Raw genomic sequence first — 143,064 nt, 5'->3', positions numbered from 1 at the left:
GGAAAAGGAGAGAATATCATGAGAGAGTACATCGGACATCTTAACCAATCTTGGAGAGTAATGAAGACTTCCCTGAAGAAGGGATATTTGAGCTAGGAATCAACTAAGCAAAGACAGGTTGGGAACATCCAAAGCTGAAGGAACAGCATATCCAATATCTTGTTATAAAAAAGACCATGATGTATTTGAAGAACCAAAAGAAGGCTCAAGTGGCTGTGGTACAGAGCATGAATGCAGAGAGTCAGGAAATAAACTGATGAGGAAGACAGGAGCCTGATCATTTAATGCCCCATTGGCGGCCCAGAGATGTTTTACCTTTATCTTTTTTTTTTTTAATTTTTTTTTCAACGTTTATTTATTTTTGGGACAGAGAGAGACAGAGCATGAACGGGGGAGGGGCAGAGAGAGAGGGAGACACAGAATCGGAAACAGGCTCCAGGCTCCGAGCCATCAGCCCAGAGCCCGACGCGGGGCTTGAACTCACGGACCACGAGATCGTGACCTGGCTGAAGTCGGACACTTAACCGACTGAGCCACCCAGGCGCCCCTGTTTTACCTTTATCTTAAGAGCAGTGAGAAGCCACTTCAGGGGTTGTGGTGGGAACAAAAGAGTTTAAGTATGATCAGATTTACATTTGAAAAGATTCCTAGCAGCTGTGTTGAGAACCGGTTGAAGGAGAGCAGGGATGGATGGAAATCAGTAAAAAGGTTATTTTATCTGCCCATTTTCATGCCTTGCAGTATTAGTTTTATAATATCACAAGGAGGGGCGCCTGGGTGGCTCAGTCAGTTGAGCATCCGACTTCGGCTCAGGTCACGATCTCGCGGTCCGTGAGTTCAAGCCCCGCGTCGGGCTCTGGGCTGACGGCTCGGAGCGTGGAACCTGCTTCCGATTCTGTGTCTCCCTCTCTCTCTGCCCCTCCCCCGTTCATGCTCTGTCTCTCTCTGTCTCAAAAATAAGTAAATGTTAAAAAAAAATTTATAATATTACAAGGAATCTTTTACGTCCCGGCAAATTCTTTCATATCCCCACCTGCGGGTATTTCTTTGCTAATTCACCCTGTGAACGCTCAGTAATAGGTTTTGGGCTCTGTTTACTGGTGCCAGTAATTGTCTGACCCAGGAGCATGGCTGGACTAAAGTTGGGGATGGGAGTGAAAGGAAAGAAGGATACCATCTTCAAAATCTTCCAGAATTCTTTGCCTAAAGTTTTCAAGAGTTGTCTATATTTGCTGTCTTCTTTTACATGCTTCCTACCCACCAAGCACCAACCCACATCAGTCTGATTTCTGCCCCTCCCATTCCACTAAAACAGGTAAAGTCACCAATGATCTCCAAGCTATGGAGAGAAGTGGACTGATTTGAGAAAAGTTCAGAAGATAAAATGAACAAGGGCACCTGGCTGGTTCAGTAGGTAGAGCAGGAGACTCTTGATCTCAGGGTCCTGAGTTCAAGCCCCATATCAGGCACAGAGCCTACTTAAGAAAAATAAAATAGGGATGCCTCGCTGGCTAGGTCAGAAGAGTATGCAACTCTTGATCTTAGGGTCATGAGTTCAAGTCCTATGTTGGGTGCAGAGATCCCTAAGAAAAACAAATGAACTTTAAAAAAATATTAAAAATAAGGGTTTCTGGGTGGCTCAGTCAGTTAAGTGACCGACTCTTGATTTCAGCTCAGGTCAGGATCTCACAGTCTGGAATCTAGCCCTGCCTCAGGCTCTGTGCTGACAGAGTGGGGCATGCTTGGGATTCTCTCTCTCTCTCTCTCTCTCTCTCTCTCTCTCTCCCTCTCTCACTTCCTCCCCTGCTTGTGCTCTCTCCTTCAAAATAAATAAATAAACTTAGAAAAATAAAAATAATAAAAATAACAGTAAAATGAACAGATGTTGGTGAGGATTAGGCACGGAGGTGACCGAGATGAGGACTCAGGTATGACTCCTAAGCTTCTAGCTTTCCCAGTGCCATTTTCCGAGAAAGTTTTTATCAGGTAAGTATAGGGGAAGAAATGTGTAGTTTGGGATATGTTGAGTTAGAGTTTCCTTTAAAGCATCACGTGTGATTCTCAAGTGGAGAGTGTGTGTATAACTCTGTGGGTCTGGGATTCAGAAGTCTGGGCCAGAGAAAAATTAGAGTCATTAGTGTAGAAATGATAATTGAAGTTACAAGGGCAGCTGGGATTCTCTAGGGTAGGAATTCTTGGCCATTTTTTTTTCTTGGCCATTTTTTAAAAAGATTTTATTTTTAGGGGTGCCTGGATGTCTCGGTTGAGTGACTGGGTCTTGATTTTGGCTCAAGTCACGATCTCACAGTCATGATATCATGAGATCAGGCTCCATGCTCAACTTGGGATTCTCTCTCTCGCTTTCTCTCTCTGTCCCTCTCCCCACCTCATTGCACGTGTGCGCGCACACACACACACACACACTCTCTGTCTCTCAAAATAAATACATGTAAAAAATTTATTTACTTTTGGGGCGCCTGGGTGGTTCAGTCGGTTAAGCGGCCGACTTCGGCTCAGGTCATGATCTCACGGTCCATGAGTTCGAGCCCCGCGTCGGGCTCTGTGCTGACAGCTCAGAGTCTGGAGCCTGTTTCAGATTCTGTGTCTCCCTCTCTCTGACCCTCCCCTGTTCATGCTCTGTCTCTCCCTGTCTCAAAAATAAATAAAATGTTAAAAAAAAATTTAAAAAAAATTAAAAAAAATTTATTTACTTTTTAAAATAAAGTTTATTTATTTTGAGAGAGACAGAGAAGGGGAGGAGGAAAGAGAGAGAGGGAGAGAGAGAGAGAAAGAGAGAGAGAGAGAATTCCAAGTAGGCTCTGCATTGTAAGGGCAGAGCCTCATACAGGGCTTGAACCTACCAACCGTGAGATCATGACCTGGCTGAAATCAAGAGCCAGGCAGTCAACTGACTGAGCCACCCAGGCACCCTATTTATTTATTTTTTAATGTTTATTTATTTTTTGAGAGAGAGAGAGAGAGAGAGCGTGCGCGTGCGTGCGTGCACACACACACACACACACACACACATACATGAGTGAGGGGGAGGGGCAGAGAGAGGGAGACAGAGGATTGGAATCAGGCTCTGCAATGACAGCAGAGAACCTGACTCAGGGGCTCACACTCACCATGAGATCATGACCTGAGCCCAAGTCACATGCTTAACTGATTGAGCTACCCAGGCACCCCAAGATTTTATTTTTAAGTAATTTCTATGCCCATTGTGGGGCTCAAACTTACAACCCCTGTGATCAAGAGTCACATGCTTTGCTGACTGAGCTCCTCTTAGCCATGTTTTGTGTGCCATGAACTCCCTCGTCTAACAGTATCCATTGGTGATCCATTGGATACTAATAGACTACCTGGAAATATATATCCACTGGCTATTAATAAACTATCAGGAACTGTGTAATATAAAGGCTAAAAACATATTAAGATTGAAGAAACATACTGCAAAGTGAACTCTTTTTTTATTTATTTTTTATTATTTTTATTATTATTTAAAAAAATTTTTTTTTCAATGTTTATTTATTTTTGGGACAGAGAGAGACAGAGCATGAATGGGGGAGGGGCAGAGAGAGAGGGAGACACAGAATCGGAAGCAGGCTCCAGGCTCCAAGCCATCAGCCCAGAGCCTGACGCGGGGCTCAAACTCCCGGACCGCAAGATCGTGACCTGGCTGAAGTCGGACGCTTAACCGACTGCGCCACCCAGGCACCCTGAACTCTTTTTTTTATTAAAAAATTATAAAATAGGGGCGCCTGGGTGGCGCAGTCGGTTAAGCGTCCGACTTCGGCTCAGGTCATGATCTCGTGGTCTGTGAGTTCAAGCCCCGCGTCGGGCTCTGTGCTGATGGCTCAGAGCCTGGAGCCTGTTTCGGATTCTGTGTTTCCCTCTCTCTCTGACCCTCTCCCGTTCATGTTGTCTCTCCCTGTCTCAAAAATAAATAAACATTAAAAAAAATTATAAAATATAATTTATTGTTAAATTGGCAAACATACAGTGTGTTAAGTGTGCTCTTGGATTTTGGGGTAGATTCCTGTGGTTCATCGCTTACATACAACACCCAGTGCTCATCCCAACAAGTGCCCTCCTCAATGTCTATCACTGTATTTTTTTTTTAATTGTTAAGTAATCTCTACACCCACCATGAGACTCGAACTCACAACCCTGAGATTGAGTCACATGCTCTACCAACTGGGTCAGCCAGGCACCCCAGGAAATTCTAATAATAGCCTGAAAAAAAAATAGCCTGAAACAAATACCAAATTATCTGAGCAAGACCTAGGAATTGGAGTGGGAGTCAGGAAAGAAGTGGTAAAATCCATCTAAAGTTTTCATGTGAGTGGAGAATGGGGAAATAAAAGTGTTCTAAAAGATCTTATCTTTTGGGGAGAAGGGAAGGAAACGAAGGGGCGAGAAAGTATCTCTGTAAGGCAAATAGTTGGTATTTTTATATATTAGAAAAATATATGGGTAATATAAGCATAGGGAAAGAAAATCACAAATAAAATGGAAAATTATGGGAGAACTCAAAAATTAACAAAAAAGAAAAAGGGGGAACAAATGATAGTTTGATAAAACCAGAAGGATCAGCAAGGTAAAATAAATAATAAGCATAGTATTGACCAAGAACTGAGTGTTATCAATTGCCATTAAACGTAAACAAATAGAACTATCCCCTGAAAGACAGAGATCATCAGATTGAGTTAAAAATGAACCCAGGTAAGTACTGTATATAAGAAACATGTATTTTTTTTAATGTTTATTTATTTTTTGAAAGAGAGAGAGAAAGAGAGAGAGACTGTGAGCAGGGAAGTGGGAGAGAGAGAGGGAGACACAGAATCGGAAGCAGGCTCCAGGCTCCAAACTGTCAGCACAGAGCCATTGCAAAGCTCAAACTCATGAGCCATGAGATCATGGCCTGAGGCGAAGTTGAAGTCGGACACTCAACTGACTGAGCCACCCAGATGCCCTGTATTATAAGAAACATTTAAAATGCAGTAATAAAGAAAAGTTGAAAGTAAGGAGTGGGCAAGGCAAATCCAGCACATGCTAAATAAACAGAATGTAGAAGAAGCAATGTTAATATCAGGAGGAATCTAGAACAAAAACAAACAAACAAACAAACAAAAAAACCCCGCACTCAATGGTATGATATAATAGTAGAAAGCATAACTTAAGAAGTTTTAACACTTATAAATTAAATAACATGGCAGCTAACTATACAAAGCAAAAACTATTAGAGAGAACCTGGCTGGCTGGCTCAGTCAGTAGAGCATGTGACTCTTGATCTTGGGGTGTTCAAGGCCCACATTGGGCATAGAGAACATATTAAAAAAAAAAAAAACTATTAGAAAGGCAAAGAGAACTGATAGAAATACAATTGGGGGCCTGGATGGCTCAGCCGGTTAAGCATCCGACTTCAGCTCAGGTCATGGTCTCACAGCTTGTGAGTTCAAGCCCCATACTAGGCTCTGTGCTGACAGCTCAAAGTGGAGCCAGCTTCAGATTCTGTGTCTTCTTCTTTCTCTGCCCCTCCCCGTTCGTGCTCTGTCTATCAAAAATAAATGAAAAATTAAAAAAAAAAGAAATACAATCATGTTGTGATCATACTGAAAAAACAGGCAAGAACATAAAGGAACTGAATAATTGAATAAACAAATGTGATTTAATATTCATTTATGGAACCTACCATCCCCTGAATATCATTTTTTAAATATGCACATGAATCATTTACAAAATTAGACCATATACGTGGGTCAAAAGAAAATATTAAGACCTTTTTTTAAAAAGCAAGTTTATAGAGCACACTTTAATTATAACCCAATAAAATTAGAAATATGTAATAAAAAGGTAATGGCAGGCACCTGGCTGGCTTAGTCGGTAGAACATGCAACTCTTGATCTCGGGGTTAGGAGTTTGAACTCCACATTGGGTGTAGAGATTACTAAAAAACTAAAATAAAATAAACTTTTTAAAAAAGGTGATAGGAATACCTTTGGATGCCTGCATATTCCTAGATAACACTGAAATCAAATAGGAAGTAAAAATTGAAATTATAAACCAGAAAGCAATAAAAAAGAGCATATTTCAGATTAAAACCCATACACACATATATGGTCAAATGATTTTTGAAAAGGGTGCCAAGACCATTCAATAAAGAAAAAAAAATCTTTTCAACAAATGCTTATGGGAAAACTGGGTATCCACATGTAAAAGAGTGAAGTTGGACCTTTACCTAACACGGTATGTAAAAATTAACTCCAAATGGATCCATGGCCTAAATATAGGACATAAAATAATAAAATTCTTAGAAGAAAACTTTGGGGGGTGCCAGGGTGGCTTAGTTGGTTGAGGGTCCAACTTTGGCTCAGGTCATGGCCTCGTGGTTCACAGGTTTGAGCCCTGTGTCAGGCTCCCTGCTGTCAGCTCAGAGCCTGCTTCAGATCCTTGGCCCTCCTCTTTGCAGCCGTCTCTCACTCTCTCTCAAAATAAATGAATAAACTTAAAAAAAAAAAAAGATGAAAACATAGAACAAAAACTTCATGACCTTGGATTTGGCAATGTCTTCTTGGATATGACACCAAAGGCACTAATAACAAAAGAAAAAAATAGGACTTCATAAAAACTTCAAAGTTTGTGCATCAAAAAACACTATCCATAGAGTAAAAACGCAACTCACAACACAGGAGAAAATATTTGCAAACCATCTATCTTGTAAGGGATTAATATACAGAATACATAGAGAATTTCTAAAACTCTACAACAACAAAAAAAACATGATTCAAAAATAGACAAAGGATTGGAAAAGACATTTCTCCAAAGAAGATATATGAATGGCCAAGAATCATATGAAAAGAAGGTCAATATCACTAATGATTAAGGAAATGTGAATCAAAACTATAATACCAGGGGTGCCTGGGTGGCTCAGTTGGTTAAGCATCTGACTTCCGCTAAGGTCATGATCTCAAAGTTTGAGAGTCTGAGCCCGGCATCGGGCTCTCAGCACAGAGCCTGCTTCTGATCCTCTGTCTCTTTCGCTCTCAGCCCCTCCCCTGCTCCCATTCTTTCTCTGAAAAATAATCACCTGCATCTGGTGAGCCCCGTTTCTCTCTCTCTCTCTCACCCTCTCTCTGCCCCTTGCTCACTTGTGCCCTCTTTCTTTCAAAAAACAACAACTACAACTGTAATACCACCTCATACCCATTAGGACAGCTAATAGAAAAACAGAAAATATCAAATGTTGGTGAGGGTATAGAGAAATTGGAACCCTTGTGTACTGTTGATGGGAATGTAAAATAGCATAGTCACTGAAGAAAATAGTATGATGGTTGCTCACAAAATTAAAAATGGAATTACCACATGATCCAGCAATTCCACTTCTGGGTATATACCCAAATACTTGAAAGCAGAGTCTCGAAGAGATATTTATACACTCATGTTTGTAGCAGCGTTATTTCACCACAGCTAAAACACGGAAGCAATGAAAGTATCCATTGACCGATGAATGGATAAGCAAAATGTGGTATATACAAACAACACAAGGCTGAATATTTTCAGCCTTAAAAAGAAAAGAAATTCTAAAAAATAAAAAGAAATAAAAAAACAAGAAAAATTCTTTTAAAAAGGAAGGAAATTCTCCAATATGTTACAACATGGATGAAGTTTGAGGATATCAGGCTACATGAAATAAATCACAGAAAGATAACTACTGCATGATTCCATTTACAGCAGGTATTTAGAATAGTCAAAGTCGTAAAGACAGAAAGTGTAATGGTGGTTGCCAGAGGTGGAGGGGAGGAGAGATTGAGGAATTATTGTTTAATAGGCATGGAGTTTCAGTTTTATAAGATGAAAATAGTCCTGGAGATGGGTGGTAATGATGGTTGCACAGCCATGTGAATGTACTTAATGCCATTGAACTATGTACTTAAAAATGGTTAAGACGACAATTTTAGTTCTTCAATTTTTTATTTTTTAAATTCCAGTATAATTAACATACAGTGTAATATTAGTTGGTATTAGATGGTAACTTTTATGTGTATTTTGCCACAATAACAAACAAAAAAACACCTAAAATTAAGTTGAACAAAGTCAGGGGGCCTGGGTGGCTCAGTTGGTTGAGTGTCTGACTTTGGCCCAGGCTATGGTCTTGTGGTTCTTGAGTTTGAGCCCCACGACAGGCTCTGTGCTGACAGCTCAGAGCCTGGAGCCTGCTTCAGATTGTCCCTCTCTCTCTCTGCCCCTCCCCCACTCATGCTCTGTCTCTGGTTCTCTCTCTCTCTCTCAAAAATAAATAAACATTAAAAATAATAATAAAAAAATTAAAAATAGCTGAACAAAGTCACAGGTCATATATGAAGAACATGGTGAAATATTATTGAACAACACAAAATTGTAGCTAGACAAAAAAGAAAGTTTTTGTTCTTGGGTAACAATGTTATGAAAACAAAGAATATTTTTATTTTTTAAAGTTTATTTATTTATTTTTGAGAGAGAGAAAAAGAGAGAGAAAGAGAGCTGGGGAGGTGCAGAGAGAAAGGGAAAGAGAATGCTGTCAGCACAGAGCCCGATGCAGGGCTCAGACCCACAAACCACGAGATCATGATCTGAGCCGAAACCAAGAGTTGACGCCTAACTCACTGAGCCATCCAGGAGCTCCCATTTGGGAAATATATTGAATTGAATTGTTAAAATACTATTAAATCCATATGGAAGAATATAGGCCTTAGAATAACTGAAGAAAGTATGACAAAGTACAGTGAAGGGGGACTAGTTGCTTTACCAGATGTCAGAGTATTCATAAAACTGCTGTAATCAAATTAATATAATGTTGGTATAGGACTAGTTCGGTGGAAAATAATAGAAATCTAGAACTAGATCTTAGTGTATTAGACAGTTCAGCATGTGACAATGGTCTCATTTGTCATAGAGGGAAAAACATGGTTCCTTTAGTAAATGATGCTATTGAGCTGGCTCTGTATATGGAAGAAAATAATTTGACCCCTATCTTGTACAATTATGAAAGATGACTTAAATATTTACAATTAAATATAAATATAAAATAATAAAAGTCTTAGAAGAAAATGTAGGAAGGGATCTAATGTACAACATGGTGATTACAGTTAGTATTACTGTCATGTATACTTGAGGTTTGCTTAGAGTAGGTTTTAAAGCATTTAAAAACTTTTTTTCAACTATTGAATACTTTTTTAAATTTAAATTCAAGTTAGTTAACATACAGTGTAGTCTTGGCTTCAGGAGTAGAACCCAGTGTTTTTGTCTCTTACATATGACACCCAGTGCTCATCCCAAAAAGTCCCTCCTTAATGCCCATCACCCATTTAACGCATCCCTCCACCCGCCTCCGCTACAGCAACCTTCAGTTTGTTCTCTGTACTCAACAAGACTTTTTTAAACCTTATTTATTTATTTTTGAGAGAGAGAGAGTTGAGAGGAGCAGAGAGAGAGGGTGACAGAATCCCAAGCAGGCTCCACACTGTCAGCACAGAGCCTGATGTGGGGCTCGAACCCACGGAACTGTGAAATCATGACCTGAGCCGAAATCAAGAGTGGGGGGCGCCTGGGTGGCTTGGTCGGTTAAGTGTCCCACTTTGGCTCAGGTCATGATCTCACGGTCCGTGAGTTCGAGCCCCGCGTCGGGTTCTGTGCTGACAGCTCAGAGCCTGGAGCCTGTTTCAGATTCTGTGTCTCCCTCTCTCTCTGCCCCTCCCCTGTTCATGCTCTGTCTCTCTCTGTCTCAAAAATAAATAAACGTTAAAAAAAAAAAAATTAAAAAAAAAAAAGAGTGGGATGTTGAACTGACTGAAGTACCCAGGCACCCCTGTTCTCTGTATTTAAGAGTCTCTTATGATTTGCCTATTTAAAAAAATATATTTATTTATTTAAAATTATTATATATTTTTTACATTTACTTATTTAAAAAAATTTTTTTTACATTTATTTATTTTTGAGAGACAGAGAGAGACAGAGCACAAGTGGGGGAGGGGCAGAGAGAAAGGAGACACAGAATCTGAAGCAGGCTCCAGGCTTTGAGCTGACAGCATAGAGCCTGACGCAGGACTCAAACTCACAAACTGTGAGATCATGACCTGAGCCGAGGTCGGACACTTAACCAACTGAGCCACCCAGGCGCCCCTGTGTTTACTTATTTTTGAGAGGGAGAGAGAGACAGAGCATAATCAGAGGAGGGGCAGAGAGAGGACACAGAATCCGAAGCAAGCTCCAGGTTCTGAGCAAGCTGTCAGAACACAGTCCTACGCGGGGCTCGAACCCACTAAACATGAGGTCATGACCTGAGCCAAAGCTGGACACTCAACCGACTGAGCCACACAGTCTCATTTCTATTTATTTTTGAGAGAGAGAGAGCATGAGCAGGGGAGGGGCAGAGAGAGATGGGGACAGAGACTCTGAAGCAGGCTTCCCACTGTCAGCACAAAGCCCAGTGTAGGGCTTGAACTCACGAACTGTGTGTGAGATCATGACCTGAACCAAAGTGAGACACTCAACCAACTGAGCCCCCCGGGGTACCCTGCTTAGAGTAGACTTTAAAGCGTTCTCACCACACACCATGACTATGCGAAGTGATGGATGTATTAATTACCTCAGAGGTAATCATTTCAAAATGTATACGTATATTAAATCATCACGTTATACACTTTAAAAAATTGTATTGTACAACCTAAAGATACAAATGTGTATGTCAATCATACTTCAGTAAAGCTGAGGAAAAAAAAGTCACCTTCCCTGATAAAGTACCTGCATAAACTGCAGATGCTCAAAACATTTTGATAAAATTTGGATATGTTACATAATTTAAAGAGGAAAATATTTATTTATTTTATCTATTTTTTAAATGTTTATTTATTTGGGGGGGAGGGGACAAAGAGAGAGAGAGAGAGAGAGAGAGAGAGAGAGAAGCCTAAGCCTTGCTCTCAGCACAGAGTCCTATGTGGGATTCGAATCCAGGAACAGTGAGATCATGACATGAGCCAAAATCAAGAGTTGGATGCTTAACCAACTGAGTCACCCAGGTGCCCCAGAAAATATTTTTTAAAAAGCAACTATTTGGGGGTACCTGGGTGACTCAGTCGGTTGAGTGACTCACTCTTGATTTTAGCTAAGGTCAGGATCTCATGGTCATGAGATCGAGCCCCACGTAGGGCTATGTGCTGACAGTGCAGAGCCTGCTTGGGATTCTCTCCCTCTCTCTCTCTCTCTCTCTCTCTCTCTGCCCCTCCCCAAATCACATGCACGCATGCTCTCTCTCTCTCTCTCTCAAAAAATAAGTAAATAAATAAATAAACATTAAAAAAAGAAAAGGGGTGCCTGGGTAGCTCAGTTGGTTAAGCGTCCGACTTTGGCTCAGGTCATGATCTCATGGTTTGTGGGTTCAAGCTCTGCATCGGGCTCTGTGCTGACAGCTCAGAGTCTAGACCCTGCTTTGAATTCTGTCTCCCTCTCTCTCTGCCCCTCCACCACTTGCACTCTCTCTCTCAAAAATAAATAAACATTGGGGCGCCTGGGTGGCGCAGTCGGTTAAGCGTCCGACTTCAGCCAGGTCACGATCTCACGGTCCGTGAGTTCGAGCCCCGCGTCAGGCTCTGGGCTGATGGCTCAGAGCCTGGAGCCTGTTTCTGATTCTGTGTCTCCCTCTCTCTCTGCCCCTCCCCCGTTCATGCTCTGTCTCTCTCTGTCCCCAAAATAAATAAACGTTGAAAAAAAAAATTAAAAAATAAATAAATAAATAAATAAACATTAAAAAATTAAAAAAAAACAAGAAAAGAAAATGTAGGAGACCATATGTATAACCTAGGTATGAGGTAGACCAAGGCAGCAAACTCAGCTCTTAGAAAAGTAGGGGCGCCTAGCTGGCTCAGTCTGCAGAACATGCAACTCTTGATCTCTGGTTGTGAGTTCAAGCCCCATGGTTGGTGTAGAACCTACTTAAAAAGAAAAAAAAAAGTAGGAACTACTTGACTAAATGAAGCTTTTTGAATGAATTTATAAAACAGGCAACAAATTTGGGGGGGAAATGCAAACAGTGAACAGACAGTTAGTATTTACAACATAAGAGGAATTCTTGCAAATGGACAAGAAGGGGACTAAGAACTGAATAGAAAAATGGACAAAGGACATGGAGAAGTAATTCACAAATCTAAATACACAAGAAGCATAGAAGAGTGCTCAGACTCACAATCACCAGGGAAATGCAAATTAAAGTAACAGTAAGATTTCACTTTATACTTATCAGATTCCGAAAATTCAAAAATTCAGGTGATATTTATTGCTGATGGGATTACTAAAAAAGAGGCATTATTATATATCGCTGTAAAGTAGGATGGCCTTTTTAAAATTAGGTAATCTCTATGCCCAATGTGGGGCTCAAACTCATGACCCTGAGATCAAGAGTCACATGTTCTACCAACTGATCCAGCCAGGTGCTCCTGCTATAGCTTTTTTGGAAAGCATGCCAGCAACACATATTAAAAATAAAAAACAGGGGTGTGTGGGTGTCTCGGTTGGTTGAGTGGCCGACTCTTGATTTCAGCTCAGGTCATGACCCCAGGGTCATGTGATCCAGTCCACGCTGGGCTCCGTGCAGAGTGTGGAAACTGCTTAGGATTCTCTCTCTCTCCCCCTCCACCCTTCTCCCCCACTTGTGCACTCTTTCTCTACAAATAAAATAAAATAAAATAAAATAAAATAAAATAAAATAAAATCATACCCTTTCATCTACAAATCCCACTTCTGGGTAGAAAAGCACTGGCTATATCTATAAGGATGTTTATTGCAGCATTGTGTACAATGGCCAAACACTGAGATTAAAGAGAATGTTTATCATTCAAGCAGTGATTGGAGAAAGGATGCTACATCTAATGTAGCTATTAAAAAGAATGGATCGGAAGTATGCATATTTACACGGTAAGATTTTAAAAAGGCAACTAAGATATGGGGAGTGTATGTAATTTGTCCAAGATCGCACAGCTAGTAAGGAGTAGGGCCAGAACTCAAAAGGTCTGGGTCCAGAGTCCATGACCTTAGCCACTGTACTATGTTATTTCTGAGGGGAAGTAAACAGAAAGTTGGTGGAGGATGACAAATAAAAGGGAGAAAAAGAAAGATAAGCTAAATACCACAAACGTCAAAGGAGCATGGAACAAAAGGGGAATAATCATCTGGTGGCAAATGTTTGCTCCCCATCCCCCAAGACAGGATGGGACAGCAGAGGCCACCCTCCCTAACTTGCAATATGGTATGGGAATGGTGACTTTTCTTTCTTTTTTTTTTTTTAATTTTTTTTTCAACGTTTATTTATTTTTGGGACAGAGAGAGACAGAGCATGAACGGGGGAGGGGCAGAGAGAGAGGGAGACACAGAATCGGAAACAGGCTCCAGGCTCTGAGCCATCAGCCCAGAGCCCAACGCGGGGCTCGAACTCACGGACCGCAAGATCGTGACCTGGCTGAAGTCGGACGCTTAACCGACTGCGCCACCCAGGCACCCCTAGGAATGGTGACTTTTCTTAGGCCACCAGAAGACATTCCGGCTTCCTTTGCTGAGATGTAGAACCCGTATTAGCAGGTATTAGCAATTTTAGCAACAGGTATTAGCAACAGGTACTGCATAGCAATTTTAGCAACAGGTGTTATTAGCCACAGGTACCGCGATACTTTGTGTCTTCTTGCCATCCCTCCCTGAGCTGAGACTGAGTCTCCTCTCTGCTGGGGTGGCCCTAAATGCCATTGCTGCTGGCAGCTGTTCCTAGACGTGGGATGCAGCAGAGGCCTCTCTTCTCTCTGGCCAAGAGTGGCATGATGTGGTGAAAACACAGATCTGAGGATCCGGCAGATGTGGGTTCAAATCCCAGCTCTGGTGTTGACCATGTTGGGTAAGCCTAGGCCAGTTGCCGCCTCTCTGAACCCAGTTTGCTCACCCATCAAATGAACTTGTATCACTGGTGAATTACCAGAATTAACTGAGATAATGCGTCTCAAATGCCAAGCACAGCTCTTACTAATAAAGTCAGAAAGTATCTCTCGATGCAGCCACTTATATTCAGCTAGTTTTCCTTTACTTTTCAACCCAGCTCTCCTTTTCTTTCCATTATTTGCTGTGGGACCCCAACAAAGAGAGAAGCTGGGCATAGAACCACCTGTTTTGCTTATAACGTCTGAAACAGTCTTGAAAAATTGTGTACTCCTGTACATACGTTTTAATTGCCATTTAAATTTTTTCATTCTAAGATTGAATACTGCAAAGGAGAGGATTTCCAGCATTTTGCAAATAACAGCATTTGAAAATTAAAAACCATTATGTAGCTGTTTTTTGATATATTGAGTGCAATCTAAACGCTATAAAGTGGCCTAGAAAGAGAGCTCTAATCAATAAGAGTACCAGATCAGATAGTGCTTGACCAACCTCACCATATCCCTTTTGGGGGCATTTGACTATGCGTGAAACAGTAGTTGAGACACAGAAGGAAAAAGTTCTAAGGAGAAGCCATAAGATAGTAGCATCCATGAGAAAGAAGAAATCAAGCAGAAGATGGAAGAACAGGGTCAGAAGAGATCAGTAGAAGCAGCAGGAAGAAGCAGGGGCAAGGACAAAGATCAACTGTGTTCACAGAATGGAGGAGTGACTTGGGTAGGAAGCAATACATAGAGGACCTCCTGTGGATGGGGGAAGGGAGCGACCACTGGAGTCGTGTTTGTGCGCTAGAGCTGTTACTGTCTCTTAAATGGCAAAGAACCATGGTTCAGTTGCACAAAGCCTGAACGTACAGCCCAGGATGGTTTTTGTGCTTCTTATCTGTGAATCTTAACACCAATTTCCCATTTCCTGTGGTAAGCTAGGGATGCCTTTGTTTCCTGTAGCCTAGAAGAAGTTAATGCAGAAATCAGCACCCCCAGGAGGGTGCTGTGAAGAAGTGAATGTGGCAAGCACAGCACGTTGGTGAGCTGTGAGAATCTTCTTTCTGTTAACTATAGGACAGTGTAGCCATTAGGAGCATAGGCTCTGGAGCCGGGTAGCCTAAATGTGACTTTGTCCTTGTTGCAGGATTTGGGGACAGTTCTGGGCCTCAGTTGTATCTTTAAATGAGATATGTTGGTTTCCGATGGCTGCTATAGCAAATTGTTGCAAACTTGGTGGCTTGAGACAGCAGGAATTTATTCTCACATAATTCTAGAGGTCAGATGTCGGAAATAGGTTTCACTAGGTCAAAACCAAGAATCAAGGCCTTGGCCAGGATCTTCTCCATCTAAACACTCCAAGGGTAGAATCTGTTCATTGCCTCTCCCAGTTTCTGCTGGCTGCTAGCATTTCTCAGCTTGTGGCTACACTAACCTACTCTGCATCTGTGGTCACATTGCCTTTTCTTCTTCTGCCTGTGGCAAATCTCCCTCTGCCTCCCTCTGCCTCCCTCTTACAAGGATACATGTGATTGACTTTAAGGTCCACTTGGATGATCCAGGTGGATTATTCTTATCTCAAGATAGCTTTAATTTAATTACATCTTTTGCCATATAAGCTAATATTCTGACACCAATTCGTGCACTAAAATAAAATTCTGGCACTACCCCTCAAGAGTTAGCACAGAACCCATGATTAAAAAGCATGGTCCCCAACTGCTTTCACTTCAGATGCCACCCAAACTTCAGTCATCCCCAGGCCACCCCCAATTAGTATGAACTGGTTACAAATGTGAGGGTTCCCACTGCCCCCTCCAGTTTGAAAATTTGGTAGAATGACTCAAATAATTTAGGAAAGTTCTATACTTAAAATTAAATTTTTATTATAAACAATACAAGTCAGGACCAGCCAAAAGAAGAGATTCAGAAGTCAGGATGGCCTCAAATGGAGAACTTTCATGCCCTCTACCTGAGAAGTCAGGGCGTATCACTTCCTGACACATCAATGTTTGCCAGCCAGGGAGGTCTACCAAGCTTCAGAGTCCAGAGTTTTTACTGGAGCTTCATTATATAAGCAAATTGATTAAATCATGAACCACTGGTTGTCCATCAGCCATTGGTTGAACTCAATGTCCTTTCCTCTTTTGCTTCCCTAGAGGTCAGGCTGATGTCAGGTGGGTATCTCACTGGGGTTTTTATTTGCATTTCTCTGGTGACCAATGATGAATGATGTTGAACATATTTTCATGTGCTTATGTCATTTGTATATATTATTTGGAGAAGTATCTATTCTAATTCTTTGCTCAATTAAAAATTTTTTTATAATGTTTGTTTATTTTTGAGAGAGAAAGAGAGAGAGAGAGAGAGAGAGCACGCAGGAGAGGGGCAGAGAGAGAGGGAGAGACAGAACTCAAAGTGGGCCCCAGTCTCTGAACTATCAGCACAGAGCCTGACATAGGGCTCCAACTCATGAACTGTGAGATCATGGCCTGAGCCGATGTTGGAGGCTTAACTGTTCTTTGCTCGATTAAAAAAATTTTTTTTTAAACGTTTATTTTTGAGAGAGAGAGAGTGAGGATGAGAGGCGGAGGGGCAGAGTGAGAGAGGGAGACAAAGGATCTGAAGCAGGCTCCGTGCTGTGAGCACAAAACCCAGCGTGGGGCTCGAACCCATGAACTGTGAGATCATGACCAGAGTCAAAGTTGGACGCTTAACCGACTGAGCCATCCAGGTACCCCTCTTTGCTCAATTTTTGATTGAGCTTTCTGTCTTTTTAATTCTTGAGTTCTAAGAGTCCTTTATATATTCTGGACAAACCCCTTATCAGATATATGACTTTGGAAATATTTTCCTCCCATTTTGCGAGTATTTTCTCTCATTTTTCTTTTTTGGTGGTATTGTTTGCAGCACAAACATAAATTTTGAGGTAGCCCAACTTACCTATTTATCCTTTTGTCAATTGTGCTTTTGCTGTCACATCCAGGAAACTGTTGCTTAACCCCAGGTCACAAGGACTTTACTCCTATTTTTCTCCTAGGAGTTTTATAATTTTAATTCTTATACTTAAGTCTATGATCCATTTTGAGTTCATTTTGTGTATAGTGTGAGCTATGGGGCAAACTTTATTTTTTGCATGTGGATATCCAGTTGTCTTTGTACTACTTATTAAAAATTACTACGTTTTTGAGCCAGTTTTGAACAGTTCCAGAGTGCTGGATACAGGAAGAAAGGTTTCTTGCCACATTTCATGATGGTTCTGAATTTTATTTTAATTTTTTGATTTTTTTGATGGTTCTGAATTTTAAAATTTGCTCTGATCTGGGAAATTTAAACCAAAATTTTCCCTGTCTCGCTGTAGGTAACATAATCAATTATCTCTTTGTTACATTTTCCAACTTCCTGAAATTGTTCTAATCATGTCCTCAGTGCCTAACGTCAGGGGGCACATCGTCAGGAAGTCTAATAAGCACGGTTAATTAAGTGTCACAAACAGCAGACCAGTAGAATTCCAATAAATATTAATCAGGGTTGTCAGTTGCAACAATAGAAGCCAAAAGTGGCTAACTTAGGAAGAAATGAATTTATTAGAAGGATATTACATAGCTTATAGAAAAGAAGGGAAAATAAAAGAAGTAGGCTTGGAAAAGGAACAGCTAAAAAAAAAAAAAAGCTAGACAGCATTGATCATTTCTCTCTCTACAGTAGAGTCTGACTACAACACCACCACTGGACATTTGTTGCTTCCAGACTCTTGACATCATTGTTGCAGCCCTTAATGGTTTCAAATTGAGTCTTTACAAGACTCCAGTGTCACAGGTATGAGCATCTTATTGGCCAAACCCTGGTTATTGGCCCATGGCCTGGATGATAGGAGATAGGAAGGGCAAATATTTGTCTCCCTTCAAACTTTAAAAAAAATTTTTTTTAACGTTTATTTATTTATTTATTTATTTTTTAAAAATTTTTTTTTTAACGTTTATTTATTTTTGGGACAGAGAGAGACAGAGCATGAACGGGGGAGGGACAGAGAGAGAGGGAGACACAGAATCGGAAACAGGCTCCAGGCTCCAAGCCATCAGCCCAGAGCCCGACGCGGGGCTCGAACTCACGGACCGCGAGATCGTGACCTGGCTGAAGTCGGACGCTTAACCGACTGCGCCACCCAGGCGCCCCGACGTTTATTTATTTTTGAGAGACAGAGAGCAAGCAGGGGAGGGGCAGAGAGAGAGGGAGGCATACAATCAGAAGCAGGCTCCAGGCTCTGAGGTGTCAGGACAGAGCCTGACGTGGGGACTTGAACCAACGGACCACGAGATCATGACCTGAGCTGAAGTCAGACGCTTAACTGACTGAGCCACCCAGGTGCACCTCCCTTCAAACTTTTGTAACACAAGTTGGGCTTCTCCCTTCTACTGAGACCAATAAACGAAACCATTTCTCAAAATTAGAAGGGTGTTCAGACATGAGATGGCTAAAAAACCAATAAGGTACATTACCGAAATGAATAATAATAAATACAATAGCCAACATTCTTTGGGAGCTATGTATGTACCAACTCAGATATGGCTCAAAACAGCTGTATGAGGTATGCCCCATTATTAACCTGTGTGGGAGGCTAAATAATGCCCCCCAAAGATATCCACTTCCTAATCCCCAGAACCTTGTGCATGGCAAAAGGGTGAATATTACCTGTCATATAATGAAGAATTTTGGGGTGCCTGGCTGTCTCAGTCAGAGGAACATATTACTCAGGGGCATGAGTTCAAGCCCTACATTGGGCATAGAGCCTAGATTTAAACAAATGATACAAATTGATCGGCATTTGTCTCTGTTATGCCAATTGTGTCTCAACAAGCTGTTAGAAAAATTTATTAATGCACAGTAAAATTGCTATGGAAGATAAATCTGACTTCACCATGAAGGTAGATCTGTGGCTGCCAGCAGTTCCAGACTCCTGTAGCCACAATTTTTTTTTTTCTTCCAGAAAGGAAAAGAGCATATTCCTCCCAACTTTGCTTTGAAGAATCTCAGGGAAAATGCTGATTAACCTTGTCTTGGGTTATACTCCCATCCTGTTTCCCAGGGAGATCACAGGTCTGTGATCAGGAAAGAGGAGCCTAAGAGCAATCTGGGACAATGAAAACAAGATTCTGCTGCATTAGGGAATATATGCAGTGTGTATTTACAAAGATCGGTTCCCGGCCAAGCAGTGCTACAGGGGTAATGAACAGCCAGTATTCAATGCCAAGGGTACCACTGGCACAGCCGCGTGTCCAGAGCTCCGCAACCACAGCAGGTGGTGTCCTTACCACCAGTTCCATTCTGCAAGTTGACTTTGGTTGTTTCTCATTGTGTAGCCCAGAATGTGATTTTTCTCTTCAGTCCTCTCCTTACTTCTACTAGCTACTTAATGTTCTTTTAATAAATTGCTTTTCTGCTTAAAATACCCAGAGTTGGTTTGGGTTGCTTTCAATTTAGAATCCTGATGGATGCAGATAAAGAAGACAAATTCTCCCTCTTGCGTAGGGCTTTTGAGCAAGATTTTCAGTTTAAGGAACACCCTCTGCGCTGACAGACTATGGTGATAAGTGATAGAATGGATGCCTTGGTGCTATCAGATATCTTGTATTAGGGCATTCCAGATACAGACAAACACATATATGATATTTTTTAATGTTTATTTATTCTTGAGAGAGAGATAAAGAGAGAGAGAGTGTGTGAGCAGGGGAAGGGCAGAGAGAGAGAGGGAGACACAGAATCCGAAGCAGGCTCCAGGCTCCGAGCTGTCAGCACAAAGCCCACCCAACATGGGGCTTGAACTCAAGAACTGTGAGATCATGACCTGAGCCGAAGTTGGATGCTTAAGCGACCGAGCCACCCAGAGGCCCCTGTGATAATTTTTAAATTGAAGTATAGTTGACACACACAATGTTACATTAGTTATATAGTGATTGGATAAGTCTATTCTATGCTAGGTCTCTTCCTTATGTTAATGCTCATCACAAGTATAGTTACCTTCTGTTACTATACAACATTATTACTATACAATGTTATTATTACTATACAACATTGACTATATTCTTTATACTATACTAGGTTTTTCTTTTATAAGATCCTAATAACAAAGTTTTCCTATATATGTCTCTAGGTATCCATCTATCTATCAATCATACATTTGGAATTATAGTAGATTCTTGGTAAATCAAAACTCTTCAATTTATAGTAGCCCTCTTTATCTCTGATAATTTTGTTAACTTAAATTCTATTTTGTGTGACATTAACAGAACTATATGAACTTTCTTTTGATTAGTTTGACCATATGCTTTTAGATGCTTTAAAAAAATCTTTTGTATACTTAATTAAAAAAAAAGTTTTTTAATGTTTATTTACTTTTGAGACAGAGAGAGACAGATTATGAGTAGGGAAGGGACAGAGAGAGAGGGAGACACAGAATCTGAAGCAGGTTCCAGGCTCTGAGATGTCAGCACAGAGCCTGACGCGGGGCTCGAACTCATCAACTGTGAGATCGTGACCCGAGCCAAAGTCAGACACTCAACTGACTGAGCCACCCAGGCACCCCTCTTTTGTATACTTTAAACTTAGATAATGTTATGTGTCAATTATATTTCTTAAAATTTTTTTTAATGTTTATTTATTTCTGAGAGAGAGAGAGAAAGAGAGAGAGAGAGAGAGAGAGAGAGAGAGAGAGAGAGAGAGAGAGAGAATGAGCAGGGGAGGGGCAGAGAGAGAGAGGGAGACACAGAATCTGAAGCAGGCTCCAGGCTCTGAGCTGTCAGCACAGAGCCCAAGGTGGGGCTCGAACTCACGAACTGGGAGATCATGACCTGAGCCAAACCTAGACATCCAACCAACTGAGTCACCCAGGCACCTCTATATTTCAATAATAAAACCCCCCAATTTTTCCCAGTTTCTTAATTTGGGGGTGTGTCTTCTTTAAATAGATTAGTTCATTTAGCCTTGGTTTACTCCTGTTTTCTCCTAGGGATTCCTTAGATACCCGTCAAGGTCAGTTATGCACTAAATAAGATTTTCTTTACATTTTGTCTAGTGTTTTTAGTTCTGATGTACTGAGTTTTCTGCAACAAAAATTTTTGTTTTGAGAGAGAGAGAGAGCTAGTGGGGGAGAGGGGACAGAGGGAGAGAGAGAATTTTTTTTTTAATGTTTATTCATATTTGAGAGAGACAGACAGACAGATTGTGAGTAGGGGAGAAGCAGAGAGAGGGAGACACAGAATCTGAAGCAGGCTCCAGGCTCTGAGCTATCATCACAGAGCCCAACATGGGGTTTGAACTCACACACTGTGAGATCATGACCTAAGCTGAAGTTGGACGCTTAACCACCTGAGCCACCCAGGAGCCCTGAAAAAGAGAATCTTAAGTAGACTCCACACTCTGTGTGGAGCCCAATGTGAAGCCCGACACAGGGCTTGATTCCCTGACCCTGGGATCATGACCTTAGCTGAAATCAAAAGTAAGACTCTCAAGCGACTGAGCCACCCAGGTGTCCCTCTGTGAATGGCTTATAGGTCTTTGTTTCATAAACAGAATACCTTTTTAAAAATTTATATTTCCTTTAGACATATAATGCTAAAACCGAGAAGGAAAGCTAACTTAATGGGATATTCATATTTGTAGTTTATCTAACATATTTAGGAGAGAATTCAGCATTTGGGAAACATGCTCCAGGGAATCTGGAAGAACATAATGAGTAACTTTATGCAGCCTAGATGATATTGCTTCCTGTTGAGTGGCCTGATACTCTGGGGCCTTGAACTATCCCACAGACTCTGCACACCTCTAAGGGAACCACCTTCAGTTTTACCACCCACTATGGATCACAATTCAGATGAAGAGCTTAATGGCCAGAAGCTACAGAGATATGTCCTGACACCTGCTGGTGGCTGAGGGAGCCTTCACTTGCTGCAGGGGGGAACTGTTGCTCTTGAGTTCAAAAGTTAAACAAGCACTCACTGTTTCATACTTTGGTGTCATTGCATGGATACAAAGTGAAACAGAGTAGGTGACTGCTCTTGAAGAATTCATCATCTCAGGACATGCCCTTTAGCAGGGAAAGAGAAAGACATACACACAGAGAATTTTTTTTTTAATTTTTTTTTCAACGTTTATTTATTTTTGGGACAGAGAGAGACAGAGCATGAACGGGGGAGGGGCAGAGAGAGAGGGAGACACAGAATCGGAAACAGGCTCCAGGCTCTGAGCCATCAGCCCAGAGCCTGACGCGGGGCTCGAACTCACGGACCGCGAGATCGTGACCTGGCTGAAATCGGACGCTCAACCCGACTGCGCCACCCAGGCGCCCCATATACACAGATAATTTAAATACATTGTGGTAGGTGCTACAATGTGTGTAAGATAATAAAAAATATATACTGGTCTCTCCCAAGTTCCTGGCACAAAGCTCCTAAAACCCTTGTAAATTCCTAAGTGATAAGGACACTAGGAATATCTTTTGTTCTATTGAGGCGACTCTGGGTGGGCTCCTGGATGGCTCCTGGATGGGGCTGGCCACCAGAAAGAACAAGCCTTTTGAAGCTTGGAATTTTCAGCCTTGCCCCTCTCATTTCTGTAGAGAGGGGAGGGAGTTGGAGCTTCCAGGTCGGTGAACCAACCATGAATTTGGGAGGGTACACACCCCTTCTGTTTCCATGAGGACAGAGCTCCTGTGCTTAGGACTCTCTCAACTCTGGCTTGATGTATCTCTTCATCTGGTTATTCATCTGCATCCTTTATCATATCCTTTCATAAACTGGTAATGGTAAGTATTCCCAGGAGTGACCGACTCTAACAAAACTAATCAAACCAGAGGAGAGGAGTATGGGAACCTCTAATTTGCAGCCAAGTAGAACAGAAGTTGTGGGTGGGGCACCTGGATGGCTCAGTCGGTTGAGCACTCTTTTTTTTTTAAATTTTTTTTTTTACATTTATTTATTTTTGATAGAGAGAGACAGAGCACAAGTGGGGGAGGGGCAGAGAGAGAAGGAGACACAGAACCCAAAGCAGGCTCCAGGCTCCGAGCTGTCAGCACAGAGCCCAATGCGGGGCTTGAACTCACAAACTATGAGATCATGACCTGAGCCGAAGTCGGATGCTTAACCGACTGAGCCACCCAGGCGCCCCAGTTGAGCACTCTTGATTTCAGCTCAGGTCATGATCCTAGGGTCTTGGGATTGAGCCCCTCTTAGGGCTCCACACTGAGCATGGATCCTACTTAACATTCTCTCCTCCCCTACACCTTTTTCTCTCTCTCCCTCTGCCCTCTACCTCCCTCCTATAATTAAATTTAAACAAAAAGTTAAAAAAAGAAGTTGTGGGTAACGTGGGTACTGGTGATGGGCATCTGAAGTGGACAGTCTTGTGGGACTGAGCCCTTAACCTGTGGGATCTGATGCTATCTCCAGGTAGACAGTGTCAGGCACCCAGCTGGTGTCTCAGAGAATTGCTTGGTGGGGGAAGACCACATAGCTGGTGACCAGAAGTGTCAGAAGTGAAGCATCGTGTGTGAGTAGTAAAGGAGACACACAGGAAGGAAAGACTTTTCTCCCCAGATGATATGGTAAGCTCAGAGTGCACGGAGATTAGTTTACCGTGTATCTCCACATGAGGAACTCTCTATAGCTCCCAGATTTACTGCTTTTCATTTTAACTACAAGAGTAGAATCTTTCTGCCTCCAATGCAAATTTTTAGGAAAGGGAAATGAATTGGCCATCCCCTGATGGTCAAATGTGTTTCTCTGGTCCAATCACTATGACCAATGTTGGTCGCAAAATTCATATACGACAGCCAGTCCCAAGGGATGGTGTGGGTAAGAGCAGTTCTCAGAGATTTGGTGCTGGGACCCTGGTGGCAGGGTACTTGGCCCTTGTCTTTCTGTACCACTCAAACCTGAATCAATCCTACCACCTTCTTTGCATAAGCAGCTAAGAGCTGCTGGAGGAAAAAAAGCCACACAAACATTTGTAGAAACTTCAAACGGAACCTCCAACTAGGAAAAGGTCCATGATGGTGGTTGGGTGGGGAGTGATGGTGCTAGCTGGGGTAGCATTGAAAATACTGATTCGATGGCTCCAAAGGGACATGATCTTGGTGAATTCAACAAGTTCAGGGTCAGGCTCCGAATTTTGCAAGCTTAGAAACATGAGCATAACATCTCCGAATTGAGATTTATAGGTACTGATTCACATTAACGAGGGTCACAAGCAACTGATATACAAATCCTAAATGAGAATTTATTAATTTACAAAGAATATTTAAGGGCATATCCTTCCCCAGCGCCTAGTACAATTGTTGCAGGATTTTTCACCACAATACCTGAGATTCGTTGTCTCACCACTTGCAAGAATGAAGAGGTGGACTGAAATGAGCAGCAGGCGTTTGTTACAATATACAATTAGAAGGAAAGAACAGTAGGAAAGCTCTCTTTACAGAGAGGGGTCATTGGAAAGCGAATGCCTGCGGACTATAGGAAAGGTTCCTGGATTTATAAGGTTCTGGTGCTCCCCCCCCCATCCCCCCTGTTACTTCTCAGGTTCTATCCTTATTGGCTAGATAGCTTTAGGTGCTGGGTTGTCCATTCCTGATTAGCTGGTTTCCATTGTAGGAGGGGTGGTCTATGGCCATATCGTTCCTTGTGGGTCATCCATTTTATGGCCTACTACTTATTTTTAGTTAGGTCTTTAGTCAAATTCCTGAGGGAAACCTGAGGGGGGAGTAGATGGTGTCTGTTATATTCTTAAGGGGAACCTTAAGCCGGAGGGGGTTTGCTGTAGTCAGAAGCTCCCAGCATTGTTTCAAAGTACGTTTTTCCCACCCAGGGACCTCAGGTCCCGACATTTCCCTCTGCCTGTTTTATCCTATCTTTCTCTATTATACAATGAGAGTTATTCCCCAAATGCATTGAATAATCAGAAACTGGTAAACCTATTTCACCAGGGGCCAAGATAGAACTAGTTGTTTTTTTTTTGTAATTAAAAAAATGTTTAATTTAATTTTAATTTGATTTTGAGAGAGAGAGAGAGAGAGAGAGAGAGAGAGAGAAGCTGGGGAGGGGCACAGAGAGACAGACAGGATCCAAAGCAGGCTCTGCCGTGTCAACGCAGAGCTGGATGCAGGGCTGAACTCAGTGAGATCATGACCTGAGCCCAAGTCTGAAACTCAACCTAATGAGCCACCCAGGAGCCCCAGAATGCGTTTGCCAGACGGAACCCAGGGGGCTTGTCACTAAATCTCTGCTGAGGGTCATCGAGTCACTGCACTCTGGTGTCCAGTACCAGATCTGGCTTCCGGCCACAGCACAACCGAAGACCACCCTGCTGAGGTCTTCCCCGTGGGGGCCGAGTAGGGACGGAAACAGACGCAGACCTAGCGCAGGACGGTAGGATTCGGAGGAGGAACGGAGTTCAATGCCAGGGCCACAGAGAAAGAGCAGAGCCTGTCACAGGCTCCCTGGCTCAGTCCCAGGCAGGCGGAGGGGAGGACTCATTCATCCAGGGCCAGCCCAGGAGTGAGACTGCAGAGCTGGCTGGCCCGGCCCAGGCCGGGTGTCAAGGCGGGGAGGGGATTTCCTCAGACTCCCTCGCCCTGGGCTGGGCGGCTGGGAACCTGTTGGGACGATTTTAGTTTGGGGGAGGGACCAAGAAGCTCCTGGCAGGGCGGGAACTTCAGGGCAGGGGAGGCAGCCCCTTGGCCCAGGCGCCCTGGAACGCGGGGGTGCAGCCTGTCCCGGCTGGGACTGCCGTCGGCCTCCCGAGGTAAGCAGCGGGAGCTGGGACGGGTGGAGGGAGGCCCGCGGTGGGGAGGAGGCCGCGGGGCAGGAAGCGCCAGGGGGGTCAAAAAGGCCGGAGGCCGCGGGGCTCTTGCGGGAAGGAGCCGGCGTGGGGTACTCTCTTGGCAACCTCCCTCCGGGAGTATCCTTCAGGATGGCCGCTTGGGATCCTGCAACTTTCATTTTAAAAGTAACATGTTGAGGGGCGCCCAGCTGGCTCAGTCCGGGGAGCATGCGACTCTTGATCTCAGGTGGTGAGTTCGAGCCCCACCTTGGGTGTAGAGATTCCTTAAGTAAATAAATAAGCTTAAAATAAATAAATAAATAAAAGTAGCATGTTGAGTCATGAGTGGGGGGGCTGTATCTGGCTTCTCCCCCAGGCACACGGTTGGCGGGGACCAGGTCACGCCACTCTCCTTCAAGGTTCTGGTCGATCACTGGCTTTCTCTCCCTTCTTCACGTTTCCCCCTGGAAGCAACCTCCCTCCCCACATCTGTCCCCCAACTTTTTTCTCCCTCCAACCAAGCCAGTTGCTAGACCTCCTTCCCCACATTAGAGACCACAGCCGTGGGAAACAGCCTCTCCAGCTTCTTCCTGCTAGGCGCCTCCCCAACGTTATTTGTTTCCTCCTTCCTGGTACCGGTATCTGAGGGATTTTACTCATTCATTTGTTATTATTCATTTGTTTATTCATCACTGTTTGAGCATATACCTGGATTCTGGGGGGAGGGGGCACACAATCTCTGGGAATAGGAAAACTGGTATGTATTTCACACGCGTTTAATAATTATAAGCTGGTGGGCAGCCTGGCAGAGTGGAAGATTATTTTGGGGTTGCTCAGACACTGGATTCATATTCCAGCTCTCCTGTTCACTTCCTGAGCCCCGGCTTCCTCATCCCTAAAGTGGTGTTGTTATGATGGCAGGAGACAACGCATATCAGGCACCCAGCTGGGTGCCCAGGACCTAGTGGGGGCCTCAATAAACACCTGTGCTCTTTCCTTCTTTGGCTCCCTCCCTGCCCTGCTCCTCCCTACCGACACCTCCCCTCTCTGTAGGGTTGTAAAGATCTGTGAGACAACCCCTGGCCTTGAAAGCACTTAGGCAGACTTGTAAACCTAGAATGGGTAGCGAAGGGGAAGGTGGAGATGGGAGAGGGAGGCTCAAAAGGGGTGGGGGTGGGACTGGGTAGGGAAGAACTGGACCAGGGCTGGGACTGCAGTGGAGGGAAAAGATGTTCCCAGCAGGCTCTCCTGCAGTTTCTGAATTTGCACTCACATTGAGCAAGTGATGGGAACTACCAATTCTTAAAACCAACTCTGCCTGGCCTCAGGCTAAGGGCTTTTAAATTAAAAAATAAATAAATAAACATTTTTAAAATGTCTATTTATTTTTGAGAGGGAGAGAGAGAGAGTGAGTAGGTGAGGGGCAGAGAGAGATGGAGACAGAATCTGAAGCAGGCTCCAGGCTCTGTGCTGACAGACCAATGCCGCTTGAACCCAGGGACTGTGAGATCATGACCTGGGCTGATATCTGATGCTCAGTCCACACTGAGCCACCCAGACGCCCCTAAGGGCTTTTAAATGCATTATCTCATTGAATCATAATCCTGTTATGATATTATTATTATCCCCATTTTACAGATGAAGAAATGAAGATACTAACAGGCTAAGGGATTGCCTAAGGTCACATGGCTAGTAACTAATGGATCCAGAATTCAAGACTAGGTCCATGCTAGACTCCATGCTCTTTGTTCAACCCCTTGTCTTTCAAGTTCCTCTGTATGGGGAAGAACAAAAGGACATGATCATTCTCCCAAATTCCTAGACACCAGTTTCTTAATTCCTGGACATCTGCTCTGGGCTGCTTCGTCCCAGCGGGGAGGAGCACACCTCTTCCTGATTCATGAATTCATTCACTTATTCATCCATCATTCATTCAGTCAAGTGCTCTATTGGTCCCAAGAAGGCAGGGACCATGTCTGTTTGTTCACAGTTGTGTAACCAGCACTTTGTATATCCCTAATACAGAAGTGTTTGGGGTTGCCTGGGTGGCTCAGTCGGTTAAGCCTCCTACTTCAGTTCAGGTCATGATCTGACAGCGCAGAGCTTGCTTGGGATATTCTCTTTTTTTCTGCCCCTGACCTGCTTGCTCTCTCTCTCTCTCTCTCTCTCTCAAAATAAATAAATATACTTTTTAAAAAATTAAAAAAAAAAAGAAATATTGCATGAGTCCTTTGTGGCTAAATGGCTCCAAGAAACATTTTTTGATACATTCTGTGGGCTCCCTGATAGGGATTCAAAGATGAATAAGACTGAAGTCTTATCCTCAAGGCACTCACAGCCTTGTGGAGGAGATGGTGATAACACAAAGAAGACATGGTACCCTAGACAGGAGCAGAGCCTGGAGAGGGAACTATGAGGGGCATTTAATTCTACCGTGTTGGCTTTGTTCTCTACTGTATCCAGGGCCTAGCCAATGGCAGGCTCATGGTCGATGTTCAGTAAGGCTTTGCAGAGGAGGTGTTTAGGACAGGGTCTTGAAGGGGTTGTTAGAACTTCACCAGGTGAACAAATTGGGGAGCGAAGATTCTGGCAGAGAGAGATGCTCATGAAAAGGCTTAGTGCAGGGTGGGAGCTGGGATCGCTAGGGACTCAGTGTGGCTGAAGCGGAGAGTATATATGGAAGAATAGCAAGAAATAAGGATGGATAAATAGGCAGGGCTCAGGTCATGAGCCTTGTCAAGGACACTAGATTTTATCCCAAGGGTATTGGGTAACTATTGAAGGGATTTAGCAAAAGGAGGACACCATCTGATTTGTATTTCAGAAGTGTGGCTGATGCATGGGAGTCACGGAAATGGCACCAAGGCCTAACAGAGTTCCTACCTGTCTGAGCAAATGAACCTTTCTTTTTAGGATCTGGGTTAGGACTTCCTTTTTTGGGCTTCATAATGGTTCATGAAGGGCCTTCTAACTTGCCTTGTGTCCTGATCTATTGATGCTTTGTCCTCAGCTGTTTGCTGGGTTACAGCCAATCCATTCTTTTTTTTTTTTTTTTTAAAGTTTATTTATTTTGAGAGAGAGAGACGGCGGGGGGGGGGGGGGGGGAGAAAGAGAGAGAATGAATGGGGGAGGGGCAGCGAGAGAGGGACAGAGAGAGAATCCCAAGCAGGCTCTGCACTGTCAGCGCAGAGCCTGATGCGGGGCTCGAACATATGAACCGTGAGATCATGACCTGAGCCAAATTCAAGAGATGCTTAACTAACTGAGCCACCCAGGTGCCCCTGATCTATTCTTTCTAATAAAAGTATTGAAATATACAAATGATTTACATTTGCATAATTGGGAGCAAATTTTGGGGTATACTGCTTGCTAATTTGTGCTTTCTTACGTAAAGGAGAGAGAAGGAGTTGTAGGCGGGACACCAGGAATTATATTAGGCTCTGAATATGCCCTGGAGTTTGCGTTAAATATGGAACTGGGGGTACATGGGCATGGATAGCTTTCAGAGAATCAGTTTCCAGACCTTCAGATTCTATAGGTATTTCCTAACAGCAATCTGCTTGACTGGATTCTTTTAAGTTATCCTTGTGAACTCTCTTCCTTCCTTCCTTCCTTCCTTCCTTCCTTCCTTCCTTCCTTCTTTCCTTCCTTCCTTCCTTCCTTCCCTGCTTCTTCCCTTCCTTCCCTTCCCTTCCCTTCTGGATTCCCTTCCTTTCCCTTCTGGCTTCCCTTCCTTTCCCTTCCCTTCCCTTCCCTTCCCTTCCCTTCCCTTCCCTTCCCTTCCCTTCCCTTCCAGCTTCATGTCCACTGTGGGGCTTAGACTCAAGACCCTGATATTGAGAGTCACATGCTCTACCAACTGAGCCAGCCAGGAGACCCTAACTCTGCTTTTGTTGTTTCCCTTCTCTAGTTTTACTAGATTTGTCCTGAATCATTCTATGGTGCATTGCTTGGAGATTTAAAAACCAGGACAATTGGAGAATGCTTTGTTCCTGAGAGATTAGGTAAGATAAACTGAAGGGGTGGTGCCTTACTACAGACTCTTAGAATTTACTTTTCATTTGTTTTATTATTATTTTTTAAGTAAGCTCTACACCAACTTGGGGCTTGAACTCCTGAGTTTCAGAGTTTGAGATTGAGAATTGTGTGCTTTACTGACTGAGCCAGCCAGGGACCCCAGCAACCACAGATTTAATAAGTCACCCAAGGTCACAGAGCTATTAAGTGGCAGAATCAGGACTTGAACTCCAGAACCTCCCCTCTAGAATTCGTGCTTTTAACCATTATGCTACTCTACTTTAAATGTATGTGCCTTAGCTCTTTTTCTATTGTATCGTAGAGTTAATTGGGACCTGAGTTAATTGTCATGGGGATATAGATAAACTCATTTGTAGAAATTTTAAAAATGAAGGTGGATTTTCTTACAGATAGAGAATTATTCTGGTTTGGCAGATTGGTTTGACAGTAAGGCCTGACTTTAACAACTGGATTACATGGCAGACATTTTTCATAAATTGAATCAGCTAAATCTATAGCTTCAAGGTTTAGATGCGTGTTTCTAATAAGACGATGCCAGAAAATTCTCTCTTTTGGTATTTTTAAAAGATTTTATTTTTAAGTAATCTCCACACCCAACGTGGGGCTCGAACTCACAACCCCAAGGTCAAGAGTTAACTTGCTCTACCAACTGAGCCAGCCAGGCACTCCCCAGAAAATTCTATCTTGGAAACTATTTTAACTTGTGAAAAATAATTTTAGTCATTATCATAAAAATGTGTGAAAGGGTCATAGCTTTTTCAAAATCTGATGGGGGGGGGCACCTGGGTGGCTCAGTCAGTTGAACCTCTCCCTTCGGCTCAAGTCACATCTCATGGTTTGTGAGCCTGAGCCCCGCATCAGGCTCTCTGCTGTCTGCCCAGAGCCTGCTTCAGATCCTCTGTTTCCCTCTCTCCCTGCCCCTCTCCCGCTCACGCATACTCACTCATTCTCTCTCTCTCTCTCTCTCTCAAAACTAAACATAAAAAAAAAATCTAATGGGGATTCGTGAGCAAAACAATGTGAAGACTTCTGGCATATGGTATACATTACACATCACTGGCCATGTGCATCATGGTGGTGATGAGGTTCGTGGTCAGGACTCAGGAGCTGAAGTGGCTTGTCCGCAGGTAAGCAGAGGCAGAAGTGAAGCAAGATCAGGGTTTTCTGATTGCTGTGATTTCTATTACTCCATACTTCCTTCCTTCTCCATTTCTCGATGGCTTATTTAGCAAACTTTTACTGAGCACCTACAGTTGGAGTCAAAAATACACATTTTCTATTTTTTCTGCAGTTCATATTCGAGTAGAAAAGACAGACAATGAATAAACACATCAGATATTTTTAGATGGTGACAAGCGCTGGGAGCAAATAAGCTGAGGAATGTGATAGAATATCTGGGGTGAGCAGAGGGGTGGGTCAAGGAAGACTTCCTAGGGAGGTGCTCTTTGTTATGAAGGAGGTAGCCTTGTGTATATACATTAGGGTGTGTGGGAGGGGTGAAGGGGTGAGGGAGAAAGGTTTAGGTCAAGGGAATGGCAAGTGCAAAGACCCTGAGGCAGGAGAAAGCTTGGGGTGTTCCTGGGATAGAAAGAAGAACTTGTGGAAAACATTATGGAATTTCCTAAAAAAAAATTAAAAATTGAAATGGCATGTGATCCAGAAATTCTTATTCTGGGTATTTACCTGAAGAAAATGAAAACACTAATTCATTTTTTTTAATGTTTATTTTTTTTTATTTTGAGAGAGAGAGAGAGAGGAGCAGAGAGAGAGAAAGAGAGAGAGAGGGACAGAGAGAATTCCAAGCAGGCTCCAAGCTGTTGGGGTAGAGCCTGACACGGGGCTTGAACTCATGACCCATGAGATCATGACCTGAGGCGAAATCAAGAGTCGGATGCTTAAGAGAAGCGACTGAACCACCCAGGCACCCTGAAAACACTCATTCAAAAAGATGCCCGCACCCCTATGTTTATTGTAGCATTATTTACAATAGCCATGATAGGGAAGTAACCTCAGGGTCCACCAGTAGACGAATGGGTGAAAGAGATGTGATATATATAATGGAATGCTATTCAGCCATAAAAAAGAATGAAATCTTGCCATTCGTAACAACGTGGATGGACCTAGAGGGTATTATGCTAAGTGGAATAAATCAGACAGAAAGACAACTACTTTACTTATTTGTGGAATCTAAAAAACAAAGCAAATGGATAAACAGAGAATAAACTGGTGGTTGCCAAAAGCAGGTGGAGGTGGGATAGGTGAAATAAGTGGAGGGGATAAAGGGGTACAAATTTCCACTTATAAAATAAGTCATGGGGAGGAAAAGCATAGGAATATAGTCAATAGTACTACAGTAATGTTATATGGTGACAGGTGGTAACTACACCTATTGTGGTGAGCATTTTGTAACGTATATAATTGTTGAATCATTATTTTGTATGCCCGAAACTAATAATACTTCAATAAAAATAATATTTCATTAAAAAAAATTTTTTTTTAATGTTTATTTATTTTTGACAGAGACAGAGACAGAATGTGAGGGGGTTAGGGGCAGAGAGAGAGGGAGACACAGAAACAGAAGCAGAAGCAGGCTCCAGGCTCTGAACTGTCAGCACAGAGCCCGACGCGGGGCTCGAACTCACCAGCTGTGAGATCATGACCTGAGCCGAAGTCGGACGCTCAACCGACTGAGCCACCCAGGCGCCCCCAAAATAATATTTCAATAAAAATACATATATATAAAAGGGAAACAGTGTATAAAAGAAAAAATAGAGGTTGGGGGAGAGTGGTAAAATTCTACAAAGAAGGCAGAAGTTAGGTTGTGCAGGACCTTACCAGCCTTGATAAGGATCTTGTATTTATCTGGAAGACAGTGGGAAACCATTGAGAGGTGTTTTCTTAATGTTTATTTATTTTGAGAGAGTGAGAGTATGAGAGTGCGAGGGGGGGAGGGGCAGAGAGAGAGGGAGAGAAAATCCCAAGCAGGCTCTGCGCTGCAGCCCAACATGGGGCTTGATCCCACGAACTGCGAGATCAAGCCCTGAGCCGCAATTAAGAGTTGGTTGCTCAACCATCTGAGCCACCCAAGTGCTCCCCTTTAAGAGGTTTTAAGGAGAGAGTTGCTATATTCTGCTAGACTCTGATTTATAGTTGTGTTTGTTTTGGAGGGCGGGGGCAGGAGTGGAAACTGAGATGGAGACTATTTCAGGCAAGACATCAGCAGTCTACTCTCTGGAGGGATACCAAGATGGACAATGCTAATGGGAAGGCGGAATGGTATGGGACGCCATTCTGTCTTCTAGTTCTGGTGACGTATGTTGGTAACTATTGCTGTGTTAACAAATCACCCCAAAATGTGGTGGCTTAAAACAACAATCATTTTATTTTGTCATGATTTTGTGGGTCTGGAATTTGGGCGGGGTCCAGCTGAGCCGTTCTTCTGCCCTGTATGGTATTGGCTGGTGTCACTGACTTGGCTATATTCAGTTGGTGGATGAGCTGGGCTATAAGGTCTAAGAAGGCTTCACTCACTCATAGGTCTGGCACCTTGGTGCTCTTCTACATGGTCTCTCTCTCCATATGAGTAGCTTGGACTTCCTCATAACATGGTGGCTTCAGGGTAGTCAGCCTTATTATTATTAGTTTTTACTTTAAAAAAAAAATGTTTACTCATTTTTGAGAGAGAGAGAGAGAGAGAGAGAGAGAGTAGGCTGGGGAGGAGCAGAGAGAGAAGGAGACAGCGGATCCGAAGCAGGCTCTGTGTTGACAGCAGAGAGCCCGCTGATGCGGGGCTCAGACTCTCGAACTGAGAGATCATGGCCTGAGCGGAAGTTGGATGTTTAATTGACTGGGCCACCCCACGTGCTCCTTTATCTTCTGTTATTATTATTTATTTGTTTTTTAAAAGTAAGCTCTATGCCCAACATGGGGCTTAAACTCAGGACCCCGAGGTCAAGAGCTGCATGCTTTACAGCCAAGTGCCCCAGTAGCCAACTTTCTTATATGGAATCAGGTTTCCAAGAGGAACAAGAGTGGGGCTGCAGGCTTAAGGCTTGGCCTTGGGAGGTGCTACTTCTACCACGTATTATTGGTCAAAGCCTGTCACAGGGCTAGCCCAGATTCAAGGACGGGAGAAACAAATCCCACTCTATCTATCTATCTATCTATCTGTCTATCTATCTCTATATCTGTGTATCACACTAGGTTTCTGTGAACAGATTAACCGTAATCACCCTGCTGGTGCTGACTCACTTTATAAATAAATCTAAATCACAGTATACCGTGTTGGAACAGTGTGTAGAATTTTATTCCTTGCTGGGTAGGGAAGGCCTGGAAACAGGAAGTATTTTGTTTTGTTTTGTTTTGTTTTTTTTCTTTGTGTTTCCAGAGCCCAACATACAGAAGGCATTCAGGGAATGCTTGTCCAGTGAATGCATACATCATGTAAAAATTCATTGGTCATTAAACCACGGTGTACATAAGAATCCCCTGGGGAGCTGTCAAAAAGGCATGCCGATTCCTGGGCAAGACCCCAGCCCAGACCCTCTGAATCCAAATCTCTAGGGTATGAGCTTTCAGTCTGGGTTGCACATTAAAATATACAGTATCCAAGCCCTCGCTCCAGAGGCTCTGATGCCATTGTTCTGGGGTGAGCCCAAACATCAATATTTTTTTATAATCTTCTCACATAATTCTGATGTGTGGCCAAGGTTAAGAACCATTGCCATAGGATTAGAATCAGCCACTTTCACCTGACCTCCCTGGATGATTCTGATGTAGGTGGTCTATGACAGGTGACTGTCCTCAGTTTGCCCAGCACTGTCCTGATTTTAGCATCCCAAGTTGTACATCCCAAGAAATCCCTAGTCCCGTGCACACTAGCACAGTTGGTCATTATCAAAAGACCACTGTTCAAGAAACATTGCCAATGAGGTACTAAAAGACCTTTTGAAAAGTACCTACAAATATCTAATGAAAGCAATGATTCTGCCTCCTTACTTAAGGCACTAACGTAGTAGTATCATAATGCTATCAAACAGAGTCCTCTCCTTGAATTAAGGAAGAGGTGGCTCAGGGTCAGTGTCTCTCTTGAGCCCTGCACTCTGGTATGCTAGGTCTGTTAACGTAGCTAAATAGGGTGTCCATCTCTGGGAATTCTTCCATATTCCTTAGTGTACACGAGGCAGCTTTGAAAGCCTGACCACAATCAACAAGGATGATGTGTTGAGGACAGTATGAGGTACAGGATGAGGTTCTTGTGTCTCTACACCAGTGTGTATTATTGTTACTATTACTTATATTACAATAAGGTACAAATATATATGTGATATCTTAGATAGCTCTGGGGAAAGTAGTATAGTATAGTGGAGAGCCCAGGATCGCCTCAGAAAAATGGCCTTATGTCCCAGCTTTCGTGTGACTGGGTAGGTATATGATCACAGTTGCCTCTCTTGCTTTCATTGCTCATCTGTAAAATGGGAATAATAATGATGTCATCTTCACAGGGCAGCTAGGAGGATCCACTGAAATGGTATAAGTAAAAGTGGTTCTGTAGACTAGGAAGGGGGAGATATTACAATTGCTGTTAATGGGAGAGACACAAAAAGACATTTTCCTATTGAGAGGCCTTGCCCGTGACAAAGGCCCCGGTTCCCCACCCCGAATCACAGCCACAGTTGTGTGGGATTCCAAGGGAGAAGCTTTTAACACATAGTGGGTGTGCAGAGACCTCGGGAGGCAGAGTGTCTCTGCCTTAGTTACCCTCAAAGTTGAGTGCAAGTTTGCTTTGCTTTAGGAATAAGAAAAACTTCTGGAAAAGGGGGTTTGTGAAAGCATTTTTTGTTTTTAAATCTTTTGCTTATTTGTTCCAAGTGTATCCTCAGAGATGTAGCAAAAAGAAAGCAACCACAGCCACAAACCCATAATATTGAAAGGCTGGTTCTTAATTTCTGTAGCTAAAAAAGCGCTCTTTCAGGCTAAACCACAGAGATTGCTGCAGGCCCCTGGAACTGGGCATAATGATGGTTTGCAGTGTGATGAAGGAGGCTGTTAATCTCTGTGGCCCAGAAGCCCAATCTGTGGCCTCTCCAATTACCCAGGTTGCCTAGCAACGCCACCAAAAGCCTCCCCGCCAGGTCCGGCTGGGCAAAAATTGGGTACACCCAGCACAGCCTGCCGCCCAGCCTCCTGGGCTCCCAGGCCACATCAAGGCAGGACTCAGCCTTGGCAAGGGCCGGCCTGGTACCAATGAATGGGTGGGGCCAGCTGTTTAAAGAAACAATTCAGATATTTAAAACCTACTCATTTGAATGCAACTAGCAAAACAGCACAAACTAATGATCGAAAGTCTCTTTCTGCCAAAGAGGAGTTGTCCTAAGGCGGGTGGCTGTGCCTGTGTTCTCCTGGGTGAGATGAAGAAGGGAAGGTGAGCCTGACTTAGTCCTCTGGGTTTTCAGAGAGGCAAATCCCTTTCCTTTCCTGGGTACCTATTTCCATCTTGACTCCCTGTGGCAGCAGTGGGAATGGTGGGGATTCCCAGCCCCATCCTCTGGGCTGATGGCCTGCCACTTGGAAACCCCCAGGCTCTGGTGTGGGTCTGTTTGGGGAGCTGGGGGAAGAAGAGGGAGATTAGGGTAGAGGGAAGGACGGGATGAACATAATCAACATAAAGATGTACACTTCTTTAACACTTGGTGCACAGAAATCACAGGGCTGAGGAGCACACAGGGTCTGTGGGTCAGACACCCTGGGTTCCTCTCCCAGCTCTCCCCTCACTGGCTGCGTTACCTTAATCAAGTTACTTTGGAGCCTGAGTTTCCTTATCTATAAAATGGGGGTGTTATTATCCTGTTTTATTAAAAACAATTTTTTTTGTTATTATCCTATTTTATAAGGTCGTGAAAATTAATGAAGAGAATGCTCATTGAGTGCTTAGCATAGAATCTGGCAGGCAGTAAAGTGCCCACTCTTATGGCAACTCTTATTTCATTTGCTTCTTACAATAATTCTGTGAGATATTAAGGAGAGAAAGGGGGTCTGTTTGACAGCTGAGGACACTGAGGCACAGAGAAATGAAGGACTATGCTGGGAGCAGAACTCGGATCTTCACAGTGCCGAGCAAAAAGTCAGCTGACAAGTCCTTTTGTAGCCATGAGGGTGTGGTGGCTCTATGGGTCTCCTCTGACAGGTCAGCGATGGGAATGATAATAGGATGGAATGTAGAGGAAAAGGGTAGTGGGAGGCGCTTTTCAACAAAAAGTGATGTAAGAGTTTTGGTTAATGTGGTCTGGATAGATTCCCCTCTCCTTCCTTCCAGTATCCGTTTTTTGTCTGTTTGTTTGTTTTCAATGTTTATTTTTGAGAGAGAGCAAGCAGGGGAGGGACAGAGAGAGAGAGAGGGAGACACAGGATCTGAAGCAGGCTCTGTGCTGTCAGCGCAGAGCCTGATGCAGAGCTTGAACTCAGGTGAGATCATGACCTGAGCTGAAGTCGGGCGCTTAACTGACTGAGCTGCCCAGGCTCCCCTCCTTCCAGTATTCTTTCAAATAAACTTTTTATTTTGGAATAATTTTAGATTTACAGCAAAGTTGCAGAGAGTTTGTTTACCCTTTACACAGGTGTAAGTATTTTCCAAACACCTCCTGTGTGCCAGGAACTCTCTGTTGGATGATCACAGAGTTTGTCAGAGGACTGGACCCTGGAGTCCTTACTTTGTGGTCTCCAAGGTGCTGCTGTCTCTACATCACTTGTCAGAGATCTGCTAAATCTATCCAATTAGTGTTTTCAGGAGTGGGGCCCAGGAAGCTGTATGGAAACTGATGTTGAAAAACAAATGCTCAAGGAGATTCTAAGGCATAGCCAGTTTAGAGAACTACTGGTCTGGGGGGCAGATTGTCCAATTCACTGTGCACGTGGGAGAGAGCCATGGTTCAGAGCATGGAAGGGACAGGCTCCAGCTCACACAGCCAGGAAGTGGCAGAGTCTAGACCAAAAAACAGGTCTCCTGGTTCTGTGCTCTCCTTGCACTGTGTCTCCCTCACACAGAACAAGAAATGAGTTTAACTTATAACAGGAAGACTGCAGGTAGAAGAGTTTCTTGGCTATTCAGGTGTAATTAGGTTCTTGGCTGCAAGGGCAAAGAGTGATTCAGGTTGATTACACCAGTAAACAAATTTTATTGAAAGCACATTGGGTGGGAAAATAAAAACTATTTCTCGACTCCTATTCACACTTCTGACACCAAATATGTGGGGTTTTCACACCAAGCAATTCTGCCACTAACTTCCCCACTGGCTAAGGGCTCAGTTTCATATGACTGCTCCCCACTTCAAACCCCAGTTGCAAGTCTGGACTTCCAGTACTTTTTTTTTTTTTTAATTTTTTTTTTCAACGTTTATTTATTTTTGGGACAGAGAGAGACAGAGCATGAACGGGGGAGGGGCAGAGAGAGGGAGACACAGAATCGGAAACAGGCTCCAGGCTCTGAGCCATCAGCCCAGAACCCGACGCGGGGCTCGAACTCACGGACCGCGAGATCGTGACCTGGCTGAAGTCGGACGCTTAACCGACTGCGCCACCCAGGCGCCCCATGGACTTCCAGTACTTTTGATCAACTGGCTATAATTTGGGGTTTCTGTGACCCCTCCCCCTCGCCCCACTTCCTTGGGCTTAATAATTTGCTAGAACAGCTCACAGAACTTAGGAGAGGGCTTTACTTATTAGTACTGGCTTATCATAAAGGATACAAGTCAAGAGCAACCAAATGAAAGAGATGCACAGAGCAGGGTATACAGGAAAGGATGTAGAACTTCCATGCCCTCTCTGGGTGTTTTGTTCTCCCAGCGCCTCGCTGTGGTTACCAACCCGGAAGCTCTATGAACCTTTTGCTTAGAGTTTTTATGGAGGTTCCATTACATAGGCATGATTGGTTATTGACTGTTGGTGATGAAGCTCCATCTCTAGCCCTTCTTCCATTCCCAGAGGTGGGCCTGCAAGTTCCAACCCTCTAACCTCTAATCCCGTGGTCATTTCCTTAGGCAACCAGCCCTATCCTCCAAGAGTCACTTCATTAGCATAAACTCACATGTGGTTGAAAGGGGCTTATTACAAATAATAGAAGATGCTCCTCCCACCCCTGTCACTCAGGAAATTCCAGAGGTTTTAGGAGCTCTGTGCCAGGAACTGGGTGGGAAAATATTTGTTTCTTAGTATTTCACAGTATCGCAGGTAGGTTACAAAATCACTGGAAGGCTGCAGAAACAAGGTTTGGGAAATAAGCCGAGACAAAGGGAGACCTAAGAGTTGTTCTAAGGCGGGTAGCTGTGCCTGTGCTCTCCTGGGTGAGATGAAGAAGGGAAGGTGGGCCTGACTTAGTCCTCTGGGTTTTCAGAGAGGCAAATCCCTTTCCTTTCCTGGGTGCCTATTTCCATCTTGACTCCCTGTGGCAGAGAACTACACCAAAATCATCACAGAGCCAGGTAGGTGAAAATGGCCCTATTGCTTCTGCAGCTCCATGTTCATTGTTGCAGCCTGTATCCAAGATACAGCTGGCCTTGGATGCTGGATGTCAAACTGACCCAATGGCGAGGCTGGACAGTGGACACTGTTGCCACTGCTTTATCATCACCACTGGAAAGAACTTAACCAGTCTTGAAGCTCCAGCCTCAAAAATCCTAAGCAAATGCAGCTAATGGGTCAAGCCCAAGTTACATACCTGAACCCCAGTTGCCTAGGGACCTGGAACAGTTAGGATTGGGAATTTTTACCTTCCGTAGTGGGAAGTGGTCCCTGCTGCCCAGCAGGATTCATGAGATTGGGAATTCTCCAAGAACCCTGACAAATGACCATTATATAAGCATTATCAAAAGAATGTACTGGGAGTCCTTGACATGTGCAGATTCAACACTTAACAGTTTTCGTATTTCATTAGCTACCCTCAAAGGCCCGTTGTGAATGAATGTGAACTGAATGATTTTGCTAGTCATTTAGTTAGTGAGCCAGGCCCATCATTCCACTCTGACATCTCACATGACTTCACTCTTCTCTACTAGTTACAGCCTTTATGTAACCTGCATGTAGTGACTAAAGTCTTTGTTTCTTCTTGGAGTAGAAAAGACTCCTAAAAATAAATCACTTGGTAGTGCCAGAAATAGAAATGAGAAGAAAGTGAAGAGGTTTGAGAAAGTGACTTTTATTTTTTATGTTTTGCCACAGGTAGAAGTCTTGGGTACATTGGCATGGAATGGCAGGTTCAGCGGTGTCTAGGATCCCTGACACCAAGAGATGTATGATGTGCGTCACATAGATACAAGGAAAAGTGCTTTGGCAAGTTGTTTTAATGAGTGCTTCAGGCAGTGAAGAAACTGGTCTTCAAGAGAGAGGTTAAAGTTTACATAAAGACGAAAGAGGCACAATTAATGAACCAACGTTCTATTTTCTTTTCTTCTTTGGGACCTTCGGTGCAGAATGTTGAACATAGTTAATTGATATTTCTCACATAACAAACTTTATAAATAACCTTACACCTGCAATTGTAGAATTATTTAGGGTCTGAAATGCAATCACTTAAAATTTTCTGGCCATAATTTTTAACATAATTTTGGGAGATACTATATGGTTTACTAAAGCTCTTGAAAGGTCTTTAAAAAAATTTTTTTTAATGTTTATTCATTTTTTGAGAGACAGAGACAGAGTGTGAACGGGAGAGGGGCAGAGAGGGAGGGAGACACAGAATCCGAAGCAGGCTTCAGGCTTCGAGCTGTCAGCACAGAGCCTGATGCGGGGCTCGAACTCGTGAACGGCAAGATCATGACCTGAGCCAAAGTCAGACACCTAACCCACTGAGCCACCCAGGTACCCCAGCTCTTGGAAAAATCTCTTGCCATTGTCAAGGGTCTCCTGTGTAAATCTCCTTATGGAAATCTCTCTCTACATTAAAAAAATTTTTTTTCATGTTTATTTATTTTTGAGAGAGAAAAGAGAGACAGAGCGTGAGTGGGGGAGGGGCAGAGAGCTGGAGGCACAGAATCTGAAGCAGGCTCCAGGCTCTGAGCTGTCAGCACGGAGCCTGATGTGAGGCTCAAACTCACAAACCGCTAGATCATGCTAGATCATGACCTGAGCCAAAGTTGGACGCTTAATCCACTGAACCACCCAGGCGCCCTCTACTTTTTTTTTTTTTAAGGCAGAAGAGTGTTCTGGGTAAATGAGCATTGCCCCACCCTTTCCAATCCTTGGCCAACACAATGGCTCCATGATTCATATCATGAGCAATGCTTATTCCACACAAAGACAGGATGTAAGGAAGTTCTTTCCAGTTTTCCTCTAATTTCTTTTTTAAGTTTATTTATTTATGTATGTATGTATGTATTTATTTATTTATTTATTTTGAGAGAATGAGAGAGAGGCGGGGGAGGGGAGGGGCAGGGCAGAGAGGGAGGGAGAGAGAGAGAGAATCCCAAGTAGGCTCTGCACTGACAGTGTGAAGTCCGATGCAGGGCTCAAACTCAAACTGTGAGATCATGACCTGAGCGGAAACCAAGAGTCAGACGCTTAGCCGGTTGAGCCTCCCCACTTTTCCTTTTCTTGAGAATCCTTGCTGGGGTACCTGGCTGGCTCAGTTGGTAGAGCATTTGACTCTTGATCTCAGGGTTGTGAGTTTGAGGGCCACATGGGGCATGGAGCCAACTTTAAAAAAAGGAATACTTGGCAACCATGAAGAGAAAGTCTTTGATGCACAGGGGGAATATCTTCATTTTAACTTGAAGAACATGAGTCTTTTCTACTCCTCCAACATTCTTTTTTTTTTTTTTAATTTTTTTTTTAACGTTTTTTATTTATTTTTGGGGCAGAGAGAGACAGAGCATGAATGGGGGAGGGGCAGAGAGAGAGGGAGACACAGAATCAGAAACAGGCTCCAGGCTCTGAGCCATCAGCCCAGAGCCCGACGCGGGGCTTGAACTCACGGACCGCGAGATCATGACCTGGCTGAAGTCGGACGCTTAACCGACTGCGCCACCCAGGCGCCCCTCCAACATTCTTTTTAACAGTCCACCTTCGTCGTTCCATACTGGTAGGATGAGGACTTTTCACAGCAGCGCCACCTGATTTTGATCTGGGTGGGGGGGTGGGGCGGAGAAGGAGAGAGAGAGAGAGATTTCAACAGAGTTGACAGCCACCTGCTAAAGATAAAAGGAAGGAGGTGAGGCACAACATCAAGCCAACATTAAAGAAAGCTCAAGAAACCTGGATGATTTTTGCTTAGTAAGAAACACAATCAGTGCAGTAAATAATGCCTCTCAATATATCACACTGTGATGAGAGTGACAAAGTGAATAATTTGATAGCTGCAGATGCATTTATATCTCTTTAAGACTATGATGTGTTGTATTCATTGCTGACTTGTTTTGAGACTCCTGCTTTATTTAATTGGGCCTCCAAAAATTCCGGTAATCTAAAGTATGCTTCCAAAGACCCTACCCCAACTTTGACCTGTAGAGCCCATGGAATATCCAGGCCACGCCCATGCAGGGACAAAATTAACGCCATGACCTTAGATTAGCCTAGGGAGGAAAACATTGGACCTGGGAGCAAATGTGCTGGTGAGCAGATTTCAGCACAGTGTAAGGAAGAATTAACTACCTAAGGATTGGAATGGGCAGGAAATGCAACAACCCAACTGAAGTACATTCTAGTTCTTTGTGATTTTTCACTGCTGTAAATAGTTCTGCACTGAACATCTTTGAAATATAGCTTTGTATACTTGCTCAGATACATTTGCAGGATAGATTTCTAGGAGGAGGGTGGTTCTGTTGAAAGTTATATGCTTTTCTATTTTGGGCAATTATGCCCAGTTGCCTTCCCAAAAGGCTGCACCTGTTTCCCACAGCCCCAAAAGTATGGATAGTCTTTTCATTGTTTGATTAGTAGTGTTTCCAGGGTGGTGAGCTGTGCTCAGAAATTCAGGTGTGGGAGCAGAAGATAAACAGGAGTGGGAGGGACAGGGAATGTCAGAGACTGGAAGTATTGAGCAGCAGATGTTGGAGAGATGGATGAATCAGGGAGAGGCCCCTGTCTCCAAGCAACAGGGCACACAGACGGGGAGGGAAGTCAGAGTGTGACCGTCATTGAGAAGAGAGGTAAACCCCAAACCCTGCAGTGGCCACCAATGTTTTCATCTGTTGCAAGAGGCTGATGTAGCTAGAACTACGTGTCGGAACTGTCTACTCTCCCTGCCAAGGAAGAAAGCACACCTACAGTGAGTCTTGCCTAAACCGAATGGGGCAGATATCTTTGCAGCACAGGAAATACATTTCATTAAAATACCTAAAGTGGTGGGCTTGACTTTGTAAAATTTCTGGAAAGTTTGAAGTCTGGAGAAAAGAGAAAATTTTGAGGAAATGTAAGCCTTAGTTTTCTAGTTCCTTTAATAGCTATCAAGTTATATTAACATTGTAAAATTTTATTTCCTCATAAAGTGATCATCATGTATGGTATTTCAATTTACAGTAGAGCTTATTAACACAGTGCTAATCATCACTAGTTGAACTTACTTTTAAAATGCTTTAGGGGCACCTGGGTGGCTCAATCGGTTGAATGTCCGACTTCAGTTCAGTTCAGGTATGATCTCACAGTTTGTGAGTTTGAGGCCTGCGTCAGGCTCTGTGCTGACAGCTCGGAGCCTGGAGCCTGCTTCGGATTCTGTGTCTCCCTCTCTCCTGTGCCTCTCCCCTGCTTGCCCTCTGTCTCTGTCTCTCAAAAATAAATAAATATTAAAAAATTTTTAAAATGCTTTAATATTTGCAGTTAAACACTGTGAGTCTCCAACCCACACTGCATTTTGCCAATCGTGAGAAGTCACAAAACTGGAAATAGTCAACAGCATTCAAGGAAAATTAATGCAATAATTAGGTCTCCAGACTTAGTGTCTGTCCCTGGGAGGCCGGGTGAGTGGGAAGGTGGAAGATGTAGGGGAGGGAGGAAGACTTTCTTTTCAGAAAAGTTGCTGGGGGAAAAGTCACATGGAAGGGGAATTCTCTTCTTCCCTGAATTTTCTGAATATAACCTATTGTAATGTGGGAACTGCCTAATGAAGTATTTTTAAGAATAAATTCAGTATGAGTTGATTTCCAGTAACTTGCAGTATGAGTTGATTTCCAGTAACTTGCAGTATGAAAATAGGCCCTAGACTCAGCCCATCCCTTTCATCTTTCCAGCCAGCCAACCATCCATCCATCCATCCATCCATGCACCCACTCATCCGTCCATAGCTAATAATAAAATTCTGGAGTGTTTCCCATGTGCCAGATAGTATTCTAAGTGCTTTACATGCATTACCTCAAACAATCTTTTCTTAGGATTTTTCAAAATGCTTGTTTATTTATTTATTTATTTATTTGAGAGAGAGAGAGAGAGAGAGAGAGAATGAGTGAGATCATGACTTGAGCCAAAATCGAGAGTTGAGGCTTAACTGACTCAGGAGCCCCCATTACCTCCAACAATCTTTCCAACAATGCTGCAAGGTAAGTTCTATCATTATCCTCACTTTAAAATGGAATCTGAGAGTTTCCCAATAAGTTAAATATGGAATTACTATATTAATTATTATACTTAGTTATATACTTATATTAATTATAGTTATTATTACTATACTTAATTGATTACTATACTAAAGGAATGAAGTCCTGGGGCACCTGCCTGGCTCAGTAGGTGGAGCATGTGACTCTTTTTTTCCTTCTTCAAATTTATTAAATTCCAGTTAGTTAATGTGCAGTGTAATATTAGTTTCAGGTGTAGAATTTAGTGATTCATCACTTAAATACAACACCCAGTGCTCATCACAACAAGTGTCCTCCTTAATACCCATCACCTATTTAACCCATCATCTCGGCCTATGACTCTTGAGCTCGGTTGTGAGTTCAAGCCCCACACTGGGTGTGGTAACTACTTAAAAAAAAAAAAAAGGAATGAACCTTGAAGACTTTCTTCTAAGAGAAGCCAGACTCAAAAGGCCACATATTGTATGATTCCATTTTCATGAAGTCCCCCAAATAAGTAAATCCACAGAGACAGAAAAGTGGTTGTCATGGGCTGGAGGGAGATGGCAATGGAGAGATTGCTTAATGGGTTTGGAGTTTTTGTCTGGGGTAATGAAAAAGTTCCTGAACTAGATAGTGGTGATGGTTACATAACATTGTAAATGTTCTTAATGCCACTGAATTGTATACTTTAAAATGGTTAAAGTGGTAATTTTTTTTTTAAGTTTACTTGTTTATTTTGAGAGAGATTGAGAGAGAGAGAGAGCGAGTTGGAGAGGGACAGAGAGAATTCCAAGCAAGCTTGCACTGTCAGCATGGAACCCAATGCAGGGCTTGAACTCGCAAACCCATGACATCATGACCTGAGCTGAAATCAAGAGCTGGATGCCCAAACAACTGAGTCATCCAGGCGCCCCTAAAGTGGTAAATTTTTATGTTATGTGTACATTACCACAATTTAAAAAAATGTAATCTGAGGCCCAGAGAATTTACCTAAGTAAATTTACCTTACTTGATTTACCTAAGTTTAAAGTTGATAATGTAGTAGAGCTGTGTTTTAATCCCAGTCATCTGGCTCCGTGGGTCATGTTAAAAAAAAAAAAAAAATATATATATATATATATATATATATATATATATCTCATTGATGAAGCACATATGGGTGATACACTGTATCTAATCTTTGCAATGACCTTGAAAGTTTTGCATTATTGTTTAGTGTGTGTGTGTGTGTGTGTGTGTGTGTGTTGGGGGTGGTGGGTAGAACATACATAACTTAAAATTTACCATTTTAGCCATTTTTAAGTATACAGTTCATTGGCATTAAGTACTTTTACATTGTTGTGAAACTCTTAACACCATCCATCTCCAGAACTTTATCTTCCTACACTGAAACTTTGCACCCATTAAATCAGACAACTCCCCATTTTCTCCCTTCCCCCCATGCCCTCGCAACCACCATGCTAAGGTTTATGGTACCAGGCCCGCGGCCATTGCCTGGGGTTGCAAAGAAAAATAAGACGGAGCCATTCCCCAGTCTGTCTAGCGTCAAAGCCTGTGTTCCTGTCCTCTAGTGACCTTGCCACTAGCTCCTCTTCACCGAGTTAGAGAAGTCCAATTGCAGGACAAGGGTGTTGTTGAAGCATGCAGAGGGGATGCCTGTGGCTTGGGGGCAGGAGAAGGAAGTCAGTGAATGAAATATGGTTGAGATGAGAGATGGATGAAAGAAGGTCTGTTAGGAAGGTTGAAGATGAGGAGAATTGGGAACACAACCCTTGCCTTCTTTTTACTTCAGCTTATTCTGCGGAGTATGTGAGATTTTGCGTGGGTATGTGCTTTGAAATGCCAGCGGTGCTCTGCCTGCGTGATTGGGACTCACATCACTCCTTAAGTGGATTTTTTTAATTAACTTTTTTTTAATGTTTATTTATTTTAAACATTAGTAAATGTTTAAAGTTTATTAAATTTAATAAATTAGAGAGCGAGACAGACAGACAGAATGCGAGTGGGGCAGGGGCAGAGAGAGAGAGAGAGGGAGACCTAGAATCTGAAGCAGGCTCCATCTGGGCTCTGAGCTGTCAGCACAGAGCCCGATTCGGGGCTCAAACTTATGAACCCTGAGATCATGACCTGAGCGGAAGTCGGGCGTTTAACCGACTGAGCCACCCAGGCGCCCTTGAAGTGGATTTGTTTGAAGGGTGTAACTCAGGAGATCATTCCAATGGAGGGTGCAGATGACCATCTCGTTAGGGGTACAGACTCCTCCTTCAAGATATTAGGCCACAAAGGGGAGGGGAGAAATAGTACAGTAGTTGAGACTTTAGGATCAAGTCAAGGTGTCATAGATATGGCTTTATTTATTTCTTTTCCAATTTATTATTATTATTATTTTTTAAAGTTATTTATTTATTTATTTCGAAACATAGAGAAAGCTTGAGTAGGGGAAGGGCAGAGAGGAGAGAGCGAGAATCCCAAGGAGGCTCCACACTGCCAGCACAGAGCCTGATGCAGGACTGGAACTCATGAACTGTGAGATCATGACTTGAGCTGGTTGGACGCTTAACTGGCAGAGCCACCCAGGCACACCTTTATTTGTTTTTTGTTTTTTAATTAAAATAGTAATAAAACCTTTAAAAGTCAAATATAAACAGAGACTGCCTCTGAAGCTAATAAAAGCTTAAACTTCAAGTCTCTTTCATTTGCATGGGCCCCTTCAAAGGCCAGTATCTACTTTTGCAATTTTTATATTTTGTAACTTTAATTTTATATTATTTTTTCCAAGGAAAACCCCCCAAATTGTTTACACTTTAGGCTCCACAAAATCTGGGCCCACCCCTGCACAGGAGGCAAAAATCTCGTGAAATCCCACCCACCATGCAGATATAATCATGGTTAATTTTCCAGATTTCTTCCTGTGTATCAGTATGTTACTTTTTGTGTGTGTGTGAGGTTGACTTTATTTATTTAATTTGTTACTTTATTTTATTATTACTTTTTAATTTACATCCAAGTTAGCATATAGTGCAATAATGATTTCAGGAGTAGATTCCTTAATGCCCCTTACCCATTTAGCCCATCCCCCTTCCCACAACCCTTCCAGTAACCCTCTGTTTGTTCTCTATTTTTAAAGAGTTTCTTATGTTTTGTCTCCCTCCCTGTTTTTATATTATTTTTGCTTCCCTTCCCTCCTGTTCATCTGTTCTGTGTCTTAACAGTATGTTACTTTTTACAAAAATTGGATTGTACTCTACAACTATTTTGCAACATTTTTTTTCCCTCACTATTCCAGCCCTTCCCCCCACTTTTGACCACAGAAATATTTGAATGATTTAAGTAGTTTAACCAGGAGTTAAAAATAACAGAACTAGGAGTGCCTGGTTAACCAGGGTGGCTCAGTTGGTTAAGTGCCCAACTCCTGTTTTCGGCTCAGGTCATGATCTCACGTTTTGTGAGTTCAAGCCCCGCATTGGGCTCTGAGCTGACAGTGTGGAGCCTGCTTGGGATTCTCTCTCTCCCTCCCTTTCTGCCCTCCCTCTGCTTGTGCTCTCTCTCTCTCTCTCTCTAAATAAATAAATAAGCATTAACAAAAAAAATAACAGAACCAGACCAACAGGGAAAGGACAGTACATGGCATAGGGATAAGAAAGTATGTGGATCAGCCGTCTCTGTTACAGACATGCTGCCTTGGTATCTTATACACCTGCTTGGTGTCCCCTATCACAGTGTAATGATACAATTATTTGTATGATTTTTATTGACCTCTGTTTCCTCCATTACATTGTCAACCCTTTGGACTAGGGATGGTGGCCTGATACCTAGTAGGTGTTCCATAGATGTTTACTGAATAAATACTTGAATAATTGAATGTTGAGGATTGAATTCAAGGGAATACCTGATGTGGAAATTAGGAAGAACTCAGCCAAGAGCTTTGGATGTCAGAGCATCGTTGGGGAGATGTGTTTCAGCAAGGGTATTGACCTTGTGCCTGGAGGACCAGCAAGGAATGGCCTTCCTAACTCGAGTGTGCTACCGAATGGGCAGTGCTGGTTTAGGAAGAGAGCTGGTAAGATGTAGGTTTGATTCTTTTTTGGGGAGCAGAATGGGCAACTCAGTTTTTTTATCCATAAATGGGACTACAAATCCCCACCTCCTGGGGTTATTGTGGAAGTCCAATGAGTCAATAGATGTGAAAGGCTCCAGCATAGTGCCTGATACACAGTAGATGCTCAGTAAACTATTTTTGATTCTGAGTCAGAAATCTGAGACCTGTGTTTGGCCTGGGAGTAGAAGCGAGATGAAACTAAAATGGGAAAGGAGACCATTCACTTTAGCTGGACGAGACTGGGTTCAGTTATGCGGTGTGCATGGTTTGGGCTCTGAGATGCATCACTTCATGGCCAAGGCATCTCTTACACTGATGGTTGACTTGACAGTCAGTGGCAGAGGGGAAGGAAGGGACATACAAGGTAGGGTTTCTATTCCAAGGCTCTAGTCCATTCTTTGGGTGGTGGCGATAGAAGTGACCCCTGGGAGCCCTCTCCCTCATTTGGGGAGACCCTATTGCTTTGTCATGCTAGGGATGCTAGCTAGGCATGCTAGGATGTCATGCTAGCAATTACATGCTAGGGATGAGGGTATGGATATTGTGAGTATGTGGGCACTAGATCTTCAACTGCCTTCTATTAATATCCAGGAAAGGCCGAGGAAACAAACCAGTGGTTGTACCAGACAGCTCAGGAAAGATCTGTGGCCCAAGGACTATAGAGTCATCTGTTTTTCCTTGACATTCATGTCCCTTTTAGGTGGAGGGAAGACCCAGGACAATGGCTGCTGATCGCGATTTGGAGATAGAGGATGTGACTCTGCATTTGGATGGAGACATGAAAGGAGAGCTGGAAGAAGAGAAGGAAATGCGAGAGGATGGGGGAGGTAAAGATCCCTTCAAGAATAAAAAGGTCCACAGGGTTGTCTCAAAATGGATGCTTCCTGAAAAGGTTCGAAGAACATACTTGGAGAGAGCTAACTGCCTCCCACCCCCTGTGTTCATCATCTCCATCAGCATTGCTGAGGTGAGTGAAGCGGGTGGCGGGCACTAGTGCAAGTACCCCCGGGGAGTTGCAAACACACGGGGGCTTCGATCACATCTAGAGAAGAGAAGAGAGCTTGGTGGTGGCAGGCACAGCCCACGCGGAACTCAACTTCACCCTCTCTGAAGTCTCTTTAGGTCCTTCCTATGTTCCCAGTCACTTTCAGCCAAGGGTGAGTTTTATTTTTCAAGCAAGTCCCCTTCCCAGCTGTGACTACTATTTCTGTGGCTTCATTTCATTTTAGATGTTGGGCCTTTAGAAACCAAATAATCTTGGGGTCACAGATTGGTTTGATCTCACGAACTGATCGGTTCTATAGACTATAGGCTGCCGCCACATTTCAGGAGGGAAAAAAAGAATGGAATCCTCTAATGAGGTCTACTGTGGTAGCATGTAGTGTCTTTTCAGACTCTGATCAAGTAAGCCCTTTTATTTTCCAGAAAAGAGTACAAGGCTCAGAGAGGTGGAATGAATTGCCCAAGGTCACATATGTATGACTGGGCCAGCACTGGGCTTTTCCTGAGCCTCATCTTACCTACCTTTTTCTCCTACACCATGATGTCTCATAAAGAAATTGGCAGAAGATGCATGTGTGTGGGGTGTGACTTCAGGGACATTAGGAAGTCTCTGATCATTCCCACTGATGTCTCCACTTCCTTATCAAGAATGGTATTAGTCAGGGTTCTTTAGAGAAATAGAAGTAATCGGGTGTATACACACACAAACACACACACATTATCCATCCATCCATCCATCCATCCATCTCTACATAGATATGGAGAGAGAACTTGATTGATTTTAAGGAATTGGCTCATGTAATTGTGGAAGCTTGGCAAATTCAAAATCGAGGGTAGGCCAGCAGGCTGGAGATCAAGGGGGATAAGAGTTGTAGTTGTAGTTCAAAGGCAGTCATACTTTCCCTCAAAGACAGAATTCCCTTTCCCTCAGAGGAGGTCAGTCTGTTCTATTAAGGCTTTAAACTGATTTGTTGAGACACCACGTTATGGAGGGTAATCTGCTTTACTCAGAGTCTATTGATTTTAACATTGATCTCATCTAAAAAATATCTTCATAGAAACATCCAGAATGATTTTGACCAAATATCTGGGTATCATGGTCTAGCCAAATTGACACATAAAATGAACCATCATAGGGACCTGGCCTCTTATGGTTCAGATAAAGAAAAGGGTAATGAGTAAACACTCCTGGCACACTCTATCAGGTTATCCTTCCAGCCTATGGATTGGCTGGCCTGCCCATGGTCCAATCAGGTGTGTGAGTGCTGGGGGTCTGGGGGAATTGGGGCATAATAGGATAAGCTCACGTGATACGAAACATGACTGTTGTAGTCAGTGCTGTGGAAAGGGCAGTCTTCCCAGGAAGGGTCGTAGAGTGGGTGCTAAGATATCTGTCTCTCACAGAAAGATCAGTTTCTTTTTTAAAAATCATTGATTGATTGATTGATTTTCAAGTAATCTGTACAACAATTGTGGGTATTTGTCTCTCACAGAAAGATCAGTGTCTTTTTAAAAACTATTTATTATTTATTTATTTATTTATAAGGAATCTCTATACCCAATATGGGGCTCGAACTTAGAACCCTGAGATCAAGAGTCACATACTCTACTGACTGAACCAGCCAGGCACCCTGAAAGATCAGGGTGTTGTTTTTTTTTTTTTTTAATGTTTATTTATTTATTTTGAGAGTGAGAGCGAGAGAGAGAGAGACAGAGACAGAGAGAGCAAGTGGAGGAGGGATGGTGAGAGAGGAGGAGAATCCCAAATAGGCCCTGAGCTGTTGGTGCAGCACCCTGCATGGGACTTGATCCCACAACCATAAGATCATGACCTGAGCTGAAATCAAGAGTTGGGCGCTCAACTGACTGAGGCACACAAGTGCTCCAAAATCAGTTTTTAAAATAAAAGCTTTATTTTTTAAAATTTTAATTATTTTATTTTATTTATTTATTTTTTAATTTTTTTAATGTTTATTTATTTTTGAGATAGAGGGAGACAGAGCACGAGTGGGGGAGGGGAGGAGAGAGGGGGAGACACAGAATCTGAAACAGGCTCCAGGCTCTGAGCTGTCAGCACAGAGCCTGATGTGGGGCTCAAACCCACGAACCATGAGATCGTGACCTGAGCCGAAGTCGGATGCTTAACCGACTGAGCCACCCAGGCGCCCCTAATTTTTTTATTTTAGAGAGAGAGAGCACGAGCAGGGGAGATGGGCAGAGGGAGAGAGAGAATTTCAAGTAAGCTCCCTGCTGATGTGGGGCTCAATCCCACAACCTTGGTATCATGACCTGAGCTGAAATTAAGAGTTGGATGTTCAACCTACTGAGCCACTTAGGTGCCCCTTAAATAAAAGTTTTTATGTATGTATGTATTTAAAAAATTTTTTTTGAACATTTTAATTTATTTTTGAGAGACAGAGTGTGAGTGGGGGAGGGTCAGAGAGAGGGAGACACAGAATCCAAAGCAGGTTTCAAGCTCCAAGCTGTCAGCACAGAGCCTGACAGGGGGTCGAACCCACGAACCGTGAGATCATGACCTGAGCCGAAGTCAGTCGCTCAACCGACTGAGCCACCCAGGCGCCCCTGTATGTATGTATTTTTAAATCTTTCTTGTTTTAATGTTTAGTTTTTGAGAGAAACAGAGAGAGAGAGAGAGAGAGAGAGAGAGAGAGAGAACGTTAGCAGGGGAGGGGCAGAGAGAGAGAGAGGGGGAGAGAGAGAGAGAGAGAGAGAGAGGGGAGACAGAGGATCCAAAGCAGGCTCTGCGCTGAGAGCAGATAGCTGGATGCGGGGTTTGAACTCGCAAACCATGAGATCATTACTTGAGTCTAAGTTGGACGCTTAACTGGCTGAGCCACTCAGGCGCCCCTTAATATCAATTTCTACTAGCTTTTCCATTAATGTCCTCTTTCTATCCCTTCTGTATCCTGCAACCCAGAGTTATCACATTCAGTTGTCATGTTCCCCCAGTGTCCTCTAATCTGTGACAGTTTCTCAGGCTTTGTTTTCATGACTCTGATAATCTTGAGGAGTATGGGCCAGGTATTCTGTAGATTATCCCCCAATGTGGGCTTGTCTGATGTTTTTCTCATGATTAGACTGGAGTTACGGGTTTTAGGGAGGAACACGCAGAGGTGAAGTGCCTTTCTCATCCTATCACATCAGGGAATAGGGGACCTCCACATGACGTCTCTGGTGACGTGAGCCTTCATCACTTGGTTAAGGTCTTGTTTGCCAGGCTTCTCGGCTGTAAAGTTACTATTGTTCCCTTTCCCTATTCTTTGGAAGCCAGCAGTGACTTAATATTACCGTGTAAATGAGAGACCAAATGGGAATGGAAAGATGAGGGCAGAGGGTATTTAAGGGGGGTAGGGGGCTCAGAAAGCATTTTTTTCATATTTGGTGTGGGGCTGCTCCTACTCACTGGAGGAAGTAGGCTATGACCACGGTTACGTGGGCAGATATGCAGCAGGGAAATTTAATTCCTGTCATCTTTTGAGCACTTGCTACGGAATGGCCCCCTTGAGAGCTAATCATTTGGAACCAAGGTAGTGCCCGTGGGCTTTAATGGGGCCACTCTCTGCAGAAGGTGGTTAACATTCCTGTCTGCCCCTCCCGGTCAGCTGGCAGTGTTTATTTACTATGCTGTGTGGAAGCCTCAGAAACAGTGGATCACCCTGGACACAGGCATCCTGGAGAGTCCCTTTATCTACAGTCCTGAGAAGAGGGAGGAAGCCTGGAGGTTTATCTCCTATATGCTGGTGCATGCTGGGTAAGGAATGCTATTAAGTCGCTGACGGAGGAGGTTGACTGTGAGTACTCGTCACCCCCAACATTTGGTTGGTGCTTTATTATTGATAAGACACTTACATGTCCATAATCTAGCCGGATCCTCACAGGAACCCTAGGAGGCAGGTGTTATTACTGCTGCGTCGTGTCTGAGGCTTAGGGGATGTATTGCTCGTGCCAGGTCACGTGGCCACGTGGCAGAGCTGGAACCTCAACCCATTGGTGCTAACCCCCAGTCCAGTGTACTTAGTGTTGCGTATGGCTGCCTAATACTGGTAATTATATAGGAACAGTAATGAGAAGAGACCCGATCATTATTCAACCACACGTATGTTCCCACACGTATGTTGTTTGATGTTGTTAAAATGTTCCCTTTAGGACATGAATCATCAGTCCCTCCCTACCCACCCCTGCCACACACTTAAAAAGAATTAATTCATGAGCATTTTGCTGAGTGTATAGTACTGTTTTGTTCCATCTGGAATAATACAAGCAATGGGCATTGGTTTTCGTTTATAGCTTCTTCTACGCTAGTAGTCTTTTTATGACCTCACTCAGAACCCACTACTCAGAACCCACTGCAGACAGTGAGCAGCTTGCCGCTGGCCCCCACCCTCCCCACTGAACGCCTGGGGCTTCAGATGAGGCCAACTTCACCTATGTGACCTACCCAGCCCTGGACCTTGAAGGATGACTCTGGCCAGTGGCTAAATAGGTATCCATGGCAGGACACAGGGCTCAGAGGCTTGACAAGTCAAGGACAAAATTGCTAATTGCTCAGTTTCTATGGATACTTTCAGTTTGGTCTTCCATCTACCACGTTCTGAACAAATGTGGTTCCTGTACCATATTTAAATTTTATTATGAGGGGGACAGTCAGTTAAATAGTAATGCCAGGCCGCATAGTATTACAGAGTAGTTACTTAACATCTTGCTGCCTCAGTTTTCACATCTGTGAAGTGGGGTAGTAAGTACCGACCTCACAACGTTGCTGTGATGAAATGAGACAACGGTTATAATGTCATTTTTGCAGTGCCTGATACATAATAAGACCCTCAGAAAGACTTCTCAAGGCTGCGTAGGACAGGTCACATATGGGGTTGTATAAGTTAGGAATGCTTTTGCATGGAAATAATCAAAAATCGAACGGGGGCCCGAACAAATGGAGGTTAATTCTTTACCGTATAAGAAGCCCAGAGGTATGTGGCTAATTCGTCAGTTTAATGAAGCCAAGACTCTTGGTTCTATGCTGGCATCTCTGCTTTCCCCTTGACCTTTCTCTCATGGTTGGCAGTCGGCAGCTGTAGCTTGGTATTAAAAGCAGGAAGGGGAAAGGTAGTACCAGGTGCTGGTGACATCAATCCCTCTTGTCAGGAAAGAAGCTCTCTTACCAGTCCCCCCGTCAGCGCCACTCTTACTGCATCTCATTAGCCGGAACCATGAGACACAGCTACCCCTCGCTAAGAGAGGTTGGCAAAGTCAACATTAGCTCTTCCGGCATCACTACGGGAGGCAGACAAGTGGTAAGGAAATGGATATGGGATTAGCTACTGTAACATAAACAGAAAGATGGAAAGATTGGGATGGGGAGGGTCTCACAGATGACATGTATTCAAGTTGTACCTGGAAGGGCAGATAAAATTTGGCTGAGAAAAGTTGGGATTTCTATTCCGAGTATATGGCAGGATCTCATCTTTATGCCACTTCTACTCTTGCTATTGAGCCGCAGAAAGAAGGCTGAGGGTGATTCTTTGTTTTTTGTTTTTGGGTTTTTTTGGTTGCTGTTGGTCACTTTATCCTCAGGCTGTTCCCAAAGGATACGATGAGATGGCTTCCTGTGACTTTGCTCAAATTCACAAACTGCACGTATTTCCAAATGCTCTTTCTGAGGTCTCCTTAAGACTAGTGTAACTGTCCTTGCTAGACTATTTTGTGCTGAATTACATGTTACTTCTTGGATATCTTTGGAGATGACTTGGACAGTGATAGTTGTGGCTGGGTACACACGTGGCCATGGAGGTAAGTAATCTGTTCTGCAGGGTGTGCCCTGAGAACCTCTGCTGGGTAATTTGTTAAGTAAATTGTAACCCAAAAACACAATCCCTAAAACAAATATGAAAGCTCTTGCACTTTGTGGAAGATCCAACACCTATTTTGTTTAAAAAAAAAATTTTTTTTTTTACATTTATTTATTTTTGAGAGACAGAGGGAGACAGAGGGTGAGCAGGGGAGGGGCAGAGAGAGAGGGAGACACAGAATCCAGAGCAGGCTCCAGGCTCCTAGCCGTCAGCACAGAGCCTGATGCGGGGCTCGAACCCATGAACCGTGAGATCATGACCTGATCCAAAGTCAGATGCTTAACTGACTGAGCCACCCAGGCGCCCCCTAACCTTTTTGGTTTAACCTGAAATCTCCTTTAAAAAAAAAAAAAAAAGTCTTGTGCTATATAGCAACTAAATTAAGGATTACTGTAATATGGGAATGTACCAAAATACATTCAGAGATTCTCCAGAGATACTTGTGGAGTTTGACAAGCAAAAGAATACGAATTTTTTAAAAAATATTTTTACCTATTTAAAAACTATAATAAAAACCACCTGTATAGTCAGTTATGTTCTATGCAAACTGTAGTAATGGGAGATACTAAATTTAGCTAATATTACTGGGTAAACTTTCTTTTTCATTTTGGTAAGCTTTGTTTTTTGACTTTTTAATGTAGAAGTGGGAATAGGGGTTTCTCTTCCCATCTCTGTTTTATTAAAGAATAGCCTAAGATTGCAAGACTGTTGTTTAAAAACCTGAGCCTGGCTGGCTCAGTCTGTAGAGCATGTGACTCTTGATCTTGAGGTTGTGACTAACTATTGAAATTTAAATTCAATATGAGTGAATTAGGATTTTCTCAATACCATGCAACTGAAACAAAATCAGATGCTGGGGCTGACATAAGATGGCAATTGTCATCTAAACCTAAATTCAAGTTTATGTTCCCTAAGCTAGCCTCATCACTCTCTGTTTGACATTGTCAGTTACTGTTATAAAATAGAACCTATAAATGTATACTTCTAAAATGTCCTTTAATCTTACATATTGAAGCTCCGTGTTGAGTTTCTATTTTTAAAAAGTCACCTAAAAAAATTAGAGAATGGAATTTGAGTTAAGCAAGTCTTTAACTACCCTGTTAATGTCCCAAAGAAATAACTATGTGGGTTACTCATAATGTGTTTGTCTCCACAGAGTTCAGCACATCCTGGGGAATCTTGTTATGCAGCTCATGTTGGGTATTCCCTTGGAAATGGTCCACAAAGGCCTCCGAGTAGGGCTGGTGTACCTGGCTGGAGTGATTGCAGGTTAGTGTTCTGAGGGTAATACAGAATCCGTGCCTCTTAGGAAGCAATAAACAAAGCAAAAAGTAATAAACATTTCAGTCAAGATTTATTGCACTCCTAGTCTGTGCTAGGGAATTTGATAAGCGTTAGAAATAAATTAATTAGGGGTGCCTGGCTGGCTCAGTCAAAAGAGAATGTGACTCTTGATCTCAGGGTCATGAGTTTGAGCCCCATGTTGGGTGTAGAGATTACTTAAATAAATAAAGCTTTAAAAAAGAAAAAAATAAGTTCGAGGGTTGCCTGGCTGGCTCAGTCAGAAGAGCATGTGACTCTTGATCTCAAGATGGTGAGTAAAATAAACTCAAAAAAAAAAAAAAAAAGAAATAAGTTGATTAGAATTAAAATATTTGAGGTAAGGTAAGTAGATAGAGGGGCTCCTGGGTAGCTCAGTTGGTTGGGTGTCCAACTTTGGCTCAGGTCATGATCTCGTGGTTCCTGGGTTCGAGTCCCACGTCGGGCTCTGTGATGACAGCTCAGAACCTGGAGCCTGCTTTGGATTCTGTGTCTCCCTCTCTCTCTCTGTTCCACCCCCACTTGCACTCTGTCTCTCTCTCTCTCAAACGTGAATAAAGATTAAAAAAAAAAAAGCAGATAGAGGGGCACATGGGTGGCTCAGTCAGCTAAGTGTCCAACTCTTGATTTTGGCTCAGATCATCATCTCATGGTTTTGAGATTGAACCCAGCATCAGGCTCCATGCTGGGTTGCAGATTCTCTCTTAAGATTCTCTCTCTCCCTCTTTCTCTGCCTCTGTTCTGCTCATGAGCTCTCTCAACAAAACAAAACAAAACAAAACAAAACAAAACAAAACAAATAAGCAGATAGAAGTCGTTGTGCCTGTCCTCAGGTATGTCACAGTCAGACAGGGTTTTGTACAGTTGGAAGTCATGTGTAGTTTGGTGTCCGGGCACATATATTCGGGAGAGACCTACAGCCAGATCATGAAGGCCCAATGTGTCAGACTAGTGATCATGGGAAGTAACATGAGCAAATTTCCATTTAAGAAAGAAAGCTTGAAGAGAATGTAGAGAAGAGCTGGAGGGGCCCAAAACTTCAGTAGGAGCTAGCAGCATATGCCTGTGATCTCTGAAACTGGGTGTGCCTTAAGATGACCCACTTTGGTCTGAGCAGAAAATATGAGAATTTCCTTCCATCCACTTATTTATTTATTGTAAACATTTTTTTTTTTAGTTACACTTTTTACATCACAGTTGTAAGAAATAATACCTAGGGATCTCATGTATCCTTTAACCAGTTACTCCCAATGGTAACAGCTCGCAAATTATAGTACAGTATCACAACCAGGAGATCCACATTGATACAGCCACGGTGCAAAACAACGGATTCCTCACGTTGCATTTTTACAGCCATACTCTCTTCTTTCCCACCCCACACTCTCTTTCACCCCTGACAACCACTAATCTGTTCTCTATTTCTGTAATTTTCTCACTTTAAGAATGTTGTATGAATGGAATATATATGTATATATATATACATATATATACATACATGTGTATATATATATATTCCATATATATGTATGTATGTGTGTATATATATATATATATATATCACCTTTGGGATTGGCTGTCTTCATACAGCATAATTCTCTGGAGATTCATGTGGGTTGTTGCATATAGCATTAGTTCATTCACTTTTTTTTTTTGAACAATTAAAAAAATTTTTTAAGTTTATTTATTTATTTTGAGAGAGAGACAGAGAGAACAAAGAGGGGAAAGGCAGAGAGGGAGAGACAGAATCCCAAGCAGGCTCCGTGCTGATAGTGCAGAGCCGAACATGTGGCTTGAACACATAAACCGTGAGATCATGACCTGAGCCAAGATCAGGAGTCAGAGGCTTAACCGACCAAGCCACCCTGGTGCCCCAACAGTTCATTCATATTGATTGCTGAGGGGTATTCCATGGCATGGATATACCACCATTTGTTTAACGCTTCATTCGTTGGAGACTACTACCTGGGTTGTTTCCAGTTTGGGGCTATTACAAATAAACCTGTTAAAAACCTTTGTGTACAGGTTTTTGTGAACAGAAGTACAGAGTTTCATGAACATAGGTTTTCATTTCTCTGGGATAAATGCCCAAGAGCACAGTTTTTAGGTTGTATGGTAGTTGCATATTTAGTTTTTTAAGAACCAGCCAAAATGTTTTCCAGAATGGCTGTTCCATTTTGCATTCCTCCCAATATTGTATAAGTAATTCCGTTCTCCACATCCTCATCAGCATTTGGTGTTGTCACCTTTCTTATTTTTAGCTGTGCTCCGTGTAGTGATATCATGATCTTAATTTGCTTTTCTCCAATGACTAATGATGTTGAACACCTTTTTGTGTGCTTCCTTGTTATCTGTATAACCTCTTTAGTGAAACACCTGTTCATGTCTTTTGTCCATTTCCTAATTAGATTTTTTTAAACCATTGAATCCTAAGAGTTCTTTACATACTCTAGATCCTAGCCCTTTACTGAATATGTAGTTTACAGGTACATTTTTCTCAGTGTGTATTTGTCCTTGCATTGTTTTAATAATCTCTCATGGAGCAGAAGTTTTTAATTTTGATTAACTCTGATTTATCAATTTTTCCTTTATGAATCATGCTTTTGGTCATATCTGAGAATTCTTCACTGGGCCCTAAGTCCTGAAGATTTTCCGTTATCTTCTAAAGTTGTAGTTTTACACTTTATATTGAAATATGTGACCCCTTTTTGAATTGGCTAATTTTTTTTTTTTAATTTTTTTTTTCAACGTTTATTTATTTTTGGGACAGAGAGAGGCAGAGCATGAACGGGGGAGGGTCAGAGAGAGAGGGAGACACAGAATCGGAAACAGGCTCCAGGCTCTGAGCCATCAGCCCAGAGCCTGACGCGGGGCTCGAACTCACGGACCGCGAGATCGTGACCTGGCTGAAGTCGGACGCTTAACCGACTGCGCCACCCAGGCGCCCCAGAATTGGCTAATTTTTGTATAAGATGTGAGGTTTAGATTGAGATTCTTTTTTTTTTTTTTTTTTGATATCCAATTACTTCACAACAATTTATTGAAAATTCTACTTCCTTCATTGAATTTTTTGGGCCTTTGTCAAAAATCAGTTGGCTGTATCTGTAAATAAATAAATAAAAAGAAGTATACCTTTGTACTTCAGAGTTGTGATATTTAATGAGGATTTTAAAAAAAGAGTGAGGCTTATTTTAAAAATCTGCTCATTGAAAGATTTTATAAGTTATTTTGATTTTTTAGAGTGGTTTTAGGTTCATAGAAAAATTGAGAGGAAGGCATAAGGATTTCCCCTACACCCCTTGCCCCCCCCCCCACATACATAGCCCCCCCATCATCAACATCCCCCAACAGAGTGGGCATGTGTTACAATTGATGAACCTCCATGGACACATTAACATCACCCAAAATCCAGAAAAAAGTTCACTCTTGGCATTGTACATTCTATGGTTTGGGATAAATGTGTAAAGGCATGTATCCATCATTTTAGTATCATACAGAGTATTTTCCCTGTCCTAAAAATCCTCTGTTCTCCACTATTCACCCCCCACCCCCAACCCCTGGCAACCACTGATCCTTTTACTGTCTCCATAGTTTTGCCTTTTCCAGAATGTCAGATAGTTGGAATCGTACAGCATGCAGCCTTTTCAGATTGGCTTCTTTCACTGAGCAATATGCATTTACGTCTCTTCCTTTGTCTCTTCATGGCTTGATACACATTTTTGTACCATTAATAAAGTAGAGGGGCACCTGGGTGGCGCAGTCGGTTAAGCGTCCGACTTCAGCCAGGTCACGATCTCGGGGTCCGTGAGTTCGAGCCCCGCGTCGGGCTCTGGGCTGATGGCTCAGAGCCTGGAGCCTGTTTCCGATTCTGTGTCTCCCTCTCTCTCTGCCCCTCCCCCGTTCATGCTCTGTCTCTCTCTGTCCCAAAAATAAATAAACGTTGAAAAAAAAATTAAAAAAAAAAAAGTAGAAAATGATTTAAAAAAAAAAATTTTTTTTTAACGTTTATTTATTTTTTGGGACAGAGAGAGACAGAGCATGAACGGGGGAGGGGCAGAGAGAGAGGGAGACACAGAATCGGAAGCAGGCTCCAGGCTCTGAGCCATCAGCCTAGAGCCCGACGCGGGGCTCGAACTCACAGACCGTGAGATCGTGACCTGAGCTGAAGTCAGACGCTTAACCGACTGAGCCACCCAGGCGCCCCCGAAAATGATTTAAAAATATCATGTAGTCAATGTTCATCCTTTAAAAATTCTATTTTTATATTAAAAAAATACTATTCTATGAAAGAAAACCAATAAAATGTACCCACCATTAACAAACCTGCATTAGTATAGTAGTACGTATATACGCGTACTAAGTCCATAAATAAGTTCAGATACTTCTACTGCAGTGGGTGCTTGTATAAGTTTCCTGGGGCTCCTATAACAGAATCACACACTGCATGGTTTAAGCAACAGAACCACACTGCCTCACAGTTCTGGAGGCTAGGAGTCTGAAATCAAGGTGTCATTAGGGCCATGCTCTCCTATGATACCATGGGGGAGAATCCTTCCTCTCTTCCCCCTGGCTTCTGGCCGTGGCCATCAGTCCTTGGCACCCCTTGGCTTGCAGATGCAGGAGTGTGATCTTTGCCTCCACTGTCACGTGGAATTCTCCCTTCATATGTCCCAGAGCAGTGGGGCCACAGAGCAGGAAGCATTCATGAGATGTGTTAAAGGCATAGAACTGGCAAATGCTTAGTGATACAGCTCACCATCCTGCTTCCCTCCTACTTTTGTGGATCCTGTTTTTCGACCTTCTGTTTCCATTGCTGCGCACACCTGTTTTTCCATTCCTGTGTACATCCTTGAAAACCTTTGTGCTGATGGGGTCCTGCCTGGCTCTAGCATCAGTGCCCGTTTCCCCTGCAGCTTGATTTCAATGTGTGGACTCAGCCTTTCCTCTGTTTCAGAGGAGGGAGAGAAGAGAGAAGGTGAATAACCTGTTCACATCCTCTGCCTATTTTTGCAACAGCTTTTTGGCAGGTTATCTCTTTGCCATTCCAGTCTACCCTTCACACTGTTGGCTGGGTCACTTTCCTCAAGTATAGATTAGATGGTATTATTTGCTTCCTAAAACATTGCCAGTGCCCAAAAGAAAGTCAAAACAGCCAAGATTGCTTGTTACCCTCCACTATGTGGTCCCATTGCCTTTCACTTCTTCCCTTTTCTTGGAAAGCATAATCTTTATTAATATTCCAAAAAAGAAATTATACATGAAGAGGTTAGGGGGAACTTGATGTAAAATGTTTTTTTTTTAAATAGTTTTTTTGAGGTATAATGAACAGACAAAAATCGGTACATATTTAATGTATACAACTTGATGAGTTTGGAGATAAGTACACACCGTTGCTTTTTTTCTAGATTCCTTAATATGTCAAATAACTTTCGTTTCCCCATCCTTGCTCCTGGCAAAGGTGGTCCATGGAGCAGCGGCATTGGTATCACCTGGGAGCTCGTTAAAAATGCAGACTATTGGGCCCCACACCAGACCCACTAACAGAATCTGCATTCGAGCACATCCACAGGTGATTCGTATGCACATTTAAGACTGAGAAGTGCTGTTCTGCAGTCCCACCCGTGTTCCCCAGGCTGACTGATCATCACATCACCTAGAGAGCTTGTCCTAGCTAAAGCGACCCAGATCCCACCCAGATCTACTGAATCAGAATCTCTGGGCATATGGCCCTGGGATCTGTGTTTTTGTCTTGTTTTCTATTTAGTGGGGTATAATTAACATATAATAAGCTGCACACATTTAAAGTATATAATATGGTAAGTTTTGATATGTGTATACAGTCAGGAAACTATCACCACAGTGAAGATAATAGACATATCCATTGCTCTTTATGACCCTTGGGAATCTCTCTCTATTGCCCCTCCTTGTCCCTTCCCTGGCAGTTACTGATCATTATAGATTAATTTGTATTTTCTAGAATTTTATATAAATGCAATCATAGAGTATGTACTCTATTTTTGTCTGGCTTCGGTCCATTGTCATAATTATTTTGAGATTTACGCATGTTATTCCGTGTATCAATAGTCGATTCCTTTTTTTTTTTTTTAACATTTTATTTTATTTTTGGGACAGAGAGAGACAGAGCATGAACGGGGGACGGGCAGAGAGAGAGGGAGACACAGAATCGGAAACAGGCTCCAGGCTCTGAGCCATCAGCCCAGAGCCTGACGCGGGGCTCGAACTCACAGACCGCGAGATCGTGACCTGGCTGAAGTCGGACGCTTAACCGACTGCGCCACCCAGGCGCCCCAATAGTCGATTCCTTTTTGGGGCACCTGTGTGGCTCAGTCAGTCGAGCGTCCAGCTTTGGCTCAGATCATGATCTCATTGTTGGTGGGTTTGAGCCCCATGTCAGGCTCTGTGCTGACAGCTCGGACCCTGGAGCCTGCTTTGGATTCTGTGTCTCCTCTCTCTGCCCCTTCCTGCTCACACTCTGTGTGTCTCTCTCTTAAAAATAAACAAACATTAAAAAAATTTTTTAAATAGTTGATTCCTTTTTATTGCCAGGGATATACCACAGTTTGTCCATTCTCCTGCTGATGGACATTTGGGTTGTTTTCAGTTTGGGGCTATTGCAAATGAAGCTACTTAGAACATTTGTGTGTATCAGATAGTTTTTTTTTTTTTGAGTAACGAAAGTATTTGTGTAATCAAATATTTTTTGGGTTTCTTGGGTAAATACCTAGGAATGGAATAGCTGGATCCTATCAGAGGATGTGTTTAACTTTTAAGAGACTGGTAACATTTTAAAATAGATTTACTGAGATGTAAGTCATGTATCATACAATTCATTCATTTAAAATCTGTAATTCAGGGATGCCTGGGTGGCTCACTCAGTTAAGTGTCCAATGCTTGGTTTCAGCTCAGGTCATGATCTTATGGTTTTGTGGGTTCGAGCCCCACATTAGGCTCTGGGATGCCAGCACAGAGCCTGCTTGGGAGTCTCTCTCTCCCCCTCTCTCTGCCCCTCCCCCACTTATGCTGTCTCTGTCTCTCTCAAAATAAATAAATCAATATACTTAAAAAGTATATAATTCAGTGTGGGGTTTTTTTTAATTCACAAGGTTATATACCCATCATCACAATTGAATTTTACAACATTTTTGTCTGTCAAAGACACCCTGTACCATACCCCCTTCCCCAGCCTTAGGCAACCATTCATCTACTTTCTGTCTCTTTAGATTTGCCCATTCTGTATATTACATATAAATAGAATCATACCATATACGGCCCTTTGTGATTGGCATTTTTCACTTAGCATAATATTTTCATTGTTCACCAATGTTGTAGCATATATCAGTGCTTCATTCCTTTTTATTATTGAACAATATTCCGTTGCGTGGTTGTGCCACATTTTGTTCTACTCATTTGTCAAATGATGGACATTTGGGTTTGTTTTCACTTTTTGGCTATTATGAATAACACTGCTATGAACATTTGTGTACAAGTTTTTGTGTTGCTTTCTTGGATATATATCTATAAGTGAGATTGTTAGGTTATGTGACACCTGGTATAGTTCACCCTTGAACAACTTGATGGGTAGGGGCACTGACCCCCCTCACACAGTTGAAAATCCACATATAACATTTGACTCCCCCAAAACTTAACTACTAATAGCCTACTGTTGACCTGCAGCCTTATTGATAACAGTCAAATAATGCATATATACATACATATATATGTATGTATATATGTTAAGTCTTTATTTGGATAGAGAGACAGAATGTGTGGGTGCACGAGCAGGGGAAGGCAGAGAGAGAGAGGGAGCAAGAGAATCCCAAGCAGGCTCTACACTCAGAGCAAAGCCCATGAGATCATGACCTGAGCCGAAATCAAAAGTTGGATGCTTAACTGACTGAGCCACCCAGGCACGCCCATATTTTGTGTATGTATTATATACTGTGTTCTTACAATAGAGTAAACTAGAGAAAACATCTTGGGGTTGTGGGTTTGGGCCCCACATAAATAAAACTTAAAAAAAATCATAAGGAAGATAAAATACGTTCACAGTACTGTACTGTATTTAATGGAAAAAAAATCTGCATAAGAGTGGACCTGAGCAGTTCAAACCCATGTTCTTCAATGGTCAACTATACTACCATTTTGTGCCTCCACCAGAAGGTCCAGCTCCTCTACATTCTCAGCAACACTTGGTATCATCATTCTTTTTAATTTTAGCCAATCTATTGTGGATATAATGGAATCTCACTGGGTTTTATTTATTTATTTATTTTTAAAATTTTTTTTTCAACGTTTATTTATTTTTGGGACAGAGAGAGACAGAGCATGAACGGGGGAGGGGCAGAGAGAGAAGGAGACACAGAATCGGAAACAGGCTCCAGGCTCTGAGCCATCAGCCCAGAGCCTGACGCGGGGCTCGAACTCACGGACCGCGAGATCGTGACCTGGGTGAAGTCGGACGCTTAACCGACTGCGCCACCCAGGCACCCCGCTCACTGGGTTTTAATTTGCATTTCCTAACAATGATGGTGAACATCTTCATGCACTTGCTTGCTATCCACATGCCTTCTTTGGTAAAGTATCTGTTTAAATCTTATGCCCATTTAGAGGCACCTGGGTGGCTCAATCAGTTGACAATCTGAATCTTGAGTTCGGCTCCTGTCATGATCTCAGCTTGTGAGACTGAGCCAGTGTCAAACTCTGTGCTGATCATGTAGAGCCTGCTTGAGATTCTCTCTCTCTCTGCCCTCCCCCATGTGCATGTGCTCTCTTTCTCTCTCAAATTATATTTTAAAAAAATCTTATGCCCCATTTAAAATTGGATTGTATTTCTTATTATATATAATAATGTATATTCTGATTGTAAGTCTTTCATCAGATATATGACTTGCAAATATTTTCTCCTAGTCTGTTGCTTGTCTTGTCATGCTTTTAATGGTATCTTTTGAAGAATAGGAGTTTTAAAGTTTCGATGAGGTATGATTTATCATTTTTCAAATATTAGGAACTGTGCTTTCAGGGTCAGCCCTTGCACATTTTGGGGGGGTCAGATTTAACTCCATATTTCATATTTTTGATGTGCTGTGAATGGTATTGTTTAAAAAAATTTCCATTTCTGATTCCTCATTGCTATGACATAGAAATAAAGTTGATTTTTTTTTTTTGTACATTGATCTTCTATCCTCCAACGATGACAAATTCACTTATTATTTCTAGTAGTTAAGTAGGTAAACTGTTAAACAGGTATCTTCTACAGGGCTCCTTATTAAAGTAATTAATTAATTAATTAATTAATGTTTTTATTTATTTTTGAGAGAAAGAGACAGGCAGAGTGCGATTGGGGGAGGGGCAGAGAGAGAGGGAGACACAGAATCCTAAGCAGGCCCCAGGGTCCAAGTTGTCAGTACAGAGCCTGACCTGGGGCTCGAATTCATGAACGGCGAGATCATGACCTGAGCCCAAGGCAGACACCCAACCGCCTGAGCCACCCAGGCGCCCCTCTTCTACAGGGATTTAAGTAATAAGTCAAAATCTTGTGGGTTCGACCATGTTCTTACCACTTCCGGTGCCCTTCATTCCTTTGTGTAATTCCGTATTTCCATCTGATGTTTTTCCTTCTGCCTGAGGATTTCCTTTAACATTTCTTCTGTGGGTCTGCTGGTTATCCATTCTTTCAGCCTTTGTGTTTCTGGAAAAAGTTCTTATTTTGCCTTCACTTTTGAAATATATATATATATATTTTAATTTTTTTTTCAACGTTTATTTATTTTTGGGACAGAGAGAGACAGAGCATGAATGGGGGAGGGGCAGAGAGAGAGGGAGACACAGAATCGGAAACAGGCTCCAGGCTCTGAGCCATCAGCCCAGAGCCCGACGCGGGGCTCGAACTCACGGACCGCGAGATCGTGACCTGGCTGAAGTCGGACGCTTAACCGACTGCGCCACCCAGGCGCCCCTGAAATATATTTTTACTAAGCATAGAATTCTAGCTTGACTGTACTTTTTGTTCAGTAGTTTAAAGACAGTGCTCTCCTATTTTCTCATTTGCATTATTTCCAATGAGAAATCTGCTACCTTTGTTCCTCAGTATGAAACATGTCTTTTTACTCTGGCTGCTTTTAAGATTTCCACTGCTTTTGAACAATTTGACTTTGTTGTGACCTGGTGTAGTTTTATTCATGTTTCCAGTGCTTAGAATTTGTTGAGATTCTTGGATTGGTGGGTTTATAGTTTTCACAAAACTTTGGAAACATTTTGGCCATAATTTCTTCAATTATTTTTTCTGTACGTGACTTCTCTCCTCTGCTTTGGGGACTCTAATTATGTATTTAATAGGCTGCTTAAAATCGACCCACAGGTCATTGATGCTTTATTTCTTTTTAAAAATATTATTCTCTGTGTTTCATGTTGGATGCTTTTACTGCCATATCTTCATGTTTGCTAATCTTTTCTTCTGCAATGTCTAATCTGTAATTAAACTCAACCAGTTTACTTTTTTTCATCTTAGACATTACAGTTTTCTTTATTTTTAAAGGAAGTTTTATTTATTTATGTACATAATTAATCTCTACACCCAGTGTGGGGCTCGAACTCATGACTCTGAGATCAAGAGTCACATGCTCTTCTGACTGAGCCAGCCAGGTGCCCCAAGACACTGTAGTTTTCATCTTTAAAAGTTTGAGTGTTTTATATCTTGTATGTCTCTACTTAACTTTTGAACATATGGTATACAGTTGTAATAATTATTTATTAGCATTATCTGCTAAAACTTACACTTGTGTCAGTTTGGGGAGGTTTGAATTGATTGATTTTTCTCTTCATTATGGGTCGTATTTTCCTGTTTCTTTGCATGTCTGATAGTTACTGTTTGAATGCTAGACATTTAACCTTTGGATGGTGAATATTACTGTATTCCTATAAATATTCCTTGAATGTGTTCTGGAACACGGTTACTTGGAAGTAGTTTGAAACCTTGATAAGACTTGCAAGGTGAAACTGTGTTTTTGAGTCATGTTTAGTGCTATTACCCACTACTGGTGCAGGACTCTTCTGTGTACTTTAACCAATGCCCCAAGAATTATGCAGTTTTCTAGCTTGGAAAGTTACTTAGCCTCTCTGGTGCCGTGAGAGCAAAGCTACTTACTCTTCCCTTTCTGGTGGAACTTTCCTTGGCTCAGGTAGTTTCCTCACATGCTTCTCTCTGTGCAGCTCTTTTCCCCTCTGGTGGTCTCTCTTGCAAATTCCAGCTGCCTAGCACTATCTGGACTTTATTTATTTTTTAGTTATTTAATATTTGTTTTATTGTTTATTTTTGAGGGGGGGGGAGAGAGAGAGAGAGAGAGCACATGAGGGCAGGGGAAGAGCAGAGAAAGAGGGAGATGCAGAATCTGAAGCAGGCTCCAAGCTGGAGCTGTCAGCACAGAGCCCGACGTGGGGTCTGAACCCATGAACCATGAGATCATGGCCTGAGCTGAAGTCTGACGCTTAACTGACTGAGCCACCCAGGTGCCCCTTATTTATTTATTTTTAATGTTTATTTATTTTTGAGAGAGAGAAAATGCGAACAGGGGAGGGGGAGAGAGAGAGGGAGACAGAGGATCTGAAGCAGGCTCCAAGGTGTCAGTGCAGAGTCCAACATGGGGCTCGAACCCTTGAACTGTGAGATCATGACTAAGACAAAGTTGGACACTCAACCTGCTGAGCCACTCAGGCACCCTACTATCTGGACTTCAAACTCTGTCTCATCAACTTAAAGTTCACTGAGATCTACCTGGATTCCCCCTTTACACATTATAGCCTGTAATCCTCTCTCTCAAGGCAGTAAGCTGGGCGATCGGAAAATTCACCTCATTTATTTCTTGCCTCTGAGGGTTTACTGTCCTTTCTCATCTGATGTCCAATATTTTGGAGATCACTGTTTCATTTTGTCCAGTGCTTTTAGCTGTTTCAAGCAGGAGAGAAAATCTTATCCTTGTTACTCCATCATGGCAGAAGTGGACATTTGTATCTGTATTTTATTTTATTTATTTTTTCAAAGTTTATTTATTTTGAGAGAGAGAGAGAGAGAGAGAGAGAGTGACTGAGTGGGGGATGGGCAGAGAGAGAGAAAGAGAGAGAGAGAGAGAGAGAGAGAGCAGGCTCTGTGCCACCAGCCCAGAGCCCAATATGAGGCTCGAACCCACGAACCATAAGATCATGACTTGAGCTGAAGTAGGTCGTGTAACAAGTTGAGCCACCCCGGCACCCCTGTATCTGTATTTTATTTTATTGTATTTTTTGAGAGAGAGCATGAGCGGGGGTGGTGGTGGTGGCGGGGCAGAGGATCCGAAGTGGGCTCTGCCCTGACAGCAGTGAGCCTGATGCAGGGCTGTAACTCACTAACCGCGAGATTATGCCAGAAGTCTGACGCTCAACCGACTGAGCCACCCAGGTGCCCTGTATCTGTATTTTAAAAATAAATTACTCGTGTGATTAAGATGCAATCACTCCAATCCTAGTCTGAAGGTTAACATTTGAGGACCACTGCCCTAACCCTACTGGACTCAATGATCTTTAGTCATCCATATACCTTTGTTTCTATGCCTTTGCTTTTCCAGTTCCCTAAGTTCTGAATATTTTCTCCTCCTTTGTTTTCCTTCCAAATCTTAAAGGTATTTTAGGTTGTTTTTTTTTTTTAATTTTTTTAACATTTATTCATTTTTGAGAGAGAGAGAGAGGGACAGAATGCTAGCAGGGTAGGGACAGAGAGAGAGGGAGACACAGAAACTGAAGCAAGCCCCAGGCTCAGAGCTGTCAGCACAGAGCCTGACGTGGGGCTCGAACTTCCGAACAGTGACATCATGCCCTGAGCCGAAGTCGGTGCTTAACCGACTGAACCACCCAGGCGCCCCAAAGATATTTTAGAGTTTAACCAAAATGTTATCTCCTCCTTCTCAGAGTGCCAGGGCCTCCACACCTCTGCTGAAAAAATCATTCCTTCCTAAGTGCTTCCATAGCAAATTCATTACATTTAAGAAATCACAGTAGTTGTTTTATTCTGCATCTTATGGTAATTGTTTACTCCCCTGTTTGTAGGATTCCTAAGGCCACTTTGTCTTTCTTGCACGAAGTAGGTATTACATAGTATCCTAAGGAATGAAGGCGAGTCTTCAAAGCAAAAAATCGAGTAGTAGAACCGAGCGGTACAGAGAGAATATCTTAGAGTTTGCATAAAGTGGTTTTAAAGTCTTGTTTGGGTTAGTAAACAGTTTCATCTTTCTTGGTGGATCTGATTGAATGCTGTGTTGAGAAGGGTTCCGAGTCCACATCTTGACTCCATGAGAAAGCTAGCCATTAGATTACAATATGTTGGAATATCGGGGAGCCTGGGAGGCTCAGTCGGTTGAGTGTCCGACTTCGGCTCATGGCATGATCTCCGGGGTCATGAGTTTGGGCCCTGCACCAGGCTCCCTGCTGTCAGGGCAGAGCTTGTTCCCTTCTCTCTCTGCTCCTCTTGCTTTCTCCCTTTCTCTCTCTCTCTCTCTCAAAAGTAAACAAACATTTTTAAAAATGTTGGAATGCCTCAGGTATTTTGATAGTTTTGGCTAAAGGTATGCAATATTTTGAAACAATAACTAATAAGTACATAACACGTCACGCAGTGTTTACATCAACTAGTTTACTTCCCCGACAATGCACTGAGGTAAGTTCTATTAATATCTCCATTTTTTAGGGAAACGAAGGCGCAGAGAGGTTAAGAAACTCGCTCAAGCCACACAGCTGGTAATTCTGGCTCCAGAGCTCCAGAGTCTGTGCTTTTTGTTCTTGTTATTCTGTCTTCATGTTGTTTAATATTTCAGAAAAAATGGAGGTAGTTAGCCCACACGTCTATACCTTTATAGTATGGAAGGGACGAACAGAATAAATGTGTTGCTTGTTAATACGGTAATGGTCCAAACGTCCCAACTTCTACATTATAGATTTGTTTTTCATGATTCTTACGGTTATGTCTGATCCTTTGTGTTTTTCTTTCTTTAGGGTCCCTTGCCAGCTCCATTTTCGACCCACTCAGATATCTTGTGGGTGCTTCAGGAGGAGTCTATGCTCTGATGGGAGGCTATTTTATGAATGTTCTAGTGGTAAGAACTTTCGGAATGGCATCTATGGACTTTTTTCTTTTAAACGATAACTGGTATTTGGGAATCATGGTATCTTCGTTTATCAATATTCGCGGAGCACTTCTCTTCCTTCTTGGCACCAGAATTTTTCTTTCATCTTTCATCTTCATTTTTATTTCCTGACCTCAAAAATGACGAATACTAAAAAAAAAAAAAAAATGTAATTGAAAAATAGGAAGTCAAAATCTCTAATACAGTATCTGTTAACGGTTTCATATACCTCCTTTCAGACCTTTTTCTTTTCTTTTTTTAATGTTTATTTTGGAGGGAGGGGTGGGAGAGGAGCAGAGATGGGGAGACAGAGGATCCGAAGTGAGCTCTGTGCTGTCAGCATGTGGGGCTTGATCTCATGACCTGAGCCGAAGTCGGCCGCCCAACCGACTGAGCCACCCAGGTGCCCCTGTGATTTTTTTTTTTTTTTAGGATAAATTCCTAGAAGTGGATTTATTGGATGAAGGCTTTACATTTTCATAGATAAATGCTAAACTGCCCTCCAAAGTTGGCATACCATGTTATACTCCCATGATACAGTATGTGTGAATGCCAACCACTTTTATTTATTTATTTATTTATTTATTTTGAGAGAGAGAGCGAGCGAGCAAGCAGGGAGGGAGCAGAGAGGGACAAAGAGAGAGGCAGAAAGAGAATTTTAAGCAGGCTTCATGTTCAATGTGGAGCCCAACTCAGGGCTCTATCCAACAACCCTGGGATCATGACCTGAGCCGAAATCAAGAGTCGGACACTCAGCCAACTAAGCGACCAAGGAGCCCTGCCAACCACTTTGTCAAAACAGCCTCAGCCTAGTGTTAAATCCTGATTAGTTGTTAACCCGTTAACCACATAGGTATACTTTAAAAATACTCTAGGAGGAAAAATATGAAGCAGTTATAAAACTATTCCAAAAATATGTCATTTAGAAAAGTGTTTTTCAAACTTTGGATTGCAATCCCATTAGTGGTTTGAACATAGTTTCAGGGATTGTGACCAAAAATTAAACAAAAAGAGGGGCACCTGGCTGGCTCAGTTGGTAGAGCGTGCAATTCTCAATCTTAGGGTCATGAGTTCAAGCCTCATGCTGGGGATGGAGCCTACTTGGAAAAAAAATAAAAAAGTAAATAAAATAATTTAAAAAATTCAGTTTATAGCACATGTAATACTGTTTGATTTATATGTGTCCTGGATTTTTATGCAAATTGTTTCCTACTGTAGGTTGTGACCCCAACAGTTTGAAAATAATTGATTTAGAATAAACATGGGTATTTCAGTATCTTTACTCTTCAGGAAGAGAATTAATAACTTGAAAGGGAAGGGAGATGTAACTCAGTAAATTTTAAAGTGGAGATATCTTTTTTTTTTAAATTGTTTTAAATGTTTATTTATTTCTGAGGCAGAGAGAGACAGAGCATGAGTGGGGGAGAGGCAGAGAGAGAGGGAGACACAGAAGCAGAAGCAGGCTCCAGGCTCTGAGCTGTCAGCACGGAGCCTGACGCGGGGCTCGAACCCATGAACTGTGAGATCATGACCTGAGCCGGTTGGTCGCTCAATCGACTGAGCCACCCAGGCGCCCCAAAAGTGGAGATATCTTTCTGACTCAGCAGTTCTTTGGTAACACAGGAGGATACTGTAAACTGGATTGAGATTTTTCAAAGCTAAAACTTTATTTTTTTTAACCAATATTTTAAATTTGGGGGAAATTATCTAAAAAATTAAGGTAATACTCAAAGTTTAGTTGACCCTTAGCTAGCCCCTATTTGGAAAGAGGATAAAGCATCGAATGTATATTAACAAAAAAAAATCATATTTTCTCAGACTTAGTTTGACATCTATATCTATCAATCATCTCTCTAACTATGACATGTTAAGTGTTGATTTCATATTATTTATATTTAGATTATTTCCTGCTAATCCAGTTATGTGTAGTTTATATCACAGAGTCAAATATCAGGCTTCATTTTGTTCTCCAAAGGGCACCACCCTTGTACTTCCCAAATGCGTTTGAAAACTAGGCTGTTGCCGCGTTTCTTTATTTTGTAAATACTGGACACAAACTTTAAACAAAAAAGTAGATGAAGAGAGAGCACAGTTGGGGTTTCACTTGCCAACAGATAGCTCGTATTATGACTGTTATTATTTATCTCTTTGCAAGAATTTTCGAGAAATGATCCCTGCCTTTGGAATTGTCAGACTCCTGATCATCATCCTCATAAGTAAGTTTGTTTTGTGAACACCTCGCACCTTCCATTTTATTGGTTTGCCCTCCAGGAGGCCTCAGGCTTCCTAAACACTGGCAAGGAGTGACAAAGAATTGTGGCTCCCTAGCCTTAAGCAGAAAGGTAAATGGAGGAGTTTTCACAGAGCTTCATGGGTGGTTTTTAGAGGTGCCTCGGTAATGAGGTTTTGCTTTTCTGTTTCTTTCTGGAGTGGGGGAAGTCAAGAGAGTCAGATATTTTGTCTACTTCAACCACAATAACTTCCTGTTTTATATTCTGGATTTTTCTCATTCGTACATTGGATTCTGTATATGATCTTGTCTGAGCTTGAAAACCACTGACCTAATCTATTTTTTCTTCAATTTTTAAATTCTCAGATTAAAAACAAACAAACAAAAAACCCCAAACAGATCTAGGATCCAAGCATGGGGTGCTGGCTGAGGGCTGAAGACAGGAGCAGGGGGTGAAGGATTTGAGAGGTCAGGGAACTAGCAGGACGGTGGATGTGGCTTTGGAAATCTCTAAGAATTACAGTAGAGAATTACATGCTGAAAAAATTTAGGAAGAGTGCTCAGTCTGGGGTGGAGGTGGAAATTTTAGTCAGGGGGGGATCTTGGGTGGTGGCGGGGACACACTGGGTCGAAGACAAAGGGAGCCAAGGCGAGCTGGGGCCTTGTGTCTCTGAACCTGCTCCAGCTGAAGCCGGAGCCGCACAGAGGGTGTGGGGAGAAGGCAGACCCGGGGGTCGGACTGTAGGCTCATCCTTGATGGCCAACACGGAGGTGACGCTTGATAAAACCCAAGATCTGGGCCGTCCTCATGGTAAGCAAAAATGGTTCTGCTAATTGGTATCGAGTTCAATTATCCACATTGCTGGGAACAGGGCCAACTACCTCTGAGGAAAGAGACTAAATCCAGTTTACGGACAGTTTAGCTGTAAAAACAGTATTTCATCCTGGGAGAAGATAAGTGACTTGTTTATAGCTTATACATACTCTCTATACTATTTTTGTCCGTGGGAAGCTGAAAATGTGAGGTAAAGTTGTGAGCACAGAAAGGAGAGTGAGCGCCTGGGGTCAGTGAGGAGAGTTGCCGTGGAGCAGAGCGGTCACCTGAGCTGTTGAGCGTCACTATCAGGACCAAGGGACAAGTCCTGTGACAAAAAAAAAAAAAAAAAAAGTTGCTACACACAGGTTACCTGGGTTTCAGTCTGTTTCTTTTAGGTAATTATGAATGACTTTTGTAAAATGAGCCTCAAACCCTTGATGGGGAAATGGTTTTCATACTCTTCAGTGTTGGAGTAAAAACCCTTTCCTCATGCACAGGGAATCTCCAAAAATAGTTTATGTAACATTTTGTCATTCCCGAGGGAAGTAATAAAGCGGCTTCTTTATCTTACAGAGGAGGTAAGAGCCGCTAATGTTAGCCTTCCCCACCTCCTGGCACGCTTCATTTCTAAAGATTCTTCCGCCTGGTTTGCCTACTATTAAAGATGAGAAAAGTTAACACACGCCAGATTAACAAAACACAAGTGCAGTTTTATTTTAAACCTGTTTCCTTGCGAAATGTATAGTTTTAAAACAAAATGTTTAAAAAATGGTAAATATTATTCTTAACTGTGAAGGACAGTTGGCCTGGCCTTGAGGACCTTCCTTCCTGAAGCATTATTTGTTGGATATGTCTTCTAACAAAGCAACTGAGCTAAGCTTTGGAAAAAAGAAAGCTCACATTTTCACTCTTCAAAAAAATCCGCATAAAGGCAACTCTCTTAAAATTAGCGACAAACTTTTAGCAAGGACAATAACTTGGTTCATTGGAATAGGGGCTTCTTTTCAGGTGGGAAGACATGTCTCACTGTAGAGACTGCAGCAAGGCAGAAGCAAACTCCCCTAGGAAGCGGAAAGAGCTAGGCAGAGATCTGCAGGAAGGACATGATCAGAGAGAAATAGATTGGAGAAACTGACATGCTGAGGGTTACAAAAGCTTTTTGAAAGGAGGCCTCCCACTGTGCAAGACTAGACCAGAGGAACTGTTTCCAGTTGTTACCCCCTCCTCCAGTGGTTTTCTTCCACTTTTCTAGTTCTCTCTCTGTTATTTATACTGGATTAAGAAATTCAAATGATTGAAAATAGGACACAGCCACATTTATCCAGCATTTATGTGTACTCGTCATTTATAGTTAAATTGAATACTTCCTCGACCTCAATTCCTGTCTAGTCACTTGAACGCTGATCAATACAGTATTGAAAGGGGAACTGGGTAGAACACATGGTCCTGATGCTATTTTCCCAAAGGCAAGGACTGGGTCTTTCCATCTCCGAGGACACAGTGGTTCACTAAGTGGAGCACAGGGAGTTGGGGTGTGGAATGTGACAGCTGCATGAGATGTTTCCAAGTGCAGGGCACATGGAGGGTGGACTTCTAGGCCAAGAAACCCCAGGAGCTCTTTTTGCATCATGGATCTGACTTATTTGAAGAATGTCTAAGTTCTGGGCTCTCACTGTTCCACTGGAGAATGTGGACTCATTTCCTTTCTTGGCCTGGTGGTTCTTAGAGGCAGTTGGTGCGGTGGGTGAGAGGCAAGCCTCCATAGCCAGACTTCTTTTTTTTTTTTTTTAATGTTTATTTATTATTGAGAGAGAGACACACATACACAGAGCATGAGCAGGGGAGGGGCAGACACAGAATCCGAAGTAGGCTCCAGGCTCTGAGCTGTCAGCACAGAGCCTGACGCAGGGCTCGAACTCACAAACCGCGAGATCATGACCTGAGCTGAAGTCAGACGCTCAACCGACTGAGCCACCCAGGCGCCCCTCCATAGCCAGACTTCTTAAGGTTCAAATCCTGCCCTTGCCTCTGAGCTGTGTGGCCTTGGACAAGCACTTACCCTCTGTGTTTTTGTTTCCTTATGTATAAGATGCCACGGTAATTCCTCACTTGGATTGCGGCAATATCAATAATCTAGGTGGTCTTCCTGCCCCTGGCCTTGCTCCTTTACGCTCTTTCCTATATAGCAGCCAGAATGATCTTTTAAAAGCGTAAGTCGGATCATATCACTCCTGTGCTCAAAGGCGTTCAAAGGTTTCCTACCACTTGGAGTCAAAGCCCTTACACTGGCTCCTTAAAGCCCTTCCATGATTGGTCCCCCACCCCTCACCTATAATTTTATCCCAAACTGTAGTCTAGAATCACCTGGAGGTCTTGTTAAAACAGATTTCTGAGCCTCATCTTCAGAGTTTCTGGTTCAATAAGGCTGGGGGTGGGCCTGAGAATTTCAGTGTTTAGTAAGTTCCCAGGTGAATGTTAACGCTTGGAGGGGCAGGGAATCATGCTTTGAAAACCACCCATCCAGCCAGCAACTCTGCTTTGGGATTCCTCCAGCACCCCAGGCACATTTCCTGCCTCAGGGACTTTGCACCTACTCTTCCCTCTGCCTGGAAGACTCTTATTTCAGATGTCAGCACGGCTTGCTCTCTTATCTCCCTCAAATGTCATAGTCTCAGTGAGACTGTCCCCGACTCTATTAAAAATTACATCCTACTCCCAGCATTCCTAATCCTCCTTCCTCTCATTGCATTTTCTCTATAGCCCTTACCACCATTTGATGTATTGTGTGTTTTACTTATTTGTGTGCCTCCCCCGCGAGACTGTCAGCTCCGTGAAGCAGGGCTCTTCACTGCAGTATCCCTACCACCTTCTCTGGCACAGAGAAGATAACCAATAAATACTTGTTGGATGAATACATCTGTAAAATGGGATAGTGATATACTTATTTCCTAGGGTTGTTGTGAGGATTAGTGAGTGAATACTCATAAGGTTCTTACTACAGCACCTGGCACAGAGTAAGTCTCCATAAATGTTAGCAGCTACCATTGTCAGAAAGGAATCAAAAACATCTGGTGCACTGTTGTGGCGATTCTGGGGCTTCACCAGGTTGTTTTTCTTTCTAGTTGTGTCGGATATGGGATTTGCTCTCTACAGAAGGTTCTTTGTCCCTGCAAATGGGTCACCGGTGAGTTCAGTTTATTATTATTATTATTTTAAGTTTATTTTGAGAGGGGGGAGCGGTGGAGAGAGAGAGAGAGAGAGAGAGAGAGAGAATCCCATGCAGGCTCCATGTTGTCAGCGCAGAGCCCGACTCGGGGTTTCATCTCACGAACTCGTGAGATCATGACCTGAGCCGAAATCAGGAGTCATACGCTCAACTGGCTGAGCCACCCAGGCGCCACCAGCTTATTTTTTTAAGTGAAAATTGTTTAGCAGTAGTTTAAAAGGGTCAGCAAATGGGGACAACAAGTCTATGACTTAGGGCAGCCAAATTTCCATTTGGAAGTTAAGCAAATTCCTGAAGACTTTTGGATTGTCCTTTTCACTTAACTGTCTCAGAGCCCTGATGTCGGCTCTGCTTCCCTGCACCGGACCTACTGGTGGCTATTGGTAGCAAAACAGGAGAGAAGGGATTTTACTGTCCCTAGAGAATAAAAAGCAGATTGAAAACAGCAAAGAGGGGCGCCTGGGTGGCGCAGTCGGTTAAGCGTCCGACTTCAGCCAGGTCACGATCTCGCGGTCCGTGAGTTCGAGCCCCGCGTCGGGCTCTGGGCTGATGGCTCAGAGCCTGGAGCCTGTTTCCGATTCTGTGTCTCCCTCTCTCTCTGCCCCTCCCCCGTTCATGCTCCCTCTGTCCCAAAAATAAATAAACGTTGAAAAAAAAATCTTTAAAAGAAAACAGCAAAGAAAATTTGGGTCTGGATGAATTTGCAATACAAAGAAAACTGACAAAGATTTCCAGTTTCGTGGTGATTAGTCTTTGAATTTGGTAGTTTGTTTGCATATTTGTGTGTATATTATCTATGTTCTCATTCTGACATTCCATTTATGTGGGGTCAGACAGTGCTCCCACAGAGATCCCTTGTGGCAATGCAACACATTCTCTCGGGATTATGTAGAACCATCCCCAATGCGATGATGATAGAGAATGAGAAACACGGCTCTCTTGTGTACTTGGAGAGTTGATGAAATAACATGTTTTAGCTTTGTATGTTTTTAGAACATCTCTTTGCACATGCAGCTTTGTGTCTCTTTTGCCTCACTGCCTTGTTCCTCAGGCTTTTAAGGCTCTTGTTTGACTCTGATGGTACTTGTTTTTTTAGAGATGCAATTGAAATATGTAATTAGCATGTTCTTCACTTATTTCCATTTCTTCCCCCTTCCTCCCAAGGTGTCTTTTGCAGCCCACATTGCGGGTGGATTCGCTGGAATGTCCATAGGTTACACTGTGTTTAGCTGCTTTGATAAGGCACTGCTGAAGGACCCAAGATTTTGGATAGCAATTGCAGCTTATTCAGCGTGTGTCTTATTTGCTGTGTTTTTCAACATTTTCCTGTCCCCAGCAAACTGACCTGCCTCTAGTCTAAGCCAAATAATGAAAAGAGCTATCTGGGAAAAAAAACTGAAGTCTACGAAGAGACAGAGAAGTCCTTGCAAATGCTAACAATTTTATAAAGAGGTCAAAACATGATTCAAGTCATCAGTTGCAAAGACTGTTTACAAAGGAATCAGGGTTAGGGAAGGGGCTTCTGAATGCAGAGGGAGGGAAAAGGAAGAGAGAAAAGGGGAGGGACAGAAAAAGCAGGGGTTGGCTCTTTCCAGACATGCGGTGTGCATTGTATGTATCCTCTAAAAGAGACTTGGTCTCCTTGGAGGATATGTTGTAGAGACTGCTTGATATAATCCACAAATACTGTACTGTGCTGATAATAAAAACTTTTCGTACCTGTGCCAGACTATTGATAATCACTTTCAATCACCTTTGGGGTGGATGAGGTGCTTTATATACATTATTGCTAATCTTTTCAACAACCCAGAAAGGTGGCTATTACTCTGCAACTAGAGAGGAGGACATGGAAACTCATTTAAAAAAAAAAAATCAAGTAACTTGTCTAGGAGGGAGCAGGATTTAAAGGTTGGTAATGACTCAAAAGCCCATACTATCCTTCCTTACTGGTCTAATGATGCTGTGTTCCCCAAACACTTAAAGTTGAGAGTATCTTGGAGTATACGAACAAACATTACTGAGAGCAGCCCATGAATGGTAGAAATACCTTATAAAAGAAGACTGAAAATTTCCCGGACTGCTAGTTTAAGATTCTAGAAGTATGTCTAGGATCCCAAGGGACCTAGAACTAGCTTTCTCATGCACACTGGGTACCTGGACTTTTGGTATTCTCACCCATAAGATATTTTCATCCTTTCCATGGCTGGTGGCTTTCCTGGGAGTGGGCAGAATTTATTTACAAAAGGTAAAATGTCATGTCTGAAAGCTGAGTAGCCTGTCTCCTTTCCTATTATAGAACCTGGATTGTTGGCCATTCTCTTTCCAAAATGGTAGTTTGGGGCCACCTGAACACAGGGAATACATGTTTTTTTTTCCTTCATCATTGACCTGTTTCATTATTTATTTATTAAAAATTTAAAAAAGTGTTTATTTTTGAGAGACAGAGGTGAGCAGGAGAGGGGCAGAGAGAGAGGGAGACACAGAATATGAAGCAGGCTCCAGGCTCTGAGCTGTCAGCACAGAGCCTGATGTGGGCCATGAACCTTTGAACCCACCAACTGCGAGATCATGACCTGAGCCGAAGTTGGACACTTAACCAACCGAGCTACCTGGGTGCCCCAACATGTCTTATTTATAAACAACTAGCTAAACACGTTGCTATATTCTGAAAGGAGCATCCATACTTACTTAGATATGTTGAGAAAAGTAGTTCAACATTTTGAGAAAAACGGATCTGAGATTTGTTAAAAACATATTCTTTGAGCGTGAGAATATGCATGTGTTTTTGCTTAAACAAAGATTCGAACAAGAACTTAAAAGATAAGAGTCCCTTTTATCTTCCCGTCCCAAACCCTGCTCTTTTCCCTTGGTGGTGACCGATGTCAACAGCTGGGTGTGTATTCTTGCAGACCTTTTTCTGTCCAGCGTGTGCAGAAAGGATTTTCGCTGATGCCTAATCACTCACTGTGCTGAATGGCACTGAATCTGCTCTGTACCCTCAAAGGGACAAGTTCAAAAAACAAGTTGAAGATGACTGTGATCGAACTTCGAAGGAGAATTTGCTTCTCGGATTTACCTCAACTAAGCTTTGGGTTAATCTCTCTGTTTTAGCTAATTAAATATACATATGAAATGTATGTTTTAACGAGATAAGTGAAATTATACTACATGGATTGTTCGGTCACTTGCTTTACAATATGACATAGGGACCCTATTCTCGGAGTTGCTGAGTGAGAAAGTTGTACTGTAGTTATTTAACCACGTCTCTACTGGACATTGAAGTTGTTGCTGCTTTTGTACTATTGTCTACAGTGCTATGTGACCTTCCTAGTACATGCAGTGTGTCTTTGAGTATGTTTGCTGAGTGAATATTTTGAACATCCAGAAGCAGAAATGCTATGTTAATTTTGATAGATTTTGGGGGCACCTGGGTGGCTCAGTTGGTTGAGCGTCCGACTCTTGAACTCAGCTCAGGTCTTTTTTTTTTTTTTTTAAGTTTATTTATTTATTTTGAGAACTCAGCTCAGGCCTTGATCTTAAGGTTGTTGAGTTCAAGCCCTGCGTTGAGCATGGAGCCTACTTAAAACAACAACGACAAACAAAAAACCAACAAAAAAACTGCCTTTTAAGTAGCTGCATCCATTTGTTGACAGTTTATGATAGTAACAGATTCCTTACACTTGTGCCAAGAGCAGGTATGTCTTTGAAAAAGATGTCAGCCCAGAGCCCGCTTTGGATCCTGTGTCTCCCTCTCTCTCTGCCCCGACCCTGCTTGTGTTCTCTCTCACTCGCTCTCTCTCTCTCTCTAAAATAAAACATTAAGATGAAATAGCCAATGTCTAAAAAAATTTGCATTTTTGATAGTTAAAGAAATACTTCATTTAAATTTGTATTTGACTACTAATGAGGCTTAGTGTTTTTCAAGTTTATTAATAATTTATACATAGTTTATGTATTACACATAATATGTAAGTTATATAATACATAAATACAAATATGAATATATATGTATAATTTTTTCCCCTATGAAATAGTTGCATTTAATCTGAAAAGTATGTTTTAGTTGGCAAAGAAGCCCAGGGAAGGAGCACCTGGCTAGCTCAGTTCGTAGACCATGTGACTTTTGATCTTGGGCTTGTAAGTTTGAGCCCCATGCTAGGGAGTAGAGGTTACTTAAAAACAAAAAAAACTTAGGAAAAAAAAAAAAAAAGCCCAGCAAAGAAATAGTCCTTTGTCATGGCCAACCCATCAGGTCACTAGCTGTGAAGGGAGACCTTTAATGACCTAAATGGAAATGTAACTGTATGTAACAGAAAACTAGACAGAGAAACAGAATTCATTTAACTATGAAATTGGACATGACCCATTGATTATTAAGATTGATGACTAAGAAGTTACTATTTAGTCAGAAAGATTTTTGGTACCAGCCACATCGTTCACATAACCAAAAACAGTGATATCTAATTTCCCCAGGAGGCAAAACTACTGTAAAGAAAAACAAAATCACCCAAACATCTGGTGTTCTAAATTTAGCATCTCTGAATTATAGAGGAACCACCTATTCAGCTTAATTTGGGGCTCGTAACTGTAGTCTTCTAAACTGCTGTGTTCTTGGAAATATTGGAAATATTCTTTATCTGTCCTGTCCAATAAAGCAGCTACTAGGCACATGAAGCTTTTAAATTTTAGTTAAAATTAAATAAGATAAAAAATTCAGTTCCGTGTTACACAGACACAGCACAAGTGCCCGGTGACTATACATAGCTAGTGGCTACCTTATTGGACAACGCAGAGTTAATTTCAACATCACTGCAAAAGTTCTATTGGATGCAGCCAACTTAGAAGGAGGAGCACAAAAGGATCTTAGCTGATGGCTGACTCAGTGCATGGAACTGAACCTCTCTACACCTGCAAAGGGGGGCACATTCAGAGAATAAGCATGATTTGCTTCTCAGATTTATCTAAACAGGTTTGTGTTAATCTCTGTTTTAGCAAATTAAGAAAGAGTTGTTTGAAATGTTTTTATTTTTTGCTTTTGGGTTCTATGGGATTGAATCTATGTAGACTAGTATTCATGTCATTTGTTATGAAAGCTTCAGAACCCAAGATTTGTAGCTGAATAATTTACTGCTCCTTCTTTCAGGAAATATTATGCTCTTGTCCCTTAAGGAGAAGAAAAACATTTGTGTGTGTGTGTGATTATAAAAGTGCTCATGGTAAAAACAAACTAAAATACATATTACGAAAAATTAAGTTAATTGTAATCACACCATCCAGAGATAATCATAGTTAATATCTCGATGAATATCCTTCTGGGCTTTTTTGGACGCATCTCTACCTATAAAAAATATATAATTATGGGGTCATACTGTTCTATTTTATAAACTGAAACAATTTATCAAATGTCTTTTTATATTAGTATATATTTATCATTTTTATTGGTTGCATAGTACCATACCATGGATGTACTGTTATTTATTAGGTGCAATGCTGTCTTTCTTGTATTGATAGTTATTTTGGACATTTTCAATTTGTGAGTATTATAAACAACACGAATAATACCAATTTCTTACACTTGAAAGTGTTTTGGATTGTTGGATCAAAGAATATACTATTATTAACATAATAAAGTTAAATAGAAATTTTCTCTATCTCAGGAATACAACTAAATTTTAGAACATTGATGGTTTTGAATCTTTTCAACTGTATGAAGCTTTTAGAAAAGGAACTAAATAAAGACTTTTGAACTAATTGTTTAAAAAGCCCAACTACCACTATTTGACATACCTAATTTAAATAAACTTAAGGGAAAACAGAGGATTTCTTAATGTTTCAGTGCAAAGAGGAAAAATAACAGTTTAGTAGAATAGGAACTGATTTTATTTTATTTTATTTTTTTAATTTTTTTTTCAACGTTTTTATTTTATTTTTGGGACAGAGAGAGACAGAGCATGAACGGGGGAGGGGCAGAGAGAGAGGGAGACACAGAATCGGAACCAGGCTCCAGGCTCTGAGCCATCAGCCCAGAGCCCGACGCGGGGCTCGAACTCACAGACGGCGAGATCGGGACCTGGCTGAAGTTGGACGCTCAACCGACTGCGCCACCCAGGCGCCCCAGGAACTGATTTTAGAGCTACACTGATTTTTTTTTTTTTAATGTTTATTTCTGAGAAAGAGAGACAGAGACAGAGCACGAGAAGGGGAGGGGCAGAGAGAGAGGGAGACACAGAATGGGAAGCAGGCTCCAGGCTCTGAGCTGTCAGCACAGAGCCTGACATGGGACTCTAACCCACAAACTGTGAGATCATGACCTGAGCCGAAGTCGGATGCTTAACTGACTGAGCCACCCAGGCACCCCTACACTGATTGAGTTTTAATGCCTGTTTCAGCTGTGTGACCTTGGGTAATTTAAGGTGTGCCTCAGTTTCCTCGTCTGTAAAATGGGGAAACAACGTATCTACCTCATAAGATTTTTATGATGAACTTATCGTGTAGCTACAGTATCCCAGGATTTTACTTGCATATGTAACATTTCCCTTTAGACGAGGGATATAGGATATATACTGATATATATTTTTTCAATTTAATTTCTTTTTCAAAATTTTATTTAAATTTTAGTTAACATACAGTGCAACATGTGTCAGGAGTAGACACCACACTGATATTTTAAACCTAAGTGATGAAACCATTCCCTCTTTTTAATCTTTCCCATGGGATATATTTCCTCTTCGATACCCTAGTATATCTACCTTACTATGGAACATACTATCTGATAATCCAAGCATCTGAATTAGGATTTACCCACCTGCTCCTTCCTCAAAAGCAAGATATATGTCTTAAATATGTCAAGTATTATTACAACGAAAGTATGTATAATACAACCACCACATCAGCCATCCATTTATTTCAAGAACTATCTAATAACATTGTGGTAGTACAGAAATAGTTGAGAATTTTTGGAGTTCATTTTAAGATGATAAAAATGTACAAAATTTTTCATAGATAATTAAGAATTTTATGAATATTCATAAATATTACTGAAATTTCTGACTTCTGAAAATGCTCAACAGCTGCCAGAAAGCAATTTAGACATTTAAATGTGGATTAAAAACAAATTTAAATTCCTATAGCAAGAGCCAGATCCGTTTCCTCTGGTTTCGTTACTGTATCTTAGTGAATTGTTAAATGAAACACGTTCATTTTCCTTTGTGTGTAAATGAGATTTAAAAATCACTGACTTTGGTTATAATTAAAAAAAAATTTTAATGTTTATTTATTTTTGAGAAAGAGAGAGACAATATGAGCTAGGGAGGAGGACAGAGAGAGAGAGGGAGATATAGGATCTGAAGTGGGCTCCAGGCTCTGAGTGGTCAGCACAGAGCCCGATGCAGGGCTTGAACTCACCAACAGTGAGATCATGACCTGAGCTGGAATCAGACACTCAACTGATTCAGCCACCCAGGTGCCCTGGCTATAATTTTTATATAATCTTAATAAATAGGCTTGTAAGATCATGTTAGTAGTTTTAGGAACCTCTTCAGAAGTTCTCAGTTTAACAAAGTACAACAGTAAGTAAGCTTCAGCTAATAATAACAAGACTCCTTTCTTGTAGGGAATCCTACAGTTCTATTATTATTATTTTTTTAATTTTTATTTACTTAAGTAATCTGTACACCCAATGTGGGGCCCGAACTCATGACCCGCAGATCACGAGTCGCATGCTGTTCTGACTGAGCCAGCCAGGCACCCCATCTACAGTTCTGTTCTTCATACAGAATATACACAACCCCTCCTCCAGGTATCTTTTTTCCCCTTCTTTGTTGCAGTATGAGGTCTAAACATAAGTGATTTAAAATCCTGGTATCTTAAATATATTCTTCATAAGATTATCACAGATCTCTAGGAAAAAATTAAAGCAACCAGCACACTAAAAGAGTGATGCTTTGTTCATGTTTTGGCCATAGGTTTGCTTTACGAAATAGCATGCCCTTCAGAATGGAAGAATGTATCTGCCTCCTATTTGATGGGGTTCAGAGCTAAGATGGCTGACTAAATAAACATGGGGAACTGGAATTTCCTTGGAGGCATCCTGGAGGAAGTTCACATCCACTCCACCATAATTGGAAAGATCTGGCTCACTATCCTGTTCATATTTCGAATGCTTGTTCTGGGTGTAGCAGCTGAAGATGTCTGGAACGACGAGCAGTCTGGCTTCATCTGTAATACAGAACAACCCGGCTGCAGAAATGTATGCTATGACCAGGCCTTTCCCATCTCCCTCATTAGATACTGGATCTTGCAGGTGATATTTGTGTCTTCACCATCCCTGGTCTATATGGGCCATGCTTTGTACCGACTGAAAGTTCTGGAGAAAGAGAGGCAGAGGAAGAAAGCTCAGCTGAGAAGGGCACTGAAGGGGGTGGAGTGTGAAATGCCCTGGGACAGGAGACGACTGGAGCAAGAACTTTGTCAGCTGGAACAAAGGAAACTAAGCAAAGCCCCACTCAGGGGGACCTTGCTTTGCACTTACGTGATACACATTTTCACTCGCTCTGTGGTAGAGGTTGGGTTCATGATTGGACAGTACCTTTTGTATGGATTTCATTTAGAGCCTTTATTTAAATGCCACAGCCACCCATGTCCAAATATAATTGATTGTTTTGTCTCAAGACCAACAGAAAAGACAATATTCCTGTTATTTATGCAGTCTATAGCCACTGTTTCACTTTTCTTAAATATTCTAGAAATTTTCCACCTAGGTTTTAAAAAGATTAAAAGAGGGCTTTGGGGACGATATAAACTGAAGGATGAGCACAATGAATTCTTTGTGAACAAGTCAAAACAAAATCTTGCCAAATATCAGAGCACATCTGCAAATTCACTGAAGAGACTCTCTCCTGCACCTGATTATTATTTGTTGATGGAAAAGCAAACACACACAGCAGTGTGCCCTAGTTTAAATTCACCTGCATTTCAGGCAGATCCTGACCATCACAATGGAAATGATGAGAAATGCATTTTGGATGGGCAAGAAACTGCACTTTCTAATGAGATGTGCACACTTAGCGCAACCTGTAGTCACCTTCAACACATCAGCTCATGTAATAATGAAGACAGTCGCAAAATATTTAGAAAAGAAGTGGGTCACCCATTAAAGGGAAAGAAAGAAATCGATGGCAAAGACAGCAAAAGGAACCACTACTCTAGAGGTCAAGGTTCTATTCCAGGTGTTGCTATAGATCCAGACGACCACGTGGGACAGTCGCCTCAAACAGCTTTCTCTCTGCCAGCTAACTGTGCTTGGAAACGGAGGTGGCTCAGTGCTACATGGGGTCCCTCTACAGAAGGTGAAAATCGGCCGTCACCTCCTAAAGGAAACCTCAAGGGCCAGTTCAGAGAGGGCACAAACAGAACCCTTCCTCCTTCCCAGGGAGACTGTCTGGACATTCCAGACACTCCTGATTCTTTGGGACGGTTGTCCTTAGAATCTGATTTGATCAGGAGCTGCAATAATTCTACTGCTTGCCCTCCAAATCATTTAGCGCTGCTGACAAACAACCTCATCGGTAGGCGGGCTCCCACAGACCTTCAGATCTGAACAGCTGTTGACTTCTAGACATCCTGCATATTATATGACCCTAGCGTGGGTGGTGGTGGAGCAGGCAAAACAAATAAGGGCAGCTCTAAAGACGAGCTGTTTAGGCAGACAATTGCAAACCTACTTCAAAAAGGAAAAACACATTAATTCTAAATGGTGATGGGGCAGTTTTAAATTCAAGGAGGGCTACCGGATCAGGATTACTTTTTTCACAGGCTCCCTTCAGAATTCGTGAAAACTGATTCCGGGAACGTCACGTTAAGAATCCAGGCTTAATGGTTTGGAACTACGTTTTTCCTTGATGGGAGCAGAGCCTTAGGAGACTATACTGATTTTACATAAGTCTCCCTTTTCGCTACTAATCTTTTATTTCTGGACAATGGTTAAATTGTTTGTCCCTGGGACTTAATTTCGTTTCCTTATATAGACTGCAACCTGATGTCTCTTGAGTATAATCAAAATGTTGCTATCTAGTAAATAAAATTTTAAAAAGATTGGTGGCTTTAAAACATCGTGATTCAGTGTCCAGATTGGAGTTGTATCTCTACACTCCCTAGTCCTCTAACCTCGACACTTTACTAACTGTAGCTACCTTACAGGGATAGTGTGAGAATTAAAATAAGAAACGTTGTGTTTAGTACAGTACCAGGCACACAGAAAGAGCTCAAAAGGCCTATTATTAGCACGTTACTGCTCACCCTCCAGAGGCCCACATCAAGCCGGCCAGAAAACAAACTGCAAAAGTAAAAACTGGAGCCGAAACATACGATTCCAAGCGCTCTTCTCAAGCCACTGGAAACCCAAGGGGCGCCCTGCGTCGGTCGTGCGCACCTTTTCGGGACGAAAGCCAAGAAGCCAGCACGTATAGGCTACCACACCTAATAATGATGAGGCCCGGGTTGAGACTGGTCCGCTCCCACACCGCTGCCCGGAGATCCCACCCAGCTACAGTCCCAGCGCTCCCGGACTCCGCAGGCCGCGCCCCCGGGCGCCACGCCCATCCTTGGCCCCACCTGGACACCCTCCCCGAGTTACCAAACCCTCGCCTCTCACTAGGCAACCGAATTGCCGCGAGGACCGGAAGAGGAAGGAGAGGTGTTGAGCCGGGAGCGGAGAGGCGGGCGTACGCAGCCTCCCTCGGCTTAGCTCACTATGGGGCATCCAGAGCGTCCTGGTCGCCATGAAAACAGGCCACACCCCCGCGAGCTCACACCGTGGTTCGCAAGTGCGCAGGCGCGCGCGGCCCTCCGCGCATGAGCAGTGCTGCTCAGAGCCCGCCAGCCACGGTCTCGGGCGCCAGCTACGCCGCTGCCGCTGTCACTATGGCCCATTACAAAGTGAGGGGGGCGCGGCGTGGCTGGGGGCGTGCGGGCGGTAGCCAGCCGCTGGTCGGCTCCGGGTGGGAATGGGGGTGCGCGCGCAGGTTTGGGGGGCCTGCGGCAGCGAGGCGGAGGCGGGGTTGCCGGACTCCCAGCGCCTTCTTCCTGCTCTGGCCCCTGGGCTTCGGCTATTGACCCGCCGTGTCTCCTCAGGCCGCCGACTCGAAGCGGGAGCAGTTCCGGAGGTACTTGGAGAAGTCGGGGGTGCTGGACACGCTGACCAAGGGTGAGCATGGGCTAGGAAAGGGTTCCTCGTGTCCACGTCGTGCTCCTCGGCGCTGCGTCCCTGTCGGGCCAAGGCGTGGGAAAGGAGGGAGAACAGGTGGGACCTGTCTGGGGTCCAGCAAGGTGGGCCTCGGGGTCCAGTAGGGACTGGCGCACGTCTGGCTGCTGACTGTCGGACGCCGCTCGAGTGGGATAGCCTTGCTCACGCTACCACCCTCCGGGCGGGGAGTGAAACTCCTGCAGCTGTTGCAAAGTCCCTCCAACTTCCGTTGCTTTGCCTCGAGTGGCCGCAGCCAGTATGTTTGATAAAGACCTTGAGATCCTAACTCCTCCCTCCTTACAGTTTTTGCGGACCCCAAATTACGAAAAGAAGCATTTTCCTTCGAAAAAAGGGCAAGTGGGAAAATTAACCAGATTTCAAAGCTGTCTATGAAATAACTAAATGAACTCAGTCCCCAAAGTAGGCGATTCATAGTAAATTTGGCTCTGGTTTTTCAACCCCGGTTTCGTAGGCTATACCAATTCCTACTTTGTGCAGATTTCATAAGTAGGATTACAGTTTAAAGAGCTTGAGGACACATAAAAATGGTTATATTGTTTTCACTTTTTAAAATAGAAGCTATTACACTGTATCTGTTTCTGGGAGGGGGGGTTCAAGACCTAAGATGAGTAAGGAGCTTGAAACTGGAGAGTTCCAAGAGGTGGTTGGGGGTACTACTTATTTCATTAGCTCAGCAATAATCTGAATGCCTGCTATGCATCATTCAACTCATTGGCTAGAACTTGCAAGGGTGTAGAACAGAAGAGCTGTCAGGGATAACGACGTGGGTCCACACGAAAGGTGTCTGGGAAAGAATTTGGTAACTGCTCTTTGGCCAGAAGCAAAGGTTAGGAGACAATTCTGGGAGAATAACAACTTTGGGTCTTAGCAGAAAGCAGGGCTTTTAATTCCCATGCATGGGCTGGTAATTTTTAATTGCTGCCTACGTTAGATTCAGGTACCAGTTTCCCTATCTCGTTGCAATTACACTTCGGCAAACATACAGGAGTACCTATGAAAGTGCTATGCTCTGTCCTCTCTTGAAGTGTCACAAATGCTTGAAATTTCATTGACCCCCCCCCTTTAAAAAATTCTGTGGGTTCATTTCTTTCATTTATTTAACCATTTTATTCAAGTCTCTGTTCTAGACACTGGGGATACAGCAGTGGAAAAAAATGTCCCTGCTCTAAATGAGCTTATATTCTAGTTGGGGGAGACCTAATAAATAAATACATAGTGCCAGCCAGTGTCAAGTGTTATGAATAAGAAACATAGCAAAGGAGGGGCGCTTGGCTGGCTCAGTTGGTTGAGTATCCGACTCTTGATTATGGCTCAAGTTGTGATCCCAGGGTTGTGGGATCGAGCCCTGTGTTGGGCTCTATGCTGAGTGTGAAGCCTGCTTGATTCCCACCCCCCACCCCCCGGTTCCTGCCTGTATTCTCTCTCTAAACAAAACACCAAACCAACCAACCAACCAGCAAAGGGAATAAAGAGCTATGGATATGCCATTTCATAAGAGGTGGTGGTTACTTCTCTCTCAAGAAGTAACATTTGAGTAGAGACCTGAATGAAATGTGATGTTAAGAGTTTCAGGAAGTTCAAGGAGGCCGGAGTGGCTAGACAGAGTAAAAGAATGTTAAAAGGTAGAGAAGTGACCTTGGCAGGAGGTAACTGAAGATCTACAGCCTTGTGCCATACATGGATCTTCCTTCATGAGACTGGAAACCACTGAAGGCTTCTTTTCCCTTGCTCACATCCACTGGCATCTAACTCCTCAACCACTGCAGATTTCCAGTCTCCTAAATAATGCCAGACAACATAGTACCTACTGATGTGACGTATTTAAAATCTGATGTTTTTCAGCTTCAAACATATGTACTTTACACATATTTAATTTAGAATTTTTATCCGGCTTATTTCCAAGAGGATCTGAAATTGCTTCTAACATTAAAACACTATATGCCTAAAGATAAAGATAAGTCATTTGGAAAAAGAGGCATTTGAGTTATTTTGAGTACCATTTCAACCTCTAAAAATCCCGGCTGCTAAGGCAAAAAAGGGAAACGCGGGGTATGGCATGCTTCTTGTCTGATTAAAAGGAAGTATATTTCATCTATAGAAAAGCACAGGAAACTTGCTATTTACATTATGTTCTGTAATTATCAACCTTGTAGTACCACTGACCAATTTAGAAGCTGAAAGAAACGGGGTGGGGAACAAGAGGTAGAAAAGGTAAGAATATGTATTCATGTCTTAAAAGTTAGTTGGCAGAGATCGGTGGGAATCAGTGGAAGAAAAAAACAAGTTTGAGTATGTTATTTAAAGAAAAACACTTAGGGGCGCCTGGGTGGCGCAGTGGGTTAAGCGTCCGACTTCAGCCGGGTCACGATCTCGCGGTCCGTGAGTTCGAGCCCCGCGTCGGGCTCTGGGCTGATGGCTCAGAGCCTGGAGCCTGTTTCCGATTCTGTGTCTCCCTCTCTCTCTGCCCCTCCCCCGTTCATGCTCTGTCTCTCTCTGTCCCAAAAATAAATAAACGTTGAAAAAAAAAATTAAAAAAAAATAAAAACACTGAGAAACGGGAACCCTCTTGCACTGTTGGTGGGAATGCAAACTGGTACAGCCACTCTGGAAAACAGTGTGGAGGTTCCTCAAAAAATTAAAAATAGACCTACCCTATGACCCAGCAATAGCATTGTTAGGAATTTACCCAAGGGATACAGGAGTACTGATGCATAGGGGCACTTGTACCCCAATGTTTATAGCAGCACTCTCAACGATAGCCAAATTATGGAAAGAGCCTAAATGTCCATCAACTGATGAATGGATAAAAAAAATTGTGGTTTATATACATAATGGAGTACTACGTGGCAATGAGAAAGAATGAAATATGGCCCTTTGTAGCAACACGGATGGAATTGGAGAGTGTTATGCTAAGTGAAATAAGCCATACAGAGAAAGACAGATACCATATGGTTTCACTCTTATGTGGATCCTGAGAAACTTAACAGAAACCCATGGGGGAGGGGAAGGAAAAAAAAAAAAAAGAGGTTAGAGTGGGAGAGAGCCAAAGCATAAGAGACTCTTAAAAACTGAGAACAAACTGAGGGTTGATGGGGGTTGGGAGGGAGGGGAGGGTGGGTGATGGGTATTGAGGAGGGCACCTTTTGGGATGAGGACTGGGTGTTGTATGGAAACCAATTTGGCAATAAACTTCATATATTGAAAAAAAAGAAAAAGTAAAGAGAAACACTGAAAGGAGGGGGGAGGAGAGGGTGGTGGTGATGTAGACATACCGACTTCCCAAAAAATCGTGTTGTAAGTACACTTAGAAGAGTAACTATCAGAACTCAGTGCTGGTTGTTAAGTCATTGCCATTTGATTTTTTCTGTCTATGTTTTGATGAGTTATTAGAGCTAAAAAACTAAAAAGGAAGAGTGTTGTCTTACAACAGTTTCTTAACTTGGGGTCTAGAGATGCACATTTTTTTGTGTGTAGTTAACATTTTTTTGGCTTTTGTCACTTTTCAGAGGGTTCTTTGCACAAAAAAAAACCTTAACCACTGGTTTAGAGAGATTTATATCTGAGTAGTAAATCCTAGGAGGAATTTATTCAGTAGAAGATGAACAAGTCAGTGCTGATGTAAGCTTTTGGTTATGAACTGAAGTATGTATTTTAATGTTGATTTAAGCATGTTGATTACTGGTGAAGTTTTTGGTTGGTGGTTATTTAGCATGTTGTGTATGAAACTCTATCCTTGAAGCATATTTTCAATTCAAAGCTTCTTCCAGTAATTATCATAGCCCTGTTGATTCTCTCCAAAAATTTTGTCAAATTTATCTTTGTTTTCACCCCTCCATCACTCTAGTGCAGGTTACTATCTTTTTCAGCTGAATTACCACATCTGCCTCTTAAACTGCTCCTCCTGCCTTTATCCTTGTCCCACCCTGGATCTTCCACACAGCAGTCAAGAGTGATCGTGTCACTCTCCTGCTTAAAACTGTTTAATTATATGCCTGTTGTTCTTAGGATCAAAGTCCAACTGAACTTGCAGGATCTTCCCTGGTCGGCCTCCTGACCACCTTGCCAGCTTCCTTTCCTGCCACATTGTTCACAGCTCCATCTAGCCATACTTGAATTTTCAGTTCCTCAATATGTGTTCTCTTGCCCTCCCCACCCCCTCACCTTCCCATTTGATCTGAAACCCTCATAGCCCAGGTCTCAGGTCTTACTTCCCCTTGTTAGGATGCCTTCCTTGGTGCCCTAGGCTGAGTTAGGTGTTTTTCCAATGTGCTCCCATAATCCATCATCCTGTATTGACACTTGATGCTTCTTCTTTTTTTTTTTTTTTTTTTTGGTTTAGTCCTTTGCTTATCTTCTGCACTAGAGTATAAATTTGTTGAGAACAGGGAGGTTATCTGCTGTGTGTGCCATGGCATGGCAGTCCTATCAATGTGCTTGGCGTATAATAGGCACTTAATACTTACTGGGCTGTGGAATATAATTTCAGTCATTCAAATTTAAGACTTTAATTATTGCTTTTTCTGCTTTTTGATTTGCAGTATTGGTAGCCTTATATGAAGAACCAGAGAAACCTAATAGTGCTTTGGAGTATCCTTTTCATCTTTCAAGTCAGAAAAAGGACTTATTTTTGGAACTCTTATTTTTTCACATAGATACTATTTAAAATATTTTTGATGATTGAAAAAGTTACTTTCTGTTAAGTTTTGCGATGATGATCTCTGGGTAAATGCTGGTGGTAAGATGCGGTGACTGTGATCAGAGACATTGATACTACTCTGAGCTATTTCATTAGTTTCATTCAGCTCAAGTAAATTCTTAACTTTGATATTAGTTTTTTAAAGCATCACTTAGGAGCTGCTACCCCAGAAAATCCAGAAATAGAGCTGCTTCGCCTAGAATTGGCAGAAATGAAAGAGAAATATGAAGCTATTGTAGAAGAAAATAAAAAACTGAAAACAAAGGTAAATGTTTTAAAAGAATTCATGTTAAAAATAATTTCACCTTTAATGATTATAAGATCAGAACCTCACTAAAATGGATAGTAGGGGAGGGAGGAAGAGAAATAATCTCAATTAACTGCAAGGCTGAACTGACGCCCTATCGAGAAAACCACAGACAGACTGTAAATAGGACAAGCAAAGTGTAGTCAAGAAGAGGTTCGTGGGATCCTGCATCAAGAAAAACTTGAGAACATTGGTTAATGCTGCTTATGAGTAAATGGAAATTTGGGGGAATCATAAGCAGTTGATGTAAGTAGGTCAGTGTAGGGTCACTGCTTTGTGAAAGGCACCTCTTACAGTTGTGTAGTGTGCAATGTGCACAGTCGTATTGTGGTGGCCCTGTAATGTGTTAATTTGTTTACTCTGAGTTTTGTCTATTGCTCAAGTTTTTTCTTTGTTTAAATTCCTGTGAGAATCTTCATAAGCTTCAAATTAGTCATCTCTGAGCCTTTGAGGTTTTACCACATTCTGAATCACATAACTTATTTTACATTAGGCAGTTCTCATAATGTGATTTATCTTCTCAACAACCTTGCGAAATAAGTGAGATAGGGACACAGACCATTTTGTAGGTGAGGGAACTAAAGCACAGCGAAGTCTCCCTTCTCGCATCTGACAGCTAATTCGAATAATCTCAATCTCAGCCTAGTGTTCTTGCAGAGAACCAGTTTAGCATAATAGAAAATGCAGTACCTTAAATTATTCAAGATTCCACAACACAAATACCAGTTAACTTCTTGGTTAAGTTAGACCTTTTAAGTCAGACATGAGCTGCTTTTCATTGACTAGCTAGATTAATATATGTTACATTATTCTTTTTTTTTTTTGCTTTTTGAGAGAAAGCTCAGTAAAACTTTGGTAAAGATGAAGAAAGTACCTTATGAGAAGCCACAACATCCTTGGGAAGATACAGATAGGTTGTTGCCTATCAAGTATTTGAGCAGTGCGGTATGAACTGGAATTCAGTTTTGGGTTCCCAGTAATTTTAAAGGTTTATACGAAAAAGAGTTTTCCTCAGACCTGATTGCATTAAATCTTAAAGTGTATTAATTTTAAGTGGCTTAAAGAGAGTAGAATAGTCTTATAAAGTTACTGATTCAATAATTAAGTTGAATATAATAGTTAACTTGTTTTGTTATTATAAAGTTTTTTACCCAATTTAGAATAAGATTCACCTAAACTCCTCTGTCTTTGCCCTATAGCTTGCTCAGTATGAACCACCTCAGGAGGAGAAGCGTGCTGAATAGGAATCTTCTCAATTGAAAAGACACTGACAAAATGGTTTTGTATGACTTGAATAGTTTGTATAGTATATAATCTTTTCTGAACAGATGCTATAGAACTCTTTTAATATGTTGAATTCACCTACCACACTTTAACTGTTATAAACACATATACTTAGAATCACCAATAAAAACTCAATATAACTTTCTTTGGGTCTTAAAAGCAGGAGAATCCAAAGTGAATCCTGAAAAAAAATCTAAACACAGCCATCTAATTCATTACCTTAAAAGACATTCTGTTTATTAGTCTGACTAGGAATGATGGTACTGGTGGTATTTTAGCCAAGGAAGTTCAGCATGGAGCTGTTCCTTGGTTTAGTTCAGGATATGAGCACAGGTACCTTCATTCTTTAAAATGAAGCCGACACTGTTGTTTATATCCTCTGTAGGCAGCTGGAAAGATCTGTGTGACAGAAGATGCTTTTGCACGGGTTCCCATGAATCTTCTGCTCTTGTTTATATAACGTGGAACAAATAACTCTTCTTTGCCACCACTCTGCCTTAGATAACTGTGTGTGTGCCAGTGTGAACTCTGACACCACGTGTCCTTCTATGCAATCATGCCCTACCTGATAACGTTGCCTTGCTTTGCTCTGTGCTCCAGTGGGTCCTAGCTGCACATTGGCCTGTGTTGTTTTTCGATTTGCCATACTAGCAGTTATCCTGACTGTAATTTATAATAACTTAAAGCAGGATCACACTTTCCCCTGCCTTACTTGTTGCTTAGCTGAGCACAGAACAGAGGCAATCTAAAATTCTGGGTTCATGCACAAGCTGGGATAAGAAGGGGAATGAGCCATATATCGTGGAAAATTATAGTTTGCGGGTATAATTATACAGTGCTTTTTCCCCTTCAAAGTATTTTTCTAGCCTTGAATTCATTTTATCTTCATTATCCCTGTGAAGTAGGTAGGGCAAGTATGAGGGGAGGTTGGGTGCTGAATTTTTAGGCCAAAGACTGATACTAATACAAATTATTTACTAACTGTAGAACCTTGGGCACATCAGTCAACTGCTCTGAGATTCACTTTCCTCATATGTTAAAATGAGAATAGTATCTGTGCTGCCTACCTCACAGGGTTGTTGTGAGGGTCAAATGGAATGTATGTGAAGATCTGTAAATGGTAAAGCACTATATTCTTGTTTGTTAGTCTTTTTCCTTTCTTTTAGAAGACCTACAATCAGGTGTTTCATTTTATTGGTCACTTATTTTCCTTATTGCTGACTGACATTATTAAGAATCCTGTTTCATATATTCTAACCCTATTGTTAGAGAACCCGTCTTTACGCTTTGGTCAAAACACACATAGAAAACAAAGCGAACCGATGACAGCTGATTTAACTAGCAAAAGCGTCAGCACTTGCTGGAAACTGTGACCAGGCTAATTGTAAGGGCATTTTAATCAGTCATGTTGGCAAGAATGTGGCAATGGTCTGTCTCTTTTAGTCACAAGTTCGTTTTTGGAGGGGGGCCAGACACTACTGGAAGAACATTCACTGGAATTGGTTTATCTTTTACCAATTTGAGGGCCTCCTACATGCTCAGCAGTGGGCTGAGTGCTGGGTATTATAAAGATAAATGACTTGAAATTAGTTATAAGACATATACATAAGCAATTACAATGTGGGATAGGAAGTGCTGAGAATCATAAGAATAATAAAACATGGCCCCATGGGGATTTTGGAAGGAAGGGAGACTTGGCTTCTTTAAGCAACTGGTATGACAGCCCCTTTGTGGAATACAGACAAGCAGGATTTTTTTTTTTTGTTTTCTGGCAGCCAACCCTCATTTGCTTTTTTCCCATGGGACTAGTATTAATATTTATGTAACTCAGGTTACTGTCTCTTGTACTATCCTTTTGGACAGAATGGCAACCTGTGGGTTGGTTAACTGCACTTTTACGGAGGGCGGGGGGGGGGAGCTGACCTGCTTCAACTGCTGTACCAGTCAGTGCTATTTAAGAACTCAGAGTCAGCCTGGCCTCTGGAGATCTTCTTCATCATTTCTATCAAGGATCTGGATGAAGAGACTATACAAGAAGTTGCCAGTGGAGTAGAAAAAGGATCTCATCCATTCAGTTCCTGCTGTACTTTAGCTGCCTTGTCCATACAATGTAGATTTCATATCTTGCCTACCTCACAGGGTTGTTGTAAGGTTCAAATTAAATATAATGGATGAAAAGTGCCTTGTAAATTGTAAAAAACTACACGTGGGTCGCATGGTGTAATACCAAATCTGTAAATGCCACAAAGTTGGCTGGTTAGTGGACTATATTGAAACAAACTTGAAAAGAACAACTTGGGAGTACCCAAAATTCTGGGCCTGCACCAACAAGCTGAAGTGTCAAGTCTTATGTTTAGGTTAAAAAAAAAAAAAATGCAGTAATACAAGTCTAGGCACTAGGATTGCTGACAAAATACTAGTTCCAGTGATTATCAGTATGAGCCACATATACTCTGGATACATATATTAAAAAAGTCCATTCTGTAAAGCATAATAGAAGTATTGTCCAGATGCTAAACAGTCATCCTGACGGCTGTATTGGTCATTTTGCATTGTGGGTGCCAGACATTTGGTAGATGTTGACAAGCTCACATGCATGTAAAAGACAGTGAGCGATCAATAGAGAGAGGGCTTTTGAAAATATAAGGTTGTGCTGCCCAGTATGGGAGCCGCTAGCCACATCTGGCAATTAAAGTTAAAAAAAAAAAATTTAGTTCCTCACAGTAGCAACATTTCGAATGCTCAGGCCACACTGGCTTCTACATCGTTGCAGAACATTTCTATCCTCACAGAAAGTTCTATCGGACATCACCATAGAAGCGATGGTCGAAAGAACAGAGTACGTTTTATGTGGGACAGAGAAGATTTAGTGGATAATGAAGACTGCAATCTAATATTTGAAGGGCTGTCATGAAGAAGATGAAGACTACTCCTGTGATCCATTTTAAGCTCCAAGGAGTGTGATTTTTGGTCTGAATAGGAGACTTTCAAACAAAATCCTACCTCAGTGGAAGCGGCTGCCTTTTGAGATAGTGAGCTCTCCTCCCTTGGAACTATTGAGGTGCATGTTGCATTATCAACAGCCACAGGTGTCATAGGGTGGATTCTCTTTAGGCGAGAGATTGGACTAGATGACTTCTAAGGATGTGTCTGTCCTACCTTCCACTTACAGATTCAGACATAGCCAAGTCCCAGACTTACAAGAACATGCTTTCCTTTCACAATCTAGAAGTTCGTTTCTTTGGAAATTCAGTGCCACCACCACCACCTCCATTTTAAGAGGATCTTGGTTCGTCAAATTTCCAATTCTAACTCCTGACAAGGATGAAAAATCCTCTAGCTATCTCAAACGTATTTGGTGAAAGCATTGGCTTTAATTTGCTTTCATTATTCATTCCTTTGGTTTGTGAACTGAAGGTCATAGAAGATGCAATGTTCTATTGGGGGCGGGGGTAAATTACATGAAAAGTAGACTGACTAGGTGGGAAGGAGGGAAAATTGAGTCCTATTGAGTTTAAAGTGGTGGTGGTATCCACCGTCTGTTTTGCTGAAGGAGGATAAGCAGTTCTAGCTTGGCTGCATTTGCTCTCCTCTCAGGGTCCCGCTACCTGCTAGAAGGAACTGCATCACTCAACCATGGCTCTGCCTTTGGTTGAGGCTTTACCCTCACTCAGACTGGCTCCTCCTCCCTACCTACCAGATCCATCCATCTAGACCTGCTGAGACACCACCTCCTTACAGACTTTCTCACCCTCCCAACTCCCGAACATTGTTATCTTCACCTTTGACCTTTCCATTTCATACCTCGTACCGAAGCTACTTACGCAGAGATCCGATCTCTATCAATCTTCGAGCAACTTGAGGGCGGGCAGGGTCCGAGTCGGTCTCAGTTTTGTGTCCCTTGTCCCCCCAGGGCATCGCGGGCATCAATAAATACTGGTCGGGCGAGTACCATTGTAGGAGCACAACTAGTTCTTCCCCCAAATGCCCAGAGAGCATCTCCCGTTGCGATGGCCTCCAGAGCTCCTAAGAAGGCAGGGGAGCGGCGAGAAGCACCGCGCGTGGCTGGGCAGGACCGGGGTGCTCGCTAGGGCGGAGGGCAGAGGGCTCGGCCGGCCGGGCCACCCTCCTCGTGACTCCTCCTCCCCCCTCCACGGCTCCAAGTCAGGTGATTCCGGGCACGTGACGGGCACCACCTACCCTGCTGCTCCCGAGTGGCAGCTCGGGCGGCCAATGAGGGGCTGGGTCTCGGCGCGGAGCCTATGAGAGCCGGGTTCCAGGGGGCGGGCCGCGCGGCGGTGGCGGCTGCCGGGGGCGGCGGCGGCGGCGGACTGGGGAGGCGGCGGCCTGGCTTGGCCTGGCCTGGCCTGTCAGGGCGCGGGCGGCGGCGGCTCCAGCACCATGTCCCTGCAGTACGGGGCGGAGGAGACGCCCCTGGCCGGCAGTTACGGCGCGGCGGATTCGTTCCCGAAGGACTTCGGCTACGGCGTGGAGGAGGAGGAAGAGGAGGCGGCAGCCGCGGCCGGTGGGGTTGGGGCGGGGGCCGGCGGAGGCTGTGGCCCGGGGGGCGCTGACAGCTCCAAGCCGAGGATTCTGCTCATGGGACTCCGGCGCAGCGGCAAGTCCTCCATCCAGAAGGTGAGTGGGGCCGCGCCGGATCCCCCAGGCCCTCTCTCCCCCTCCCGGGGGCTCGGGTGGCCGCCGGGCGGGGGTGGGGGGCCCCGAGGAGGGCGGCGGCCGGGCTGGCCGGTAGGGCTACCCCACCGCGCGTTTTCTTGTCTTCTGGGGAGCGGGGCCAGAGGCACGGCCCGCGGAGGACCCCGACCTGGGAGTCCACGCCCAAGTCAGCTGAGGCCGAGCGGGTCCCCGAAAGCGAGACTGGCTGGAGGGAGGCAGGTGCCGGTGCCACCACCCGGGACCTCCGCCCCCTGGGACCCAGCCCCTGAGTGCTTTTCTGAAACTGGGACGTACACTCCGGTCCCAACTTGGAGAACTTGTCCGACTCCCTCCCCTACCCGGTTTTTGTGTATTCCTCTTACTTCAGGTGGCCTGAGTTTGCAGGGCTTCCCAGGTGAGCCCCAGGGAGCAGCGTCTGGAAGAGCTGTGACTAAGTCACTGGCCATTTTAATGCTTGCTCTTCTTACTACTACGAAGGAGAATTTAACTTTCCTGGGGCTCGGGGGCTGTTATTCCCCCAATTTTAGTACTGGTGGCCAGGCGAGTGTAGTTACTCGTGAAGTCCTCCCGTATGTGTGCCGATACAAAAATCTTCTGAGACCTCGAGAGTATTTGCAGACCTAGGTCAGCCCATTTGCTTTCACTTCGGGTCTGCCAGGAACAGATGGAGGGCTAGACCCTTCTTAGTAAGGGGGAAATTGAGGCAAGATTGACCACCTCCCCTAGCCACCCCCCCCCCCACCCCCCAACACATAAGTGAGCTGGTATTAAAACGCCAGATACCCGGTCTGTTGCCCTTTCCAGTCTGTTGCAAAGGTCTGTCCACAATAAATCTGTGATATTTTGTAAACGTGATGGCTTTAAAAAGTAGCCTTCTTCCGAAATTACTGGATTACTGTGTTGTGTTTACTTCCCAATTTACTGGATTGCTGGGTTTTATTTATCATCTCACTTATTGTAGCAAAATTTGAGTACATTTATGGTAGGGCTTTAGCAAACTGCATTTCATTCTTCTCAGTTGTTACTCATTGACTAGACCTTGGGAGTAACCACCTATTTTCCTTTTCTAGAAAGTGACAGGGACAAGTTAGCTTTATGTTAGAATTGTATGGATTGTGATTATCCTGATTCTCAATCATTACCTTTACTATTTCTTCTTTCATGGGAGCTGTTTTTCCTTGTCACCTCCCCTCCCCCCATGTATCACTATTTCCCCCCATATATCACTTTCTACTTGGTATAATTACTGTCTGTTTTATTTCTTCCACAAGACTGCAAACTAAGTGAAGACAGAGTCTAGTCAGTTACGTTTCTAACGATTTCCCAGAGCCTGATATAGACATCCCAGTAAGTTTTCAGTGAACAAAAATTCTTAAACTTTAGCTGTAAGTTTTTGTAATCTTAAAGCAGATTTTGGCAGAATTAATAAGTTTAACAAAACAAAATTAACACGAGAGACATGGCTACAACTAGGATTGAATATGGCACAGAGAAAATAGCAGAAAAGTTTAGCTCCAAAATAGGCCTGATGGAAAGTAATTTGGTGTCTTCTCATCTCTCAGAAGCCAAAGGGTAGTGAGTACTGATGGATACACCATTCACTTTTTTATCTCTTTAAACATTTTTGCTGTAGGATCACGTTTTTTATATGTGAATTCAGAGTGGAACTTTGACCTTGAAATACAAAGTTGAATAGTTATAAAATTATCTTCTTTCTTTTAACAGGTGGTGTTTCATAAAATGTCACCCAACGAGACCCTCTTTTTGGAAAGTACCAACAAGATCTATAAAGATGACATTTCCAATAGCTCCTTTGTGAATTTCCAGATCTGGGATTTTCCTGGGCAAATGGACTTTTTTGACCCAACTTTTGACTACGAGATGATCTTCAGGGGAACCGGAGCGTTGATATATGTCATTGATGCACAGGTAGTTAGGAATAATGATGTTTACTTCTTTTTCCTGCTGTCAAAAGATGTAGAAACAAAGGAAAGTTGTTTATCTTCTTTTATCATGTGCTTCTTGCTGCTTATTTCTTTGCCTGTAGAAGTCTTTGCGGTCCGAGAGATGCAGCCACAGAGGTGTGTTAGGAGCAGGCATGCCATTGTGCGAGTGCAGAATAAGAGATGACTAGGAGATAGTGGCTTATTTATTATCTTTGAGTTCCAGTTAATGAGCAGGTTTCCACTTTTATTTGTTAGTAGTGGATATTGCTGTACTTCATTAAGTATTACAATAGTGACGTCACTTGCTGGAAAAATCTCCTCTTTGCCCTTAATATAAGGAGGACGAGGAGAACTGAGTAAATATTAAAGTGACCGGTTTCCTTGGCTGTCCAAATTGGGTTTAGCTCAACAAGCATTTATTGAGGGCCTAGCATGTGAAAGGCACTGAGAAGGATGGGACATGTCCCTGTCCTTAAGAAGCTTATTTTATATAAGCTTAAACATCAGTCGGGAATGCTTTCTGAGTGACAGGCTCTGTAATGGATGCTTCCACATACCTGGTCCAGTTTAATTTATTCTTCACGATACCGTGAGATAGGTATGGTAAGGCCAATTTTTATGAAGAAAACTCAGATCACAAGTTTAAGCAACCTGCTTAAAGTCACACATCTAATAAATGGCAGAGCTGGGATTACTTTTAAAAAAGTCTCTTCGGAAGTCATGTCCATTTCCTTATATTACCAATATTTAAAAATTACAAGCTTTAACTTGGTAATTACATTTTTTATCTGGAGAGATTAAAGATTTAGATTAAAGTATGTTAGTGTATTTGAATGTTTTGAGTATTTGTGAATAATTAGGATAATATATTTTCTATGGTTGGGGAAAGAGGTGGTTTGAGGCTTTCTTAACTCGTTACTGACTTTTACAAGATTTCTTTTTAAAAAAATATTTTGTTCTGACTTACAGGATGACTACATGGAGGCTTTAACAAGACTTCACATTACTGTTTCTAAAGCCTACAAAGTTAACCCAGACATGAATTTTGAGGTTTTTATTCACAAAGTTGATGGTCTGTCTGATGATCACAAAATAGAAACACAGAGGGACATTCATCAAAGGGCCAATGATGACCTTGCAGATGCTGGGCTAGAAAAACTCCACCTTAGGTAACAACATGTGTGTTTGATATGAGAGCCCTGAAAAATGTGTAAATGTATTCCCATCTCTGTCATTACAAACACGTAGTTTTCTGTTACTGGTATATCCTTCCCAAAGCTGTAATGTTCTTGATCTCTTCTATGTCGAATTCGGTTTTGGGAGCCTGATGTTATTGAGAAGTTACTTTCCCGGTTTTTTGCATTTTCCTGGAGATTGAAGTCATGTTAAGTGTTTTCGTTGGTGCTTGTAGAAATTCATCTCAAGAGACTGGGATCAGCCTGTTTCCTCATGGCATAAATCTGCTTTGGGACTTCCCTCTCTTGGTTTCATCTTTTTTTTTTTTTCTTTCTTTTTGCCTTCATTCAAAGGCTCTCTGTCACATTTGTTGTAGAACTCTGTAGCTTGATTCTTCACAGTATGTATATATATATATATTTATATATATATATATATATATATATATATATATATATATATATATATTTTTTTTTTTTTTTTTTTCCCCCAGTAGGAAGGGTCTTTTAAAGAGGATATGGTTTCAAATCTGGACTCTAATGTATCTTTTGTATGTTTTTAAAACCAGTTTATGCTTTTATGAATCTCTAAAGCTTGGGTTAGGTGAGTTTAGTCTATAAATCTGTTTAGGGCTCCTGTTAAGTTTAAAGAACTGATTCATAGTTAAATGTAATTAAAAATTATTACTTAAAAAAACACCTACTAGATAGGATTGATGGTTTATGTGCTTGTCTTCTGAAAGTATATGAGGAATATTCTATATTTTGTAATTTTTTTGGTGGCATAGGTAGATACGAGTGATAAAAAGTACCCAAGAAAATGTTCTCTTGATGATGTAAAAGCTTAAAGAGGAAGCGGGGAGACACACGTGTAGCTATTTCCTTATCCCTGGTCTGTTATAGTGACTTCCTTATAGGCTCAAGCCAGTCCCCATCCCTATCCCTAATATTCCCTAAGGTCTCAGGCTCCAAGGTCTTTCAGTTATTTTTCCAGGAGGTCCGTAGAAAAAAACCTCATTGGTCTATAGTTTGCCTGGATTAAAATTTTAAAATATTTATTAGTAAGTCACACTTAAAAAAATATTCAACATTTGTAAGAGAAAATGAAAATGCATCCCTATTAAGTTCCTCAATCTTACTTGTTGGGAATCTACTATTAACAGTGGATTTTAGGCCGTGATTGTCCCGTGTTCCCTAGTGCCCATGGGAATTCTAATCTTTACACTACTTCTGTGTCCCTTTCTGGGGCAGCCCACCCCAGTGGTACGTGCCATCCCTTTCTCTAGTTCCTTATGGGGCCTTAGGGCCTTGTTAACCTCTGTAGAATTTTGCATCTAGCTTTTGTTAATTACTAGCATACCTGCAGATTAGGCTTCATTTGATTTCCAGTTACTAGAAACTCAGCTTACTAAATGCCCTGTGTGTCTCAGGTTCTCCATGTCCCCATCTACCTCCAGGTGTCACAGACCTTGCAGGATCTTCTCACATTGCTAACCTTCTTGCCTACAGGAAACAATAAAATACTCTTTTGTCCTTAGTGCCTTTAGGGGCTCATCTTGGGCTCTCTCTTTCATTGCTCTAACATCTAAAGGCAAGCCCCATCTTGCGTAGGGTTAGGGTCCTAGGTCAGCTCCTTGAAAGTATTTTTAAGTTACCCGTAAAGTGTGAAATCCACAGTTCTGTGTTTCTGACTTTAATATAAGCTTGTAAATAAATAGAACAACTGTGTCATGAAAAGTATACTTCCTGACCTAAAAAGCAGGTGAAATTGTATTGTTTAAAATGTTAAAAAGTGTCTCTTTCTCACATGTGTTTTGTTAAATCTATAGATATTACTTCTTCGCTGTATGTCCTTTTAGGCTACCAGATTCCTGTTCCATTCTCAATAGGGCCCTAGCTCCTATCTTTCTAAATATGTTATTTATATAAATTCTAAGCATCAATTGTGTTCATTTGTGTATTGAACAAATATTTATGAGCACTGTTGAGGGCATTGGGGTTATAGCTATGAGCAAGACTGTCAAATCTCTGTCCTCATGAAGCCCGCATCCTGATGAATAAGACAGCTCAAAAGTACTTACAAATAAGTGTATAGTGTAATTTTAGGTACTTAACAGTGCTATGAAGAAAATTAAATTAGGTGAAAGGGGTGCTGTTTTAGGTGGGGGGGGGGGTCAGGAAAGAGCTTTCTGAGGAGATGACATTTTAGTAGAGACATGAATTACATTCTTATTTAATAAATGTCACCCTTCTCTGTCATCTCTTTTGGTTTTTATCTTGGTTTTTGTCAGTTATTAGCTTAAGAAATCAAGCTGTTTGGATCAGGTTGCAAAGAATTAGATGAATATTCAGGTTTCTGCAACTGGAAATGCTTTTCTGGGTACTAGGGAATTGCCCTCTGTGTAAATGCAGTAACGGGATGGATGGTTACAAGCCAAGTGGGGAAGCTGCATTTGTGTAAAAAGGCTTTGTCTCAACTTCCTGAAATGAAATGATAAGAAACTTAAACTTTTATATTTTATGATAATTGTCACTTTATTTTCCAAAATAATCAAACTGTGTTGTGTTTTTCAGCTTTTATTTGACTAGTATCTATGACCATTCAATATTTGAAGCCTTTAGTAAGGTGGTGCAGAAACTCATCCCACAACTGCCGACTTTGGAAAACCTATTAAATATCTTTATATCAGTAAGTGAGCTAATTCACTACAGTCTCTGATTCCATTTTTTTGAATATATTTGTGTTATCAACGTCTCCAACAACTGGCTTGAATTAGTCTGAATCAGGCCGAAAGACTAATGACACACTTAACATGTAAAATAAATCATAAGAACATTAAAAAAATGGCTTGAGTTATTTTCTGAGCACTTTAGTGCTCACCCTTTTGGTCTTAAAATGGACTAATGAAAAATTTCCTCATGATTTCTTAATTAATAAAAAATCTTCATGAAAAAAATCATAATATCTGTTTCCTGCGTGAGGAGTAGTAACTGGAAAAGACTGGGTTTTGGGAATTTGACGCCTGCTTAATCTCTGCTTTATTGGAGGTCACATTGAAAAATTGATCTTTTCCTTTCCTTGCTAACTGTAATCTTAGTATCATATTTCACCTTTCTTATTTTGAGGATGCAGCTTAATAAAACAGGATATTCCTTCAATAAATTTAACATTCAACCTTTATATTTCCCAGACATTACTTTGAAGGACTCAGCATGTAGTGATCCCCAGTTCTTTTGGGCTTTGGGGTATGTTAGATGTTGACATAATATTAATTCTTTTATGTTTTGCTAATTGCCACGGAAAGCCTTTCTGGTAGCAAGGTCATTCAAATCAGAGATTGATTATTGTAACAAGAAAGGATTATTGAAAATGTAGGATGGCTTGATTTTTGGAGGGTTTTTTTTTGTTAATTTTTTTGGTGGCGTCTTAGCAAATGATCCATTTAAGTAAAGGAGGAAGAAGAAACAGATTTAGTGCAATCAAGTTAGTAAATCAGAGCAGAGAAATAATTCCACTTTTATTCCTTGGATAACAGAAGTGTCTCTGAACCAAATACCTTTTGATTTTTTGGTATGGGGTTGTACATTTAAAAATGTCCTGGGGCACCTGGGTGGCGCAGTCGGTTAAGCGTCCGACTTCAGCCAGGTCACGATCTCGCGGTCCGTGAGTTCGAGCCCCGCATCGGGCTCTGGGCTGATGGCTCAGAGCCTGGAGCCTGTTTCCGATTCTGTGTCTCCCTCTCTCTCTGCCCCTCCCCCGTTCATGCTCTGTCTCTCTCTGTCCCAAAAATAAATAAACGTTGAAAAAAAAAATTTTTTTTAAATGTCCTTGTGTGTTAGTCATTCAGGATATTAGGTAAATTACAAATTTTGATTCTTAAAACTGACGCTTGCCCAATTTTGTTTTTCCAAGAATTCAGGTATTGAAAAAGCTTTTCTCTTCGATGTTGTCAGCAAAATCTACATTGCAACAGACAGTTCACCTGTGGATATGCAATCTTATGAACTTTGCTGTGACATGATTGATGTTGTAATTGATGTATCTTGTATATATGGGTAAGTTACGTACATATTTTTGCAAGATCTCAGACAGACGGAAAACTACCTGTTCAGTTTGTCAGAGGGATTAATTTCTGAGGCTTCTAGCAGGTACTGTGTGGAGTGGAATTGTTCTGACCATAGTTCTTCAACTTGGAACGTGATTTCTCTGTAGATGGACTGCTATGTCTTACTCCTTCAGAGAGGATGGATAAGAGCAGTTGAAAAGGTGTGCTAATGCCAGACTTCATTATCACTGAAAGTTTCTGCCATTATTTGGGGGCTTTGCACTGTGTCTTCTCCCTTAGGGTCTTAGCTAGATCAAAAAAGTAGATTTATTTATTAAAAACATTTGGAATAACAGAGTAAGTCCTGGTTCCTAATTTAACTTCAGGCTTTGTGGGAATGAGGGATCCTTAATCTTTCATAGAGCTCAGAAACAGGAAATCAGAATTTTGGATGTCAGAAGGACTCGCAAATAGAAAAATTTGACCCACACATCTACGGTTCCAAAATAAATGTCTAAAAAAGTGTGTGACTTTATAGAATAGTCCAGAGGATGAGTGAAAACTCTGGAGAATTACTGTTATTTCAAAAGCCAACAGCCTCTGTTGCTTATAATAGCCCTGACCCCCCTTACGTATTAACATCAGCACTCTCAAGGCACTTTCTGACGCTCTGACATTACCTTTGTTTTCTGGTACCTGTGTCCTTTATCTGTTCCTCTCTCCACCTGATCTGAACTCTTTTTTCATTGCTCTGTTCCTGCCCTTCACCTTGGTCTCTCAGCCTGATTTGTCCGCGTCTTTCTCCAGCTGCCTCTGAGGAGGAGAATGCATTTCTCTTACCTGTTCTTTACCTGTCTTCTATTTCTATTTTCCACTGTTGTGCTTACAGGCTCTCCTTTGTTCTTTTTTTTCCCTATAGTAGAAATGTGATTTTTGTTTATTATATTATTCAGGAAAGTTTCTTGTTCCCATTCCTAATTTTAAAAATGGACAGATAGAACATTTGCTTTTTCTTTAAAATAAAATTTCATAACCCCTTTTTTTATAATTTAAAAATCAAATTTAGTTGCAAAAATTTTTTTTCAGTGTAAAGTACGTTGTAAAATACATTATACATCATAAGGCATGTTATAAAAGAGAAAATCTCCATTATCATTCTTCATACAATCCATGCACGCACTTTGGTGTGTTTTATTATTATATTTGCTTCCTACTTGACTCTTGATTTACATCTTTTGAAGGATAACTACGTATAATTCTGGCAATTCTAGTAAAATAAAATAGGTTTCAGATCTGAAGGCTCGCTTCGTAAGCGAGGATTAAGATTCCATGGTGCCTTTGACAGACTCTATTCATTTTAGTTTTTATGCTTCCTCCTTTTTCCCCGATGGCAGCCCTCTTATGTTGGGGCCTTTTTTATTTGCATGCAGTCAGTGCAGATGAGTTATGACTGACGAAGGTTTGAAACGTGTTGAACTCCATGTATCCTAGGTAAACAAGGTGATGGTGTGAACACATGGAATACTGCATCCTAGTCTGAGAACCGTATTTCTTAAATGAGAACCTCTGTTCCAGCATATTTAAGCCAGTAATTTTTCTCAAAAGACACTTGGGAAACTGGGTAGAAAGACTCGTCATTGTGCAAATTAAATGTGACAGAACACCTCGCTGGGAAACCTGTAATGAATATTTTCTTTTAAAACAGGTTAAAGGAAGATGGAAGTGGAAGTGCTTATGACAAAGAATCTATGGCAATTATCAAGCTGAATAATACAACTGTCCTTTATTTAAAGGAAGTGACTAAATTTTTGGCACTGGTCTGCATTCTTAGGGAAGAAAGTTTTGAACGAAAAGGTAATGGCATTTTAAAAGGTTGTTTTTATTGGAAGTTCTTTGTCCTCATTTGTTAGGCTCTTGAAATAAGGGAAAATAATATTTCAGTGTTAGAGGATTATCAGCTCAAACTGCTCTTGTCCCTTCCTTTCCATGTATAGTCCAGACTTTATCCTTCTTTTGATCTTTGATGTTGAATCAAGTGTTTAATTCCAGCCTTTCTTATTTGGGGTCCTTTTAATACATGTCCAAGTGCTTGTTGTTTGGCTTCCACCCGAGTCTGTGCACCGAGGTTTCTTTGGCAGGTTCCCAGGTCCCTTCCTGCTACGCACAGTGACCTTTCTTCATTCTGTAGCCTCTTCAGCCTTCGGAAGCATATGGCCCTGCCAGTCCCTCCTTTCTGTAAGTTTTCCTCTCTGTGTGCTTCCCTAACGCTGAGCTCTCCAGGTTATTTTATGTATTTGTTTCTCTGACCACCTCTCAAGTTTCTTCCGGCCATTTTTCTCAGCCTGAGCATTCTTCAGAGCCAAGTCTTTCTGCCCGCTTCTTCACTTACTCTCCTGGCCAGCGCATCCAAGCCGTGGCTTCAGTTAATTTTCTCTATGTAGCTGATTGAGATGTTCACATCTCCAGCCCTGACTTGGGCCCATATTCCAGTTCCACGTTTGGAGCTGTCAGTAAGACATTTTCACTTCATTTGACTATTATTGTACGTGGTGTCAAAACTGATGAATACTTTCACTTCTGTTTCATGACCCTCTTGGCTACCTACTTTTGTTACTAGTTATGACGGTTTCTGGTGTCCAAGCGCAGATATCTTGTAGTCCGGTAACTGTGTGGTGGCATTGCTGAAGGGGCCCTTGCACATCATTTCACAGAAGGTATTCTGTGTTCTCTTTTTTCTATTTTCCTGTACTGTTGACATTGAATTTTCACCCAATCTTACTATTTGTTTCTTGGGTTTCCTTTCTGTTTCTACTGTCAGTGACTCCAATCCAGGCCTGTGGTGCTGCAGTAAAGTCCTGTTTGAGGTTATGCACTTGGCATGTGTTTTCAGAGCTTTGGTATGTGTTGTCTTTTATTCCAAAGGCAGACTAGCTTTCAGAAAACGACTTTCATCATGTTGTTTGAGTTCTCATGGATCTATAATAGCTCTCTGCTGTTCACTGTAATAAGTCCCTGCTCCTTCTGCATTTTTTGTAGTAATTTAATGTTGAATGAATGAATATCATTTCACTAATGTTACTAAACCACATCAGATACACAAAATTTGGGGGTAAAACAAAAACGTGTGTATTCACCTTTGAGCTTCAGAACTAAAACATGGTAGAGACATACTTGTCTTTTATGTATTTCTCGCTTGAAGTCTCCTTGGCACTATGTTGGATGTAGTATTTAGTTTTCCTATGTATGGTTTATTCTTTACTTTGTATCTTCCTTAACATAGAGCTTCGTATTGTGTATCTTTGTGTAAATAATGTAAAAACGTAAATGGTCTTCGGCAACTTGCTTGTTCTTTTCACTCAAGATCTTTTTTGAGATTTATTTGTATCGGTAACATGTATGTTCAGTTCATTCATTTTCTCTCCACACCATACTATATGGATTGAATATGCCACAATTTATTATTAAAAATAATAGATTATTTTTAAAATCACATACAGTTTTGCAGCAAATACGCAGATGTGACAAATGAACACATTTGCCTTTGCACGTGTGGAGAATTTCTCTTAGGATGTATTTAGTAGTGGAGTTTATAGAGATGTATTCATACAACCTCAGCTTTATTAAACATTGCCTTCCGAAGTAGCTTTACTAGTTTCACCCCTGGCAGTACTGTGTGGGTGGGAGTTCTTGTCACTTCATGTCCTTGATAATGCCTGTCAATCTGGTAGGTGTGAAATGGTATCTTATTTGGTTCTAATTTTTACCTTAATTACTAGTTAGGGCAGACATTTTCCTCGTGGCAAGTAGCTTTTATGCCAGTTCTTATAAGTTCTTCGTTTTTCTCCATTGTCATCTTAAAAAACAAAACCAAACAAAAAACAGCCAAACTTGGAAAAAAGGGGGTGCTTGACTGGCTCAGTCAGAAGAGCGTGTGACTCTTGATCTTGGGGTCATGAGTTGGAGCCCACATTGGGTGTAGAGATTACTTAAATAAAACTTCAAAAAAAAAAGTTAAAAAGCAACCACTTTTTGGTTATGGAAACTTTCAAATATATACAGAAGTAGAATAACACAGTGAATGTCCATGTGCCCATCTTCCTGCTTCCTGCTTTTCTGTTTATCCTACCAGCCAAATCATTATTATTTTTTACTCTTTTGTTGTGGAAACTGTCAAAAAAGTAGTGAAGATAACATAATGAACCCCTTTTATTTATCCCCCAGATTGGATGATTATCAAAATCATAGCCAATTGTACTTCATTTCTGTACTTCTTTCCCTACTGGATAATTTTGGAACAAACCTCTGGCTTGATCAAATAATTTTGTCTATACAGATTTCAGCAGGTATCTCTAAGAGACAGTGTCCTTTTAAGAACATAACAGTAACATTAATAGACATTAAAAAAAATGAACGGTGATTTCATAATATCAAATCTCTGGCTAGTGTTCAAGTCTCCCTGATTGTCAGTTTTTTACCATTTTCACAGAAGTCCATTTTAATGTAATTGAACTTATCAAAAACTTTTATGGTTTTTTTTTTTTTTTTTTTTCTGAGTCTGAAAGACCTCCTAGATTTGGCTATAATCTCCTTATTCATACTTGATTCCAGCTGCTTCCCAGTGAGAATTCTCTGCCCCTGTCTGCAGTCATACCAGTGTCTTCCACCTGTGCTGTCTTCTCACTGCCAGCTCCCTGCTGGTTTTTTGGTGATATTGCCCCTCTTTCCTGCTTAATTAAGTCTTGCCTGTACCCCCAAAGTTCTGCCTCCTCCCTGAGGCTTTTTCATTGGCTGCTTTTGCCCTGCACTGGGCTCTCCCTCCTTTAGACTTCTTTGACATTTATAGTCATTTTGACACCATATCGTGTGTGTGTGTTTTAAGCAGTTTGTTTATTTTGAGAGAGGGTTGGGGAGGTACTGAGAGAGAAGTAGTAAATGTAGCGAGAGAGGGAACCCCAAGCAGGCTCTGCGTGGTCAGCACAAAGCCCGCTGCGGGGCTTGAACCCACAAACCATGAGATCGTGACCTGAGACGAAATCAAGAGTTGGACCCTCAACCAGCTGAGTCACCCAGGCGCCCCTGACACCGTGTTGTTTTGATTGGTTTCTTGTGTGGTTGTCTGTATGTCACACTGTCCTCAAGGGCATTGATGCTTCTTCTGACCTCTGTTCTTCTCACTGGCTCCTATTCTCAGCTCAAGGTCACCTCATGGTCCAGAATGGCTCCTGGAACTCTGTATTCCACACAATAAGGAGGAACAGGGCTGGGGAAAGAATGCATCCTTTTCCTTCTAAGGAGATTTCACAGAGGTGCCACATGTTTCCATTTATCTCAGTGGCCAGAATTGGTCATGTGGCCGTACATAACTACAGGGAAGGCTGGGAAATGTAATGTTTTAGCTGAGCACCACTGTGCTCATCCAAAATTGGGTTTCTTTTACTAAGGAAGAATGGATTTTTGGTAGGTAACTGGCCATTTCTGTCACAAAACAGAACTGTTTGACCAAAATCTTGTTTGGAAACCATTCAGGAAACAGATGCAGAAGGCGCTGCCTTGCTGAGGAGCAGGTGGAGGCTGCCTGAGACTCTGCCTGATGGGCCTCTCTGGTGCCTCCCAGACCCCAGGCCTCTCCCGAGCAGTGTGCCGTTTTGCCGCGCCGAGCCGTCCCCTTCAGCCCTTCGTTGGCCACCCGAAAGACTTGTAAAAGGCAAAGCCTGATAATTTGAAAAATGTGTTACTTTCACTTTAGATTTTATTCTAAGCTTTCTTAGCACATTTACCTTCCTGGTTGTTTTATTTATTGACCTGCTTTATTCCCAGGCCCCAGAGGTAATGAGTGTTAACAGTTTGGGCACATGCTTTAGCATAGAAAATTCCTCATAAAATTCCTATGTGTTTTTTTTTTTTTTATACATACCAATTATTTTCTTTTGTCGCTAAATATTTCCTAATGGATAATTTCACCATTGACATTCAGGGGGCCTGATCTTCTTTTTCTCTCTTGCAGGTTTAATAGACTACAACTTCCACTGTTTCCGAAAAGCTATTCATGAGGTTTTTGAGGTGGGTGTGACTTCTCACAGGAGCTGTGGTCACCAGACCAGTGCCCCCAGCCTGAAAGCATTGGCACACAATGGCACGCCGCGAAATGCCATCTAGCCTGAATTCCAGCTGTCGGGGCTCTGTGCCAGCTTACTCTTCACTCCAGGGTCAGATGCCACGTGCTACAGGACATGGGAGTTGCCGCTTGTGGGAATCCTGGTGCCTGTCCCACTAGAGACGAGGGGTCGAGTTTCTCATTTGGATGAAAACCCCTTCAACCAGTGGTGTGCAGCTGAAGCTACTATTTCTTTTTTTTAAAAATGGCAAGCAAGAATTCTAAAGACCCCAGAACTCAAGTGTGTCATTCTCCTCTTTGGGGTCCTGTGTTAAGTAGTTGGGATATTTTGGACCTGGAGATAACACCACTTACCCATCCTTACCGGAGAATGTTGCTGTCAATTACCAGTTGGAAATAATAGAAAGAACTGAATTTTTATATGCTTCACTTAGGTTTTCATTTGAGTAGTCTCTAAAAATCCTGCCTTGCTTAAGTTCTAACACTGCCTCTCAGATTTCAAGTTTGGACGTTGCACACCTAAGACCTTTTAAATGCATTTGCTTGCTAACTCAGAAGACACATGGTCTGACCGCAGCAAAGGACATTCCTGTACTTGTTACCGAAGAAATGAGAAGGTTTTATGCTGCATCAGGTCTAGAGCAAGGCTCCACAGTGGCTGCTGCATTAGTTCTCTGGGGAGTGTTGAGGAAGAAACTTTAAGACAGAAGACAGATCTGCACCTGTGTTTTGGGTACCAGATACCTGGGTTCTTTCTCCTCCATTAGATAAGTGATCATGGTCGGTGTAACAATGGGAATTGAACAAATTTGTTTTCCCCACAAGCTCCTCCTCCCAGGGGAGAAATTTCATCATGTCGTTGAAATACTTAGCTCACTTTTCTTTAAACTTGGTACCAGCCGCTACACACCTTTTGTTCTAAGCTGTTTAGATTCTTTAAGAATTGCTGTTTTGTTAACCATGAATGACCCTAAGGCACTGGTGGGCCGTCCACTGGAAGTCGGAGAGAGCACATGGCGCCACAACATGTGTCATTAAACATACTTTGTCTCCAGTATTCTGACACCAAGTGTCAACTGTGGTACTTTCTTCACTTAGGATATTAATTCGTAATTGTTTCTTTTTGTTGATGGTTGATACCCTGTCCGTTGATTTAAAGTTACACATTATTTTTACTCGACATGCCCAGTAGTCCTGTATCCAAAGCCACTGGACCACTTGAGTACATAAGTGCCACTGTTTAATGAAATATGTATATTCAGGTCTGTAAACCTAACAGTGTGACTTGAAGTGCTTCCTGCAGATGATTCTGACTGTTGAGTATTTACATGGACCATGGCGATATCCAAAAGAAAACGCTTTTATATTTATAGATTATTTCACTGAAGTATATAAAATGGGTATCAATAAATGTATTTACTCCAAAACCTGTTTTTTATTTTGCCTCAGCCACGAAGAGGGTGGGGTGATGGAGCGTTGGGTTGTCTCATTTTACCCATTTCTTTTGCTGCCACGTGTGGTTGACATGCCATATGTTTTCGGATTTCAAGCTCTGTCCTGATGCAGGAATTTCATACCTGTGTCCAGACCTCTCTCCTGGCCCCTTTCTGCTTAGGGTGGGGAAGTCTAGGCCTCCGTGAACGTGGTTTTTTGGTTGTGTTTCATACCAACAAATTTCTCTCCTGGTGGGGAGTATTCAGGGTTGGCACGACTGATGTGTTATATCTAAAGCCAGGAAGGGGTAAGGAGATGAATTAAGTACAACACTGTATACAAAATTTGTGCCAATTCCAGGTTTGTTCATTTCTTCTAGTGACTGGGATACTCTTTTTCTTTTTTTTTTTTTAATTTTAGAGATGGGGGGGTTGGGGGGAAAGCAGGAGATGGGGGAGTAGAGAGAGCATCCCAAGCAGGCTCCACACTCAGCGTGGAGCCTGATATGGGACTTGATCCCACAACCCTGGGATCATGACCTGAGCAGAAACGAGGAGTTGGACATTCAACTGAGCCACCCAGGTGGCTCCGGATACTCATTTTTTAATTTTTATTTTTTTCAGTGTTTGTTGATTTTGAGAGAGAGAGTGCAAGCATAAGTGGGGGAGGAGCAGGGAGAGGAGAGAGAGAGAATCCTAAGCAGGCTCTACATTCCATGCTGAGCCCAACGCGGGGCTTGATCTCACCACTGTGAGATCATGACCTGAGCTGAAATCAAGAGTCAGATGCTTAACTGACCGAGCCACCCAGGTGTCCCCTAGGATACTCTTATTGACCCTTAAATGTCGGTTATGTTGATCTAGTTAGGTGGGATCTAAACTGATTGGGGTATATATTCATTTATAGAAGGGAGGAAGGTGGATAGAAGTTGAAAGTTTAAAAAAAAAAAAATGTTTATTTTTGAGAAAGACAGCAAGAGCGGGAGGGGTAGAGAGAGGGAGACACAGAATCTGAAACAGGCTCCAGGCCCTGAGCTGTCAGCACAGAGCCCGACGCAGGGCTCAAACCCATGAGTTGTGAGATCATGACCTGAGCCGAAGTTGGCTACTTAACGACTGATCCACCCAGGCGCCCCGAAGTTGAAAGATCTTCTAATTTTCTTGATCAGATGACTTTAGAATTCAGTTTTAAGACTTTGAAATGGCAAGCACATAAACATTACAAAAAGAACCTCCTAAAATACCTCATCCTGTATCCTTTTTCAAGTTTTGGAAACTGAAGTCCAGAGGAGTAAAGAATCCTTGTCTGGAATCGCAGATGGGATCACCATATAAATCAAACTCCAACCCAGGATGCGGTTGAGAGTGGAAGGGATGCCGTCAATAATTATGCCAGAGTGATGCGTGTAAACTGGCACTGCCTTGGTAAACCAAGGTTGGCCAACGAAGTCCTCGATGTCGTTAGCGTGCCATGGGGCCTGCGTTCCGGATGTGACGGCCCAGGGCTGCCTGCCCATGTCTCCGGCCTCAGGCTTCTATCGGTTAAACAGAAATAATGCCTCAAGATGAGTACACCATGGCCCACAGGCGCCCGAGAAAAAATTTTCTCCTACTGCTATGGAAAATTATAAATTCAGGAGTGACTAAGGAGAAAAGTTGAAAAAGGGTGACATAGAGACAGTGAATGAGGGAGACAACTCAGGATGAAAGGAAATGGAAGAATCCTATAAAACTATTAGGAAGGGGTTGCCTGCTTATCTGTTCCAGCCTATCTCAGAGAGAACTGCAACCTCTCTCTCTCTCTCTCTCTCTCTCTCTCACACACACACACACACACACACACACACACAATGAAGTCCCAATATAGATGCTGCAGGTATTTGTCAGTTAATCTACCTTCTACATTTTGAGTTCTGTGCATTCACAGAGAAACAAATGATTTTAAAACTAGAATTATGATATTTACAAGCTTTATAGTTGGGGAAAGCAATGCCTGTGATTTGTGGATTTTGTTAGGGTTCTCTATTTGTCCTGTTTGGCAAATGCTGAAAGCCTTTCTAGTTTATCCAAAAGAGGGTATTCGTGAACGTCATTATTTTCCAGCTAAGCTAGTAAAGTAACTTAAGGCACTCCCCTGTGTCCCCCAGAGACCCCCAAAGGAACATAGTTTCTAAAGGGAATTGGGCAGCAGTTGGGCCTGGCTGGAGTGTTTCTGTGAATAGCATTTTCCCTGAACTGCTGGCCCAGAGCTGGAAGCCTGTGGACATGAGGAGCCGCCAGGAGAGACATGAAGGGGTAGCCACTCCTACCAATTATTTTAGGGGGTATATGTGTATTACTTCGTGGAGGTACTATATTCCTTGTGAGGGAGGTACTATATGCCTATTTTGAGGGTGGAAAAAAAGGCATAGAGGGACTCCATGGTGGGTGGTGGAGTTAGAATTGGAATCCATGCAGCTTGATTCTAGAACTTGCGTCTTTAATTTTTTTTTTAATGTTTATTTTTGACAGAGAGAGACAGAGCATGAGCAGGGGAAGGGCAGAGAGAGAGGGAGACACGGAATCCGAAGCAGGCTCCAGGCTCTGAGCTGTCAGCACAGAGCCCGACGCAGGGCTCGAACTCACAGAACGCGAGATCATGACCTAAGCCAAAGTCAAATGCTCAACCGACTGAGCCACCCAGGCGCCCCTAGAACTTGCGTCTCTAAACCACCACTTGGCCTTGCTTCCCTAAGTAGGGAGGCAGGGTTTGCCATGGGAATGTTTTGGGGAAAAAGAATCCTATAGTCAAATTTTGGAAGTAACATTCTGTAGTCTTTTGGAGAATGACTATTTTCAGTCAAATATTAAAGGTTCTGAGAACACTGCAATAGAGAAGCTTTTTACATTGGTTTATACCCCATGTTCTTAAGCTTATGTGACCCTCTAAAAAAATGCCTACTCGGGGTGCCTGGGTGGATCGGTCAGTTGAATATCCAACTGTTGATTTTGGCTCAGGTCATGATCTCAGGGTTGTGGGATCAAGTCCTGCATCAGCTCCGCACTGAGTGTGGAGCCTGCTTAAGATTCTCTATCTCTCTCTCTCTCCCTCTGCCCCTCTCCCCTGCTCACTCACTCGCTCTCACCCTCTCTCAAGGGAAGAAAAAAAAAGGAATGCCTACTCAAGCAGTGTGTAATGAATACACTGAAGGGCACTTTACTGAAAAGTTTTCGGTGGGTTTGTAAGTAGGAGTCCATTTCCAAGTGTCTTAATACAACCTTCAGTGGCCTGGTTGTGTAAGAGAGTAAAGTCTGTATATTTTCTTTTTTTTTTTCCAACGTTTATTTATTTTTGGGACAGAGAGAGACAGAGCATGAACGGGGGAGGGGCAGAGAGAGAGGGAGACACAGAATTGGAAACAGGCTCCAGGCTGAGCCATCAGCCCAGAGCCTGACACGGGGCTCGAACTCACAGACCGTGAGATCGTGACCTGGCTGAAGTAGGATGCTTAACCACTGCGCCACCCAGGCGCCCCAAGCCTGTATATTTTCACAATCGCGGTTCTTTCAACCTGGAATCAGCTTCCCGTGACCTGTAATGCCAGATCCTCCGTAAAAAGCACTCTAACCACTGCCTTTTCATCTACTCCCCCATCCCTGCACCTTGTCTGTTCCCCGCCTTTTCTTGGTGATTTGCTCAGCACCTGCTCTTGTCCGTTGTGATGGGGGAGGCATATTTTTCTACTACACAGCACTTCCTCAATATCTCATAAAAAAAAAAAAAAAAAAAGCCTGTGCTCATTTAAATCGCCTTTCATTGCCACTTTGATGCGAAGGAGGGGTTGCCTCTCTGGTCCCGGTAGCGACATGCCTAACTTTTCCCTTGGTTTGGCCCTTGTGTCCAATCCCGAAGGGTTTGACCTCTAGGTGGCGGTGTTGTACTATTTAAACACAGCGTTTAGCTTTCCTGCTCCTACATTTTTGCTCTGCCTGAAAGTTTAAATTGTCTGGATCACCCAGGTGTACATCCAACTTAGAGATCCAAAGAATTGCTGAAGTTATTTCCCCTGAAATAACATTCAGGACTGATCTGAGACATTTTAGAAGGGCAGCAGTTTGTGATTTTCGCTTTTGTATCTACCATCAGCTTTTTAACAAGAGGCGGGATAGGCCAGAGGTCATAACATCATTCACTTTGGGGATTATGAGTTACAAAGGGGCTTTAACAAGGCGGCTTTCTCCACGTTCCACATACAGCAGACAGGACTACGTGCTTCCTAAGGCATCTGTCATGGATGTGTGTGCTCTTAACTCCCATGGAAGGAAAAGCCACGTATCTGAATTAAATTACCTGCTTTCATCAGTTTCCTTTGCCTCAAATGAGGTCTGTTGTAATTATTTCACTCTTGAGAGCTAAAACACTGCAAGGGAAAAGGCTGCAATACATTATTCTTCCACAGCCTTTGTTTTTCTTTCTTCTGGGGCCATAGCATCTCTCTACGATCCCCAGGTGTGACCCTGTTCTGCAAAGACAGATTAAAAAAAAAAAACACTTTTTTAAAAAAATTTTTTTCTTTTTTTTTTCAACGTTTATTTTATTTTTGGAACAGAGAGAGACAGAGCATGAACGGGGGAGGGGCAGAGAGAGGGAGACACAGAATCGGAAACAGGCTCCAGTCTTCCGAGCCATCAGCCCAGAGCCTGACGTGGGGCTCGAACTCACGGACCGCGAGATCGTGACCTGGCTGAAGTCAGACGCTTAACCAACTGCGCCACCTAGGCGCCCCCCCAAAAAAACTTTTAAAAAATGTTTATTTTTGAGAGAGAGAGAGAGCACAAGTGGGGTTGAGGGCAGAGAGAGAGGGAGACACAGAATCCCAAGCAGGCTCCAGGCTCTCAGCCGTCAGCACAGAGCCCGATGCAGAGCTTGAACCCACGGACCGTGAGGTCATGACCTGAGCCAAAAAGTCAGATGCTTTAACCGACCGAGCCACCCAGGTGCCCCTGCAAAGACAGATTTTAATGTAAAAAGAACTAGATACATCAATTTATCTTCAGAACTGTTTAGAATATAATTGTGAAAATTGCAAAAGCACAGTTATAATGAGGAACTGAACTGAAGGAAAATAGTGGAAGGAAACCACCCCCCCCACCAGACCCCACTTCAAAGTGCCTGTTACTCCCAATATGTTGTTACACAAGTGTTATAACTTCCACTTTAAGACATTTACACTTTGTTTTTTATTTGTTTGAGAGAGAGAGAGTGTGTGTGTGTGTGAGTGGGAGGAAAGGAGCAGAGGGAGAGAGGGAGGGGGAAAATCCCAAGCAGGCTCCGCACTCAGCATGGAGCCTGACTCGGGGCTCCATCCCCCCCGATCCTGGGGTCATGACCTGAGCTGAAATCAAGAGTCGGACGCTCAACCGACTGAGCCACCCAGGTGCCCCAAGACCCTTACACTTTGAAAAGCATCTTTTGAGCTAAAGTGACCAAACATCAGAAGGCACACGGCAGACAATTAATTTGGTTTATTTCTTAAAAAAAATTTTTTTTAACGTTTTAATTTATTTTTGAGACAGGGAGAGACAGAGCATGAACAGGGGAGGGTCAGAGAGAGAGAGACACAGAATCTGAGACAGGCTCCAGGCTCTCAGCATAGAGCCCGACGTGGGGCTCGAACTCACAGACCCCAAGATCATGACCCGAGCTGAAGTCGGCCGCTCAACCGACTGAGCCACCCAGGCGCCCCAATTAATTTGGTTTAAAACAACATAACCTGCAGAACAAAAAAGCTTGGGCTACTAAAATGGAATATTAATCTTCTACAATGTTGTTATTAAAAGAGTTTTTTAATGTTTATTTATTTTTGAGAGAGAGAGAGAGATCGAGCATGAGTGGGGGAGGGGCAGAAAGAGAGGAGACGCAGAATCTGAAGCAGGGTCAAGGCTCTGACCTGTCAGCACAGAGCCCGATGTGGGGCTCGAACCCACAAACTGTGAGATCATGACCTGAGCCGAAATCTGACGCCCAACCAACTGAACTACCCAGGCGCCCCTGTTCTTTGTTATTTTTAAAGACAAGTGCTGGTACATTCACTTTGGTAATGGTCCTCCCTTTCCTTCCATGTCCTCTCTCCTCTCTCTATTTAAATAGGCAAGCAAGCTTTGTGTTCCAGGTAACGAGTCAGCTGAGAAGGGAGTGTTAATTGTTTTGAGCAGACTGGGCTTATCTTATTCTGAAAAGCTGTGCTGAAACTCTCTGTTCTGGGGCTTTGTCCCAGAAAATGCATTGGCTTTACAGCTTTGGAAGATGAACTGAGAAGTAAGCTTACAGCCCCACTGGCTATTTCCCTAACACCTGTCTTGATTTTGGAAATGGAACTGTTTGCCATTTCTGTGCTTGGAGGGTGCTTTTGTGCTGCACTGTACCTCCTTCTGGTTAGGTGTCTAAGACCGAAGGTTCTTTGGGCTCTGTTTCCTCACTATGTGACCCCAGTGGCCGTCTATTGATGGAAATGGCGTAATTGAGAAAGGCAAGCTATTTGGCAAAAAGGAACTCATTCAGGTGTCAGGGGGCCCAGGATCTCAGGGCAAGTGTTCTCTGGAGCTGGATGGAGGGGAAGAAGGCTGAGCCGAATGAAGACTGAGCTGGCATACTGAGGGGGTGGGGGCAGAACCTGGGGAAAGCCATGGTCAATCAGCAGGAGGAGGATGGCTGGGAAAGAAGTCAGAATAATCCTTGTAGCAAGAAAAAAACAGGTAGACTGTGAAATGCGAAATGCAGCGCAGATACCTGAGGATGAGAATAAAGAGACCTTAATTTTGCTTAGGGGTATTGGTGACTTTGAAAAACCTCCAAACTGGAGATCTGGGCCACTTTATGCTTTTGTAGGTCCTCGACTCTCCTCTTGCAATGTGTTATTGGATCCTTAAATTATTTATTCTTGATTTCTTTCAGATTCAAGAGAATGGTTATAAAAGTGCTTAATTGGTATTCTTCTTCTTCTTTTTTTTTTTTTTTTAATTTTACCCCAGGCCAGACCCTTGCCACACTGTATCTCAATTCTTACAGGAATCTGTGTTTGTCTCTCAGATTTTTTTCTTCATTTTCAAAGCCTATAAGAATGAGAGTACTCTTTTTGTTATAATTATTAGCAGTAGCATTGGCACTGTAATATTTGAGTGCTTACAACTCACCAGGCGTTGTACTAAGAGCTTTACTTATGCCTTCTCATATAATCTACACGATGTCCCGAAGTTAGAGCTATTGTCGTCTGTTTTACAGGTGAGAAAACTGAGGCACAGGGAGGCTAAGGAACTTGTAGGGACATATTGCTAGTTACGGGTAGAGCTTGGGTTTGAAGTCCCATCTGTCTGACGCCAGAGCAAAGGTCTGCCTTCTTAGTAGTAGCAGAGCACCTTAGAGGCTGAGTCTACAAAAGGAGGAAGGAAAATGTCTACTTGAGGACTCTCAACAGCTTTCCCCAGAGCTCTTTCAGAGTAGCTGTAGGCACCCTTTGTGGCAGAGGGAGGACACCTGTTCAACAAACAGGCTGTCTCTTCTCCTTGGGCCCCGGTTAAACATTTCCAGCCTCCCTTGCAACTAGGGAGGGTCAGGTGGCCAAGCTCTGGCCAACACAATGCAAGCGGAAGTGACGTCCGCTTCTGGGCCTAGCCCATCAAAATCCTCTCAGGCATGAGCCTCCGCGCACGATGCTTTCTCCTTCCGCCGGATTGCTGCCGATGAGTACAACGCTGTCACAAATGCAGAGCCTCGACACGGAAGGAACCTGGATCCCTGGATCACCCTTTTGGGAAGGGCCATCTGATGACCAGAAGCACTTGCATCGAGATGTTACATAGCAGTGAATAAACGTCTCTGATGTGAGGTCTTGGGATTATGAGCTTTGTTTGTTATAGCCGCTGGTGTTGTCCTGATGTATATACACCGATGCATTACGTAGGTCATGATTCTTGGCCGGGGGCTCAGTTTGGTAGTGAGTGAGAAGGCAAATAATGTCTGGAAAGAAGTGAACTAGAAAGATCCAGTCTCAGCGCTCCTGGGTGGCTCAGTTGGTTAAGCATCTGACTCTTGGTTTTGGCTCAGGTCATGATCTCATGGTTTGTGAGTTCAAGCCCTGCATAGGGCTTTGTGCTGACAGTGAGAAGCCTGCTTAGGATTCTCTCTTTTTATTTCTCTGCCCCCTCCAGCTCACGTTTTCTCTCTCTCAAAAAAATAGATGAACTTAAAAAAAAAAAAAAAAAGATCCAGTTTTTGTAGCCAGTTGTGAAATGCCAAAAGAATAATGTTTTCCAGGCCATGGAAATTATAATGATTACAGAATTTGAAGTCTGGGGTTTGCTAGATATTCTTCAAGGCAAACTTCTTTTTTTAAAAAAAAGTTTTTAAGTGTTTATTTTTGAGAGAGAGAGAGAGACAGAGACAGAGACAGAGTGCGAGTGGGAACCGGCAGAGAGAGAGGGAGACACAGAATCCGAAGCAGGCTCCAGGCTCTGAGCTGTCAGCACAGAGCCTGACGTGGGACTCAAACCCACGAACTGCAAAATCATGACCTGAGCCAAAATTAGACGTTTAACCTACTGAGCCACCCAGGAGGAGCCCCCAAGGCAAACTTCTAATGCAGGAAGCTCATTGTATGACCGTGGGAGTCAGTGGAAGTGTTTGGAGAGTCCTGAATTTGTGTGCAAAATCACATGTACCAACTAAGGGAACCTGGCCTTCCCCTCATTCCCCAAGCGGTCTGCACTCAAAACAGTGAAGAACCAGTTGTAAGCTGAACACAAACCACTTAGGAGTCTTATTTAGAACAGGAATTAAAAACCCAACTTGGCTGAATGTTCTGGATTTCACACGTTTTCCTGGGTTTTCCATTTCTCCCCCTGGTATATGTAAAAGTATAAAAGGAGAGATTTTCTTAAACCCAGTACATTAGCATATGGTATAGGTGTCAATGAGCAAGTTAAATCGTCCGGATGAGGGAAATCACGAGTATAAAACATAATTGCCTTGTGGTCAAGAAGGAATAAAAGTAAGCCTAGGTCATGGTTTACCATCTGGCCTACCAGCTTCCTCTCTCCTATAGCAATAGCTTTTCTTATCCACAGGAGACTCTCAGTGGATGCCTGAAACTACAGATAATACCCACCTCTACACTTATTATGTTTTTTCCTATCTGTACATACCTATAAGAAAGTTTAATTTACGAACGAGGCACAGCAGGAGAGTAACAATAACTAATGATAAAATAGAACAACTATAAAAATATAATGTAATAAAAGTAGTGTGAATGTGGTGTAGAGATCTCAAAATATCTTACTGTTCCGCACTCACCCTTCTTGTGATGATGTGAGATGATAAAATCCCTGTGTGAGGAGATGAAGAGGGGTGAAATGATGTAGGTGTTGTGACATAGGCTACTATTGACCTGAGGATTCGTGGAAAGGAGGATCATCTGCTTTGGGACCATGGCTGACAATCGCCACTCCCCTCCCCTCCCCTCCCCCCCACCGCCTTGTAACTGGACGCTGCAGAAAGCCAAACTTCGGAAAGAGAAACCGTGGATAAGGGGGGACCCCTGTGTGTCTTCGCCCTTCAAATCCCCTGGTGGGCACCTCCTTCTGTAACACGCCTTCCCTGATCCTGTTTTTCCCTTCCTTTTTTTTAAGCCTATTTATTTATTTATGTTTGTTTGTTTGTTTGTTTGTTTTGAGTGAGTACTTGTGCACAAGTAGGGGAGGGGCAGAGAGCGACAGAGGGAGAAAGAGAATCCTGAGCAGGCTCCATACTGTCAGCTTGGAGCCTGACCTCACGAATCATGAGATCATGAAGACCTGAGCCGAGATCAAGAGTCGGATGCTTCACCGACTGAGCCACCCAGGTGCCCCTGCTTTTCCCTTCTTGATCTCCTGGCCCATCTCCTCCCCTTGTTTAATTGTTCGATATGTACAATGAAATCCCGCAAGGGCCATCGCCAGGCTGAAGAGCCGGGTCTGTGTGTTAGCCCTCTTTTGTATCCATCAGGGGTGCTCAGCAGAGGCCTGGCCTTGCACTCCACACTCAGTCCATACTTCACTGTGGCGGCGCATCATAGGAAAAGTACAAGCAGCAGGACTGGGAGATACAGCTTCCGATCCTTGAGGACCTCTTGGGAACAGTGCAGTCGGGGATTGCTATTGGTGACCGATATTTACTGCCTGCCTGCCTGCCTGCTCTGGGCTAGGGTCCAAGCCAGATGCTTATTCATTCAACAAACATTGAGTGCCTATGGGTGCAAGGCTCTGTTCTAGGTTCTGGGGACATATCAGTGAATAAGCTAGCAAAGTTCTCGCCATTAGAGTGGTGAATTTCATCCTGACAAAAGTTAGCATGCAGACGGGCGAAGGAGAGGCTCCGGAAGCGAAGGGTGTGCCCTAAATCACACAGCAGTAGAGTGAACCTTGATCTTCTGACTCCAAGTCCCAGGGGCTTGTCAGCACTTAAGGAGGGTAGGGAAGAGAGAAAGGAAAGATAGTAGAGGCAATTTAATGAAGAGTTCTGTTTATTGTTCCTTTTTTTTTTTTTAACATAAGAATGAAAAACTTCTTGGGGCGCCTGGGTGGTTCAGTCAGTTAATCATCCAAGTTTCTTTTCAACTCATTTAAAAAAAAAAAAAAGAATGAAAACTTTTTAATGTCAAAATAGACTACTATAAACAAAACAGGAGAAACTAGGCAAACCTGTTTGCTGAGGTGTAATACACAAAGTCAACATTCTTTTTTTTTTTTAAGTTTATTTATTTATGTACTTATTTAAGTAATCTCTACACCCAACCTGGGGCTTGAACTCACGATCCCGAGATTAAGAGTCATGTGTGCTCTTCCAACCGAATAAGCCAGACATCCACAAAGTTACATTTTTTTTTTAAGTTTATTTATTTATTTTGAGAGAGAGAGTGCGAGAGCTCATGCGTGTGAGTGTGGGGGAGGGAGAAAGAGAGAGAGAGAGAGAGAGAGAGAGAGAGAGAGAGAGAGAGAATCCCAAGTAGGCTCCACATAGTCAACAAGGAGCCAGACTCCGGGCTTGAACTCACCAACAGTAAGATCATGACCCGAGCCGAAGTCGGAGGCTTAACCAACTGAGCCTCCCTGGTGCCCCAAAGTTAACGTTTTTAATACAGTTTTACAAATCAGTAAGAAACACATTCCAAAAGAAAGTAAGGAAAAGATATTAGTGTGTGACATGTATGTACAAAGAAGCCAAAAATATGAAAAATGATAAAACCCCACAAGGAAGAGAAGAAATGCAAATTAAAATAGCAACGGGCTTCCCTTTCTCTTTATCAAATGGACATTTCTCTAAGTGGTGATAATGTTGATGGGGGTACAAGAAGAGGACCTTTCGTTCCTGCTGTAAGAATCAAATTTAGGGTGTTTCAAACCGATTGATTTTTTTTTAATTAATTCATTTTTGAGAGTGAGAGAGGCAGAACATGAGCGGGGGAGGGGCAGAGAGAGAGGGAGACACAGAATCTGAAGCAGGCACCAGGCTCCGAGCTGTCAGCACAGAGCCCTGCGTGGGGCTCAAACTCACAGACCGCGAACTCATGGACCAAGAGATCATGACCTGAGCCGAAGTCGGACGCCCAAGAGCCACCCAGGAGCCCCTCAAACTGATTGATTTTTATACCTCTTTAAAAGAACAGGGATTTGAAAAGCCCCTTTTCCCCCCTACCTTTTTAACAGTGTTTTCCAATTTTTTTCTACAATGAATATGTATCCTTTTCTATAATTAACAATATACATACATGCATTTTAAAAAATCCTATAAATATTGAAGAGAAGGTGAGGAGGAGATTTTATTGGTTTCTTAGTAGAGCATGGTCCTAGCCTCAGAGCAGGGGAGCAAATTTATCGTCTGTAGTTTCCAGTGTAACCATTTGCTCTTCTTTTATGCATCCTCATTTGGCCCAGTCTGTGACTCTCTTCCTGAGAGGTGGTTCTCCACCCCAGCCACACTCCAGAATCACTTGGAATGATTCTGAGAAATAGTGATACCAAGTCCGTTCCAAACCAGTTAAATAAGGCTGTCGGTGATTTAATGTTAATTAGTGTTGTTGAGAACCACTGGCCTACAGGCTGGACCCAACCACTGGCCTATAGGCTGGACCCAACTACATCTAGTTATTTTGTGTCCCCGGGCCTAGGTCATGTGATATGATACAGGCTTGTTGCATTGAGTTAAATAGATCTGGTTTCCTTGGTCCTCCAGCATAAAGAATTCTGATTTTGCTGCTTCTCCCTCTCTCTTTTTTAAAAAGTGTTTAGTGATTTATTTTGAGAAAGAGAGAGAGAGACAGTGGGGAGGAGCAGAGAGAGAGGGAGAGAGAGAATCCCAGGCAGGCTCCACACCGTCTGTGCAGAGCCCGATGTGGGGCTCAAACTCACAAACCACGAGATCACGACTCGAGTGGAAACCAAGAGTCAGAACACTCAACCAGCTGAGCCACCCAGGCGCCCCTCCCTCTCTCTTTTTTAATGCTAATCTGAGGGGTCAAACAGAGACACTCAAGAGGTGTAAGATGTCTATCTGTTAGTACACCATTCTTTTTAATTCTAAATTCCCGGGTGGTAATAGCTCAAAGCACCTGCAGTTAGTCCCAGGTTTACTGTGAAAATTTCAAAGCAAGATGAAATTTGATTCATTTGGTTAAACAGAGAAGTTGCACGGCACTATTTGATAGTATCAGCAGCCACCAAAGGGGGGTTACTCTGTCCATCTCTGGCACTTGGTAGGTGCCCAATAAATACAAGATGAATGAATGAATGCATGGATGGGTAAATGACAAAATGGAAACCAGGGCAGTACAGCGTCTTTAACTTCAGACTTGTCTCTTAGAAGGGTTTCTAGCTCCTCCAGCTACTTCCTATTCTGTTCTTCACCACGAAATTGTTACTTGGAACTTGAGTTGAGTATCACCGTTCTGGTGAGTGTGTTACTCAAAACAACTTGCAAGCTCTAAATCTTGTCTTCCCAGCAAACCAATTTAGGGGCTAGGACAATGTCCAAGAGCATTCACTCCAGAACCTGGGAACCTGCAGACGATCGGTCAGTCTCTCAAATGCCAGCATTTGCTCTGATACAAAACTCCCCCTTCCTCTCTGCTCTGATCAAAGCCTCTAAAACACAGGTATGAGCCTCACCAAGTTTCTCTTGTTGCATCTGTCGACAGGCATGGCACTCTGAAAGCAAATGTCACTGCCGCAGCCATAATTTAAGACGTCCTTTTAAAAAATTTCAATTTCATCATTTCACAGAAGAATAGATCAATATTTCTACAGTTAAGAGTTTAGTTAAAAACCCTGCTGTGCAATGAAATAATGCATCTGCTATTGGCGTAGAGCGACTGGGATGTTAATTCTCTGGTTTTGTGTCAGTTAAGGGCAAATTAGCCTTCCAGCACCAGTCATGACTCATTATGTCATTATGTGGAAGGCACTTACTGTACCTCCACTACTATGCAATTTAGATCCAATAAAAATTGTGACAGCGTTTTTATCCACTTCATTAAGCTACTAATTTCTTGTAAAAAAATGTACATTAATCTTTTTATAGCTTCATGCAGAGTGGCATATTTTTAGACTCTAACATTGATTAGGTCCTGGTTAAGAATAATTTTCACAGTACTTTTAAGAAATGTAAATAAAGTTACAATAATTTAATTTTTCAACATAGTTATGACAGTATTGATCTTAAAATGAACATGTTGGCTGAATTAAACGTGTAGCCCAAATGAAATACAGACTGAATATTTAAACATGCAACAAATTACAAAGCATGGCTTAACAATACCCTGCAAACAGAATGAAGAGAGGGAGCATGAACCTCCATGGAAAATATTAATTGCTCACATTTTAAAAGATGTAAATGGGGATTTTTTTTTGACATCTGACTTTTCTTACCCAAATGTTTAAAAAATACAGTAAAAAATTGTCTCCCTCCTTTGATTTTTCCGTCTTTGTTAAGTATTAATGGCTCTTTTGCCTGAATGCATTAGGGAAAAGTAGAAAAGGAAAAAGTTCCCTCTGCCAAGGTTGTGCTATTAGTAGACGGGAGTCAGAGAAGATGTGCCCGAGGTTTACAGAGGGTTCTGTGGGCAGTCTAGGGTACTTGGTGGCCAGAGTTGCTCTTAGTCACTCCAAGCACCCACCCTCCCTGGGGTGTTTTGAACAAGGCAGACCAAGCCCTGAGTCATGTCCTCACTGGCCATCAAGGCGAGTTCTAAATGCTGGCTGCCATTTGATGCAAGCATTCGGACCTCCCATTAGATCCTGGACTGCCTTGCTGGACTCAACTCCTTGCTCTGGACTCTTTGAGCTGTGTTCTGACTCTGCCTTCCTTCTGCTTTCCCACACCAGGGAACCCCAGCTCTGTCCTGGCCTCTGGATCTACTCTGTTCTGGCTCCTTGGCAAGGGTCCATCCACCATGTCAGCCCCAGGGGGCCTGCAGGGAGGGGGATGGGGTGTGGGACTGTTTGACATTATCATAGGGGACAGAGTGTGAACAGTACTGCACCGGAGTCTAAGACTTCCATTTTCCCAGAGAAAAGCATTGTCCCCTCTCCAAGCAGGTCCCCATCTCCTGTAAGGAGGCTTTGTGCTGGGTGAGTACAAAGAGCCGCTCTAGGACCAAAGTCCTAGGACCGAAGGCCTCCCTCCTGATGTTGGAATTCCTCCCTGGGACATCCCTGGCCGGGTGTGTGGATGCATCCAGTGTTGGGAAGCTCACTTAAAAAAAATTTTTTTTTTTTAGTGTTTAATTTGTCTTAGAGAGAGACAGACAGAGCACAAGCAGGGGAGGGGCAAAGAGAGAGGGAGATACAGAATCCAAAGCAGGCTCCAGGCTCTGAGCTGTCAGCACAGAGCCCGACATGGGGCTCGAACTCACCAACTGCGGGATCATGACCTGAGCTGAAGCTGGACGCTCAACTGCCTGAGCCACCCAGGCACCCCAGGAAACTCTCTTAAAATTTTTCTTTTGAATTTATTGAGTCCTGTGTCTTTCTGGCAGGATTTAAAGTCGGGGTAGAGAGAGCTTCTTGCCTCCTAACATCCTCACGTTCACCGAGAGGGTGCAAATCAGAGTAGCTAAGTGCTGCTGGTGGCCCATCACGTCTCAGGATGCAAGATACTGCAGCTGCTGTGAAGGGCAATTGTATCCTGTTACCACTGCCCGGGTCCCTGGTTCTGACCGAGGGTGTGGTTGCCCCCAAGTGGGCTTGTGTGGGGCCAGAGGCGTGTCCTTAGCTCCCGGCCCAAGCAGCAGCATCTCTCTAAAGAGCCCCAGTGCCTGGAGATGGTCACTCTGATCTTTGGCTGCCCCAGACCCTGGGCTTATGCAGAGCCTCCTTCCCTGGGGTTTCTCCAAAGCCGCTCCTCTCTGCTGCTGCCACTTCCCTGCTGTTTGCGGCTGATCCACTCTGCTCCTGATAGGGAAGCTCGTTTCATCGGAGCAGGCCTTTACCCATTAGGAAGAGCAGTCAGGCTCAGCCCTCCTCTCATAAGAGCATCACTGCCTCTCTGGGAGGCAGCCAGATAAACGGAGACCCAGAGAGGCAAAGTGACTAACCTAAGGTCACACAGCTAGGAGGCAGTGGAGCCAGGACTAGAACCCTGGCCTTCTACCTCCAGATCCTGTGCTCAGCTGATCAGAACTTACAAAATGCTTTTGGCAGTGGGGCAGGATGGTGGTCAAGAGCTTGGGCTCCGGGGTTGGGTAGATTTGGGCTCAAACTCCAGCTACCATTTACTAGTTTACTTGGCTCGGGTAGATTACCTAACTTCTCTGAACCTCTGTTTCATCTGGTATGAAAAGGGGATAAATACTTTTTAACTTCACATGGTCGTGGGGAGGATTCCACAAGATACAATGCACAGCCCTCAGGCTCATACCTGGCGTGCCCTGAACCCAATAAATGGATAGCTGCTATTATTATTGTTACTATCGTTACTATTATTTCATCTGAATCTCACCATAACCCCATGCAGCACATATTTATTTATAGATATTCGTAAGTGTAACAGCTGAAACTGACAGGGCCAGACAAGGCTCACGGTTTGTTAGGATCTCCCTGGAGCCTGCTCCTGTATTTCTTCCTGCCTGTGGCCAGCACCACTTTGTGAAACCCCAACCCTAGAAGGCTTCTGTCTTCTCTCTCGCACACACTCAGGCTCAGGGACGCCGGGCTACATGGCTAGGCGGCCTCTGGTTCTCAGGAGGCCACCTGGGAGGCACGGATTCAGTGGCTGGGGCAGCAGGATCCGGCCCAGAGGAGGAGCTCAGCTGTGCCCCGCGCCCCCCAGCCTCTCTCTCCAGGAAGAACCAGTGTTCTGGGGTCAGGTAATTACTCCCCGCAGAAATCTCTTTCAACTTAAGTATAGGGTTCTGTGTGTGACGCTGTCTGCCAGGCAGCTCTGAGGACCGGCGGGAGGTTAAGTTCCGTTTCTCTTCAAAACAATGATCTCTCCGAGGTTTTATATAAATACTCAATCAGTTTCCTATTATGACAATGGGAAGGAGCGCTTGGTTGCATCCTCATAATTAAGACTTGAAGAAAAGTCAATGACAGTGAATAAATTAGGCTTGGAGTTTTGTCGCCCTCCTTGTCCACCCCCCTCCCCCCCATACACCTTGGTGCCCTCCGGGAACCAGCCTGCGGGCCAGGCCCTGACCACAGGCTGAGTGGGGCCCCCTGCCCTCCTCTCCCCACCCACCAGACTTCAAGTCCTGGAGTAGGAGGAGCTTAGGCCTGCAAAAGCTCTTTTGCCAGATGGCATTTGATACGAATATTGATGTTAATGGCGTTTGGATAATGACGCTGTCTGTGGCAGGGGCTTTATTACTGTTACGAACGGTGCGGTCCTGGAGGGAACCATTCCGTTTAGTTACCTTTGTGTGCGAGTTGCAAATGTTTAACAGATAATTGTCGGGAGACGGTGTTCTAGGGGATTTGGGTTATTCCTGGATTCCCAGGCAGGGTCTGAAATCGGTGCACGCCGCGGAGCTCAGGCGCCTTGGAGGAGTGGGTCGGGGCTGCCCGAGATCATTTCCCTTCTGCAGAGACCGGTCACCCTAGTCTTTCCCATTGTCCGGGGGTCCGCTTTGTGGCAACCTCTCCATTCCAGATACATCAAAACCCTACCTTTTACACTTCCTGGGGGGTTTGAGTTTCTTCCTGTTAAAAATGAATAATAAAACCCGCCGCTTTCATCCTAATGGGGTTAGTAGGAGGTGTTTAGCTTTTTATAGCTACCTAGATGATTGAAGGAGGCAGATGAAGCCATCACAAAATTAAGGAAGAGGTCATCATTAGAAGGCCAGAGACCCAAGTCTTTTAAAAGCATTTCTGGTCTTAATTCAAAGCGCCTCTCTGGAGAGCCTCAGTGAGCAGAGGCTGTGGGTTTCCTCTGTTGGAACCAAAGCTTTGGCAGGGTGGGGACCGTGTGGCAGGCTTCTCTGCAGGGCCTGTGAAGGGCCAGTCCCTTTAGAGCAAATATGACACTTGGGAGACGGATTATCTGGGGGATAGTCCGGCCTGTTGCCCTACATCAGGCAGAAGCCTCCTGCCCTTGTGAGAAACAGATGAATCAATGAGTGGAACCTCAGGTGTTTTTGGGGTCCTGGAAAATGGCTTCAGAGGTCGGGCTGGTAGCTGCTTCGGACAGAATGCTCCTGGGATCTCAGATATCTGGCAAAATGGGAAATTGGGAGGCTGAGCTGAACTTCTGGAAACAGCATAAAAATGGATTGTTGTGTGTGCTCCCAGCGCAGCTCTGAATCTGAATACAAAACAGAGAAGATGCTCTTTTGCTCCTTTCAGACTAATGATTTTGTCCTTTTTCCCTCTCCTCCTCATTTTATTTCTTCATCTATAACAGCTGCAAGAGGGCAGCCAGACTAATAAAACAGCGCTAAGCTTGCCTAATGCCAGCCATTGATCCAAGGGTGGGACCCGATTAATCAATGGGATTTTAGCGGCGCTCACGTCCCCAAGGGACATCAGGCCCAAAGACAGCTCTTGGCTGTGCAGAGGGGAGGAACGAAGCGATGGCACTGATTCTGTGTACGGGTTCTAGGAGGTGGTGAGAGGTGGGGTGCCCACCCCCTGGGAACAGCCTTTGAGGCAGTTTCAGATTGCCACCTTGGATGTTTGTTTGACGGCCTGGCTTTTGGGATGCTTGCTCGCTCTGCAGTGTGATCTCCCTGCAGGATTTTCTGGGCTCCGGGGGTGGGTCCTGCAGGAGGTGGGAAGAGGGTTCTAGAACAGAGAAAACCTCACCCAGCATACCGGGCACCTCTCACATAATTACAGGCCTGGGGAATCATCTCGGACCTCCTCGCTGTGCAGTAGAAGAAACAGGCCCTGGGAGGGAAGGGACTTGCCCAAGGTCGCACAGCGAATTGGAAACACTTGCAGAACTAGAATTCAAGTCTCCTGGGCCAAGCTCTTTGCCTTCCCTCTGTCTGTAGGACTGAGTCAGGAATCTGTCGCAGCTGCACAAAAGACTGAAAAGCGTTGATACAAGTGGTTATAGAGAATTCAGGCAGGGTATAGACACCCAAACTGAAGAATTCAGTTTGAAAAAATTGTAATATATTTAAAAGCTATGCCAGGTAGTCCTTTTCTTCCTTTTCCTTGAATATGTTTTTCTTGTGACTATGCTTTCTAATATGTATTTTTATGTTTTTATATCACACAGACATAGAAAAGTCCGTAAGACACAGATACAATCCGGCAAATCATTTATAGAGGAAATACCTTTGCAAACGCCATGTAGTTCAAGAAATAGAGTATTCTCAGAGCCCCCCCCCCAAGCCCACTGTGTGCCCCTCCTTTATCTCAAAGCCCCTCTTTCGTAGAAGTAATCCTTATCTTGACGACTATGAGGACCACTGACTAGCTTTTCTTCATAAATTTTCAACCCAAATAGTTTCTTGCTAGCTCCTGCTTTAAAAGCAAAGTTTAAAACTTTATATAAATGGAACCACCTGTGATGTGTGTGGTCTTTTGTCTTGTTTCTTTGATTTAACATTATGACATTTACCCGTGTTATTGCCCATAGCTGGATTTTTTCATTTTTTTTTACTAGTAATTTTTTTACATGAAAATTATTTTATTTTATTTTTTTTTTAATTTTTTTTTTTCAACGTTTATTTATTTTTGGGACAGAGAGAGACAGAGCATGAACGGGGGAGGGGCATAGAGAGAGAGGGAGACACAGAATCGGAAACAGGCTCCAGGCTCCGAGCCATCAGCTCAGAGCCTGACGCGGGGCTTGAACTCACGGACCGCGAGATGGTGACCTGGCTGAAGTCGGACGCTTAACCGACTGCGCCACCCAGGCGACCCATACATGAAAATTATTTTAAAGAAACCACTGGAACTCTGCCCTGTGAAATAAAGTGTGATTTTTGATATAGTTCAGTCTTTGGGGTGGGTTTTGGGACAAGGGTACCCCAAGGAGATTGGTGGGTTGGTTTTTTTATTTATATTTTGGTTCTGGTTGCCCTGACCAAATACCGATCTCTTTTTATAGTTTTCGGGACTTGTTTTGTAAATTCCCTCAAAACATACACTAGTTTCAGCTTCACAGGATTGTGCTGGGATCCACTGCTGGGCAGGGGAGGGAACCCCAGCATTCCTCACTTTGCAAATTGAGGTGCTTCACTTAGACTGTGAGCCCCCTGGGGGCAGGGCCTCTTTGATCCTTCTTATATCCCCAAAGCCCAGTAAAGAGTCAGTCCCTAGCAGGAGATCAATAAATATTTGTCCAATAACGAAAGAATGAACGTCATTCAGAATGGCCCTTCGCAGGATGGCTGAATTTCCTCAACAACATGGTCTTGGGTGACCAGTGACCAAGGAACTATTTCGTTGGACTTACAGAGATCCCCCAAATGCAAGAAGCCAGCTTAATGGTGTAGGCAGGAATCCTGATCATCCTTAGTACATTTGTGTCTTACATTCAAAAGGACCTTAAGAAGGTCAGCGTTGACCAGAGATTCACCAGTTTTCAAGAAGTCACGTGAAAGAGAGTGTGGGAAGAGATACTCATTAAAAACAGTATGTAATGTGCATTTGCAGGTTACTGCTGGACGGCTGGGTGAGGCTGCTCTGGGTCTCCCCTTCTGAAGGGTAGGATTTGTGGCCACTGTGAAGCTTCTCTGGGTGGCTCTGAGCCTCTAGGAGGGTCTTGCACACCTCCTGCTTAGTCCGCAGAGGAAGCTGGAAGTGAGGCCCTCTCTGCTGCTTTGGTGGGTTGGGCTGGCTGGAGCATGGTCTGCCCTTTCTCTTCGTTTCTCTTTGCTTTACATCCCCACCAGCTGGTGCTCAGTGAGCCTGCTTTACCCAGCCAGGTCAGACATCATGGCAGCTGCAGATACATATGCATATTGTTTGAATTATTTTTGTTTTTAAAAGCTCATTATTTAAATAAATGCCTTAAAATATTTAGGACACTAAAGGCTTATTGCAGGATCATGCCTATGCCATCCTTAGGGCCCATGGAAGCGCTCAGAACTTTCATGGTATCCATACTGGAAGTTCGAAAAAAATCTGTACTTTTTTTTTTTTTTTTGAGGCACTGACTGTGATTTGCATCTATTTATTTGTGCGATTGTTCACTAAATCAACCTTCCCCACCAGATGTGAATCTCAGGTCTGTTTTGATCACCAGTATTCAGCGAAGGGCTTAATAGGTACTTGGTGATGGGTAAATATTTGTTGAATGAATGATGGGTGAGTGTTGAGGGGTTTGGCTCAGTTGTGGATTGAAGGAGAAGGATGGGTCCTCCTCTGACCCCATCCAGGCCTCAGTGAAGGAAGGCTCAGAGCTCTCAGAAGATAACCACCGGCCCGGAGCCCCCGAGAGCCCTGGAAGGCGCCGCGGGGAGGCCCGCCTTCCTGGAAAGCCTCTCTTGGAATTGTCTTCAAAAGCTGCGACGCAGCCCCCGGAGTTTGAGCACGAATAAATCATTAGCATTTTATTTACAATTCTAGGTTTACAATTCCTAGAAAAGGATCCTGCTGTTCAGTGCGGATTCCTGCTTTGCTGCCTTCCCGCAGCGCCTCCTTCCTCTCTCGTCTTTGGGGGAAGGCGTTATAGCTCAAGGCTCATTTTGGACCGGCGTGGGGTGTGGAGCCGACGCACCGAGGGGGTGGCCTCGAGGTGCGCCACTTTGGGGGTCTCGCGTTTCCCGACGACCCCGAGCGGAGAAGCCCTATCCTCTCCCTTATCACCGGGAAAGGAGGTTTGATTCCAAGACGGCCGGAGACTTGTCCAAGGTCACACAGCTCGTGCTGCATTTGCAACCGAGTCCTTGGCCTCCAAGCTCAGCCTCGCTGCCGCAGACGCCGGGAGCCCTCTCCGCCCCAGCCTGGCTCCAGTCCCCCCGCGGCGCCGGCCCGTGGCGCCCGCTAGATGGCAGCCTTGGTCTCCGCCGCGCAGCACGGGCCGCGAGGGGACTCAGCGGGCGCCGCCGCCACGCTCCGGACCGGTTGGCTTCGCGGGCTGCTCCAAGGGAGGCGCCTCAGTTGGCACCCAGGCCCGGGGTTGCAGGGTCCATGCGACCAAAGGAAGAGAGTTGCTGGAAAGCAGTCCAGGATCCTCTGCCTGGGCTGGAGCGAGGGCTTGCTCCAGGCTTTCCCGGCGCGGGGTCCGAGGGCTCCGGGAGCGCTGCGGAGCGGCGGGCGCTTCCAGCCCCAGGGCAACCCCCTGGGCAATGCGGGACGCGAGTCCAGGGCCTGGTTGGGCCGGCCCTTGAGGCCAAGCGGGGTGAAATCGGCGGCCGGAGGTCACCTGGCCTAACCCGATCGGGCCCTTTAGACGTGGCCTGGGGTTAAGCCTGCCCCCTGCTCTCTCCCCCAGACTTGGTTGTGAGGAGTCTCGCACTAGCTGCGCAGCGACCTGGGGTTAGTCACCGCGGGCCTCTTAGCCACAGCGACAGTCCTCCCACCCAAGAGCCACCATGGCAGGTGGAGTCATACCTGCCCCTCCCCACGGTCCAGCCACTGGAGAGAGGCGGCCGTTTGTGCAGAGGAGGCAGCCTTGGTGCTGGTGGTGGTGACAGTGGGGCAAACGCTGTCTTTCCCAGAGTAGAGAGAAGGTGGGGCCCAGGGGGCTGGGGTCAGTCCTGTTGTCCCTAGAGAGTATGATAGGAAGTATGGATTGATTTTATTGCCCCTTTTCTTTCAGGCTCCAATTCTTAGGGTGTCTGCCTTCCAGGATCCTCCATTACTCTGCTGGGAGCTGCCTCCTGGGCAGGTGAGGTCTGCAAACACCTCCCACCTCCCTTCTCCAGGGAAATTCTTCCTCTGGAGGTAGCTTTTGTGCTTTCTAGGAAGGAAGGGGGCTCAACCCGAACTTGTTTTGGCCTAGTGGCTGTTCTTATGCATCTGTCGGTGACACGGCTTCCGGTTCTGGGACACGAGGCCTTGCCTTGGGGCTTGGACATGGGAACACTGAGGCCCAGAGGGGGAACACCTCTGTCAAGGTCACTCCAGGGCAACCAGGTGTTTCAGTCTGGGATTCTTGCTGCCAGCAAGTCTTGCTCAGAAGGCTTTTCTATTTAGTCCTCTCCAAGTTCTGCAGTTTGCATTGATTTTGAGAAGCATCGAGGCTTTGTCCCAGAGTGAACGGACCATTAGGCCTAGGAGCGGGGTCAGGCATTGAATGGGCGTCGTTCTCTCTCCTGTGGGCCTCTAGGCCACGCCTGGCCCAGTGGGGCCCTGCAGGCCAGGTCTGATGAGGGAGGGCCGGCCGCAGAGTTAGGGAATGGTGGTGTGAACGTCCACTGATCCTGTCACCGGGGAAGGTGGCCTGCCTGGCGGTGGAGGGAGTACCCACCACTTGCCCCTCTGTTAAGATTACAATTTCCATGAAGGAGACGCTCTCTAATGGAGGCTGTCAAGTCGGCTCAGGCCGCAATGGTTCAGAGCACTCCCGCCACCGAGAGCCCCGCGACTCCAAGGGGATCCCAGGCGTTAACCGTGCCTTGCGTACCAAGGACGCAGAAGGCGGCCAATTTCGATTTCGAAGGGGACTCGGATCTGGCACCTGTCAGGCCCGCCGTCAAATTACTCGGTAATTATTCCGCACAGCCGTGCAATCGGCGGGGTCGCGGCGAGCCCGCCAGCCACGGAGGGGGGAAGGCGAGTGTCCCCGAGGCCCCGGGGCGCGCTCGGGCGGAGAGGGGCCTCTCCGGGGCCGCCGGGCAGGGCCCCCTTTGACCGCGCGCAAGCACCTAGAGCGGCCGTCCTTACTGGCAGCGGGAGAGGCTGGGGGGGGGGGGGGGCGGAATGGCAAAACTTGTGTCGGCGGCGGCGTCAGTCTTGCAAAGGGGGGTAGCCAAGCGGTTTGCAGCGCGTTCCGTTCCCCGCGCGGCCGCCACCGCCTCTGCCTCTCCGCGCCTGCAGGGGAGGGGGAGGGGGAGGAGGTGACCGAGTTCACGTCCCCACCGCTGCCTCTCCTGGAGTGATGGATGGCTGTCTACTCAGGCGGGGGAGCGCCTGCACAGCTTCCTCTGCAGGGAGCCGCGCTCGGCCTCCCACCCCCGGCGCTGCGGCTGCCGCAGGCTCCCGGCCCCAAACGCTCGCGGAGGCCGGGCCCGGGGTCCCTTACCCAGGTCGGTGGTTGTGCGTTAATGAGACCCGTCTTTGGTTCCATCCGAATCCGTGGCAATCTTGCACAAACGTCCATCTCGTCTTCCGGGCTCCGGGGTTTCGGGCCTAACCTTTTACAACAGACCCACAGTGGATTTTCCTTCCTCACGTCTCCGACGTGGAGGAGGTGGCGGGACTCCGCCGAGTTTTCTCTGGGTGGCATTTTGTGCTTGGGTTAGGGAACAACTTACCTCCTGGGAGACAGATCACAGAGGCTGGCTTTTTGTCCCGCTCTTCTTTAAAAGAGAGTACACGGAAAAAGTCCATCAATCGGAGGCTGTGGCTAATCAGTTAATTGTAGGACTTCGATTCGATTTTGTCTTTCTCCTCTCCCTCCCTCAAATGTTCTTTGTATATCTTCTGTAGTTGGGACTTCTGAAATCAAACCCTGGGGTGGGGAGGGGAGTTTGGGTAGATTGGATTTAGGGGTAGACTGGGGAGAAGCCTCTTCTGTGGGAAGGGGCCTTTATTTTGCAGTTTGCTTCATTCAGGGGATCCTTGGGTCCAGTTCATGATGCAAAACCAAACCCCAGCTGGGGCTTGAGGGCAGGATGGGTAGATGCTACTGCACCTGGGGCCCAAAGTGCTTTAAAAAATGCATTAACAGCAACGATGATGCAAATAATAATGCAGGGCAGCCAGCATTTCTTGGGCACCTAGTATGTGTCAGATACTGTGCATTTAATCTCCATTATCTTCCTTAATCTTCAGAGCAGACCCTTGCACGTAGGTGCTATCATTCTTCCCACTTGGTCGAGGAGGAAACTGAAGCTCAGAGAGGTTAATTAACTTGCCTCAAGTGACACAGCTGGAAAGGGACAGAGGCAGAACTCCGCCTAAGTTCTGACTTCAAAGCCTTGGACTTAATTACTCTCCTCTATTATTGCAGAAACTTGGAGTCATCTTGCTGCAAAGCACATTTGTATGTTGGGAAATACCCTTCAAAATTATTTTACGGTTTTGCAATGAGTGGATATTTAGCTTTGCTGCTTCTCTCTGTGTTTGAAAAGTAAACCATTCTGTCACTCTCCAACGGGTCAGCCAGGTTAGAGAAAGAAACCGCTGCATTTCACTGCTGGCTTACATAAAAGAGAAGTTGCCCTAGAAGTATTTGTCTTAAGAAATGATGCGTTCATGTAACTAATATTTAGTGCACTTACTGTGAAGTCACCTGGAGTGTCTTCCTTTTCCACCGTCCTCTCTTCCTGGCGTGCCCCAGGATCCCGGACAAATCTCTTCTCCCTTGGTACCACATTGTACCTGCCTTTCACCTTCTGTGAGGACGCAGAGGGCTACCCCATGAGGAGGCTCTGCACGGACTGCTCAGCAGAGTTGGCCCAGAGCCACGGAGAGTGAGAAACTTTCAAATTTCAAAACTGCCCTGGGCCAATTTAATAAACTCTTGCCACCTCCATTCTTTCCACATTTTTGAATTCTCAAAAATTCACTCCCATCTAAGATGCGTACAAGAGTGGAAGGATTTTGGAATGTTAATAATGCAGACTTTTACAGCGTAGCAAGGTGAATTCTCAAGGGGTAGTGGTTAACATCTGCTTTCTCTTCCCAAGATAACAATGGGGGAAACCTGTGCTCTGCACGCACACACACTAAGCCAGGATTGTGAGAGCTGAGTTTCCCTCTCTCTTTCTCAGCAAAGAGGTAAATTGTCCCCAGATCCAACACTGGGAACAATAACCAGAAAACTTGGATGTGGCAAGAGTGACAGTGATAGGACACACGGACACACACACACACACACACACACACACACCCCAGTAACCCGAAACAAAACCAAAGCCAAATCTCTCAGGGGCACTTCCTGGCTGTGAAAAAGACTTTTTCTTCCAGGGGGTCTGGAAGATGGCAAGAAGCTCTCTGCTTCGTCCCAGTGGGGCAGTTCTTAGCAATCAGCATCAGAGCTGTGGTCCTGACATGTCACCCTAACCCTAACCCTGGGAAGTAGCAGGATGCTTTGTGACTGAGAGAGCTCAGTCAGTCTCTGGTTCTAGATACAGGCTCTGGAGCATTTGGGGAAGGGGTCCTGTGCTTGTCCTCTGAAGGTCTGTGCTTCTGTCACCCTATCTGCCCTCCACCATGACAGATAGCGACTACCAGTGAGCTCTGGAAACAGAGGCGCCCAGGTCTCAGTTTCACGTCTGCCCCTGTGAGCCTCCCAGGCTTCTCATTGTAAAATGGAGGTAATAGGACTGGCCTCATGGGTTTTGGGTTGCTTAGCATGGAGTCTGTCTCAATACATGGTAACTATTTAAAAAAACCACACACACATAAATATAGTCCACACTTGTTTTCTAAGACCCATTTCACACCCTTTGAGCTGCTCATTTTAGGGAATAAAGTGCTCTGTGACTTGGAACCAGGCGACCCAGAATATAATTTCTGATCTAGCCTTGCCCTATAGACTCGCTTGGATAGCTCTATGGAAATGATCCAGATTCAAATCTAGGACCAGTGCAGACATGCTTTTTTAAGGGAATCTCTTGGTTAGTTTTATCGGTTAAAAAAAAAAAAATGACCCAGAAGTTATTTTTAAAAATGAAGGATGCCAACCTTTTGCTTGCAGCTACCTAGGGATTTTTATCACGGGATTTGGGAGCTGAAACAAATGTTCCTGTATGTTGCAACAATATCTTCCAGCTGGCAGAAATGCAGGGAAGTGGCCAGGGCCTCATTGTGTAGATACCATTTTAGCCGAATATTGGAAACCCTGAACTGGTGCACCCCCCCGCTTCTCTCTGTCGCTTGCATAATGCAATTTAAATCCCTTGTTAATTTCCAGGTCGAGTTTCATTCATGAGGATAATCTTTAATTGATGTTAAATATAGGGATCAAGTTAAGTGCATTATTTCTTTTTTACAAAGTGCTAATTGTTCATGTTCTCATAAATTATTTTCTCTTCTCATGAAGCAGGTTTTATGAAAGAACTTTTCAGCCAGTGCTTTTAACCTCATTGTATGAATATTATCCTGTAATCAGGAGGTCGCTCAGGTCCCTCATGTGCTGATGATCTCTATGTCACCTTTCGGAGCAGAATGGAGAAGAAAAATGAGCTCGTTTCGAGCGTATCTATATATGGGTGGCTCACAGATATTAAAACAATATTTATACTCAAACATTAAATTTTTTTTTAATGTTTATTTGTTTTTGAGAGAGAGAGAGAGAGAGAGAGAGAGAGAGAGAGAGAGTAGGAGAGGGGCAGAGAGAGAGGGAGACAGAATCCCAAGCAGGCTCTAGACTCTGAGCTGTCAGCACAGAGCCCAATGCGGGGCTCGAACTCATAAGCTGTGAGATCATGATCTGAGCCAAAGTCGGATGTTTAACTGACTGAGCCACCCGAGTGCCCCCCTCAAATGCCACTTACTCATTTGTAAGTGTACAGTCAGCAGTGAGTACATTCACAGGGTGCCACCAATCGCCAGAATGCTTTTCATCTTGCAAAACTGAAACTCTGTACTCATTAAATAGCTCCCCATACCTCCCTTTCCCAGGTGATGGGCACTGGGGCGGGGGAGGGGGCACCTGTTGGGATGAGCACTGGGTGTTGTATGGAAACCAATTTGACAATGAATTTCATATTAAAAAAAAAAGAAACCACCATTCCACTTCTCATGTCTATGAATTTGGCTACTCAAGGTACCTCATATAAGTGGAGTCATAGAGTGTTTTTTTTTTTTTTAGGTGACTGGCTTATTTCACTTAGCATAATGTCCTCGGGGTTCATCCATCCATCTGTCAGAATTTCCTTCCTTTTTAAGGCTGACTACTATTCTGTTTTATAACTATGACACATTTTGTTTTTCTACTCATTCACTGATGGACACTTGGGTTACTCCCACCTTTTGGTTGTTGTGAATAATGCTATGAACATAGGTGTAGAGCCTGAAACTATTTCTGATTGTTTCATTTATTCTAAAAATGTTTAACCATGTTCAGGAAGCCCCTGTGCTCAGAAAGACGGTATGTCTGCCCTCAAGGAGCTTGCAGAAAAAGAAAGACCAGACGATAGTATTACCAGCTACTTCCTGAGTTCTTACACGCATCGTCTTACTTAACCTTCTCTACGACCCTCTAAGGGAGGTACTGTTTTATTCCTATGTTACACATGAGGTAAGTGAAGTTCAGGACCATCAAGTCACTTGCCCAAGATCATCGCACTTGAGGGAACTAGGATTTGAACCTAGGTTTGTTTGACTCCAAATCTCGCCCTTAACCCAAACAGTATCCTGCCTCGTATGGGCATAAAGCCCCATAAAAAGAAGGTAGGGGAGCTGTGTTCCTCAGGATAGTGGTGGACATTGGGCTGGGAGGGCTCAGACGGGATGAGATGACTCCTCTTGGGATCAGAGCAGGCTTCTTGGGGAAAGTGATGTTTGGGCTACAGCTGGGAGGGGGAGGAGAATGTGGGTGGGCAGAGATAAGAGGGAAGAGGTTTTATGGGAAGGGACAATGAGAACAGAGACCCAGGGGAGAGAGGGCAGGAGGAAAGGAAGGAAAGCAGTTTGGGTGGAGTATGAGGGCACTCGATGGGAGATAAGGCTGCAGAGATGTGCCCGGAGTCAAGCCATCTGAGCAGCAAGGGCTGAGAGATGCGACTCTCATTGGGGAAGCCGAGGACCCAGGAGGAAAACCAAGCCAGGTCTCCAGCCTCTAGGCTGGTGCGTATTCCACGGGAGTTGGGAAAGGTGGAGGGTCTTGTTATGGGGGTGATGGGAGAGCACTGAAGGTGTTTTGGCAGAGGGATGATGTGGTTAGGACTGTCTTGGGCATTTTGACCTTGTATACTGAGCCCCAGAACCACAGGGCAGTTTTAGACCTGAGGATGGTGTCAAGGGCAGTGGCACCTACTCAAGGGCCCTGCTGGTTTTGGCTGTGGGCCTATGCCGGGCGGACGGCACGGGCCCTTCCCTCAAACTGCTGGAAGCCAGTAATTGTCTCCCTGCAAAGCTACTGAGTTTGCTCCTTCCGTCATGGGTAAATTTCCAGACCTTTTTTTAAAACAACTGGAGGCAGTCGGTGGAAGGGTGGTTAGGAGCACAGGCGTTGGAGACAGACAGGTGTAGGTTGGACCCACCTCTCGGTGCTATAGCTGTCTCAGTGCAAAAGGAAGAATGCAGCAGGACTCAGGTGCAGATTGAATGCAATACAGTGTGGACGCAAGGAGGGGTTCCTGGCTTCCGGAAGCACTCGCTCAACGCGAGTACTACCACGGGTGTTCCCAAGATGGCTCAACCAGGTGTTTTCTCTTCAGTAGCAGCCCCACTGGGGGTGGTCAGCACTGGCATCCATGCTGCAGATCCTGCCCTTGATCTAGAACAACACAGAAACCAGACAGGGCCAGAGGCCGATGGTGGGTGTTAAGCATC

At 43.4% G+C, this 143,064-nt stretch overlaps 4 protein-coding genes and 1 long non-coding RNA gene across 8 annotated transcripts; 4 read left to right on the top strand and 1 right to left on the bottom strand.

Annotated features, from left to right (window-relative positions):
• Positions 1 to 25,463: 25,463 nt before the first annotated feature.
• RHBDL2 (rhomboid like 2) lies at positions 25,464 to 78,769 on the top strand. Of its 4 annotated transcripts, XM_043574546.1 has the most exons (9): positions 25,464 to 25,727; positions 29,656 to 29,749; positions 49,120 to 49,386; positions 53,045 to 53,193; positions 56,445 to 56,557; positions 70,643 to 70,743; positions 72,929 to 72,989; positions 76,943 to 77,004; positions 78,211 to 78,769. In XM_043574546.1, exons 3-9 carry the CDS (start codon positions 49,141 to 49,143, stop codon positions 78,388 to 78,390), a joined length of 912 nt encoding a protein of 303 aa, XP_043430481.1. In that variant the 5' UTR covers positions 25,464 to 25,727; positions 29,656 to 29,749; positions 49,120 to 49,140; the 3' UTR covers positions 78,391 to 78,769. The 4 variants fall into 4 exon arrangements, with proteins under 4 accessions (XP_043430481.1, XP_043430482.1, XP_043430483.1 ...); XM_043574547.1 differs by lacking the exon at positions 29,656 to 29,749; XM_043574548.1 differs by lacking the exons at positions 25,464 to 25,727; positions 29,656 to 29,749 and adding an exon at positions 36,078 to 36,207.
• Positions 70,264 to 98,749, bottom strand: LOC122480320. Its single transcript, XR_006296552.1, has 3 exons — positions 98,421 to 98,749; positions 73,988 to 74,145; positions 70,264 to 70,923 (listed from the first exon to the last, which is right to left on the bottom strand). It is a non-coding gene; the product is annotated as an uncharacterized LOC122480320 (long non-coding RNA).
• On the top strand, positions 85,013 to 87,474 carry GJA9 (gap junction protein alpha 9). The gene has a single exon (XM_043574544.1). The coding sequence runs from the start codon at positions 85,106 to 85,108 to the stop codon at positions 86,642 to 86,644; it is 1,539 nt and encodes a 512-aa protein (XP_043430479.1). The 5' UTR covers positions 85,013 to 85,105; the 3' UTR covers positions 86,645 to 87,474.
• LOC122480319 (MYC binding protein) lies at positions 87,854 to 96,777 on the top strand. The gene is made up of 5 exons (XM_043574550.1): positions 87,854 to 87,981; positions 88,177 to 88,249; positions 92,848 to 92,896; positions 93,141 to 93,270; positions 94,512 to 96,777. The coding sequence occupies exons 1-5, from the start codon at positions 87,898 to 87,900 to the stop codon at positions 94,554 to 94,556; spliced, it is 381 nt and encodes a 126-aa protein (XP_043430485.1). The 5' UTR covers positions 87,854 to 87,897; the 3' UTR covers positions 94,557 to 96,777.
• Positions 98,750 to 98,891: 142 nt separating the features above from the next.
• Positions 98,892 to 113,982, top strand: RRAGC (Ras related GTP binding C). The gene is made up of 7 exons (XM_043574545.1): positions 98,892 to 99,234; positions 100,999 to 101,202; positions 102,189 to 102,388; positions 104,969 to 105,083; positions 106,308 to 106,450; positions 108,146 to 108,294; positions 112,445 to 113,982. The coding sequence occupies exons 1-7, from the start codon at positions 98,998 to 99,000 to the stop codon at positions 112,594 to 112,596; spliced, it is 1,200 nt and encodes a 399-aa protein (XP_043430480.1). The 5' UTR covers positions 98,892 to 98,997; the 3' UTR covers positions 112,597 to 113,982.
• The last annotated feature ends 29,082 nt before the right edge of the window (positions 113,983 to 143,064 follow it).

The sequence above is a fragment of the Prionailurus bengalensis genome, chromosome C1 (genome assembly GCF_016509475.1).
Source record: "Prionailurus bengalensis isolate Pbe53 chromosome C1, Fcat_Pben_1.1_paternal_pri, whole genome shotgun sequence".
Classification (NCBI taxonomy): domain Eukaryota; kingdom Metazoa; phylum Chordata; class Mammalia; order Carnivora; family Felidae; genus Prionailurus; species Prionailurus bengalensis.
The sequence above is the reverse complement of the archived record's forward strand: the minus strand, read 5'-3'. Positions and strand labels throughout refer to the sequence as shown.

Coding starts and splice junctions, on each gene's coding strand:
- RRAGC (XM_043574545.1), top strand. CDS start 98,998: ATGTCCCTGCAGTACGGGGCGGAGGAGACGCCCCTGGCCGGCAGTTAC. Junction 102,389..104,968: donor CTAGAAAAACTCCACCTTAG/GTAACAACATGT, acceptor TGTGTTTTTCAG/CTTTTATTTGACTAGTATCT. Junction 108,295..112,444: donor AGAAAGTTTTGAACGAAAAG/GTAATGGCATTT, acceptor TCTCTCTTGCAG/GTTTAATAGACTACAACTTC.
- GJA9 (XM_043574544.1), top strand. CDS start 85,106: ATGGGGAACTGGAATTTCCTTGGAGGCATCCTGGAGGAAGTTCACATC.
- RHBDL2 (XM_043574547.1), top strand. CDS start 49,141: ATGGCTGCTGATCGCGATTTGGAGATAGAGGATGTGACTCTGCATTTG. Junction 56,558..70,642: donor CCTGGCTGGAGTGATTGCAG/GTTAGTGTTCTG, acceptor TTCTTTCTTTAG/GGTCCCTTGCCAGCTCCATT. Junction 72,990..76,942: donor CCTGATCATCATCCTCATAA/GTAAGTTTGTTT, acceptor TTTTCTTTCTAG/TTGTGTCGGATATGGGATTT.
- LOC122480319 (XM_043574550.1), top strand. CDS start 87,898: ATGAGCAGTGCTGCTCAGAGCCCGCCAGCCACGGTCTCGGGCGCCAGC. Junction 88,250..92,847: donor GCTGGACACGCTGACCAAGG/GTGAGCATGGGC, acceptor TTTGATTTGCAG/TATTGGTAGCCTTATATGAA. Junction 92,897..93,140: donor AAACCTAATAGTGCTTTGGA/GTATCCTTTTCA, acceptor CTTTGATATTAG/TTTTTTAAAGCATCACTTAG.